Here is a 144,179-nt window from a genome sequence, read left to right on the forward strand (position 1 = left end):
GAACAACTGTCACTCAGAACCATCAGAAATAGAGTTGAATGGAAGTCTGACAGCTATGAAATTAAAGAAACCACATCCATCCAGACTGGTAGGAGGGGCACAGACTCAGAATGGGCTGGTCCTTTACCCACATGTGGTGAATTAAAATTAGGGGGTGATATCACCAAAGCAAAGTGTCCCAACTTCATACCAGGCCACCAAGTCCAGGGTTCCAGTGCCATGAAGATGAGTCCCCATAATTTCTGGCTGAAAAAACAGCACAGATTAAGTCAGAGGAAGAAACTTCTGGAGTCCCAAGCAGTTTCTCTTAAAGAACTAGAGCTTGGACTCAGCTACACCCACTGCTAGAACTCACTCCCCCTGAATTCCAGCAGTGGGGTAGCAGTTTGAAAGGTACCAGTGGCATATAGGCAGAAACTGAGGTGTCTGGCATCAGGAGGAACAGAATATATTGTCCCTTTTCTAAACCCTCTCCCCACAGAGCCACAAAGCCAGCAAGCTGGTGCTGTACCTAAAACTCCACCAACCTGGCTAACACTGTTTGACCTGCCTTAGAGATCCCCAGAGACTCTGCCCCACCCAACTTACGGGCTCACCAAAGCTGCTTTTCTATATGAATGGCTGGTGTTGATTCAGCTTCACAATTTCTTAAATCCTATCAAAAAAACAACAGTTGGCCTCAGTGAACCTATTGGCAATGGCCAGCTTAGATTCACAGCTTGGTTTTGCCTGGAAATTTCCAATATCAGCATAAGTAGCTGCCATATCATTGCTTTATAGCTCAGGAAGGGTGACCCCAGGAAAAACACAGGTGCGGGCTGATCTTGGTTTGTATCACTTGGGAAACCTCAAAGCCTGTGCACCCAGTGGACAGCTACAGACCACAGTGAGCACTACCACTCTGCTGCTGCACAGCTGATCCTCCTTGGAGGGTGGAGGTTGGTGGTAAGTGGTCACAGCCAATCCTTTCAGCTGACTGGCCTGGATAAATCCCTCCCACTGATCTGCCAACAGCAACCAAGGCTCACCCTCAAAAGAAGGATTTACTCAGCCCCACAACGGGTATACCTCAAGTATTCAGTTTGGGTGATAATGGAGTTTGTGCCACTATACCCTATAGGACACTTACTACATTAGGCCATGATACCACAAAGGGGAGTCTAAGCAGCTCTATCTAATATATAGAAACAAATACAGGGAGGCTGCCAAAATGAGGAGACAAAGAAACATGGCCTAAATGAAAGAACAGATCAAAACTCCAGAAAAAGAGGTAAAGGAGATAAAGTAATCTATCAGATGCAGAGTTCAAAACACTGGTTATAAGGATGCTCAAAGACCTCAGTAAGAACTTCAACAACATAAAAAGATCCAGTCAGAAATAAAGGATACACTAATTGAAGTAAAGAATGATTTACAGGGAAACAACAGTAGAGTGGATGAAGCCAAGATTCAAATCAATGATATGGAACATAAAGAAGTGAAGAAAAAAAACAACAATCAGGACAAGAAGAATAAAGAGCCCTAATAAATGAGGATAGTATAAGCAGCCTATGGGATGATTTCAAGAGGTCCAATACTTGCATCATAGGAGTGTCAGAAGGAGAAGAAAAAGAAGAAAAAAATAGAAATCTATCTGAAAAAATAATGAAAGGAAACTTTCTTAACTTGATGAAGGAAATAGACATACAAGTCCAGGAAGCATAGAGAGTCCCAATCGAGATGGGTGCAAAGAGGCCCACTCTAAGACATGTTATAATTAAAAAGCCAAAGGTTAAAGATAAAGAGAAAATCTTAAAAGCAGCAAGAAAAAATAAGCTAGTTACCTATAGAGGAGTTTCCATAAGACTGTCAGCTGATTTCTGAGAAGAAACTTTGCAGGCTAAAAGAATTGGCAAGAAATATTCAAAGTCATGAAAAGTGGGGGACTACAGCCAAGATTTCTCTATCCAGCAAAGCTGTCATTTAGAATTGAAGGGCAGATAAAGAGCTTCCCAGATAAGAAAAAATAAAGGAATTCATCATCACCAAACCATTATTATATGAAATGTTAAAAGGATTTATTTACGAAAAAGAACATCAAAACTATGAACAATAAAATGGCAAAAAATTCAAATCTATCAACAATTGAATTTAAAAAACAAACTATACTAAGAAAAACAGAGACAGATTCATAGATACAGAGAGTGTTTTGATGGTTGCTAGATGGGAAAGGGGCATGAGGGAATGCATGAAGAGGTGAGGGGAGTAAGAAGTTCAAATAGATAGTTACAGAATAGCCATGTACTGTAGAGTACAGTACAGGAAATGGAGTAGCCAAAGAACTTATATGCATGACCCAAGGACTTGAACAATAGTGGGGGGATCATCTGGAGGAGTGGGAGGAGACAAAGGGGAAAAAATCAAGACAACTGTAATAGCTTAATAATAAAATATAATTTTAAAAGATAACTTAAGAAGCATATACTAAGGATTTTTACAATTTAAGATTAAAAGCTTAAAGGAATTAAATACTTTAAATATTCAGCATTAATAATTCTATATGATCAAAACAGCATGGCATAAAAACAGATACATAAATCAATGGAACAGAATAGAGAGCCTAGGAATAAACCCACACCTTAGTAGTCAATTAATATTCAATAGACAAAGCAAGCACATACATTGGGCTAAAGATAGTTTATTCAACAAGTGGAGTTGGGAAAATGGGACAGACACATGCATAAAAATGAAAAGAGACCACCTTCTTATACAACACACAGGAATAAATTCAAAATGGACCAAAGACTTAAATATTAGACCCATAAAACATAAAAATTCTAGAAGAAAACATATGCATCAAAATCTTGGACATTGCTTGTAGCAATATTTTATCAGATATACTATATCCCCAGGCAAGGGAAACAAAAGAAAAAAATAAATAAATGGGACTACCTCAAGCTAAAACGTTTTTGCACAGCAAAGGAAATTGTCAACAAAATAAAAGGACCCACAGAACAGAAGAGCATATTTGCCAATACATCTGACAAGGGGTTAATATCCAAAATTAATAAACAACTTACAAAACTCAACACCAAAAAAACCACCAATTAAACAATGGACAAAGGACCTGAATAGACACTTCTTCAAAGAGGACATATAGATGGCCAATAGGCAGACATATGAAACGATGCTCAACATCACTCATCATCAGAGAAATGCAAATTAAAGCCAAAATAAGGATATCTCACACCTGTCAGAATGACCATCATCAATAAATCAACAAACAATAAGTGCTGGCAACAATGTGGAGCAAGGAGAACCCTTTTGCACTGTTGGTGGTAAGGCAGATTGGTGCAGTCACCGTGGAAAGGAGTATGGAGATAGCACAAGAAATTAAAAGTGGATCTGTCTTTTGACCCAGTGATCCCACTTCTGGGAATATACCCAAAGGAACCCAAAACACTAATTCAAAAGAACAACAACACCCCTATGTTCACTGCAGCCTTATTTACACTAAAAAATATATGGCAGCAGCCCAAGTGTCTATCAATAGATGAGTGGATAGTTTTTTGATCCATTCATTTACTGATGGGCATCTAGGTTGCTTCCAACACTTGGCTATTGTAAATTGTGCTGCTATGAACATTGGGGTACATAGGTTCTTTAGGATTGGTGTTTCAGGGTTCTTAGGATATAATCTTAGCAGTGGAATTGCTGGGTCAAAAGGCATATCTATTTTTAGTTTTCTGAGAAAATTCCATACTGTTTTCCATAGTGGTTGTACCAGTCTGCAATCCCACCAACAGTGTACTAGGGTTCCCTTTTCACCACAACCTCTCCAACACTTGCTGTTTATTGCTTTGTTTATGATGGCCATTCTGACTGGTGTAAAGTGGTATCTCATTGTGGTTTTAATTTGCATCTTTCTGATAGCTAGCGATATTGAGAATCTTTTCATGTGTTTCTGGATCCTCTGTATGTTTACACAATGGAATTCTATGCAGCAGAAAGAAAGGAGCTCCTACCCTTTGCAACAGCATGAATGCAACTGGAAAGTATTATGCTAAGCTAAATAAGCCAGGCAATGAAAGACAAGTACCATATGGTCTCACCTTAAACAGTTCCTTTTTTAACAGGAACCTAAACAACAAAACAAAGAAACAAGCAAAATATAACCAAAGACACTGAAATAGAGAACAGACTGACAGAGTTCAGAGGGGAGAGGAGAGGGAATTTCAGGGGAATTTCAGGGGAATTTCAAGGGAAAGGGTTTACAGGAACTAGTATAAAGGACACATGGATAAAAACTAGGGGCGGGTGGAAATGGGAGGGAGGAGAGGAGGGATGGGTGGGTGGGCTGGGATGGGAGTAAAAGATAGAAAATTGTACTGCAACAGCAATTAAAATAAAATTTTAAAAAATTAAAAAAATAGATGAGTGGATAAAACAACTAGTGATGTTTACACAATGGAATACTACTCAGCCATAAAAAAAGAATAAAATTTTTACCCTTTGCCACAGTATGGATGGACCTGGAGAACATTATGCTAAGTGAAATAAGCCAGTCAGAGAAAAACAAATACCATATGGTTTCACTCATATGTGCAATCTAATGAACAAAGTGAACTAACAAGGAAAATGGGGACAGACTTGAAGAGCAGGATGACATCAAGTGTTGGGTGGGGAGGTGGTGGAGGCATTGTTGTCATGGACATGGACAACAGTGTGGTGATTGTTGGGGGGTAGAGAGCATAGGGGACTAAATGGTAATAGGAAAAAATACAATAAAAACTAAACTAAAATATTCCATGTGAAATTTCTTTAAAAATTTACTCTATATATTTTCTTAAAAGTTTTCTATCATGAAATAAGACTTAAATTCTGTCTTATTAATTTCCTTCTTAAGTAAATTTTGATTGCTGTGAGTTGATAAGATATAATAATATCTTAAGACCCTTAAGCTCAAAGAAAACACCCCTGTTCTCTGCTTGTGATCTGAATTTATTGAGTTAAAGAATAAAGAAGATGAATAACAAAATTGCTTTATTGCTGCCAATAATAATTTTGGGACAGTGCCATTTTAGACTTATTACTGTCAGAGAAGTCAATTTTGTGTACACAGCTCTTCAGAATTACTCAAACATAACAACCAAACTGTAGATGGTACTGGAACTCTGTGTGGCCTTTCCCTTTAAAAAGGAAGGGGGAAAGAAGAGTGAGCTGTTTCATGCCCTACCACCCCTCCCAAAGATATAGTACTACTTAACCCCTGGGAGGAGTAAATAAAAGGATGTGGAGAAGTCAAGTGTCATGTTAATGGGCATAGTCTCATATGGAAGATGCTGGTAGAAGGCAATAAATGTTGGTGCAGACACTATCACCTGTGATTACAAAATACATACAGGGAGAGTTTACAATAATTGTTTTTAAAAAGAGGCAAAATTGGAGGACGTAAAAAAATTAAAATTGGATACTGTGAAGTCCATATTACTAGATGAGAGTCAGTAGAGGCATTTTGGTCTGTTATTTCTGATATATTTTCTGTGCCTTTTGCTCCTCATTCCCTTGTCCATCCCTTGCATAAAATCATGTGAAAGAGCGTCAGCAGATGACACAGCAGCAGCAGCAGCAGACTTAGTTCTCATGAGCCATGGCCTCTGAGCTCATTGACCATCCTGTTTTCTTCAAAATTCTCCAATTTTCTGACCACACTGGGGGTGAGCTCCTACAAGGACAGAGTAAAAATTAAGATTTTCAAATCAGTGTCTTACAGACCAAATTCAACTACTAACATGTTTTTCTTCATTCATTTGGACATTTATTGCATATTTTATTTGAATTATACTTACTAATTTATTTTTTAATCTTATGTATAGAAAGTTGGATAATCATACCCTACAATCCATAGCATGTTATTATTATACACCCATGTACAACTCTTCTTGATTTTAAAAAATATTTGGTATTTCCCTTTCATTTCTTATCATCTTGATGCCCATAACCAAGGCAAGACTCTAACATATTTGATTCATATCATTTGATGTACATGAAACCTTAAGAATATATTGTGTTTTTATGTGAATGTATTTGTAATTTATATAAATGATATTATGCCATGAATCTCATTCCTTTTTTTTTTCTTAATGCTATGTTCTGTAGATCCATGTTGCTCTGCACCATAAACTATTTGTATAGAAGTTGAATCAGTTCCCAATATATACAAATTAGAAGACTTTACATTCAAATGAAGATTGTTGGCTTCTCTCTGAGTTAATATGTCTGCATGGCAAGCAATCATAGAAACTGTATTGACTGCTGTCTTTAGAATGGGCAAATGTTTTCTATTTTTCCATTTGGCCCCAGTCACTCTTTACACTGTCTGCTGTAAGTCTGTCAATTTGCCACCCCTAGCAGCCCCAACATGAGCATGGCTCATGGAATGCTTTGGCCTGCTCAGTTCTTACACTTTCCTTCCTTCTCTCCTGCCTTGTCCCTAGTTGCAGTTTTCTACAACTTTTAACTACTGGTATCTTTTTCTCAGTTATTACAAAATTTTTCTCCAAGTACAAAAAAATGACTCTATGGTCTCTTTCCATATTCACATTTGTAAATAATACAGCCTTTTTTTTTCCACTAGGCCTTTCTACTATGTTCTATGTGGACACCCTTTCCTTTATCTTTGTTAGATGAGTGCACTTTGTCCTCACTTATGACATATGATTTCCCTCTGCAGACAAATTTTCCATCCTTCCATTAGAGCCCTGCCTTTTCTCTTCTTCTATAACCTCGCATGGTACTCCCCGTTCTACCACTGCTTCCAAGACTGGAATCTTCTACACCTTCACGTGTATGTCCTGTTTTGGAGTACTGTATATGCCCTGCTTTTAGTATTCATTCATTCAGTCAGTCACCCAGCAAATATTGATTGAGCTATTATTGGATGCTAGATACACTATTCTAGTTTCTGGTAATACAGAAATCAACAACAACATCAACAACATCATCAACAACAAAAATATCTTCTTCTTTCCATCGTGTGACTCATGGAAGATATCAGTAGTTTGGTATATGTACTGGCCCAACACCATCACTCTCCAACACTCAAGTGGTTTTAACAACTGACTCAAAAATATTTTATTGCACTCATTGACTTTTATGATTTTTACCTAACACTTACAAAAGGTTGAAAACACATTCAAGTCTCAACATTTACCAGAATTCTTAATTGCTTTGGAGAATGGCAGGTTTAGAAATAGTTCCAGACTGATTGCACTCCAGTTTACTACTAAGCCAGCAAAAAGCAGTGGAAATAACATGTTCAGAATAATGATAAGGCTGGAAAATTCTCTTTAATGTCTCTTTATTTCTTCATGGAGTTACACCCTAAGTTTCATGGTCATTGCAACCAATATGGATTGAAGAATCCACCAGGTCAGAGGATGGTTCTGCTGTACTTTAAAACATCAGTCTGGGGGAGACAGTTCCTTGCTGTGCCCGTTACCTACCTTTATGTCCCATTTTCAAAGTGTCACTAGACTCAAAGGAGGCCTAGCCATGCTGACCACAGTAAGCAAGAAATTTCTTTTATTTATTTATTTATTTATTTATTTATTTATTTATTTATTTATTTGAGAGGGAAGGGAGGGAGAGAGAGAGAGAGAGAGAGAGAGAGAGAGAGAGAGAAACATCAATGTGCGGTTGCTGGGGGGTTATGGCCTGCAACCCAGGAATGTACCCTGGCTGGGAATCGAACCTGGGACACTTTGGTTCCTAGCCTGCGCTCAATCCACTGAGCTATGCCAGCCAGGGCAGAAATTTCTAATTATCAGAAGCTTTCCTTTTCTCTAGGTGAGAGAAAATTTAACTTGGAAGTGTTTGAGTTGATAAGGGAAAGCCATTGACAAAGAAGTTGTGGAACAGTGCATTAAATGGTAGATCTCTTTCCTAAAGTGGGGAGAGGGAACAAATACCTGAGAATTTTCTGACAATTTGCTGCACGCATCAGGCCTTAGTCATGGATGCCTAGAAGCAGGGTGTTTTTCTCTGAAAGCCCTTTGTCATGAAATATTTTTTCTTTATCTAACTCAAGGTATGGTTTTGTAAAAGTCCAAAGCAACTTTAACATAAAAATTGGTTTATAGCTATGGAAAATTTTAATATAAAATAACATAAGCAACTTTCACATAAAAATTGGTTTGGAGCTATAGAACATTTTTATATACCAACTTTAGGTTGAATTTTGAAGATTTATTTTCCTACTACTACAGTTTTGAAGTTTTTGTAATATACACAATATATTTCTGATATTTCAAAGTTAATTTCTTTTTGTGTGTGTGAGCATTGCGTGAAGTAAGAAAATCAGTAAATGTATTTAACAATGCCACGCAATCTACCAAATGTTTAGTCCCTGTAATTTGATCATATTTATGCATGTTATTTATAAAAGTAACACTTTGTTCATGCTAGTTTCAAAGAGATGGTGCATAATTTAAGTTGCCTTTTCTTCAATTAAGGGATTGAATATTAACTGACCACCTATGATGTGTCAGGCACTGCATGTGTTGCTATTATATTCCACTTAAATCAATTCCAGTTAAATTAAGAATAAGATTCTTATTCCTATTTTAGATCTGAGGATTCCACAAAGACTAACTAACCTGAAGGAATTATAAGAATATTATGTGTCAGTACGGTAATTAAATAATGATTTTAAATAAAGCCTATGAAGCACACACACATACACACATTTTGAAGACTAAGCCAACTATTTAGAACTTGGCAATGAACCTATCTGATTCCAGAGCTCACATTTTCTCCTTTTTAGATAATGATAGTGTTATAAAAAAGAAACAATCTGCTTTGATTTCTTCCCCAGGGCTGAAATGGTAGGGTAGACTTAGCTGGCTGGACTGGAAGGGCACTAGGAAGGCAGACTTATTCAGACCCAGATCAGCTCCAGTATAAATCCCCATCTGAAAGGCCACAATTTAATACATGTTCTTTCTAGGTCTTTACAACCCCCTTAGTAAAATATTAATGTTCCTGGATTATTATGCTTTGAGTCAATATCAGTAAAACCTCAGGAGATTTGTTGACCCAAACCATTCCCAGTGGTGACAGATAACAGAGAGCACGGTAAGACAAAAGATGCAGTATAGGTTTTTCCATGGGAAAGGAGGCAACAGGTAATGCTGAGAGAGCCAAAAATGGATGTGTGTGAGTAAATAATAAACTGCACTTATTTAGTTTTCTAAGTTTTATCTGCTTAGTACCTATATAGGCATTAATTCTGACCTTTATAAAAATACTAGTTTTTGACATAATATTGTCAACTTACCATAGAAATCATTTAAGAAACAGTACCCTACAATACCTTTAGCTTGCTTAAAAGTGAAAAAAAAAAACCCACACGCACCTAATTCAGATGCGTCAGATGTGTTCTAATGTGTGTTATCTCAAGGTCAAATGAATACCAGCAGGGAGATCACAAACACACAGCATTATAAATGACCTCAGGAGAACAGAAAAGTGAATATTTATCAATTTGAAGCGTTCTAAGACAGCAGGAGACTCTTTTGGCCTTGTTGCTTGACACTTAATGGCACAATTGCTTGACAGCTCTTTCATTCCAGGAAAAGAAGTTGAACAAAGAGGTCATAAGTCAAATGAAAATCTCAAAGGAGAAATCAAGCCTCAAAGGTACTCTTTAAAAAGATAGTGTATCCAATGTGAAGGCATATTAGAGTGTCTCATATTTTATTTTAAATTGTTGTACAACTAGTTATAGAGCATCAGTAATTTCAATTGAAAGAGGATCATGAAGATTTGACAAAAAGAAAAAACTAGAAAAACTACTTAAAGTATCTAATTAATTGGAGGTAGCAATCAAAATAGAATAAATTATAGTTTCAAATTTAATTTTCTCATCACTGGGCAATACAATGATTGGTATTCTTTGTTTATAGCAAACTCCAAGTTCCTATTTATATTATTTATCTATCCTTTATACCTTCAAACACATTAAAATCAGCTCTACTACATCCTAAGGACTGTCAGCCTCACTAGAGTCATGAAATAAAAGAAGATGGGAGAAATGAGGTCAAAAGCCAGACCAATACAAAGTTAAGTTCGTGGGTAAGGAGACAATGTGCAGAACAAGAGAAGGGAAGTAACTAAGTGTCCTGGGTACAAGGCTGGAAACCAAGGAATGAACAGGGGAAGTGGTGAGGTTTGGAGCTTCCTCTATGAACACTGCACTTTGAGGTTTCACCTGTTGTTGCTGGGCTTCCATACTTGAGCAAGTTGTACAATATCCTGCACCAAGGTAATATGAGTTAAAGCTTTTGTGGTTCTTGTTGTCATGTATGTACTCTGTGTGTTGACCTTAGTAGTCATCAAATGCTAATCAGAAAACTGGTCATTTTAACAATGTAAATTAGATCATATTAGCATCCCTCTGGAAAAATGCTTCAAAAGATGTCAATTGCACTTGGAATAAAATTCAAACTCTTTAGCATCACCTATTAGATCTTACGTGATCAAGTCCCTGACTACCTCTCCAATCTCATTCTCTGTCACTCATCCCTGACTCCCCATTCTCCACATGTGCTAACCTCCCTTTAGAACCTCAAACATGCGTAGCCTCTGTGGTGTTCCCTTAGTTAGGACTCCTGCTCTCATGCCCACCACTTTCCATCAGACTAACCTCTTTAGCTTTGCAATTTGAGTTCAAATGCCCCTTACTGAGGAAGACTTTTCTGACCATCAAGTCTAAAATAAATTATTAGACACTGATTATTTGCTTTCATTGTATGCTGTTCTTTTTCTTCATAGCACTTATTACAAATTGAAATTGTAGGATAGTATATAAGACCAATACAGTCATATTGTATAATACCTAGAGTGTTTTCATGTCCACAAAGACAGGGAGAATGTTGATTTTTAAATTTACAATGTATTTCCTGACTTACAATTATATTAGATAATGTTCATAAAAAAACAAATGAAGGACCATTATGCAAATGGGAATTAATTATAACTTAATACATACAGGAATTTAGAATCACAATATTATTTTGAACTTGGGGTCTCTAGAGAGAATTGATAAATACAGCCCTTGATGGTAATCACCTGAGCGAGGTGATGTCCATCTGCCCTTGGCACAGGAGAACTGAGACCAGTGCTGGCTGTGTAGCCCTGCTCCTTTACTTCTTTGTGTCTTGGTTTTCCAATGTGTTAAATGAGGGTTGAATTAGATGGCCTTTGTGGTTTCTGTATTAAAAAATAAAGAGAAGCATATCTTTATGTAGGAATTTTAGAAAAAATTCTATGAAGCACTAATGATTTGAATGCTTAGCTGCCTCTGCTGGCTTAATGTCCAAAGGTTAAGGACCAGATCCATTTACTTTCCCTCCATTCCTTTCACCTAAAGAGCATGTCTGATTTTCCTGAGCAGAGACTTAGAAACAAGTATGGGCAAGGGCGCAAAAAAGCGAGCATTAACTTTCTAAACCCCCTTATCACTTCAACATCGAGGTTTGGCATGGAATCACAGAACTCTACACAGCAGCTGCTTTCATGGTCCTGTGTGCATACTGAGTCGGAGATTTCTGCTTTACAAGAAGCTATTTCAGAAAGTCAAACATACAGCTGCTCTATCTTCGCATGTCACTATCTTTAGAAGTCATTTTATAGACTTTTATTTTTTTGGTCTGTACTCACATACTGTAAGTCAAAAACCTCAAATATATGACCCATACTTACTGTGTTTGTTATTGCTACAGTTATGTCTTTTGACTTTAATAAAAGTATCATTCTGTCACAGAGCTGTGCCACCATTTCTCAAAGTTATCAGTGTTGTAGAGTCGCTGCCAGATTATTTGGCATGGTTCTATAACTACCATTGATAAAGTTCAATTCACAGCTAGGAAAAACAGCCTTCAAATGATGTTCAGAAGTGTGAGTCTGAGAATAAATTTATTACTGAGCTGACCTGTAATTTAACATAAAGAAACTAAGTTGAAACATGACTGGCACTGAGTACCAGAAGATGTCACAGATTCATTTTATAATCTAAGACAAAATTCTATTTCTAGTTTTCCTTTCTTGAGAAAATAATACCAGATACATGTCTCAGACTCAGAAATACTCATTATATTTGCAAATGGGTGGGATAAACCCTGATATGAAAGATAGATGCTTTATGAATATAGAGCTAAAAAAGCAAATGGCAATTTGAGCTTGCTAAAGCAACAAAATCTAACCTATTCCAGGGCTCTCTTCTCTATGAGACAGGCCATTATATAGACTTAGATGACAGTGTTTTTAGAAAAAGCAAATAGATATCTAATAATTAGTTTTGGAGTGAGATGGTTTCACAAATTAGTATATGAGTGAAATTGCACAGGAAGTACAATTGGACCCTAGAAAGACCCATAACTTTTGGGAGGAGAAACCCTGCTTCTCCTTTTGTCTGTAATACTCTTTGCTCATTTTCTTCCTAAAATGAACATCAACATGAACATCACCTGCTATATAAAACCTCTGTTGGTTTTGACCCTCGCCAAGAAAATGGACCACTTTCACCTACCTGTGTTCCCCTCTGTACCCAGCACACATGTCTGTTATAAAGTTTAACTACTTTGTTTAAGAGACTCCTTTTTGGAAGAAAATTTGATGAAAGAAGTCACCATTTTATTCATTTTGGTTTACCTTTGACTTATCTCACTACTCTATGCCAGGACTGAAGAAGATGAATCCAGCATAGGCCTCGCTGGCCAGGAGTTTCAGTGTGATCAGATCTTAATAAATGTGGATACTTGACACTTAGTATTAATAGCTTCCAAAAGGTTTCAGTGGAAATTGGCCTTGGGCTCTAGAAGAAGTTAAAAAAAGGGGGTTTTGTTTCCCTTCTGCTTCTCATTATATATCTTTCTTCCACTTCTCAGAGTCTCAGAGTTTTCTTGTTGCTTTTAGGAATTCAAAATCCTAGACTAGGTGCCTAAGTAGAAGTACCTAGACTATATATGTATTTTCTGGAAAAATCTAGTGTTAATCCATTTTCCTTCTCATCTTCTTCTCACTGTAACACCTCCCCAGGGAAGACTTCTTTTTGTAACTGTTTATGCTTGGTATTCCTTCTGAACAAAGTAATATATATATCACACAGAGAGGTATAAATTGTTGATGCCGTGTGGCAGGGTGTCAAACTCATTTTTACCAGGGGCCACATCAGCTCTGCTGTTGCCTTCAAAGGGCCCACAGTAATTTTAGGACTGTATAAATGTAACTACCCCTTAACTAGGGGTAAGGAGGTTGGCGCTGCTGCTGGATAGAAACAAGGTGCTGGGCTGGATAAAACAAGGTAAAGTCCAGCCCACGGGCCTTTTGTTTGCCACCTGTGCCTTATGGGATATCAATAAGAAGACCTTCTAATGAAGATAATGCATGGGCTTGCAAAGAGATATTCTTGTTCCCTCTGACATCAAACTACTAAACAAAAACCAGTCAAAGGTATTCTCTTATTTTTGGTTCCAGAGTAGGGAAATGAATCCAATAGATGAGACTCTCATCCCACCTAACCATTGTCAGAAGAGTGAAGAAAATATTATCTGGGGTTTGGTTAGGCAAGGTGAAGAGAGATGGCTAATTTAAAAATTAGTGTATATTTGGCACTAATGTGTATATTCTTTCTTACATCCTTCATATTTTTAATGTATCCAAATGCCCCTTATTTATTTTTTTGAATTAGTGCATTTAATAGATACTGTGTATGTTTCATTAGAGTAGTTTCTATGTGTTGCAAAGCATCTTCTAGATTGAATTGAGAATTTTAAGCATCAATTTACCTCCTAGTTTTCTTGTTTAATTTGGCCAATTCATGACGTACACTGTCCAGCAGGCATGCAGAAAATGAAAAAAGACTAATTTATTAGGGGTTTGTGGACAGACAATTAGAAAGACAAGAAAGCCATATATCACCCACATTTGAATTTTGATCTCAGGTTCCAATGTAGGGATATACCCATGGAGTCATGCAGGCTTGTTTGGCTCTAGTGATATTTGACTGAAGAGCGCCCTTGTACTGCTCCCCGTGCCTCAGCTACCCTCACAACCCCGGCCATCAAAAGCAGATGGGTCCCTGCAATGCAATGCCTCAGTTGTCATTCCATTCTGTCTTAAGGTCTGTTTAACAGATGGTTACCCAAAATTATCATTTGTTCTTAAGAAGAGAAACAAATGTCAAAGCAGTCTATATGGAATTGATTTGATTTTTTAAATTAATATTATATCATATGTTTTCTGTAAATGATTCCTTTGGCTGCCTAATATTCCATAGCATATATACTTTATTTTACCAATCTCATAGTGTTTAACATTTAGTTTCTTTCCAAATATTTACTGTAACAACTAAGGTTCAGCAAAATTTAAATGTTTAAACCCATTAACACCTGACTTTTGGTCTAACCTTATTTCACTGATGACTTAAATGTAGTTTACCCACAATGCACTAATTTGAACACTTACTGAAAATGACCTTGGGTTAGGACCTGGGAATACCCTTGTCCAATTTTGAATTTGCCAGTATCTTGGCAACTGAAAAGACATGCTGAGGTCAAAAGAAAATTGCCTTAATTTACTTAATATTTTCAGTTTACTTTACCAGCATTTTTGTTGTCCTAATAGTTGGCTTTTCAAAGCTTTTCTTAGCAGATTGAAGTAGTAATAAAACCAATTAGCAGAACTATCATTTAAACCATATGTGTAACTGCAATAGATTAGTGCGATATCCACTACATATTAGTAAAGAACAAAGGAAAGATTAATTACAAAGAAAATATCAATAGTCATATGTAAGAAAAGAGAACCATTTTGCATCTATATTCCCATTTATCTATATCATCTACTGTCTTGACAGTGTTTGGAGGAGACTCTTCCCCATTGAAAAAAGACCATATGCTTTAACATACAAACATCCAGAAGGTCAGAAAACACCACATTTCTGTGGAACACTGCTTTGCATAGGGCAATTTGTGTTGGCCAGGAGTCTTGCTTCTAAGGACACAAGGGAACTCTGGTCTTTTTCTGCTAAAGCAAGTTCTTGGTATCCCTTTCACTATGTTTCTGGACTTTGCAGAATCTGGAACAGACTGCAAGCTCAAATGTATTGGCATGTGCATGCATCTTCACCATCTGTTTTGCTTTTTCAATTCATCAATTTCCTCCACTTATGATCTCACCCATCATTTAGTCCAGTTATGAAAGATGTGTACTCTGAGTATTTTGTCTTTAATTACTTTTATAGATCTTTTCAAAGAAAAGTATGTTGTAGTATGTGAGTAATAATAAAGTAAAATGTATCTACAACCCCCCCCCCACTAAATCTTTAAAATTAAATTTTTAAGCTTCAGCTAATTAACAAGTCAAGAAAGTTATGGTCTTGGCTGCTTAGAGAACAGTTAAGAAAAGGAAGCTGGGTGTTACTGTTTTTGACAAAGGCATGGTCTGCTACTGTTTTGTTGCAAGCTTATCTTTTCTTAACTACTTTAGATTTATGTTAAAAACCTATGAAGCTATTTCCTCCACATATATTATTTGAAAGATTTAAACACTAATATGGACTTTGTCTTTTATGAAAGATAGAAAATGATAGCTCCTTTGAGAGAGACCACTGCTATTTATCATATCTAAAGTAGTTGGTGAAGCCTGAAAACATTTTAACACTTCAAAAGGGATATATTTATGTTAACATAGTTATTGTATTTCTGTCATCAGTGACACAAATGTTAAATGCCACTCTGCCAGGGAATTGTCCCAAATCTTTTCAATTCAATGCTAACAACTGCCAGATGGGTAGTATTCTCATTCTTTTCACAGGAAAAAAAAATATCTGGAACAAAGAGTCACTTAGAGGAATCAAAGAGTATAAAAGAACAACTATAAAGATAAAATAAAGAGTACATGAATATATTCTGGATTTTCTAAGTGTCCAAAGAAGTTCCCTGCCATAGCAAAATAGTATTTTGGAAGAATATTACTACACCACCCACAGCACTGCCTGTCAAAAGAACTGTAACTTTCCAAACACAATGTAATCTAATGTGTCTGTAGCAGAATTAGAAATACAACCAAAATTCATGACAAAAACCATCAATTATCAGAAGTTGCTCCCCTTCACAGCATTTTAGTTTTATCACACAGAATGCCTTGTGGCCACAGAAACTTAAATTAAATTACAAGGTGATTAAAATTCTGAAGGCAGTTAAGTTTATATTTTTCCATTCTCATGGAACCAAGAAAGGAAATGAGAAAAATTACATTTAAGTCCCTAAACTATTCTGACCATTCACTAGCAATTTTAAGTAAGAGTTTACAATCTGACTTTGAACCTGAAGGTAACTGTGAGATGCAAATACAAGATTTGCCAACCCCTTCAAACAAACAGCCAGCACACTTTACCTGTCGACATTGGTTGTAATAAATTAAATAAAATTGTTCTTTTAACTATTAAGGTGAAGTTTATTAGATTCAAAATCAATTTTTTTGCTTCTTTTTTTCCAGTCTACCATATTTTTTCTTTATGTTCGTGGACAAAAATGGTCATATACTGAACATGACAAATTTGGGTGGGAGGCCAGCATGTCAGGCCTTATAAACTCAGACACTGAAAGTAACCGTGTAATCTGAACATAAAAATTTCTCACTAAGAGCAGATCATGGTGCATAGTCACATTCTAGACCTGCAGCTTCCTTGACAAAGGTCAATCTTTACCTTCAGTGAGCCTGTCTATTGTCTTTTTGTTTCTAAAATAACATACCTATAGAATGTCACAGTAATCTCCTTTTCCAGGCCCCTCAGGGCACAACCACTGCACCAGAGACTGAGATCATAGAACCCTTCATTGTCACTGTGATCTTGTTCTCCTGAATACCATCTCTCTGTGATGTAAATGGTAATTGTTAACTATCCTGTAACCACCAATGTAAAAGAAGTATGTGTCCCTCCATTTTACTTTTTATCTAATGTCAGAGATTTCCTCACTTTGCTTCCTCTTGCTCCCTTAATCTACCACCAATTTCAAGTAACCCCCAGGCCCTTGCATCTTCTCCAATATATGAAATAAGCTGCAAAACTGCCATTCTAGGGGACATTTTCTTCATCTGTTGAGATTTTACTCAACAGAGTAAATTAATTTCAAGCAATCGTCAATTTGACTAAAATAAACTCCTAAAAATTCTGTACAGGTTTGGACGTTTCTTATGTCAAAATTTTGCATAAATCTGCAGAAGATGAGAGCATGGAGGGCTGTGTATGAGATGTTTTTAGTGCCACAGGCATGGAAGTGGAGCACAGACTTTCTACTCACATTTCTTTGTCAAGAACTCAATTAGGTGACTACACAGAACTGCAAAATGGTGGCAAAACTACTTTAGCTGCATGCACAGGAGGAAGAGAAGGTTATTGTCTAACATAGGTGAAATTGGTGCACTCCTCCAAAGCCTGTAACACCCTTGGGCTGAGCTAGAGAGACGATTATCAGTAACCAGAGCTGGTTTGGAAACTTAGGTAATGACAAATCAATATATTAATTTATAGGTAACATCAACAGAAAGCTGAAACAAGGAAGAATAGATCTTAGTTTACAGTGAGAAGGTCAAAGCACAGTTTCAAGATCCACATAATAAAATGCTTGTGACCTGCCAGGGTATTTTTTCTTTTGGGGCCCAAGTGTAATTAATGCAGTGTCCTGGGAATGAATATGTAAGGAGTCAGCAGTAGTCATTGAATAAGGCCTATTTGCATTTGAATCCCTTTCACCTTCACTGGTTTTATTACAGAAGGTGTGAGTGCAAAGACAGCTACTGCTCTTGGCCCATCTCTCTTCCCCACTGGAATGGAAAGTCCACAAAAGCCCAAAATGTATTTTATTAATTTTTGTATATTTGGAATTTGACTTCTCAAGAAACAAAACATAGTACACTTTTGTAAGCTAAATAAAACCAGTGCTGTAGGTATATCTAAAACATGCCACGTTGCTGGTTTGATCCCCGGTTGGGGCGTACAGGAAGAAACTGATGTTTCTCTCTCTCACATCGATGTTTCTCTCTCTCACATCAATGTTTCTTGCATCTCTTTTTCTCTCTCTCTTTCACTCCTCCCCTCTCAAATCAATCACTATATCCTCTGGTGAGGATTTGAAAAAAAAAAGAACTTTCAGATTTTATTATATTACTGGCACCCAGTTAGAGGACTCCCCCTCCCTGTTTCTTGCCTTGATCACAAGAGAAAAAAAATAGGCTTTAGACAACTCATGTAGTGGAAATGAGGTAGCAAGTTTATTTATGAAATATAGTTGAGTGTGAAGCTGCAAGTGGATACCCAGCTAGTTTCAGTGCCCCGACTATTGGGGTTTTAGGAGTTTTATGCTTATAGTCAGCTTCTGTGTTCCCCCTTCTCCTCCCCTTTTCAGACCTTGGGACAAATATACAGATTGAAAGGCTGTCTTTCCCAGAAAATGGAAATGATACATACAGAACTTCAAGGGCTCACCTCCTGTGCTATCATGCTTTCTCCTGTGATTTTTGGAACACCTGGCAGTCATATCAAATCAGGCTCAGGACTGCTGAGTTAATGGGTGAGACATGTCTCCCTCATCCTCCCTGCCTTAGTTCACTACCTATGCTACCTAACATTACAATACCTAATGGGAAATATGTAATTACGATCCTGCTCTGTTAAGCATCTTAAATATTTTAAGTAAACATACTAAATACATAAATATTTAAAACCTGGGAAGGGAAAAAACAAAATTTACAGACAGAAGAACAGTAATGAAGAGGATATATCAGATTCTAGAATTACAGTGAAGAAATACAAAATTGTAAAAGTGACATAGAAGTATTCTTGTATCAACCATCTTAATACTGTTACAGAACAGACCCTGGGGGTGGTAAATGATATGCTATTGATGAATGGACCCACCCTTGTGCTCTGGGAGTTCCCCCACATCATACTAAGTTTGCCTTGCCTGTCATCATGGAAAGATGTCTCTCAATACCAGAGATTTGTAAAAAGGAAAGGGATTATTTATTTAAAGAGTTATACAAACTTAAGAGTAATGACTTAATGTCTCCATTGAGACCCCAAAATCCTTTAGAATACCCATAGTCCTTCCTTCCTCCTCTGCCAAGTCTGGGATACCATATCTCAGAAAAAGAAATAGAAGTCCATGGTTCTTCCCTGACCAAGCGAAGTGGTCTCAAAAAGATGCCGCATGGCTGCTGCACCTGGGTTTAAATCCCAGTGCCAATCTTCCTCTGCCCCACCATTTCCAACTCCGCCCACAATTGGCCACAGCTGCCAGCATTCCCATATTTTTCCAGCTTTACTGGGCTGTCATAGTAAGTCTCGGCAGGTGTGGCCCTGTGGTGTGGAGCCAGTCATCCCCAAGCTTTTACACAGGCTCTGTAACCAGGAGGAGTTGCCTGATTGACTTCGTGGGTTGAAGTCACTCCTATCCCCCTGGCTCAAAGCTTGGCCACAGCTGTTTAACATATCTATGAAACCAGTTAAAGGTTATAGACATGTTAAATGACCATTCTAGAGGTTATCTGCAAAACTGTTGCTATTCAAAACAACTCTCAATGGCCCTGCTCCATGTGTCCCATCCCCCAACTCAGACTTGTCAGGGTGAGGATATCCTATCCATATATGTTTTTCTAATATTTCCTGGACACTGAGTTCTGGACTGCATTACAAATCCCTATTTGGGGACCCCCTTGGCTGTACCCTGTTGCAATACTACTATTACTAAAATTTTTTAATTCTTAATTTTTATTGGAAACCTAGTTCTAGTTTTACTATAGAAGGAATTTTATAGAAATACTCTTTGTAATCAATTTTACTTAAATCTTGAACCTAGAAGAGACAACCAATCCTACCCGAAATCCTGTTGAGGTGTCCTGATTTTGTAGATGAGTTGACAGTGGATATTGACAAAGCACTTTAATGTATGTTCTCATAATCATCACATTAATGATGTACCTGGGTCCAGTTTTCACATGAAGTCAATTTGCGGTGGTGCACTCTATACTCAATTTAGAATAGTGATTCTTTTGGGTTTGGGGAATTTTTCATTGCATCTCAGTGAGTATGTTATACATTTTTGAATTTGCAGGTTGAAGGTTTCATTCTCTTTTAAGCATCTCAGTTGATTTACATCCAGACAATTATTCCTTCATTTTCTTTTCTCATCTCTCAAAAGTGCAAAGGAATGTGTAGTCTTCTGCCTAAGGCAGTAAAAAAGGACTAGGAATTTTTACAAATACCAAGTTTATTTCTCTTCTTCTCTTCTAAAATGAATAGCCAGTGTATCTACTTTCTCCTTAAATTCATAAAGACCTGGATCATCTGTCCATATGTTCTAAGAGTTCTCAAGAAATTTATGATAAATGTTCAAGTTTCCTGGATAACTTTGTGAAGATAACTTAATCAAAATATATACTTAAAATCCTCTTTCCTTCCTTTTTTCCCCCTTTCCTTCCTTCCTTCCTTCCTTTCTTCCTTCCTTCTCTTTATTCTTTACTTCTTAATTATTATTATTTGGTTTGAATTTTAACCAAACTTATTTATTCATTTACTTATTACTTAAAACAAATAATATTTTAATGGTTTAAATAATTTTTCAAAGATTTAAGGGAATAAAGCAAAAAGCCTCCTGTACCCTGCTTTTCCCTTACCCAGTAGTCTCCAGCCCCCATCCTCCTGCAGTTTTATTATTTTCCTTATTATTTCTTAATATAAACCTGACCTACATACTTTGGCATACAAAAATACTTTTCTTCTATGCCCTTCAAGTTTATTTTTAATAAAATGGCACTAAGATTTACTTGGATATATACATATAATATTTAATAGAGAAAAGGAAATTGGAAGGATTCATGTGTGTGTGACAGCAGATATATTTGTAATAAATTTAAGATATACTGAACCCTTGACAAGAACTTTAATATAATATAAAATATATTTTTAATAGAAGTTATTTCAAATTTGAGTCATTATGGATGGGACTGTCTAAGAGCAAAAGCAGAGATAATATTAAATCCATGCAATCCATCTCTAACCAGAGCTGGTGATCCAATCCATTCTTTTTGTCAAAACAAAACCATAATCAGAACATGTATGTGAATCAAATGATAGAAAGAGACAATTATTTTGATATTTAAATATGTTCTGGATGCATGAAAAAGCATAAAAATCCTCAGCATAAAAATGCAATAGGGGAAGAACAGAATGTTACTTTTAAAGATATTCTGGGTTGAAGAAATAAGTATTATTATTATTATTAAAATATTATATTATCTCTACTAGAGAAAGATTTGCAAACTCTGTAGAAGAAGAAAAATAAGGAGGACAAGGAGAAAAAGGAGAGAGAAAAGAATTTCTATTTTCACTAACCTTATTTGGAATCAGATGGCCTTGCCTGGGTTGGAAGACCCATATGCACCACTTATAACTGATGGTATTCAAACTTGGTTTACTGTAGAGCATTTGTCTGGTTAATGCTCAATTCAAAGTCCCAAGACATTTATGTGCTTGCTCTTGGAACACTGCATTCCCTTCACCCTATAATAATACAGTTAAAGTGCATAAATTTAAATTTTATCCTTATTAAAGTCTATCTGCTCAGATTCAGTCCATCATTCTATTCTCTGAGATACTATGGAATTTCTTCCTAGAGGAATAAGCATTTGCTATTTTCCCCCCTTTAATCATTTTTAAATATGTTAAATAGGTCCTCTATATTTTTGTTGATAAAAACTGTCATCCAGAAAGGGCTGAGAAGAAATTTCTGAATGAAGTCATTAAAAAACTTTCTTCTGATGAACACTGCTCTATCAGTAAACTCTTTTCATAAACCTGCACAGCCACTTAAAAATGTGGGCACAGGGCCCTGGCATGTGGATCACTTGGTTGGAGCATCATCCTAGACACCAAAATGTTTGGGGTTTGACCCCCAGTCAGGGGGAGGCAACCAAATGATGTGTCTCTCACATATCCGTGTTTCTCTCTCTCCCTCCCTAAAATCAGTGAAAAAAAATACCCTAGGGTGAAGATTAAAAAAATGGGTACATATTATTAGTCCATGGTCTGTTCTACATTCCATAAATACAGTCTATTGCTTTCCTCTAATAAAATGGCATTTTTTAAGCATTAGAGTTTAGAATATTTTTAATTGTAATATATAAATATTTTCATCTGTCATGGCTCATTCTTAATGAATGCAGTCTGATTTTTACTGAACAACTAGTTACTTTCTTAACTTTTTCCCCATAGGCCATCTATAATTTTTCCTAGGATGCAAATAACATAAATAGACTATTGTTAATGCAACATCAATTTTTTTATTATTCTGGGAGTTTGAGAATTTTTTATCTGACTCTAGTTTTTAGATATTAGATGATTGTTTCATCATTCTTCATGAGTTGTGAGAGGTATAATGATCTCATTATGTAGTATTAGTTCCTGAAAGGGTGCTTAGTCTTGGCTAGAAGGCTATAATTCATTTAGAGTGTTTAGATGCCTCTCAGGTATCTTGGACTTCAATAATTTCATACTCATGTTTGTTCTATTATTTAAATTTTGAAGAATGATCTTTTTTGATGCAACAGTTAATAAACTACATGGATTTGAAGCATGTGTTTTGAGTTCTGGCCAAGATGGAGGCATAGGTAGAAACCCTTTTCTTCCTCACATAACCAAAAGGATGGTAACAACCAATCTAAAATCAGAAAACAACCAGAAGTGCCAGAAAATCAAACTGCATAGAACTCCAACAACCAAGGAATTAAAGAAACAGTCAACCAGAACAACCAGACCGGTGAGCTGAAACAAAGAAATGTGGCCCGAATGAAAGAACAGAGCAAAATTCCAGAAAGAGAGCTAAGCGATGAGGAGATAGCCAACCTATCTAATGGAAAGTTCAAATCCCTGGTAATCAAAATGCTCACAGAACAGAATGAGCTTGGTTGCAAATGAAAGAGCAAATGAAAGATACCCAAAATGAAATAAAGCAAAACATTCAGGAAACCAATAGTGACAGAAAGGAAACCAGGTCTCAAATCAATGATTCGGAACAAAAGGAAGAAATAATCATCCAACCGGAACAGAATGAAGAAACAAGAACTCAAAAAAATGAAGAGAAGCTTAGGAATCTCTGGGACAATTTGAAACATTCCAATATCCGAATTATAGGAGTGCCAGAAGGAGAAGAACAACAGCAAGAAATTGAAAACTTATTTGAACAAATAAAGAAGGAAAACTTCTCCAATCTGGCAAAGGAAATAGACTTTCAGGAAGTCCAGGAAGCCCACAAAATCCCAAAGAAGTTGCACCCAAAGAAGAACACACCAAGGCACATCATCATTAAGTTACCCATGATTAAAGATAAAGAGAGAATCTCAAAAGCAGAGAGAGGAAAGAAGAGAGTTACCTAAAAGGGGTGTCCATAAGGCAATCAGCTAATTTTTCAAAAGAAACTTGCAGGCAAGAAGGGCCTGGAAAGAAGTATTTGAAAGGCAAGGACCTACATCCAAGAATAGTCTATCCAGCAAAGCTATCATTTAGAATGGAAGGGCAGATAAAGTGCTTCCCAGATAAGGTCAAGTTAAAGGAGTTCATTATCATCAAGCCCTTATTATATAAAATGTTAAAGGGACTTATCTAAGAAATTGAAGGAGATCAAAAAATATTAACAGTAAAATGACAACAAACTCACAACTATCAACAAATGAACCTTAAAAAAAAGAAAAACAACAAAAACAAAAACTAAGCAAACAACTGAACAAGAACAGAATTAGAGAAATGGATATCACATGGAGGTTTTTCAGTGAGGAAGGGGAGGGAAGGAATGGGGGGAAGGTACACAGAATAAGAAGCATAATTAGTAGGTGTAAAATAGATGGGGAGAGGTAAAAAAATGGTATAGGAAATAGAGAATTCAAATAACTTACAAGTATAATCCATAGACATGAACAAGGAGCAGGAATGCTGGAAGGCTGGGGGATGCAGAGCAGAGGGGAGATTAAGGGGGAAAATTGGGAAAACTGTAATAGCATAATCTGTTGGGGTCTGCCCTGCCTGGTCTCAGGAAGCTGTAACCCCCCATGACTTAGGCTGAGTGAGAGACCTCTGGACCAGGAGCCACTAAGGAGACAAAACTTATTTCCCTGGCAAGAACGCTGCCTGTTCTGTACCTGGCCTCCTATGCTTGATCAGTTAGCCAATGACAGGTAAGATTTCCCATGGGGGGAATCACCTAAGACAGGCATGATCATTAGGAGGCCTCAGGAAGGAGACTCAGGGCTGTGGAAATGAAGGGGAGTTGGACATCAACCCCTGCCCCCTCAGCTTTGCCAAAGCCTGAGTTCTTGTTCTTAGATGTGAGAAATCCAAGTCTCCTGGCTGCCTTTGTCTCCTCTGCCTGACTCAGGCCTGCGGAAATAACAGGGGCGGTGCAATCCAGACCAGAGTAGGCAGACCCCTGGGGTAATCAGGCCTGGGACATAGAATATGCAAGATCCTGTGAGATCTGTTTGCTGGAGGATGTTATTAAATTAGAATTTGAAGGCATAGACAGGAAATGAGACTAGCCTTTTAGGTTTTGTAATGATAAAACCCCAAACTTTGCCCAGAATCCCAGCAGGAGTTCTGCTAGCACCTTTGAAAATTACCTACTTGTTTGATCTTCCCTGCCAGACTGGAATCCACAAGCTGGGTCTGTTTTCTTAATAAAAACCTACTGAGATGGGGGCTCAAGGCGTTCTCCACTAGAGAGAGTGGCCGTTTCATCCCTATTTCCCCACAGGACCCAGCTGTCTCTGTATATGTTTTTCTTGTGTTTTGACGAGCATTCACAGCAGGGATGGATACTGCTGGCTGGTATCTGCAACAATAATCAATAAAATATACTTAAAAAAAAAGCATGTGTTCTGGAGTTAGGCTATATGAATTCAAATCCTGGCTATGCCATTTACTGTGTCGGTGGCAAATTACATAACCTCTTCAAGTTTTGATTTCCCCATTTGTGAGAAAATGAGTGATAATATTCACATCTTGGTGTTGTGTTTAAACTTAAGTGAGATAATCTGCCCAAAGTACCTAGCCTGATGCCTGGAACATGGCCGTCACCTCAGTAAAGTGTGGTTATTACAGAGAAGATAAAAGAAGAGGTATAGGTATTACCTGCTGTTTGTTATAACTAACATTACTGCTTTAAGTAATTGACGTCTGTTTTCTTCTCCTTCCACCAAGCAAATATTTGTCACTAATTGCAGCTTATGCTTGTCACTTTCTCTCTAACATTGTTCTTAGAAGCCTTGTCTTGCTTATTCAGGTAGGTCTTTCTGTTCATATTGTGTAGTTTCACAGATACAGCAATCTATCATGCTGTTCTCTTTATGTATCTCTCCCCTCATAAAAGAGTACTTATCATTAGTAGCAATAATCTTATTTGATAGTATTAACTTTTCTTCTTGAATCAGGATCTGGCATCAGGTCCTAAATTTGGAAAATGTGCCTTCCTAAACTAGGCATTTATTGCATGACCAGTAACTTCCCCCTCCCACATTTCAAGTTAATATCTTATACGGATATGAAACAATTTCTCATGGTTGGTCTGAATTAAGTCTGGAGTACCTGTTGTCACTCAGTATATCCATCTTGCGAAGAACAAAATTGTCTATGAGACACTTGAAGAATTTATCAGATGTAGATTTCAGCCAAATTAAAACTATCTTTCCAGCAGGGGAACTCCCTTACCTCTGTCTGCAGCAACTCTGTTCCGGTAGAGCTAGGCGACTCTTTAATTGCTGTGTTCTTGGCTGTTTGGCTACTTAGCATTTTAGAAGAGAATCTGGACTTTTATTTGTCTTCTACTCCCCCTTTTAATGTTATCATTCAGTTGTCTGGGATCATAAGATTTGGTTGTAATTGTCTTTCATTTCTGTCTTTTACTATCAAATACTGGATAAATCCCCTTTTATTTTTTATGATATAAAAGTCCTTTAGTTCTCCTTAATATAATGTATTGATTCTCCATTGAGGCTTGTACCATTCAGCATGTGTATGTAACAGAAAACTTTCAGCTCTCTTGCTAGTTGGTAACCTCAGGAGCTTCCCAGGTGAAATTTGAAACTGGCACCCACACAGAGGACAAGGAGAGACTGAAGAAAGAGGCAGTCCACTCCAGATGGGCAAGTGGCAGTTTTAATAAACAGGGGAACTTGCATATGAGGCTTGTTCTGGGTGACCATAAAGTAAGTAGATCTCCACATTCACCTGTCAGAATCTTAAGAGTTTATATGAAGGCCTTAAAGGGGTTCAGCCACATATACTGTCTAGATGGTCTCAATAACACATTACTCTTGTCAGAGGGGTACTAGACTTATCAAAGTGATCACTTTGTCAGTTATATAATATCTAATCACTATGTTGTACATCTAAAAATATTGTATGTCAACTATAATTTAAAAAATTAAAAATTAAAAAAAGACATATTACTGTCTCAAGGCCACATCTTTGAACTGACTTCTAATACGAGAATAGTGAGCAGAATGTACACTCCACAGATGGGGGAGAACATGAGGAGCTCCGGCTGCCTGGGTCCACATGGTAGGTCAGCGAGCAGTCACATTCCCTCAGTAACCTCTTCCAACACCCATCCCTGGTTTTGGGTGAAGGCTTGATGTTAAATCTTGAGCAGCTCCATTAAAATATAATTGCTTTGAACTTCTGTTTCTGTTAATATTTTAGAAAGATAGACACGCTGGAAATATCAAATTCTATTCATTGACATATGCTTCTGGACTTGGTTAATTAAAAGGAATTTCTGATTTTCTATTAAGGTATTATAAAGACAATCTTAATTCTGGTAATACAATCATATTTTTTTAGTAAACTATATTTAACACTTTATTTTATTTCATTTTTTAAAGATTTTTTTAAAGATTTTTTTTAGTTTTAGAGAGAGGGGAAGGGAGAGAGAAAGAGTGGGAGAGAAACATCGATGTGTGAGAGATACATCACTCAGTTGTCTCTCACACACCACCAACAAGGCACCTGGCCCACAACCCAAGCATGTGCTCTGACCAGGAATGAATGGGTGAACTGCCGGTTTGCAGGCTGGCACTCAATCCACTGAGCCACACCAGCCAGGGCAACACTTCTATTTTTTTAAAAAAGCATCACATCCTCTTCAGACATTTAAATCACAATGTAATTTATACAAACAAAACTCTAGATACTTCAAGATAGAAATTTGTTCTTATCAGGGTTAATTTTGCTGAAGAATTCTGAATGAGCCCAACCTATAAATACTATTTCCTTGCAATGACACATTATTAATAGCTTTAGTATAAATTTTAATTTTAATATGAAATTCTTTATTAAAATTAGTATCTAATGTTTATTTGGTTAATTTTAATAGCTTTTTGAGGTATAATAAAGGAACAGTAAAGTATACAAAGTGTTTGATATTTGACATTTGCAAGCACTTGTGAAACCAGCACACTCAAGACAATGGAAACCTAAGGTTTCCCCACAGCTCCCTGTCCCCATCCTCAGGCAGCCCCAGATCTGCTTTCTGGCACTCCAGATTAGCTTACATTTTCTAACAGTCTGTGTAAAATGGAGTAATGCTGCATGTACTCTTTTCATGTGGCTTCTTTCACTCAGTAGAATTATTTCGCTATTCACATATGTTATTTTGTGTACCAATAATTCACCTTTTTATTGCTGAGTAGTAACATGTTAAAAGTGTATAAAAATACCACAGCTTTTTTTTAATCCATTCACCTTCTGGTGGATATTTGTATGGTTTCTAGTTTGGAGCTATTGCAAATAGATGAAGTATGTTATTTGCATATTATACTTTAGATAGATATGTGCTTTTATTTCTCTTTGGTAAATACATACAAATGGAATGGTTGGGTGTATGCTTAACTATCTTTTAAATAAACACTGTATTTTAGAACAGTTTTAGATTTACAGAAAAGTTGTGAAGATATTACAGAGGGTTTGTACAGAGGGTCCCCTGTAGGGGAACTTGCTTTAGGGGAAGATGCAATGTGGCTCCAGAAGCAAAGGCATCTGGGAAATGTTGGACTCTCTTTTTAACTCTCTGTGACTGTTTATCTCTCTGCAGCCTCAGGCTTGCCTGACTACCCAGAAAACTGGAATGCACCCAAAGATAAACATCATGTCCCCCAGGAAGGAGGTTAATGAATATATAGAGTGTGATAACTCTTGATGTTATCTGTTAGCTTAGGAATGCATTGTTCTTTCTGGTGGTTTATGTGAGGACTCACTATATGGTTTCACTACTAACCCCCTATAAACAGGGACTGTCCCTAGAGGGGTGTGGATTCTTTCTGCGGGTCACCATTGGGAGCAGCTGCTCTGCCCCAGTGTGTATAAGTTTCTCCTATTAAAGCCCTTATGAATTTGAATAAGCCTACCTGTCAGTTCTTCGGAAATGATCCTGAATTTAGACTTTTGAGGCTCTCGCCCAATAGCCCCACATCCAGCTTTTCCTATTTTTAACATCTTACATTAATATAGTACATTTGTCACAACTAATGAATCAATATTGATATATTATTAAGTAAACTTCATACCTTATTCATATTTTCTTATTTTTACTTATTACTTTTTTTCTGTTTCAGTATCCCAGCCAGGATACCACATCACCTTTAGTCATCATGTCTCCTTAGGCTCTTGTTGGTTGTGACAATTTCTCAAAATGTCAAGTTATGATAATCTGAATAGTTTTGAGGCATACTGACCAATCAGGTATTATGAAGATTGTCCATCAGTTGAGATTGCCAGTTTTCACCCTTGTGTATTTTGATGCTCTGTGTTAAATACATACACATTAGGAGAACTGACCTCTTTATCATTATGTAATGCCCCTATTCATCCTTGATAATGTTCCTTGTTCTAAAGTGTGTTTTTTTTAAAAAAAATTGATGTAGCTACTCCATCTTTCCTTTGGTAAGTGTAAACATAATATATATATATATATATATATATATATATATATATATATATATATATATATCTCCATTCTCTTACTTTTAAACTATATGCATTTTTAAATTTATAGTTGGTTTCTAGTAGATTTGTAATTTGTTCTAGGCTTTTTTTTAACCAGACTGATTAACTTTTTTACTTAGTGTGTTTTGATCATTCACATTTAAAGTGATTATTGATGTGTCTGGATTAATATCTTATATCTTTATAACTGTTTCTTCTTATTTTCTCTTTGTCTTTTACCCCATTATTGTTTTTCCTCATTTGAATTTAGCATTTAATATTACTAGTTTGTAGATCCTCTCAGCATATTATTTATATTTTTTAAAAAACATTTTGGTAGTTGCCATAGAGATTACAGTTTATAGAACATATTTTAAGGGAATTTAAATTCATCTTCAGGTAGCACTCCAACGTTCTGCATGTAAAGTAGTTCCTGTATAATGGAGTAGATCCAATATTCTTCTGTTTCTTGTGATATGCTGTTGCTTATTTTATTTATCCATATGCTATAATCACCCAATACTTGTTACTAAAATAGCTTTTAAAAACTGTTATTTTTAGATCAGTTAATAACAAGAATAAAATACTTTATATTTTATCTTTCTCTAATGCAATTTCTTTCTTAATATAGATCTAAATTTTACAACTGTATCCTTTTTTATTCACCTGAAGAACTTCTTTTAACATTTCTTACAGAGAAAGTCTTTTGAGAATAAATTTCCTCAGTTCTAATTTAGCTGAGAAAATTTTTTTCTTCCTCACTTTTGAAGGATAATTTCACTGGATATAGAATTTTAGGGTGGTAGGATTTTTTTTCTTTGCACACTTCTGAAGATTTAACTATACTTTCTTCTTCTATTGATTCTGATGAGAAATTAAATATAATTCTTGTCTTTTTCTGTGTGGGGTAATGTGACTTTTTCTGCTATGCTTTAAGATTTTTTATTTATCTTTTGTTTTCTGCAGTTTGACTATGGAATGCTTAGGGTTTTTGGTTATTTTTTTCTCTGTGTTTCTTGAGATCCCTGGATTTATGCCTTGTTTTTTTTCTTTTTATTAAATTTGGAACATATTTGGCTATTATTACTTTAAATATAACATTATTCATCTCTGTTCTCTTTTATTTTCTGGTATTCTAATTATCTTTGTTCCATTGTATTGCCTTTCTTCCTTTGCCAAATATCAGCTGACTATATTTATGTAGATGTACTTGGAAACTCAATATTCCTATGTTCCATTGATATATTTGTGAATTCTTTCACCAACAATACTGTCTTGATTACTGAAATTTTATAGTAAGTCTTGAGTCAAGGGGTGTCAGTCCTCTAACTCTGTTCTTCTTCAGTATTGTGTAGGCTACTTTATGATTTTGCCTCTTCATATAAACTTTGGAATCAGTTATTAATATTTACAAAATAACTTGCTGGGATTTTGATTGAGATTTCATTGCATTCATAGATCAGGTCGGGAAGAACTGACGTCTTGACAATGTTGATTAATTTTCAAGTGTTAAACCAACCTTGTATGTTTGGGATAAACTTGGTCATAATTCATGTTTTTTAATGTATTGTTTAATTTGGTTAAAATTTTGTTAATTTTTGTACTTATGTTCATTATGTGTATTAGTTTGCAGTTTTCTTTCTTTACAATGTCTTTGTCTAAATTTGTTGTTGGAGTAATGCTTACCTAAATTCTTAATTTGGTAAGTATACCCTTTTCTTCAAGTGTCTGGAGATACTTGTGTAGAATTGGTATTGTTGCTTTCTAAAATGCTTGGTAGAATTTAGCACTGAAGCAACATGGGAATTTTTCTTTGTGAGGAATGTTTTGAATTAGAATCAAATTTCTTTAATACATATACGGCTCTTCAGCTTTTATTTCTTTCTTCTTGATTGAGCTTTGGTAATTTGTATCTTTCAAAAAATTTGTCACCTCAATCTAAATTTTTTTTAAAGATTTTACTTATTTTAGAGATGGGGAAGGGAGGGAGAAAGAGAGGGAGAGAAACATTAATGTGCAAGAGAAGCATTGATCCATTGCTTCTGACACAGCCCCAGTTGGGGCCTGGCCTGAAACCCAGGCACATGCACTGACTGGGAATTGAACTGGTGACCCCTTGGTTCACAGAATGGCACTCAACCCACTGCACCACACTAGTCAGAGCCTCTTAATCTAAATTTTAAAATTTATTTACCTAAAGTAGTTTATAATATTTAAAAATTCTCTTTAATACCCATAGAATCTATTGTTTTTAAATGCTTACCCAAAGATATGTTTATGGATTTTAAAGAGAGAGGAAGGAAGAGAGAAAGAGAGAAACGTCAATGTGAGAGAGAAACTTCGATCAGTTGTCTCCCATATATGTCCAAATCAGGGATCAAACGTGCAACCAAGGTATGTGACCTAATTTGGGGGATCAAACCTACAATCTTTTGGTGTATGGTATGATTCTCCAACCAAATGAGCCACACAGCCAGGTCATCTCTTATTTTCATCATAATTTTAACTAAAGATTTATATGTTTTATTGATCTCACTTTTTTATTTTTCTTTTTTCTGTTCTATTGATTTTCATTTTCATCTTGATTACTTCTATTTTTCTACTTACTTTGGGTTTATTTGTTTTTTTTCCTCCCAGTTTATTGAAGAAGAAGTTAAGGCTAATGATCTATGACCTTTCACTTTTCTAATATGAGGAGTTTGTGATATATACACACACACACATACATGTATATATATGCATACACACATATGTGTGCATACACACATATGTGTGTATGCATATATATACATTTTTATACGTTTTTATACAAATTTTTATACATGTATTTTTATTTATTTTTTTAAAGATTTTATTTATTTATTTTTAGAGAGGGAAGGGAGGGAGATAGAGAGAGAAAGAGAAACATCAATGTGTGGTTGCTGGGGGTCATGGCCTGCAACCCAGGCATGTACCCTGACTGGGAATCGAACCTGCGACACTTTGGTTCCCAGCCCGCGCTCAATCCACTGAGCTATGCCAGCCAGGGCTTGTATTTTTATTTTTATTAAATACATTTTAATCTCCTTTTTTGTTTATTCTTGGACCTTTTGACTATTAATAAGTGTGTTGCCTCATTTTCACACATTTGGGGACTTTTGCAGATATCTGTGTTGCCAATTTCTAATCTAATTCTACTGTGATCAGTAAACATGCTTCATATGTACTGACTCTTTTTAAATTTTATGGCTTAACATCTGGTCATCTTAATAAATCAATTTTGCAAGTGAAATACTGTTAATTAATGTAATTAGTGTTTTTTTCTTTATTTTCTTCTTTCGCTTCTTCCACAAAAAAAAGGAAAGATTTAAAAGTTCTCTTCATTATTATTTTTTCATTTATTTATTTTATGAACTAAAAACTCATGATGTGTGACATTGTTTATTTTCTTGGTAAACATTTATTTTACATCACACTATTCTCAAGGCATCTGCTAACATTTCTGAGTTAACGTATCTTGCCTCTTTTGAAATTTGACTGGTTTTTATTTTTATTTTTTGAAGCTTGTTGCTGCACCTATTTTTGTACCATTTTATTTTGAATCCCTAGTGCTACATGAACTTTCTAGAGATACAATTAAGGTATGGGTTGACTTGGTTAATAACCCCTTAAGCTCTATAGAAAATAATTTTACTTGAAAATTTTAAATTGATGTTATTTTCCAATTATTATTTTTAACTTTTTCTTCATGTATCCATTGCTTCACTGGTATATAACCTTTCCAAGTTCAACATAATTTTATTTCTTCAAAGAAGTATAATTACACTTTTAGGTGTCCTATGGTCCTTTTGTTTCATGTTAGTATTATTTCAATGAATATATTTTTATAGTTGGCATTTTTATTGAAATTACTTTTTAATACTAATAACATAACTAACTAAGGATTTCTTTAAACAAAAATAGCTTTGCCACTCAAGAGGTTTTATTTCTTTTTGGCTTATGAAATATATACATAAAGATTTTAAAAATATCTGCAACTATTACATGGGTATTCAAAATAAAACTTTTATATAAATTTAAGATAAATCAATTATTATTCTTCCCTGTCTAGTTTTATATTTTTGATATCTGATATTCATGAGTCTTTTCTTCTTCTACATTAATGTTAATAAAACCACCACAAACCAGGTGTGCCTGAATACAAGTACTATAGAGGTGTGTGAATATATTTCTTATAAAAACACTAAGATTCAAAGTTTCAAGGGTGCTGCACTCACTTTTGAAAGTGAGAGTGAGTCATGCTTTTCATTTAATCTCTAAGAACCAGACAATTGCTGGAGGCAATGTTATTTAAGAGAAGAAAAGAAGTCTCTTCAAAAAGATTCACAGACTATATTTCTATTTCTTTCTCATGACTTTATGTTATTCACCAGCCAAAACATCCTATGGCATTTGAAAACTAATATTAATAAAACAGTGAAACATATAGTACTGTTTTGTGCCTTTTATCTCCAAATTAAAGAAAGGAAGGGCTGGAATCAATTACTTTAGGCTGCTCTGTTTAGTCCCACAAATCAGAAAGGTCCCCTCACAATAGAAATGTTCTCTTGAATCATATATGATTTGAATGACCAGGAAATATTTTTCTTGTATCTGCAACTTGTAAAAATGTTGCACATAATATATTTTTATTAGAAAAAAGAAAAATATAGCAAACAAATATTTTCTATAATCATATCATTAAAGATGACCCTTGTTAATGTTTTGGCTTGTAAACTGTTATAGATGAGTGAGTTAATTTAAGTGTTTAATTCTAGAAAGGCCTACTAAGAACACCAAATTCCCAACATATTTATTGCTCCCCTTTCTCTGACATAATACATCCAATCATTAACAAAGATTGTTGCTTCTACCTTTCAGCTACGTCTAGTACTGACCAATTCTCTATACCATCCCACCATCTTTGTCTAAATCATTGTTATTGATCAATAATGCAATGGTCTTCTAGCTAGTATAGCTTTCATTCTTGACCCTTAGAGACTATTTTTCACATAACAAATTGATCATTAAAAACATCAAATCAATGGCTCTTCTTTCCTCCCTCAAAAGGCTTTTCATCCGACTCAGACAGAATAAAGACAACATTACAATGGCCTGAAAAAACTTTCATGGTTTAACTCAGGCATTCGTAACTTCAGATTTATCCAACTCCTGTTTGCTTACTCCGTTCCAGCTACTCAGTCTTCCTTGTTATTTAAAAAGACCACGTGTGCCCCTGCCTAAGACGCTTTTCTCAGGCGGCTCCCTGTCTGTGAAGTGATCTTTGCACAGAGGCACATGTGACCGGTTCCCACACTTTTTCAGGAACCTGATGCAACATCCTGTATCAGAGAGGCTTTTTCACATCACCCATGTATGTTAGAACCCTTTCCCCCTTTGCCTCCTCATGTTTTCTCTTTGAAGCGTTTGTCACAGCCCAACTGATACACATTTCCTTATTTTGTCTCTTCACTTAGTCTGTTTTAGTTCCCTTTGCTTTTCTGTGTCTGAAATGTGGTCTGGCACTGAATGAGTACTCAGCAGTCATTTGTTGACTAAATTGAACTATCAAAGATAACATGACTATATGTTCTGGCTTTGATAAACATGAAAATATTTACAAGGAAAAAGCACCGGGTTGTTTAATCAGAACTATCCCAGAACTCCCAGGAGTGTCTTCACCAGGAAAAGAATCAATGCAAGATTCAGAAAAGGTAGCTAAATTTCAGCTACCTGGATTATGGAATGCATTTTTTTGTAGAAATTATGTAATAGAGGCAATGAGATTATAAGCCAGGACAAAAAGTTCCTGTTTATAATTCATGTTGTAGCTGACAGAGCATTTATGGTAGCTCTGAGCATCCCCCTATCCCCCACTCCAGGTTTTGTAGAGTTTTTGAATCATATCCTACGGCTTTCCTGGGACCTGAGTTCCCTTGAACTTGAGCAGTGAAGAAGCATTAAGGTTTTAGTGCCAGGAAGAAGGATCTTTTGCCCAAGGAATACCTAAATGAGCTCTGAAGAAAGGTATGTTAGCTGGCTTAGATTGCCATCACAGAATACCATAAACTAGGGGGCTTAAACAACAGAAAGTTATTTTCTTACAGTAGGAGGCTGAAAGTCCAAGACAGAGGTAGTGTCTGGTGATGGCTCTTTCCTTGGGTTAAAGAAGACTGCCTTTTCACTTGTTCTCACAGGGCTTTTCCTCTGGGCTCTTGCAAAAAAAGACAGATCTCTTTTTTTCTTCTGGTCTTTACTGTTTCTTATAAGAACACCAGTTCTATCAGAGAGAGGCCCCACCCTTGTGACTCACTTAACCTTCATTACAGTCGTAGAAGCCCTGCTTCAGATATAGTCGCACTGAGAGTTAAAGCTTTAAAATATAAATTTTGAAGAAGACACAGTTCAGTCTATAATAGAAGGCTTTTGCACAAAAAAGTGGGGTGGGGTCTAGGAAAGCAGTCCCACAGCTGGGGACAGGAAAATGGCCTTCCCAGATGAGGGATGCCTGCAGCAGATGGGCATCTTGGTGCTTGGAGCCCTGGGAGGAATTTGGTAAATCTCCTACCACCTGTGTTTATTTCCCCAGACATTTCAAATCTAAGCAGCTGCTGTTTATCATCCCTCCCTCCTCTCAGCTGGCAAATCTGACAACAAGCAGTCTGTTTACCCCGACAGTGTTCCTTAAGGACAATCAAACTTGCAAAATTTCTCAAGGTGTAGTTTCCCCAGGCTACCAACACCAAAAATGCCTGGGGAGAATGTTAGAAATGACATCCTAGAGACCTATTGCAGACCTACTAAATCAAAATTTCTAGGGCTGAGGCCCTACCATGAGTAACTATAACAATAATACTTGGTGTCATTTACACACCCCGAAGTTCGAGAATCACTAGAACAAATTGTAATTTTACCATATTGCAATTTTAATTATGGTTATCTTTCTCCTCTCCCTCTTCTCTTTCCTCTTTCCCTTTCTTGCTCCCTCCCTCCCTCCCTCCCTCACTCACTTCCTTCTTTCCACTTGAAGTCCCAAATCATGACTTTAAAATAATATAGATATTTTATCAGATAAATAAGTTAGTATTCTGTTTATTAACATATCCATAATAACTGTCAGAGTATAAAATATTAGTATACTGTAGCAGTGTGGAGTGATGCTAAGCAGCTGGTGAAAGGAAGGAAAAACACACTTTAAGAGAGGGGTTACAGATCATAAAATCTCTGGAAGGACAAAGATGGATGAACCACAGTGGGGCAGAATTCCTGATCAGAAGATGCTGGTCTCACCATTAGTTAAGATGCAGGTAATTCCTTTATTGGAAAGAGGTTAAAACACTCAGAAAGAAAATACGGGAGAGACATGTTCAATGCATGTTCCACTTGTCTGACCTTTTTTTTCAGTTGCTGTTTGTGTTTAGAAGCCCTTAGGCAGGAAGGACCCTCGGTTGAGGGAAAAACCTTCAGCTGGCTATTCTGCAGGACTTCTGTTTGTTGGTGAGAGCTCCTAAACACCAGGAGGGTCAAATTAGCTGCTTACCATAACCCTTTTCTTGCCCCTCCCCCAACAGCTGATGGTACCAAGCATTATATGTAAAGCAAGTACTACTTTCCAGTCAGGAAGAGAAAATTCGGTTTGGAAGAACATCATAATCAGTTCAAAGTGAGCCCTTCTGATTGCTAGTATTCTGAGGTATCATGTATGATTTCAAAACATATCATCTGTTAGACAGGCCCTTTGAATTTGGCATAATTGCACTAAGGCTTTTTGATGTATGGATTTTTACCAAAGCCTCATAAGCATAATTTGGAAAATGGGATGAAGCAGGAACAGAGGTAATATTTTTCTGCTCTTTGTTTTGACCCAGAAGTGAAAACAATTTTAGGTGGATTTGGTTATCCAAGGGAGTTTCTCATTATCCTGTCACCTAGCTTTCATGACCTTAATTCCATTTATTAAATGTAGCCTGGGCAGGCTGTCTGAAACACATCTTCTGGTTTATCTTGGGAAACTCACTGCAAAGAACCAAGGATAGTGCATAACTGGCTAAGGCTAAACTCCAGGCAAACCATAATTACACAGCTGGGTTCAAGGGAAAATTGTGTATGGAGTCTCATTGCCGCATGCCTCCCAGGGTGTCCAAGTCATTGATGCAGGGGATTTAAGCACTTCGGTGACTCTTGGCATGACCTTCAATTGGTTTGTGTCTTTACTGATTTTCTCCCTAATCTAATGAGTTCTATATGTTGTTATTTGAGTAATCATACTAAAGAATTGTTCTGGTTAATGGCCTTCTTCTTGTGTAAAATTAAATCCCTATATTTGCAAGAAATCTCTGACTCTCAAAAACCTGGTTTTTAAAATGATGGTTCACGGACTAGTAGCATCAGCATCACTTGAGCATTTGTTAGAAATGCAGATTCTTGGGCCTCATTTTGGACATACAGAATCAGAACCTCAGGTGGGAGGGGGGCAATGAGCTCCATTTCAACAAGTTGCCAGGTGATTCTACTGCGCTAACATTTCAGAAGCACTGCTCTAATCCTTAATGACCCACTTTTCTGATTTACCATGTTCTACTTCCAGTCCACTTACAAATTTGACAGTCCACGGTTCTCTACATTACCTCCATATTCTGTTATCCCTTTGTCTGTTTAGGGCATTTCCTTTCACTGAACAAAATTATTTATTTTATCTATGCCTTTTGGATTTTACCAATCCTTTCAGGCTTAGCTTAAATACTGTAGTCTTTCCCCAGGGGTAGATCAATCTCTGCACTGTTGACATTTGAGACTGGAGAAAATTTGTTGTTTTGGGAGGCTATCCTGTGCACTCTATAGAGTGTTCACAGAAGCCTGGTCTCTACTACTGGTGTCGCCTGTTGTAGCCCTCAAAAGCATATTCAGACACTGGCATAGCTTGACGAGGGGGATAGTCTCCCTTGGTTGAGAACCAGTGGTTTACCCTGTCATTCTCTCATTTACCTCATATCCCAACGCCAGAATAAATCTCTGTTTTCCATGCTCCCAGAGAAATCAGGCCTTTCTTATGTAGCTACATCAGAAACAAAATATTGTATTGTCTTTTTTAGTCTAAGATTAAGAAAATATTTATTTTAATAATTTAAGGGACTTTATCTATTAAAGTCTTCTATAAATTGTAAAATGGTATGAACAGTAAGACATGGACTTCATTTTTTGTGATGTTACTTTATGCAAATGAGGTATGGTCCTAAAGATTTGTCAGGATAATAACTTGGATCTGGAAATGTATGATAGATTGAGCCTTGGATCTCTGAAGAACAAGGTAGGTAATGAGTAAAAGAAACTTTTAAAATTATATGATACTGGGTATATCAAAATGGTAATAATAATTGTGGAGCATCAATCCTAATAGTGACTTTTACAGAGTGGATAAAATAATCAAAGAATCACAGGAGCTGAATTAACACATGCCTGCCCAGTGTAGAATGACATAGGAGTGGTAGCCCAAACTTGTTCTTCAAAAGAGACAATAATTAGCTACTAACTTTCTGTTGTTTACTAAAAATGTCTTTGTAATTTCTAAAATCCCCACTGATAAGCTCCACTTTTTTGTTGTGAAAAACACCAAAAAAATTATTTATTTAAAGTACTTGATGCAATTAATGTATTCTAATTCTTGATTTAAAAGGAGAAGGTAAATCTGTATAGTAGCCTAAAGTATTCTCAAGGATCACTGTGAAATATTATAAAACTCAGCTATAAATAGGCATATTGAACTCAGTTAATAAAGATATTGATCTCTTGAGAGCTTTGAACTATTAAAATATGTTCTTAAGTAGTCCTTTTATTTGTAACAAGAAATTATTTCTAGCCCCATAGGGCATTCTGTCTTAATATCAATAGAGAACCAATAGACTTACCTGTTCTATTTATTGCCATTTCTTTGCGTTCTACCTACTTTGCCATCTTTCCCTTTTTTGTATATTTATTTATTATGCTATTACAGTTGTCCCATTTTTCCCGTCCCCTTTACCCTTTCTACCCTGCATACCCCCTCCCTCCAGCATTCACCCCCTTAGTTCTTGTCCATGGCTTGTACATATAAGTTCTTTGGCTTCTCCATTTCCTATACTATTCTTAATCTTCCTCTCCATTTTGTACCTACCATTTATGCTTCTTATTCCGTGTACCTTTGCCCTCATTCTCCTCCCTCACCCCTTCCTGCTGATAACCTTCCATGTAATCTCCATTTCTCTGATTCTGTTACTATTCTAGTTGTTTGCTTAGTTTGTTTTTTTAATGCTTAATTATTGATAATTGTGAGTCGTTGTCATTTCACTGTTCATAGTCTTAATTTTCATCTTTTTCTTGGATAAGTCCCTTTAACATTTCCTATAATAAGGATTTGGTGATGATGAACTCCTTTAACTTGACCTTATCTGGGAAGCACTTTATCTGCCCTTCCATTCTAAATGATAGCTTTGCTGGATAGAGTAATCTTGGGTATAGGTCCTTGCTTTTCATGACTTCAAATACTTCTTTCCAGCCCCTTTTTGCCTGTAAGGTTTCTTTTGAGAAATCAGCTGATAGTATTACAGGCACTCCTTTATAGATAACTGTCTCCTTTTCTCTTGCTGCTTTTAAGATTCTCTCCTTTTCTTTAACCTTGGGTAATGTCATTATGATGTCTCTTGGTGTGTTCCTTTTTGGATCCAACTTCTTTGGGACTCCCTGAGCTTCCTGGACTTGCATGTCTATTTCTTTTGCCAGAATGTGGAAGTTTTCCTTCATTATTTTTTCAAATACATTTTTAATTTCTTGCTCTTCATCTTCTCCTTCTGTCACTCCTAAGATTCAGATGTTGGAATGTTTAAAGTTTTCCCAGAGGTTCCTAAGCTTCTCCTCATTTTTTTGAATTCTTGTTTCTTCATTCTGTTCTTGTTTAATGTATGTCTTTCTTTTGTTCCAAATCATTGATTTGAGTCCCAGTTTCCTTCCCTTCACTGTTGCTTCCCTGTATATTTTTCTTTATTTCACTCTGTATAACCTACACTTCTTCCTTTATTTTGCAACTGCACTCAATCATTTCTATGAGAATCCTGATTACCAATGTTTTGAACTCTGCATCTGATAAGTTGGCTATCTCCTTATGTATTAGTTATTTTTCTGGAGTTCAAAAGAACTAATCTGTTCTTTCATCTGGGTCATATTTCCTTGTCTTGGCACACCTGTTACACTGTAAGGGGCAGAGCCTTACATATTGTCCAGGGCAGGGCAACCCACATTGCTGCCTTGTGACGCTGTATGTGGGGGAGGGATCAGGGAGGGAACAATGCCATTTGCTTGGCTCTTGCCTGCTTTCAGTTACTTCCCTTGCTTCCCACAAGTGGATTGTGCCCTTTTAGGTGTGGATTTCTGGGTGGGTGGGCTTGTGTATGTTTCAGGATTCTGTGGGCCCTTCCAGCAGACTCTCCTGTGAGACTGGGAGTTTCTCCTGCCCCTGTAACCCCCACAGATTTTTACAGCCAGAGGTTTTGAGGCTTCAGTGTTTGGTGCTGAAACCCTAGGTTGCATGGTCTTTCTGTCTCCCCAGTTGTTCCTACAGGCTTATTCATATGTGAATGTGGGGTGTTCTGGTCTGCCAGCTGCAGCTTTGCCACATTCCTCTCTGCCCTGGCTTTCCATCTCTTTCCCTCCTACCAGTCTGGATGAATATTTGTTCTTTAACTCCTTAGTTGTCAGACTTTCATACAGTTAGATTTTCTGGCAGTTCTGGTTGCTTTTTTTTTTCATATTGGTTGTTATCCTTCTTTTGGTTGTGAGAGGAAGCAAAGTGTATCTACCTATGCCTCTATCTTGGCTAGAACTCCTGTCATCTTTCTTTTTAAAGTACCATCACCATCATCTTTTCCCTGACATAACATAACTTAAGAGAGTGTTTTTCATACTGAAAAAGAAAAAAAGACTATAAAACAATGATAAAAATACAAATTCCTGAGTCATATCCTCTGCAAGATTCTGATTCAGCAAATCTGGAATGGGCCCAGGGGTTTGTATTGCACCAATAAAACTAAATAATTATAATGCAGGAAAATGAGGAACCATGGTTTGAGAAACATTAATGTAAGCAATAGTGCAAGTTCCTAATATACCAAAAAAGTGTAGCAGACAAAACTGCTGTTGTCATCAAAAGACTTGAGTGTAAACATATTATAGAAAGGGAAAATTACTACAAAGGAGAAAGCAATTGATTTTAACTACTAAAATTCACTCTGTTGTTTCCTTTCTCCTTGAAGACCTCCTTCTATTTTTCTTTCTTTTTTCAGAACCTCTCCGAAGTTATAGTTGTTTGGGAAGCCCTGACTTAGCAGTCAAAGAAGATGCCATCACTTCAATTATTTTTGATTATCACTTTAATTATTCAGTTTTGGTGCCAATACATATATAACCAAAGTTTATACCAAAACATAATGTTGAATTATTAAGTAAAGAAATAGGTGGAATTCCCAATTTAAAAAATTGCATGTCCTATATTTTATTTTTCAACTTACTTGATGCTTTGCACTATTGCACAAATTGAACATTCTTAAGTTTAATGAGTAGGAGGAAAATATTTCAGTGTGTAAGCAAGAATGATCACTTGTCGGAATAGGGAAGTAGGATTCCTGAAAACTCTGTGCTCCTAAAATGAGTGTGGTACAAGGCCAAAGAATGAATAACACTTCCAAGAAAATCAATTAGCAGAAGGCAAAGTCAGAATACTATTAGAGAAGGAAAAAAAAATCATAAACATAGAGACTTACATATCAGACTGAAAAATTTTGGGACAGTTTGTGTGCCTATGTAAAAATATACGTAGATATGATGAGTACTCCCAAGCATAATAATTAATTCACTGGGCTAGAGAGAAGATGGTTGGTATTAATAAACAGAGATAAAATGTTTTTTTTTATCATCTCTCCAAGATTTACTATGTAGAACAATTGGGAATATTGCTGGCTCATTCAGGTAGACATCAGAAAACACCTTTCCTTTGCCCAACAAAATGTTTTTTAGGAGCAATAAAAATTTATTGTTTGCTAGGGCTACTGTAAGAACATGTCACAGACTGGGTGGCTTAAACAACAAATATTTATTTTCTCCAGTTCTGGAGGCTGGAAGTCCAAAAACAAGATGTTAGCAGGGTTAATTTCATCTGAGATCTCTTTTTTTGGTTTGTAGATGACTGTCTTGTCTTCACAGCATCATCCCTCTGTGAGTTTCTTGTGTCTAATCTCCTCTTCTTTTAAGGGCACCAGTTATATCAGATTAGGACCCATCCTAATGACCTCATTTTAATATAATTACCTCTTTAAAGACCCTATCTCAAAATATTGGCATATTTTGAAATACTAGGGTTAGGATTTTAGCATATGAATGTATGTATTTTGGGTTGGGGGAGCACAGTTCAGCCTACAGCAGTCTGTTGCAAAGGTGTGTCTTTTGGTATCATCAAAATATGCTCTAGTTATGTAAAAATAGCCAGAAAACTAGGGCTTTTGATAAATTTTTACACTTTAGTTTTAGAATATCAAAATACCACAATTACTTCAGTTGTAGCTTTCTCGCATTCCATCACACTCCTGTCATTTTGTCCCACAGAAATCTTGATATGATAGCAGTTTGGCTCCCACAGACAGATTTCAGGGTAGGGATAGCACACAAGAGATAATTTACTACAGCCAAGCACTAGACGGCCCCGCAATGGTAGTAGATTAATTTCTTGCCAACAGACTCATAGAGGTACTATCATGATGACTTATCTTATGGCTCATGAAAAAAGTTCATAGGTGTCCACACAGTAGGCAGTAGAAGGAAGGAGAGTGTACTCTGCAAAGAAGCCTGGAAATTCTCACTGAACCTTTCTCTTATGTTAGGTAACATGGTAAGCTTTGGACACAAAAGTTCAATTTAGTCTATGCAATAACTTCATACAGTTGACAATTTTTGTCACCACTTTACAGATGAATAAGCTCAAGCATTAATAACTCATCCAAGGTCATATAGATTTTTAAACAGCTTTATTAAATTACAATAACACACCATATAGTGTGTTATTTTGACATGTGTATACATCTGTGAAACCACTAGCGTAGTCAAGGTGCTGAATAGACTCATAACCCCCAAAAGTTCCCTCATGCTTCTTTGTAGGTCTTCCATCATTTATTCCACTGCAACCACCACCCCTTGACATAAACCCAGGAAACCACTGGTGTGTGCTCTGTCAGTAGACATTAGCGTGCATTTCCTAGAATTACTTTCAAATGGATCATATAATATATACAATTTTATACTGTTTAGTTTCTTTCACTCAATATATTTTAAAATTAATTATTTTTAATTAAAATACCATTATTTATAGTTTTCAAAATCTCAGTGTAGTGTTTCATTGTATAGAACACCATAATTTATTATTCACTCACTTGTTGATGAACATATGTGATGTTTCCACTTTTTTATTATTACACATAAAACTAGTGTAAACATTTTTTATACAAGTCTTTGTATAGGCATATGATTTTACTTCTTTTGGGAAAACACTTAGAAGTCTTGCTTTTTTAACTGATCAGATAATTTCTGTGTTTAATTGGAGTGTTTAGACCATTTAGACTTAATGTAATTACTGATATGATTAGGTTCAAGTCTGTGATCTAGCTATTTGTTTATACTGTCTCATTTGAACTTTGCTCCTTTCTCTTCTTTTTTTCCTTTTTTTTGAATTAAATATGTTTTATGGCTTAATTTTATCTTCTTTGTTTTCTTATTACCTATAGCAGGGCAATAGTAGGGATTCCTTTATTTATTTCCCATCTGTCTTTTGTTGTCTGATTTCCAGTGTCATTAAAACCATTTATTTCATACCTCTTGTCTGGTTTTAATGGTTGTTTGAGGTAGAAGAGTAAATCTAGTCCTTGTTACTCTGCCTTGACTGGAAACTTATGCCTGTATGTTATATACATTTTAGTAGCACATAAGAACTGGTTGCCATGTCTCTCTTATCCACTACATAATACCAATAATCACCTTCAGAGTGAATAAGCCTAGAGTTCAAATCCACTGTCTTTCAGATCATCTTTCTGTGATTTTTATTCCCCTGAAAACAGTTCTTAGATTTTATTATTGTCCTCTATATAAATGTATGTCAATATATAGTATTGTTCTTCCTACCTTTTCTGTTTAAAGACAAGCCCTTGTTGAATGTTGAATATAATTAATAAGTAATAGGAGTTTGCTAGGAATTCATGTAATTAATCAAACAAATGATAGAAACCTTTTTATAATTGGTGATAAAATGGAAGAAATCAAAAAAATTTCCTAAGGAAAAAGCTATGTGAGAAACTGACTAAAAATTATTATTTATCAAACACACACTAGATGAAAAACTATGTATAACAAACCAAAATTTATTATGTAAACATTAGGAATATTTCTTAAATTTATATATAATTTTTATTTGACAGACTCAAACTATTTTGAAAAGGTCATTACCAGTGTTACTATTCAATGAAATGTGAACACAGCTTCTTCTTTTCCAGGGGGAAAAACATAGACATTAAGAATCCTGTTGTTGCTGATTTCTCTACTTCCATGGAAACCCCAGTAACAGGTATATCTGAGTGCAGGCTACCAAATACAGCCACACATGCATTTTACATAATCATAAAGTTGGAAAGCATTTATAAATAGCATTACCTGATTAAGGACATAATTTTATTTAAAGCAATGAGGAGACTACAGATAAGCTGCATATTGTGGCCATCACTGATTCCTCCGCAGAGGTTGCTGTGGACTTAGCTTTGAAAAATAATGTATCTTTATCTCCATTAAAGTAATTGAAGCATTTAGTTTTAGAAAAACAAAGAACAAAAATACAACAAAATGCACAAATATTCACTGAACACCCTACATGTTTACCCTATGTAAAGGACCTATGTGGCTAAAATGCAGTAATATGAAAGCCGTTTGTAATGTGAGGTAGAAGAACTCAGTCTCTGCTGGTCACTTACTAGCTTACAACTTAGGCAATCACTAAATGCCTTTGAACTGCAAAGTTGATAAGAGAATAAAATGAAGTAACAGATAAGAAGTCACTTTGAAAACTATTAATCATGATAGAAGGGAAAGAAATTTTATTAGAAATCACCTTTTACTCACTTCAGTTACATAGCATTTTTAAGGTTAAAATATGAACTAGTCCTCAGGTGTTTTCCTCTTCATTGCCCCCAAAGTTTTCTATTCTTCAGTCTAATTTAGTGTGCATTTGTACATCAAAGGATGTATTTGTCAATTGATGGTGGACTTTAACTTGAGTTGATTCTAGAAAAAAAAATATTTTCAACTTGACATCTTTCCAATTGACCATGAATGTTTCTTCCTCCATGGCTTTATACCTGCTGTTCTTACTTCTTGTAACATTTCTACTCTCCCTGCTTTTCTGCTCCTGTTAAATAGTTTTTGTTTGTTTTCCCACATTTGCTTTATTTTTCATTTAGTCTTTATTGTATTTATTTTCCATTATCTTTAAGTCTCTTTAAACTCCCCTCCGCCCAGCAATCACCACATTATTGTCCATGTGCCTGAGTTCTTTTTCTTTTTTGCTCAATTCCTCCACCCTCTAACCCCAACCCCTACCTGCTGTCACCTGTTGTCCATCTATGAGTCTGTCTCCATTTGCCTCCAGGCAAATGTTCTCCAGGTCCATCCATACTGTTGCAAAGTGCAAAGGGTAAAATTTTATTCTTTTTTTACTGGCTGAGTAGAATTCCATTGCGTAAATGTTCCATAGTTGTTTTCTCCACTCATCTATTGATGGACACTTGGGCTACTTCCATATCTTTTTTAGTGTAAATAATGGTGCAGTGAACATAGTGGTGTTTATGTTCTTTCAAATTAGTGTTTTTGGTTCCTCTGGATATATTGCCAGAAGTTGGATCACTGGGTGAAAAGGCAGGCCCATTTTTAATTTTTGTGAGGTATCTCCATACTGCTTTCCACAGTGGCTACACCAGTCTGCATTCCTACCAACAATGCAAAAGGGTTCCCCCTTCTCCACATTCTTGCCAGCACTTGTCATTTGTTGATTTATTGATAATAGTAATTCTGACAGGTGTGATGTAGCATCTCATTGTGGTTTCATGTTCATTTCTCTGATGATTAGTGACATTGAGCATCTTTTCATATGTCTATTGGACATCTGTATGTCCTCTTTGGAGAAATGTCTATTTAGGTCCTTTGCCCATTTTTCAATTGGGTTGTTTCTTTTTTAGTATTAAGTTTTGTTAAGTTCTTTACAAACTTTGTATAGTAACTCCTCATGAGATGTACCAGTGAATATCTTCTACCATTTTGTGTTTTTTTTTATTTTGTTGATGATTTCTTTTGCTGTGCAAAAACTTTTTAGTTTGATGTAGTCCTATTTATTTATTTATTTATTTATTTAAATTTATTTTTGTTTTCCTTACCTTGGGGATATATCTCTGAGAAAACATTTCTATGGGCAATGTCTGAGATTTTGCTGCCCATGTTTTCTTCTAGGATTTTTATGGTTTTAGATTTAACATTTAAGTCTCTGACCCATTTTGAATTTATTCTTTTGTGTAGTGTAAGAAGATGGTATAGTTTCATTTTTCTACATGCATCTGTCCAGTTTTTCCAATACCATTTGTTGAATAAACTATCTTTAGCCCATTGTATGTACTTGCTTCATTTGTAAAATATTAATTGGCTATAATGGTGTGGGTTTATTTCTTGGGTTCTCTATCCTGTTCCATAGATCTATGTCTGTTTTTATGCCAGAACCAGGCTGTTTTGATTGCTATGGCTTTGATTTTAGGTAGCGCGATTCCTCTAACTTTGTTCTTTCTCAGGGTAGCTGTTGCTATGTGGGGCCTTTTGTGGTTCCATATAAATGTTTAAAATATTTGTTCTAGTTCTGTGAAGTATATCAATGGAATCTATATAGGAATTACATTGAATCTATAGATTCTTTTGGGTAGGATGACGATTTAATGATGTTAATTCTTCCTATCCATGAACACTTTATGTGCTTCCACTTATTTATATCTTGTTCAATTTCTTTCTTCAGTTTCTTACAGTTTTCTGAGTACAAGTCTTTTATATTCTTAGGTTTATTCCTAGGCATTTTATTCTTTTTGAAGCAATTGTGAGTGGGATTGTTTTTTTAATTTCCCTTTCTGTGAGTTCATTATTGGAATATAAAAATGCAACTGATTTCCAGATATTAATTTTGCACCCTTCTACTTTGCTGAGTTCATTTATCACTCCTAGTAGTTCCTTAGTGGTATCATTGGGGTTCTTTATATACAGTATCGTGTCATCTGCAAATAAAGATAGTTTCACTTCTTCATTTCTAATTTGGATGCCTTTTACTTCTTCTTCTTGTCTGATTGCTGTGGTTAGGACTTCCAGTATTATGTTGAACAAAAGAGGTAAAAGCAGACATCCCTGTCTTGTTCCTGATCTTTAGGGAACATTTGTAGTTTTGCCCATTAAGTATGATGCTGGCAGTGGGTTTGACATACATGGCCTTTATTATGGTTTGGTATGGTCCCTCTATTCCCACTTTGCTGAGTGTTTTGGTCATAAATATGTGCTGGATTGTATCCATAGCTTTCTCTGCATCTACTGAGATGATCATATGGTTTGTATCCTTCATTTTGTTTATGTGGTGATCACACTTACTGATTTACAAATGTTGTTCCAACCTTGTACTTCCAGAATAAATCCCACCTGATTATGGTGTATGATCTTTATGATGCATCGCTGTATTCAGTTTGCTAATATTTTGTTGAGTGTTTTGGCGTCTATTTCATCAGGGATATTGGCCTATAATTTTCATTGTTCCTTGTGTCTTTATTTGGTTTGGAATTAGCATAATTCCAAGTGGCCTTATAAAGTGAGTTTGGGAGTCTTCCCTCCTCTTGAATTTTATAAAATAGTTTGAAAAGCAGAGGTGTTAGTTCTTCTTGGAATGTTTGCTAAAATTCCCCAATGAACCCAACTGGTCCAGGGCTTTTGTTTGTTGGGAGTTTTTTGATTATTGCTTCAATTTCATTAGGTGTAATCTGTCTATTCAGATTTTCTGATTCTTCCTGATATATTTTTGGAAGATTGTATGTTTCTAGGAATTTACCCATCTCATCTAGGTTGTCCAGTTTGTTGGCCTATAATTGCTCATAATATTTTATTATAATTCTTTGTATTTCTTTGATGTTGGTTGTTATTTCTCCTCTTTTATTTCTGATTTTTATTATTTGGGTCCTTTCTCTCTCTTGTTCTCTTTTTTTGATGAGCCTGGCTAAAGGTTTGTCAATCTTGTTTATCTTTTCAAAGAACCAGCTCTTGGATTCATTGATCTTTTATATTGTTTTCTTAGAATCTAATTTACTTATCTATGCTCTGATCTTTATTATTTCCTTTCTTCTACTCACTTTGGGCTTTGTTTCTTTTCCTTTTTCAAATTCTTTTAAGTGTGAAGATAGATTGTTTGTTTGTTTGTTTACTTATTTATTTACTTATTTTTAGCTAGGCCTGTAATGCTATGAGTTTCCTCTTAGGATTGCCTTCCCAGTGTCTCACAAATTTTGGATTGTTGTGTCCTCATTTTCATTTATTTCAAGGTAACTTTTGATTTATTCCTTGATCTCATTGTTGACTCATTCATTGTTTAATAACATGTTATTTAGCTTCCATGTTTTTGCATGTTTTCCAATGTTCTTCTTGTGATTGATTTCTAGTTTCATAGCATTGTGGTCAGAGAAGATGCTTGATATGACTTCAATCTTCTTAAATTTATTGAGACTTGTTTTGTGTCCTAATGTGTGGTTGGTGTATCCTAGGAAATGCCCCATATGCACTTAAAAAGTGTGTATATTCTGCTTCTTTGGGATGAAATGCTCTGAAGATATCAATGAAATCCATTTGATCTAGTGTGTCATTTACAGCCACTGTCTCCTTGATGTCCTGTCTGGAAGATTTACCCATTGAAGTCAATGGGGTGTTAAAATCCACAGCTATAACTGTATTTCTGTTGATTTCTCCCTTTATGTCCATCAAGGTTTCCTTTACATATTTAGGTGCTCTTATATTATTGTTAGACTGTTTTCCTCTTTTTGTTCCCTTTCTCTTTTTCTTCTTCTTCTTAAAGCAAGCTGTTTAACATTTGTTGCAATACTGGTTTGGTGTTAACAAACTCCTTTAGCTTTTTTTAGTCTGGGAAACCCTTATTTCTTCTTTTATTTTAAATGATAGCCGTGCTGGGTAAAGTAGCCTTGATTATAGGTCTTTGCTTTTCATAACCTTGCATATTTCACACCATTCCCTTCTGGCCTAAAATGGTTTCTGTTGAGTAATCAGATGCCAGCCTAATTGGTACACCTTTGCAGGTATCTCCCTGCTTTTCTCTTGCAGCTTTTAGGATTCTCTCTTTGTCTTTTTGAGCCTTGTCATTTTAATCATGATGTGTCTTCGTGTAGGCCTTTTTGTGTCCAACTTGTCTGGGATTCTCTGAACTTTCTGGACTTGTGTGACTATTTCCTTCACCAGGCCAGGGAGGTTTTCAGTCATTATTTCTTCAAATAGGTTCTCCATCCCTTAGTCTCCCTCTTCTCCTTCTGCTATTCCCACAATGTGGATGTTGTTATGCCTCATGTTGACCAAAGTATTTCTTAAACTCTCTTCATTTTTTAGATTATTTTTTTTCCTTTTTGCTTCTCTGCCTGGGAGTTTCTGTCTACCTTGTCTTCCAAAACACTGATTTGATCCTCTGCTTCATCTAATCTACTGTTTATTCCTTCCAGTGTATTATTTATTTCAGATATTTAATTCTTTATTTTTGACTGGTCCTTTTACGTGGTTCCTATGTCTTTTTTTTTATACTATTGAGTATACTTATAGTCCTTATTCTAAACTCTTTCTCTGATAAATTACTTGCCTTCATTTCATTTAGTTCTTCTGAAGAATTCTCTTATTCTTTTATTTGGAGTATGTTTCTTTGTTTTCCCATTTTGGTTTCTTCTTTGGTTTACAGCCTTAGTTGATAAACTAATCATTCACTAAACAATTCAAACTAATCTAATCAAGCTGTGATCAGCAACTAGGTTTAAGCACCACAGGGTGGGACAGAGTAATACCTTTGGGCAGGGCTATTGCTTCCCTCAGGCTGATGCCACTTGTAGAGGAGTGCTGTGCCTGAGAAAGTTGGCATCTGCAGTATGGAGAATGACTCAGCACAAGGGTCCTGGTAGTTGTTCCTTCAGTTCCCTTCCCAGTGCCACCAGCTCCAGACTTTCCTCAAGTATCTCTAGTCCACTCTGCCCTTCCTCTCCCGGAGCCCAGGGCTATAAATGCAATTTTGTATGTTGGCCCTTTAAGAGGCTCTCTGCCAGTCTCTAGCTATCTCACTTTAGCAGACTGAAACCCTGCTGCTTTTCACAGCTGGACATTATCTGGGCTCCATTCTGGCTCTAGTGCTATTGTTTGGGGAGCCCTCCTTGGGGTTTAAACCCCACACTTCTAACCTCCAGAACTTTAGCAACTGCTCATGGGAACCCAGCCAGCCCTCTTGTGTCTCCTCCACACTGCTAGCCAGTCTTGTTGTGGTGAGGTGATTTCTTCTTTTTGTCCTTGGTTATAAGGCTTCTCTCCAGCTAGTGTTCTATAGGTTATTACAGATAATTTCTCTAAGTTTAGTTGTAATTCCAGATTGGTCCTGGGAGGAGGATAGTGTAGCTTCTGCTTGCTCCTCTGCCACCTTGTTATACAGTTTTAACTTATCCAACAAAACTGAAATTTTATCTCTTTGGTGAAGATGGTCTTTACATTGCTGTTCAATGATAAACTTTCCCTATGAATCCCTTAGTACCCATGTAACTCAGTTTTACACATAGATTTCCTTACTTCTTGTTTTCTGTCCCAACTAGATTACTTATACAATTCTCCCAAGAAGTGTATAAATTTATTAGCCACTGGACAACTCCTCTCAGAAGACTTGTAGACACTTTAAAGTCAATAAGAGCACATAAAATCTCCAAATTTCTTTTTTCCTTTTTATCCCTCTCTCAGTGAATAGTACACATATCAAGCTAGTTTTGGAAACTAAGGATTCTCAGAGACATGCTTGATGTCTTCATTATTTTACCTCTCCATTTCAAGATAAAAGTTGATATTTTTTATTAGAGCATGCACAATTACGATCTGACCTCTGCTTCCCTCCACAAATGATTTTGACTCCCTATTCCCTTTACTTACTCTTGTACTAGTGTTCTGCTCTTAAGTATCAAACTTCTCAAAAATAATTTTCTTCCTCCTTATCTTCACTTTTTTATCTCTCACTCACACATCTTTATGTTCCAAATTTATTTCCATATCCAAGATACATCTGAAGCAGCCCTTAACAAGCCCTTAACAATTGCCATCTTGGTAAATTGTGTGGAATACTTTTGGGTCTAAATCTTATTTGTTTCTCATCAGATTCAATGAATCACTGAACCCTTTCTGAAACATTACCTAACCCTGACCTCCATGATACTTTATCCTAAATATCCTTGTACCTCACTGATTGTTCCTTGTCTATTTCTTCTTTCAACTCATCTTACTTGAAGTGGTGAAGATTCTCAAGGCTCCTTTCAAGGACCTCTTTTCTCTTTATCAAACACTTTTTCCCTAGGTGATTTAATCCATTCTCTTTTGTAACCTTACTAATATTTATCCTTTCATGATTTCATGACTCTCAAATTTATTTCTTTCAGTTACAACCTTCTTTGAGTTCTTGACCCACACATTCAAAAAGCTTACTCAGCATTTCTAATTGACTAGCTCACGGGCAGCTCAACATAATACATACAACAACAAATCATTGTTTTTCCTCCAAAGTCTTCCCCATCTCTAGTGTTCCTCATTTCCATAAATGATGAATGACCTGTTTACTGAAGCCAAACCTAAAAATAAATACTAAAACTTTCTATCTTTTGTATTCATCAGATGCAATCAACCACTAAGAACTATTAATGCATCCTTCTAAATATATATTTTTTAAATTTTCCCATTAATTTCCAATTCTATGGCCACCTTCCTAGTAAAGATATTATCTGAATTACTGCCAGAGCTTTCTAAATAGGATCCCATATTCACCTTTGCTCAACTACAATCTATTCACCACACTGTGACCAAGGGATCTTTCAAGAATTGCAAATCAAATTATGTCACTTCTTTAGTTAAAAATTTTCTGACTTCCACAGTGCTCTTAAAATTATGCCAGTGCTTTAGTAATAGCCTATAAGATGTTGTATTGGATGCTCAGTTTTTCTCTCCTTCCTTCCTCTTCTCTTAGCTAACTCCTGCTCATTCTAAATCAGTCACCTTTGAAATTCCAGACAGGTTTACTACCTTTCTCATTTAGATACCTTTAAAAGACCTTGTATTTTTTCTTTTTGAATTTGTTTTTGTTATAAGAAATTATTGATTTCTAGGGGAAGGGTTTACAGGAACAAGTATGAAGGACACGTGGACAAAAACTAGGGGGGTGGAAATGGGAGGGAGGTGGGGAGGGCTGGGGGGGTTGGTTGGGATGGGAGTAAAAGACAGAAAACTGTACTTGAACAATAATTAAATAAAAAATCAATATATATATATAAAGAAATTATTTATTTCTATAATTGTGTAAGTTTTATTTGACCTGATGGATTTTAAATTTCATAAAGTCAGGGATTTTCTAGTTCACCATTGTATCCTCAGCATTAATGTGGGTGCTGGTCTATAGTAGCTTTTCAATATATATTTTTGAGTGAATAAATAAATACATCAATGTATGAATTTTATCCTTGCTATTCCCTCCCTCTCACTCTCAAGCTGAGCTATACGTATAAATTTGCCAGTTATGAACTGTATAGTGTTTCTACTAACCTTGGCACTTTTCCACAAAATATAGTCTGTGCCTAGATGTTCCTGCTGGCTTCATTGGCTGATTGATGCATCTTTTAACACTCAACCCAAGTGTTAACTCCATCAGAAGGCTTTCACTGACTGTCCTCCAACTAGGTCTTGTACTCCCCTCACTCACTGCACTCACATTCTGATGTAACTTTGCCATCAGAGAATAGCAATGCTAACTTCTGATCTGATTACTTTCACTCTTGTGTTTGGTTACCTGTGCTTCGTTTGTCTCCTGAGCTTTAAGCTTCTGGAGAGTGGACTAGTATATTTTAGACCTGCATCTTTGGAGACTACAACTGTGCCTGGCATTTAGCAATAACTAATTTATAATGATAATAATCAATATTTTTGGAATAATCAACTTCTTAACAGCTGAGACAATGTATTTGACATCTTAACATCTACCACTGGGTTTGGTACAGTTCTAAATAAAAGATGTTCAGTTAATATTAAGTGGCTAATTATCTTTTTATTTCATTTAATATCTTTGACAGGTTCTCATTCTACTCCTTACACTTGGTAACTTTCTCCTTTGTATTGTCCCTATACATCATAAGACTCTTGATGCAAGGAAAACAATTTGCAGAAAGAGAAGTGCCAAGAATAAAAAATGGAACTATTACTAGTAATCTGCTGATCTATATCCTTAACAAATCTTTTTATTTAAAAAGTCTCAATGAAATATTAAAGCTATCCAGGCATTTGAAGTGCATTTATATACATCATTCTACCTGAAAAGTACCATTTTTACCTGATAAATCTCTAAAAAATTCAGTAATTTAAATGTTAACAACTATAAATGTCTATTCTATTCTTGTCTATATATATTTTCATGGAAAATCTTAGTTCTCTATCATAGTCTCCATTTTATCTCCCTTTCCATTTGAAAAAAAAAACCCAGCAATACACCTGGGTTGTGAGGTTTTAGCTATAAATTTGCTGCTTGTATTTTAATTATTGTAATGATTATATGTGACTTAAAACTCACTTGAAACTCCAGGCAGTATGTATTATAGATCTCTGTTGGAATATATTTGAAATCTGTTGAAAACAGATATTGAAAAAAGCCCATATCTGTAAACCACAATTTCTTGTCTTGTGATATATTATTACTACACTTTATTTAGGTTTTTAAAAAATACATCCGATATATATATATTTCTTCCTTAATTTTTCCAATATAGTTTTAAAATGTTCCAAAAATCTTCTGAAAGATGATACAATACTATTATGTTCTGTTCTTCCCACTCATAATCTGTGTAACTTTTGTGACAATTTATGGGGCCTAAGGAGATATAGCATCTACTGTTTGAAAATAAAAGTTGTTGATAATATAATTTTAAGTCCTTAAATGTCTGGCCAGACATGTAATTCTACAGCAAAACACAGAAGTTAATTGCCTTTAAGATTATGGAATCATTGAGACTCACAGATTTTCAGTAGGATTATTATCTAAAAATGCTGTTTTATAATTTGTTCATTTTTCATTCAGCTATAATCACATGGTATCATAATAATCTTTAAATAAAGATAATTCATTTAAAATGTGAAACATAGCCTTTATTATTTCTTAAGTGCAACTTTTAAATCTATTGAGAGAGCTTCTATATAAACATAGTTTAAAATAATAATTTAAATATTAAAAATACTCTATGTCAGTTCTCTCCATGACTAACAAATAAACTAGATACTATCTGGTACTAATATAAACTGGTTGGAACCTTACTAGACATTATCAGGCATTTTCCATTGAGGGCTTTGACCTTTATCCAATTGAAAAATGAAATCCCCAATGGTTAGAGGTGTTTTCATCTCTTGTTTCCTATTTCCTACAAAAATCCAAATTGAATGCTTGTCCCAGATGGTCCATGCTACTATTGCATATAAGGCTGAATTTTCACCCTGTACATTTGGAATAACTCCTAAATAAGTGCAATTGGCTCAAATAATTGTGAAATACATTAGTTCATTGAAATATATTCCCTTTGAGGCATTTTCTTTGCTAGGGGAGCTGATATTAAGTGGACTTAATTATTTCATATTAGTAATGGTATTTTAATGTAGAGTCAACTTCACACATAGGTCTCAGGTGACACTTAAGAAAAACCCTCACAAGACTAGAAATGTAAATGGATTGATAGGCTGAGAAAAGCATGCTCCTTTTTTCTCGCCTATTAGTGGCCCTCACTTTCATCTTTTTCCTCTGTCTGGAGGTACCTGGCAGTCCCAGAGATGGAGTACCCTCTGGAACTATGGTTAGTAATATACTAACCATAATGGCTTTGATCAGAAAGGTTAGAGACACTTATGTGGAATAGAGCTATTTATTTGGGCTGGAAAGATGCATACTGGCATTAGATATTTTATGTTTCCTTGGTACCAATTATAAAATCGCCCAAAATAATTTCAAGATGATCATTTTTAAAGAGTTTAGCAAGGAAGTTACCACCTTATCCTTAAGTAGTGAGAATTTACTATAGGGAAGTAACAAATATACCAATTTAATATGTGGAATTATATGATACTAAGTGAGATTAAACTTGTGTATTGATTAGATTATGTACTAAATATGAATATATAGATATAGGTTATAATGAGTATGTACTGAATAGCCTGGTGAGACCAAGGTGAAGGCTTCTGCACCAGAAATAGTATGTAACAAAAGTGAAAATACATCTTGGAGCCCAGGCCTTCAGTTCCAGGGTACGGGCTTTTGGCTTTAATTCTTAGGTAAGGAAGAGAACTTCGGATCAAGTAACATGATCAAAGCAGTCAAGTATTCCACAGCCCTCGCCAGTCTTGAAGTTCAATAGCGGCCCTCTATCATGCTGTGAAGCAAGATGCTTTTAATTTAAATGGCTCTGGAAACCTCATGAAAGCACTTCACAAGACTGATCATTTCAAATTGATTTTAAAATTCAGAAGCCCCACCTTGGGATTCATAGCACTCCTTCAGTCAGATCCCAGCAGCTTCAGCCTGCTGAAATAGAGGGACACTGGAGGTGAAAATGAATGACAGTGGGAGAGTTCACATGTTACACAGCAGAAAAGTTGGAAAGTGAAAGCAAGAAGTCAAGGTTAAGGCATGAGAGCACAGCAGACCTATTCACAGACAGAGAGAGGGAAACTAAAAACCACACTATATAATGACATAAAGGGATGTTGAGTAGAGGACAGGGAGCTATTATTTCTTCTAGACAAGGGGAAAGGAATAGGACATAATGGGCATGTGCTGCAAGTAGGGAATATTTAAGTCAAACAGAAAATTTCAACTTAAAGAGCATTTAAACAAGTATTCACTGGAGGATTGAGAGGCCATCCTTATACTACATTTTTAAGACAGAAACTTGGCAATTCCTTCTTTAAGAAAGAATAAATAGTCCTCTACATGCTAAACTGATTCTGAGTGTCTTTGAAGAAAAAAAATGCTTCTTTGACTATATTATCATTGGGGTAGTGGAGGGAAGGAGGGCACAGACTATATAAACAATATTCTTATGAACTTTCTCACAATGTGATTTAGATTGTGTTGTCACTGAAACAATTCACAAGTAGATACTGTGACATCACTGATCTTCAGTCCATAAGAAAAAAAAGTAGCACAAAGCCAGTGGAAACATTAAAAACTGAATGAATATAAGCCCTACAGTTTTCAATATCTGCTGATTGAATAAGTGATAGGTTCTTTTCATTCATTAGTGGTTGGTGTGTGAATCTCAATACATAACTTGAATATAAAAAAGAGGAATCCATTTATTTTCTATAACCACCTAATACCTGGGTTTGTATTTCAATGTGCTACTGGAAAATCTTAACTTCAATTCCTCTTGGGCTCTTTCCCTTCCCCAGGGTTGAGTCACAGCCCAGTTTTTGAGCTTTCCTTCTGGTTCTAGGTTATGGGTTCACACTGAGAGTTAGTCAGTGTCACTTGTTCTGAATTGCATGTGTTATTCCTGTCTGACTGACTCTTTCCAGTCAAGAGATTTTTGGCTACTTCAGCTAACAGAGGAGAGAGGAAGCAAGGAGAGAGAGTGAAGATCCCAGTCCAAGTGCACAGCCAGTGTAAAGTTCCTGAGACAGGAGGATTACAACCTTAATGTGAACCTGAAAGAAGGGCAAGGTGGCTAGCATTCAGAATAAAGGGAGACAGTCAGAATTGCTGAGAGATCTGCCCCTGAGACTTCTGCTTACCCATCTTGCTTATTCTGCCTGCTAGTTACACTACTAGGGAATAGGACTTCGTCCTGAAGTTCAGAGAACCATGGCCCAAAATCATTTGTTTCTATGTATGATGAGACAGGTTAAGCCCCCATCTACCCCGTGCTTCAAGACACATTTTCTTTCCCTAAGTATCCTTCTTTCTCTCTTTACTTTCTTCAGCATCTTTCATCTATTTTTCTAAGGGTTTAGGTGTACCGCACACCTCAGCAGAATCAATATAATGGAGATCCATTCTAGTTGAATGGAAGGAAGGGAAAGGGAGAAATATATTAAGGAAAAAGAATGTACGTTAATATCCCCAAATATTGTGCATTCCCCATTGAACAGCAATAATTAAGTGCCAACAATGTGCCAGGCACTGTGCTATGAATTCTGATAATTTGCCACATCTAGGGGTTTCTCACAATCTTCTGGAAGAATATATAAAAGAAAAAGCACAATAGCAAGGGAATAAATTTATATTCAGAGTATATTTTAGTAGGATCATTTAGATTTTGCATTTTGAAACTAAATTCACTCAAAACTATTATAAAGCCCTCAGAACCTATTCTCACAAAATCACAAATTCCAAATGGGAATGAATCTCAGAGGTCACTTCATCTACTCCTTATGTAATATTCAAATGCCCTCAATTATCTATCACGCACAAGTGATCATTCAGTCATAGCTTGAAGATTTTCATTTTGAGGTAAATTCATTCTTTTTTTAAAAAACAGATCTATTTCTTAGAACTATGTTTCTAAAAAAATTGTACTTTTTATAATTCCACTCACTGGCCATTACTCTGTCCTCTGGAGCCATACAAAATAAGCCCAATGATTCTGACACTGTAGAAGTCTATAATTAATTATAGATCCATATTTGACACTAACATATTTCTCAAGAATTGAATGCTTAACTAGTTGGCCCCCAAATATAGAGATTTATCATGATGATTTGCCTAGTAATGCCTCATAATTAATGTTTAAGAAATGAGATGTGGTTAATTATTATTTTTTTGCATATTACATCAATATAAAATGCATTATGACAGGTGTTCTAAATTACTACTAACATGTTCACATATGACAAAACAGCTTTATTTGTAGCCAGATTCATGATCATATTTATAATATTTCTGTTTTTCAAAACCCAAGCATGTTTGCCCACCAAATTAAAAGATATGACTCTAATATATATTTTTTAATTTAACAAGAGAAAATACACTAAACTATTTTATTTAAAAAAAGATGCTAAAGAAAGGAATAATTGAGCTGCTAAATCAGGGACTCTTAAAGTTGTGATAAACCTCCTGCGGTTATCAGGGTGTGGTTACAAGGCATAGGGTGTGGCCCTTAGCTTTGCTGTCCTAGAATCACAAACTTGTTAGTTAACCCAAAACTGAATACCTCTTGGAAATTAACTTGCATTAACCAGACTTTCAATATGAACAATGATTCGTGTTCCAGAAACCATAGCTCAGGCGAATTTGTGTCTAGGAATGAAGGCATAGGTTAAGGAGTACTTCACCACTTGCTTCTTCAAGACATTTTTTCATTCCCAAGCACCCCTTTCTCTTCTTTACTTCTGCTACAACCTTTAAAGTATTGTATAGTGGCTTAGGTGTTACCATGCAGGTCCTGAGTCAATGTAATAGAGATCTAGCTTCTAGCTATAGAAAGCAGCAGAAAAGGAAAGGGGGAAAGATCTTTAGATTTTTGCAAACTTAGAGAATCTCAATGCCTAGTCCAGGGCCTTTTCTTTTCAGGGCACCAGGAAAGTCAAAAACAAAACAAAACAAAATAAAATGAAACACCAGAATATAGCTTGATTCAGGAAAATTATATTTATTTATGATCTTACCAGGTACTTGCTAAAAACTAAGGTTAAACCTGATCCTCCTTGTTGTTATTATAATAATATATTTTTTGAAATATTCCTCTCTAGTGTCTTATGTCTATCAGTAACATTTATCCTCTTCTAGTGGATATACACCAATACATTATTACTGTTCAATTACTTATTTTTTGTGTTTTTCACAGAGACCAGCTCCCTACCTGACCTGACATCATATTAAGCCAGTAACAACACAGCTTCCTTCTCTAATGTTTAAATTGTAGCCTTGAGAATATATTTTGGTCACCTTAATTAGATTGAAACACTCCAAGTTTTTATTAGAAACAAGAGATGACTTGTTGGTTTTACAAATGGCTTTCTGAGTCTCATTAATATCCCTCTTAGATACTATCTTAAAGATGGCTGAACCTATCCATTTTATATTGATTTTATTAGGTTATATTTCAAAGAGTAAGCTTTCTGACCTGATCTTATCGCTAAATTCAACAAATGATTACACAGTCTTTCTGGAAATTCTAGGAAGAATCGATAACAGTCATTAACAAAAACCTAGATGATCATTGGAAAATTTGTGAAGTCAGTGAAGTTTATACTTGGACTAAGCAGGCCTATCATTCCATTCTATATATTTTTTTCTTGAAAGCTCTTCAAAGTTTAATATAATTATTTACCTGGAGATTCAGATAACAAAGGAAATAGTAACAGCCACTTTAAAAGTTGCATGTTTAAGATTATCAAGTGATTTATTGTATATTATTTACTATAATCCTCATAGCACTGGCAGGCAATAATATTTAGTAACTTTTAATGTTTACACTAGAATAGTAGTTCTTGTACTGTGGTCCCTTTAGCAGAGCATCAGCATCTCCTGGGAGTTGACAGACGTTAAAAACTTTGGTGTTGTTCAGGTGTACTGAATCAGAAACCATTTTTATATCTTTGTTTTGATATCAAAATGCTTTTCCTGCCCTGACTGGTGTGGCTTTGTTGGTTGGGCATTGTTCTGCAAAGCAAAAGTTCACTGGTTTTGATTTCTGGTCAGGGCACATGACTGGGTTGTGGATTTGCTCCCCAGCAGGCAACAGATTGATGTTTCTCTCTCACATCAATGTCTCTCTTCCTCTCTTTCTCCCTCCCTTCCCCTTTCTCTGCAAATAAATAAATAAAATCTATAAAAAAATAAATAAATAAAATTTAAAAATGCTTTTCCTCATCATGAGGTATTCAAATCTCTTGGACACAAAGGTAGAAAAGTCCCCACCAATTTGCCTTTCCATGTGTAGAGGACATTGTTGTATTTGCTACTCAACATTTATTCACCATTTACTTTGCTTGATTTCCTTCTATGGGACACTCCATTCTAATTTGTTTTCAGTGAAATACATTCCACAACAGTCCTACTCATTGGCTTAGGGATGAACATTTATCTAGCTTAGGCTAATTAGCCCACTGTATTCCCCTAACATGGTGATTGGTACATGGATGGAACATATGGCCAAATAAAATCCAATGCATAAAGCATTTTTTGCTGGATTATCCTCCTAAATAAATAAGCTAGGAATATTTTCTGACAGGGCCATGAATGTGGATGTTTATTGCAGCAATATCTGTTTTATTCACTGATGTGTCTCATGTGCCTGATACAGTGCCTGGTACATTGTAGGGTTCCATCACATTGTGAATAAGTAAGTAATTTCTAGTGCAGGGGTTTGGGAGCAGCCTAGATGTCTATCACTAAGAGAGGGAAAATATGGTAGATGCATACTGTGCAGTGTTATATAGCAAATAAAATCAATGAATTAGATGTATAATTGTAATATAATTGGAATCTAAAAATATTTGCTTAGTGAAAAAGTAGAATATGTAATGTCTATTTAGGTAAAACACAGTTATACCAGAGAGTGTACATTTTTCAAAAACACTAAAATAAAAAGGTACACATTAAACAAGTAAAAATGGTTTTTCTGGGGAAAGCAGAATGGAACATATGCAGTGATAGAAATACATAGAAAAATGCATACATATATACTTAAAGTAAGCTGCCTTGCAAGGTCCAGTGTTGATGTGTCATGAACAGAACGGAGCAACTGTCTCAACCCTGGGCACATGATTTAAAAATAAAATTGCTGAAAATTGTGAGGAGGAGATTCTCTCTTTTTTTTTTTCTACGTAAAACCCAGGTAGGATTTAGCTCCAGGAGTGACATGGAAAGAGAAAACTGGAACTTGATTGCATCACTAAAAGACCTTGAATCTAGACTTCTGGCCAAAATGGAGGTATATGTAGGTACACCTTGTTTCCTCACACAACCAAAAGAAGGACAACAACAAATTTAAAGATAAAAAAAATAACCAGAACTGCCAGAAAAATCAAATTATACAGAAGTCCAACAACCAAGGAGTTATGGAAGAAACGTTCATCCACACTGGTAGGAGGCAGGGAGACATGCAGCCAGGGTGGAGAGGAAGTGTGGCAAGGCAGCAGCTGGAGGACCAGGGTGGGCGAGGCAGCAGCTGGAGAAGTGGTCCCACATTTACTTGCAGATAAACTGAGAGGAACAACTGGGGAGTGAGACAAACCTGTCAACTCAGGGTTCCAGCATGGGGAAATCAAGTCTCAAAAACCTTTGATTGAAAATACCTGTGGGTGTTGCAGCAGTGGGAGAAACTCCTAGCCTCACAGGAGAGTTCATTGGAGAGACCCACAGGGTTCTGCAATGTACACAAACCCACCCACCTGTGAATCAGCACCAAAAAGGCCCAGTTTTCTTGTGGGTAGTGGAGGAAGTGACTGAAAACCAGCTGAGAGCTGAGCAAGTGGCATTGTTCCCTCTATGACCCTTCCCCCATACACAGTGCCACAACGCAGCAACATAGTTTGCCCTGCCCTGGTGAATACCTAAGGCTCTGCACCTTACTGCATAACAGGGGCACCTAGACAAAAAAATATGGCCCAAATGAAAAAAACAGATAAAATCTCCAGAAAAAACATAACTGAGTGATGAAAAGACAGCCAACCTATCAAATGTAGAATTCAAAACACTGGTAATTAGCATGTTCACAGAAATGGTTGGGTGTGGTCACAAAATAGTGGAAGAAGTGAGGGCTATACAAAGTGAAATAAAGAAAAATGTACAGGGAACCAACAGTGACTGGAAGGAAATCGGGACTCAAATCAAGGGTTTGGAGCAGAAGAAAGAAAGAAATATTCAACTGGAACAGAATGAAGAAACAAGAATTCAGAAAAATGAGGAGAGACTGAGGAATTTTCAGGACAACTTTAAATGTCCCTACAGCTGAATCATAGGGGTGCCAGAAGGAGAAGAGGAAGACCAAGAAATTGAAAACTTATTTGAAAACATAATGAAAGAGAGCTTCCCCAATCTGGCAAAGGAAATACACTTTCAGGGAGCCCAGGAAGCTCAGAGTGTCCCAAAGAAGTTGGACCCAAGGAAGCACACTCTAAGGCATATCATAATCACATTACCCAAGATTAAAGATAAGGATAGAACCTTAGAAGCAGCAAGGAAAAAGGAGATGGTTCCTACAAAGGCGTTCCCATAAAATTATCAGCTGATTTCTCAAAAGAAAACTTATAGGCAAGAAGGGGCTAGAAAGAAGTATTTGAAGTCATGAAAGGCAAGGACCTCCATCCAAGATTACTCTATCCAGCAAAGCTATAATTTAGAATGGAAAGGCAGATAAAGTGCTTTCCAGATAAGGTCAAGCTAAAGGAGTTCATCATCACCAAGACATTAAATGTGAAATGTTAAAGGGACTTACCTAAGAAAAAGAAGTTGATCAAAAATATGAACAGTAAAATGACAACAAACTCACAACTATCAACAACTGAATCTGAAAAAAACAAAAACAAAAACAAAAATGAACTCAGCCAACAACTAGAACAGGAACAATTCACAGAAATGGAGATCACATGGAGTTTTCAGCTGAGAGGGGGAGGAGGGAGAATGGGGGAAAAGGTACAGAAAATGGAGGTTAAGAATATTATGGGAAATGGAGAAGCCAAAGAATTTATATGCATAAACCATAGACATGAACTAAGGTGGGGGAATGCTGGTGGGAGGGGGAGTACAGTGTGGAGGGGAATAAAGCAGAGATAAAATGGGACAACTGTAATAGCATAATAAATAAAATGTGTGTTTATATATACAGAAATGTATGTGCGCGCGCGTGTTCACACACACACACACACACACACACATAAAGAGATGTTGGATCTAGCCTGGCCTTAAATGTGTTTATAAACTGTGTATGTTTAGTTGTCACTTCTCACCCCAACCCCAATTTTTTTTGTTGTCCTCTTTGTTTAAGGTCATTGAAATTCCTGTTTTCTTTCACTTATATTTAAGAAAACCCTAACTGACATATCACCTTTTTCTTTGTTTCCCCTAACCAACTTGTAAAATATCTAATCTGTGTTTGCTATCTCTGTCTCATGGCAAACACTCTCTTGCACATGGTTGAGTCACCTGACAGCCCTTCTCTCTGTACTAATACTGCTTTTATTGTTATCAAGAATCCTAATTGACACATATGTTTGACACCTTCTTAAAATTCTTTCCTCCTGTTATTTCAGAGATTGTCCATCCTCAGACTTCATCCTTAAATAAATAATTTTATTTGGGATCCTCCTTAAATAAAACAATTTTAGTTTATGGTGGCTGAAGATAAATATCTAACCAACTGTGGGTCTCAGGCCCTGTGAATCAGAAGAGATGCACCAACCAGTGAGAACAGCCATTGCTCTGGAGACTGTGGGAATGGCCTTACTGGTGCTGGCTAGATATCAACCTGGGTGGGAGGTATGTTTATTATTACTTGTAGTATTAATCTCCAAGTTACTCTATTTATCATCTGTGAATTATACTTTCTTATTAAACTAAATTGTTCAATGAAATACACGACTTTGACACCATTTCAAAGCTAAGGACTTCTAAACCTGTACTTTTATCCCTGGCTTCTGAATTCCAAACATGACAAAAGACTAAGATTGAACTCTTTTAACTTTTAGCATCCACTGACAATCTCTTCCATGCTGAGTCTCTGGTAATACATTACTAGGGATTCAGTTTCAAGAGCTATAAATACTAATCATTTTTAATTTCCCCCTTTTCTTTAACCATCTCTACCCCCTCTCTATCCCCATCTAATTTCCTGACTTTCTAATCCACCCTTAGCATTGCTATTGGGATACTGTTTCCCTAAATTGCAGGTTGGATCATGTCATATGCCACCTGTATCTCAAGTAATATTTTGTGGTCTCCTGCTGCCTGCAGAAGACTGTCCACTCCCATGTAGTATTCCAAACTGCTCCTGAAACAGTGATGAAGGAGACTCACCTTCCACGGAACCCTTTCATGAACTCTAGAATTCAGCCAAATAAAATTTATTGTCATGCTGAAAGGGAAAATGAAATTCTAAGACTGTGACTTTTTCAAAATACTATTTCTTGAGCCTGTGTTATTCTTTTCCCCTTTATTTATATAACCTGCCCTCCTTATACTTTAAGATCCAATTCAATTTTACTATTTCCTTTATGGTTTTTCCAAACCATCTAGTTACAAGGAATAACTTCTTCACTTACAAACCTATACACACGACCCTTCTGCTCCCCCTTAGCACTTAATCAAATTAACCTCGTAATATGACTTTTTTCCTTTACAAGTCTCTTTGTTCCTGCTCCATGAGGAACCAGATTTTAAGAAACTTTATGATAAAGATTTTATCTTATATATCTTTGAGACCTAGTTCTAAGAACAATACGTGACAAATAGATGAGCAATAAATATTTAATTAAATTTAATGTTTATACATCTTTGTGAAACTTTTCTGGATCATGAACCCATTGAGAATATGAGTAAAGGTACAATCCCTCTCCCAAAACTCTCCCCCAAATCCACATAGACATATAACAGAATTTTGCATATAAGAATGAAATTTATGGTGAACTCGTAGAGTGGCATATTCAACATGTGTTACCAAGCCATTTTAATGTGGAGAGTCTAAAAAGCTTAAAGTTACTTTGTATACACCTTTGAAACTTTCATTTCCAGTTTTAGGATTGAGTTTTTCAAAATATACTACACTTTCTCTCTTTGTTATACCCATCCTCAGACATCAGAGCCATTCCTGGCATCCCTTGAAGATTTAAGCTCCTGGCTTTTCTGTCATTCCTTCTAACACATCCCATTTCATAACTCATAGTGATTTCAATATCTATATAGATAATAGATAATCCGCTCATATGTTTGCTTTTGCTGTTTCTTGGTCTTCTGTCCTCCAATGATCTCCCTGGCCTTGCTCCAGGCTCCTGTTATTAAGATTGTATGCCAGATTATTTCACTGTTCAAAAGTGCACTTCTCAAATTCAAACACCTCCATCTGTCAGCTACCTCCTATGTTTCTAGCACATTTCTTCTATATCCCAATTGCAAGAGTGTTATATGACTAGGACATAAAATTTAATGATGTTATCAATTTACTGTTATTATCACATGGTTCATCTTTCTGAGCATACCATTGCTTATAACTTCAACTGTGTTGCTTCTCTATGTCTCTTTCACACTCACTTGGAAAAGTGCTAAAGCTGATTAAATTCAGCTTCCTTCATACTGTGCCTGCACCTGAACAGTAAAAACCATTACAGAAAATCAAACAACCATACTGATTAATCTTACTTAAATTCATGACCATTGACCTCAACTGAATGCTTTGTTCTGCCTGGCAATTCTATATTTCACTGTTCTCTTCCCTCTTCTCCTAATCTAGATGAATATTACATGCCTTCTCAGACCTCAAAAACAAGATCACCTCTGCCCCTCCCATCTTCACTGAGAAAATAAAAGAAGTCAAAAAAGATTTTCCAAACACCACCACCATATACTGTTCTTGTCTCCTGTTCATGTGAATGCATTTCACTTGTGTTCAATGACCTTTTGACATCCCAATGATATCCTATTATTTTTGTCCCTCTTTATCAGTGGCATTATCCAATTTTATTGTCTAATGAATCATTACATCAGAATATAAATATGTTGTAATATCTCATTTCAAAAATGACTCACATCTCTTTCAGCTCCAGCCCCTTGAATGATTGTCTATATTTGTTATCTCCTATTTTCTTTCATTCTCCTTTGATCCTATTTAATCAAGTTTTCATTCTTGCCAATTGTGAAGATCACCAATGATTTCAACAGAACTGCATCTAATGGCCATTTCCCTGTTCTTGTGTTATTTGACTTGCAAATAACACTTGGTACAGCACATTATTTCTTTCTGAAATATGTTCTTTACTTAAAGTACAGACAATCATTCTCTCTGGGTATTCTTCTTAGTTTCAACTGACCGATTACCTTCCATGTCCATAGTACTAAACCTTATAGTATCTTGGAGCTCAATCCTTGGATCTCTTCTCTAATCTATGTACATGTACTTTTAGATAATGTTACTTAGTGCATGGCTTTAAAAACTTCCTGTGTGTTGATAAGACCCAAATTTATATCTCTAGCTGTCTCTCTTCCACTCCAAATTTATATCCAACCCACTAACTCATCATCTTTACTGGATGTCTGTTAGTTAAGCTTCTCAAATTTAACATCTCAAAATGGAACTCATAATATTTCCTTTATTCCAAATCTGTTCTACCTCCTTTCTTCATGATCACAATCAATGGCAATTTTATTCTTTTAGTTTGTCAGGTTAAAAATGTTGGTGTCATCCTGGACTTATTCTTTTACAGATGACAGCAAATTCTACACAGTTTACCTTGAAAATATATCCAGAAACAGACACCTCACTCCTTTGATCACCACTGTCCTTGTCTAATGCATTGTAACTTCTTGACTAGATTACTCCAACCTCCTTGCTTGTTTCTATAATCCTCTGCTGGCCCTACTGCTCTATTCACCACATAGTAGCCAGAATAAAATAATACAAAATTCTGTTACATGTCACTCCTTTACTTGGGGCCTCCCAATGTCTTCCTATTTCATGTAAAGAACAGTTAAATTTCTTAGATTGGATTAAAAATTACTGCCTAATCTAGACCACTCACACTACTCTAACCTGATTGTCTTCCAGTCACTTTTTTGCTTAGCAAAATCCTCCTCAGTGGGACAAGCTCCTGCCTCATTCTTCTCTTTTCCTAGAATCCTCTTCTCAAGGATATTTTTATAACATTTTTTGTTCACTTATTTCAAGCCTATGTTCAAATGTTACAATAATTACCATACATTATTGAAGCTTCCCCAGATAGAGGCACGTTTAACAGAAATGCCCTCCCCCTTTTAATATAGCCCTTTCTCTTTATTCAATTTTAACTTTCGTGGAATCATTTATTATCCTCTGACATAGTACATAAAGAAATTTCTATTTACTTCCTTTCTTTATAAGGAAGGGACTTGCTTTTATTGTTCACTGCTGTATCCCCAACATCTTGAGCAGTGACTAGGTATATGTATACTTAAGGAAGGAAGGAAGGAACGAATGAATGAATGAATTGAGGGAGATGCAGTCTCTAAAATCTTTAATTAGGAAATGTGTTAAGAGAGGGAGGAGGTAAAATAACCTCTTATCTTTGACTTGGATTGTGAAAGAGGTAATACGGTTTTATACTCAGAAGCAACAACAGTATCCAGTCTTCAACCTTTTGCCATGATATACTTGTGACAGAGGATTCTAGAGAGTATGAGTTTTCCTTAGAACTGAGTCTGAAGTCTGCTCCCATACAATCCTGCATTCATCTAATTCCCTATATTAAATCTGTCCTGCTTGAACTAACTAGAATGAATTATGTTACCTACCTGTAGGTAAAATTTGATTGGTACAATATTTGCTTCATGAAGTGGTTGCAGGCAATTAACATTCAAAGAAATACAAATCTCTTGGCTATGTAATAAGGATCCAATTATCATTAGAAGATAGGATATGTTCCCATGACAACCAGTTGTAAAATACTTATTTAGATTATCTCTTATGTTGATCCTTGGATGAAGTCCTATTGAAGACAAAGCAGTTCAGATATAGTGACTATTTGGATAGTCCATTAACATTGGTTCAAACATAAAAGGACTGTGTGAGTGGAATAGCAAAATCTAATTGCACTGTGTAGAGCTTTAACTGTCGCAAAATGTCACCAGGTACCAAAGAATTTCTGTAACTGCTTTAAGATGATATTTTTTATATCAGCAGACTTGAAGAACTGAAAAGAATCAGAAGCCTTTTGATATCTTGGTGTTATATAAATGAGCCAGAGATGGCCTCTGTATATTGACCTTATGTTGTCTAATTGTTTACAGCAGACTGAGTCCTATTAGCTCACTAGCATGCCAGTCTCAAAATTTTATGCAACCAATTGTTTAAATCGTGGCCCAAATAAGCATATTTTTGGTTATTGAGAGCCTGCCTGCTTTCTATACCACATGAAACCACAGCCAACATCTACTAGCCATAGATAAAATAAATCTTGTAGATATAAAAGATGGCAAGCTGCTGCTCTTCAAAGCCCTCTGGCCTAGTCTCCCAGATGGACTGTTCAGTGACATTATCTGGACAAGCAAGCTCCCTCTCTGACCTGTCCCCCTTCCTTGAGGAATTCCTTTGCCCTCCTCTCCTGATAGTGGTTTCTGTGCCATAACCTCTGGATGATCTGATGCTGAGAGGGCTTCTTTCACATGCAAATCTGTCAAAGTGTTGCCCACATGAAGCTCATTATGTGGTACTGACATCTCATTGTCATTATTTTTCTTACCAGAACCAGAATTCTTAAAACTCACTATGTCAGAATAGCTAAACTGTACTGTAGGAAGAATTCATAGCTGCTGTGGAGTTCTGGAGTAAAAATTAAGGCAATGCTTGCTAACAAGAAGTAGTTGGACATTGTAGTAGTAATTGTAGTAGAAGAAGTAGTTAGCAATGACATTGGGTGAACTGAGTAACTATAAGGTCCTTGAATCTCCTAACTCTAGTGTCATTAGGAGTAACCTCTCCATCTCTGGCTCATGTGTCTGCTTCTTTCTTTCATGATGACTCAGTAAATGCCTCACAGGCAAGAGTTATCTTGACGAGGGAATGTCAATTTTTCTCATTTTAGCACGTCTGCTTTCTTTCTGGGTTTTTTGCCTCCAGGCCCATAAATGAAGACAGGTTTCAATATGCCATAGGGAGACAATTACAAAACAAACCAGGAGAAAATAAGGCTGTCATATCAAATTAATTATAAGATTTTGTTAATGTATAAATGAAAATTTTGAGGAATATTTATGGAAATAAACTCTGAGGGTCCAGACGGAAGGGTATCATTTCTAGAAAAGTTGTTTTGTTAATATGGTTTTATATAACTAAAGATTCTGGATTTGGAGTTTTAGTTTGAGCAGTTGGGACTGCTTCTAAATATTTTCCAGGTGAGTTGATAAAACCTGGACTCAGTATCGACCTATGATAAATTGAGATGCTGGATTTTTTTTTAGTATAATATAGGTAATATTTAATATGTTAGAGAAATAGAACAGCTGAAATGGATTATTTTTATACAAAGTTGGTGCATTCACCCTTGTTTCTGAATTCTTACAGGGCCAAATTTTTATTTTCTTTAGCCCAGAACTGAGAAATATGTCAGTGTAGAAAAATACATTACCTAAAGCCCTATCATGTCTGTTCTCTGTAGTCCATGAATGAATGTGAGAAATGGTAAAATGAAAAAAGACTCTCTGATTTCAATGGGATTATGGAATCTCTAAGTGATAGAGGCAAAGTAGCAACACAATAAAAAGGTACAAGAATAATAGTTACTCTAATAAGCAGCAGGGCCAGTGTGGTAATAAAAGATCTTTGATCTACAGTTATTTTTGGTGGCAACTAATTGTACGTGGCATTTCTAGAATTGAAAGAAATGAGCATTCCACTAGTTTCTTACTTGATCTGTATTACCAGAGGGGGAAAAACATTTATCTACATTAGGAAGGTCAAAGTGGAAAGCTTTGTAACTGGAGACATTGTCAAAATACAGGTCTGTGATGACTCATGAACTGGAAAGAATTCTTTGGCCAGATAAAGAATTGAAAAGAAATTTATAAGATTGGTCACAAGGAGCTTTGGGAAGAAGATATGTAAATGGAGATCTTGAAATGGGACTTGAATGGAGATAATTTATTTACCATGTAGATAATTACCCAACGGCCCCTCTTCTCAGAAGTCTCATTCAGGTGGACCATTATGATCCACACTGTGGATCTCATTGTTTTTTTAACCATTCCAGCTCATACCCATTGAGCTCAAGATCAAAGTGGACTTAATGACAAGGACTCCACATTTCTTTCCACTAAAGTTTTTATTGGATTACTTACATTGTAGTGTGCTAAACACGGCATTAAAAGGGAAAATGGTGAGTTTCTGATATATTAGCATATCGTAGGGGTACCAACCAGCCCCCTGAGGACAGGTGAACCCATTCTATTATTAAGGGGTAGACATTTTCCACGTTGAAATGGACTTATTTTGCATATGAATGGAATGACTAAATAGATATATTGAATACTAAAGCATAACAAATTACTATATGAAAATAATTTTTTTGTCCCTACGAATCTAATGAGCATTACTGTATGGGTCTAAGCCATCACTATTTAACATCAAATCAAGGTCTAAAAACTAGACTGAAAACAGGTTAAAACTTCCTTGAAACATTGAAAAGTGCTTGCTGAGGACTATTCTTTAATTCTTCTTAACAAAGTTGAGTTCTGGAGTAGGCAGAATAGGATAAGTCACACTATCATCAGGTACAACCTCATATCTCAGTGCCTTAGAATAATACAAGTTTATTTCTTGATCATGCTACTTGACAGTTGGACTTTACCAGGTACTCATCATAGGTATTCAGGTATGCAGGCTAGCTGGTCAGTCAACAACTTGAATCTTGCCTGTAGTGCCAGAGGGAAAAGAATACTCTGAAGCTGCTCGCTGTAGCCTGGAAGTGATTCTCTTCACTTTTGGTCACACTTCCTTCGCAAGAACTGTTACATAGCTCCAGACAACCACAGACAGTTAGGAAGTGCAATACTGTAATGAACTTGGGGCAAGGAGAACAAGAACAGTGCTGCTCACTACCAAAGTATCTGTCCAGGGATTCTGTCAGACTTTTCTTAAGGCATTAATATTATTTTGGAAAGATATCTGAAAAATTCAAATTTTTAGGCCTGATAAATTTATTTTTCTTATATTTCTAAAGATTTTCTTGAAGCTATGCTGCCCTTCTTGATTTTTTTCTCCCCCTATTTCTCCATTTTCCTTTTCCTCCTGTGTTGAGTAGGCATTCCAAGAATAACAAATTTCATGTGAAAGTATAAGCTGACTCAGTATAGGTAAAGGAAATGGTTTTCTTGGGAAAAGGTCAAGGGCTTAAAGAAGACGATTCAGTAATATACTTTGCTGGAGGATAAAGAGCATTGTTTACATTTTAATTTTATTCTACCTATCTCAAAGGACTTCAAGAAAAAATGAATTAAAATATGTGGTAATAGAGTGACTGTGGAGGAAAATGTGGCCTCCATTAGTCACTTACTAATAGTTCAAACAGAAATGTGGATATTAGAACTGGCTTTGTAAATTGCACTATGAAATGCTACCCAGGCCACCTCAGTTATTTCAAAGTGCCATGGATCTCTTTGCTTCCATCTGACATCCAGATGGACAGGAAGGGATGTACAGATGGAGTGGTAAAGGAGGATTATTTTATAGTCTGCTTCTCAGGGGGTGGTGGAGAAGACAGAGACCTAAGAAATACAATCCTGCCATAGATGCTGGAATGCCTAAATATCATAAAGCAAACTAGAAAGAGGACATTTTACCTAAATGGAACTTTATTAATATTAATTTACCTATTAATATTATTGTTTAAAAAGGCTTCAACCTAACATTAAATTAAATTGGTGAATTAACTGGTACTTGTTGAGTATGTTACATGCTTAGTACATCGCATGTTTCAGCTTAGCATAGAAGTTCTCCAAGAACTTCATCAAAGCTAAGAACCTCTGGAGTCAGGGGAAGTGGTGGAGAGAAAATAGGGATAACTGTACTTGAGCAACAATAAAAACAAAAAGTTTAACAAAATAAAGAATTTCAGAGAGGTTCCGTAGTGATCACCATGTTGGAAACTGCATTTGCTGTATCAGTATAACAAAGAAAGAGACCAGGCTTATGATTTCCCTACCAAGGAAAAAACAATGGGGATTAAAAGAGGAATGTAAACCTGTACATGAGGCAATTTTCAAATGAATGGCATTTCCCCCAGATCTGTACATGAAATGAAATCTTGAAATCCTGAACCCTGTCGTGACTCAATCACACACTTTTAGACTTTCTCAGTGTCTCTTAACTGAAAACTCAGAGCATACCCATTATATGAATGTTTACTTATCATATTCTCTGGAACCACGAAGGAGAAAATCTAATCTTCAAGTTAAAGACAGAGAAACTGAGGCCAGAAGAGAGATCATGAAAACACCACCCAACCTGAAACAGAACTAAGTTGTCTTTCTTACTATAATCTTCCCTTAGATCACATTGTTCGTATGGTTCCCAAGTGACTCACTTTGTTGATAAACTGAAATAATGCTGAATCCCATATAATTATGCTAACCAAACAAGATTTAATGACTGTTTGATATAAATCCCTCCACAGATGTGATGGATGTGTTATTATCATTCTTTAGCAAATTTCTGAACCACAACTCAAAAACAGTGTAACTCTAAATGCCATGCTTTAAAATTGATGTTGTGAATTCTGTAGTACAATTTTCACTTTCTCCTTCCCAAGAAGAAAAGTTGTCAAACCAGTCTGTAAGCTAATTAAGACATCAGTACTAATGAAAAAATCTGAAAGTAAAACTGACATTTAAAGTTAAAGTCAAACTAATACTCAAGTCAATAAGTAAAAATGACTTTGAATCAGTGTTGTTAATGGTGTAGACTGAATATTGTACTATTTATGAAGGTAGAACATTGGTTTCCCAAGCTAGACTCTGAGTTGCTTTTACACAAGCTACCTGTCTGATAATAAGAGACTGAAGTATTTGAACCTTTACCCACATTTAGTCATAAGAATAAGCTCAGTGAGAGGCCTGCCATTTCTTGAGTAGTGCCTGATTATCAGATATTATGTGTGGATATTTGCCTAGACTTAAATTATGAGTAGTTTGTGATTATGCAGTCAGGCGAGTTACAGTTAGAAGACATATGAAATTCCACCATTCAACAGTCGTCTTAGTCCAATGACAAAAAGTCGTTAAACTTGTAATGGTGTATGGGGAATCTATATGGAAAAGAGACATGTGTTATCACAAACATGAAATCCAGGCTTCAGCTCATGTCAACTGTGTAATGATGCACAAATACATATTTTATAATTAAAAACCAGCAATTGGTAAGTGCTTCATAATGTGGGTGACTTCTCTGAGCATGTAGAAAGCAGCCTAAACTAGTAATTTTATGTATTTATGGAAAGGTTAGAAATTATCCATGCACTTCCTTCTAATGGAAGGAAAATGCATGGAAACCTGGCATGGTGCAACAGAAAGAATGCTGAAATAGAAGACAGAAATCCTGAATTCTAGTGGGGAGGGACATGTGGCTTTAGATTTTAAACATCACAGATAATCTTCCTCATCTGTTAAATGGTCATAACTAGTATAATAATTATAGTGAAAATAATAAATGTATAAAATGCTATGCAAACATAAAACATGATGATATGTACTAAATAGTAAAGTTTACCTGTGCCAATGGAATATTAACATGTAGTTTATAATTATCCTGATTAATGTTTATTTTATTTGAATTACAATTAGTATTTCCTTACTGTTTTCAAAATCATTCTCAAAAAAATAAACATTTTTCCAATAATGCCAAATAAAAGTTTTCCAATAGTTGATACATTTATATCCACATAGCTCAAAAGACCCTGTTTAAAAGATAGGAATCTGGTGAGTTACTTGTACTTGCTGACATCTTCCACATGACAATGAGGTGTTACTACAAGCAAAAGTACCAGCAAACTCTGGCAAACATACCGATTTACTACTTGGAGAAAAATACTATTTGGTGAAAAACACTATTTGGCACAGGTAAGATTTTGCATTTCTTCCTCATATCATCTTACAGTGCTATGTGAATTCAGCACTTCTTCACAATAAGTGTTTTTTAAATTTTAAATTATAAGTAAAATTCTTTGATGAGGCATGAACATGCAGTCATGTGTTACATGGGTCATATCGCTTATTCTTGTATCTGGAAGTGACGGGTTTATTCATCCAAGGAGTTGTTTCCAAGTAGGCAACTGCTTTGAGAACATGACTGATTTGTAATCTCAGGAAATGGTGAATGGTTTCATACACTTGATTTATAAGATGTATTACTGACTTATAATTCCTCTACCTGAGGCAGAAGTCAGCGCTTTCTAGTTGGGATATAAATATCTGTTTTGTGATTAAAATAAGACTGATTTATTTTACTTATTTGTGTATACAGACTTTAAATTTTAGCTATAGTCTTGCCCTAAGTCCCCGATTCTCAAATGAGTCTCTTCTCTAAGTCACAGATTGTGTAATTACAGTTTAGTTTATGGAAACATCTACTGCAGCCTGAACAACATTCTTTCAGAACATGCTCTGACCAAGATGAATTCTTTGCTTATTTCTTTTTCCTTTTAGGGCTGAACACACAAGTCTTTGCTTGTCTTGCCTGTCACCTCTTATTCTCTGTTCTCATCAGTTTTTTTTAAATGCATACAGTCATAGCTGACACTTTGGGGACTTAGCTGCCGCTTCTGGAGCCAAAGGCTGTCTTTGTGGTGGCCTTGTGATTGTTATTGCTATAGGTTAGGACGGAAGTGGTCCAGTGTCTCGGAGACACATGGCTCACAACCTGGACAGAGCAAGTTGAAAATGAAGGGCCCAGGGACAGAGTACATTGACCTGGCAGCAGACACTCAAATTGAAGAGGGCAACTGGAGCCTGGGTGAGGTCTGAAATTTGTTTCCAAAATTCTTGGAACTGAAGGCATCTAAACTCATGACTCAGGCACAGCATATATAGCAGCTTAGAATTCATAGGGTGATCAGCTAATTGGAAGTCAGGTGTTGATGATTCTGAGAAATAGTAGTAGTGACTGATACTTATCAAGTGCTTACTGTATGCCTGGTACTATTCTAAGTGTTTTCCTTATATAAGCTCAATCCTCACAACAATCTTTTGAGGTAGGTACTAATAACAGCAGTTTTCGGAGAAGTACAGAGACTCAGAAATGTTACATGACTTACCCAAGATCACACGAAGAGAAAGTGATAGAGCCAGTAGTTACATGCAGCCTGTTCTTCATTGTCTCTTCTAAGGACAGAGAAGGTGGGAAGTTGGTCTCAAATGCAGAAAAGAGAAATTGAAAGAAAGAATGAGAGTAGACTTTCAAAATATCAGAATTTCAGCAAAATGTACTGCTGCTTAAGGGGAAGACTAATTCTTTTGGGGGTGAAGAGCTAGAATTATGCTCAAGGTAACCAATTAGAATGAAGACAAACACCTGTAGTCTGTTAACTGACATGTGTGAGGTTGGAGGGGGGCTTTGCCTGACAGGGTAAAAGGAGCATTTGGGGATGGAGTTCACTAGGAAGATCACTCAATCTTATAGTGATAATGTGTAGTTCCAAGTACTGTGCCTGGAATAGAGTTGACTAAATAAAATATTGTCAAAAGGAAAAGACTTGGGGAGAGACATTACAATCAATTCCAGGTATTTGAAGCCCCATTAAATCTGTGAATGTAGTCTATTTATATACTTATGAATCGGCTGAGGAGCCAGGGAAGGTAGAGGAAATGAGTCATGGTAGATGTTTACCATAAAATATTTAAAAATACATATGTTATACTGTTCTTGTCAGAAACTGATTAGATAAATTTAGCTTTTAAAACAGATCATTAAATTTTAAAAATCAATTTATTACTGTGATAAAAATACATATTGGTATTTAAAGGCAGGGTTTTCCTCTTCTGCCATAAAATAGTTGGGTTTGTACATAACTTCTCATCATAAACAACTTAGAAAACTGAGCAAAACACATAACACATCTGTTTTCAGACATCGGACATCAGGGCGTGCAGATCTGCGGTCGCTGTCAGAAGGGAGACACGTGAGGTCAACTTCCTGTTTCAGCGTTCCTTCTTGGTCTCAGACCAAGCACAGTGGCCTTGTGAAACTGAAGAGACAAAGATTAGAGGCAGAGGACACAGAGGTGACTTCAATTTGCAGGATAAATTATGAGCCAGGAGAGAATAATGTACTGAAAGAGTCCCAGAAATCTGCATAGGAGTCATTTGGAATCTTTGCCCAAATTCTCATCTGTGAATGTACAGGGTGTTGCTTAACATTTGCAACTAAAAATCAAAACCAAATAACTCAAAATCAAGAACAGTGGAGCATTATGGTGAAGGTGGTCTCCCCAGTTAAATATTAGGCTCCTTCGCTTTTCCGTACCTGAGCCAGTGATGGCTGGGTCTCTGGGAAGAAGGGCCCTGCAAGACCGTGGGAGATTAAACCACATGATAACCCCAGTCCTTCCTCAAAGGGGCCTGTGGCCATTCACTTGTGTGCATGTCTACTTTGGCAACAGTTATAGGCATACCTCTGAGATAGTGTGGCTTTGGTTCCAGACTACCAGTAAAGCAAGTGTTGCAATAAGCCATGTTGTAATCTTTTTGCTAATGGAGTATCTTGCCTTTAATTTGTAAAAAAATAAAATAAAATAAAATAAATGCAACATTTGTGAACAGTAACAAAACAAAGTGCAATAAAATGAGGTATACCCCTACAGAACACAGGGTCCACGTTGACTTTGATGTCCAAAGCTTAAAAGGACACCATAGCAGTAAGCCTTCAGAGTGGGAACCTGTGTCAGGTGATAAATAGAATCCTAACCGAAGTCCAGCTCGCTGTGAGCCACTGGAATCAGTTCCCTTGTTCCTGAGTGCACAGTTGGAATTAATCACCAGTGGCCAATGATTTAATCAATCATGCAAATCTAGTAAGTAAAGCCTCCATAAACCACCTCCGCCCCAAATGGGGTTGAGAGAGCTTCAGGATTGGTGAACATTTGGGCATTTGGAGACATCAGACAGCTAGCTAGGAGAGGGCATGGAAGCTATAAGCCCTTTCCCCATTCCTTGCCCTGTACATCTCTTGCATCTGGCTATTCCTGAGTTATATGTGTTTATAAGAAACCAGTGATCTAGTAAGTAAAATGTTTCTCTGAGCTCTGTAAGCCACTCTAGCAAAGTAATCGAACCTGAGGAGGAGGTGGTGCAAACCTTTGATGTATCGTCAGTTGGTCAAAAGCATAGATAACAGCCTGGGCTTTCAACTAGCAGCTGAAGTGCAAGGGTGGGGAAACAGTCCTGCAGAACTGAATGCTTAATCTGTGAAATCTGAAGATATCTCTGAGTACATAGTGTCAGAAATGAGTTGAATTCTTGGATGCCCTGATGGTGTCTGAGAATTGTTTGTTGGAGGTGTGGGGGACCCCTTTCCCCTTTGGAAATTGGATCTCTGAACACCAATTTACCAGGACTATTGTGTTTTCTGCCAGAAGCCAGGGGACTGTGGCAGAGGAACTTGTGAGCTTGCATATAGGGTAAAAATCTCCCGTGTTGATTTCTGACAGCCTTGATGCCTAAGTTCTCATTTGTTGTTTACTTCTGAGTACATTATTTTACTTTGACTCATAATGTGTGTTTCATGTTTTAGGGATCTCTGTGGTTTTTAAGAAGCACTACTGTTCAACTAAGCTATCTTTTAGGGCATGAGACCTTTAAACTCATGTCATCTTGAGAGTAGAAATTTTATGTTATCTTCTCACAGATCTTTTGGTTACATTCTTTCCTCTTCCTGACAAGAATTGTAACAAGTAAGGTTTCACACCACATAGGTCATGAAAAATGTGTCACCACGACTCTAGGACGCTCGGAGAGTTTCATTTCTCTCACGCTGGGGCAGACCTTTTCTATTAAGGTCCCACATAACCCCGAGCTCCAGTTTTGTTCTGTGACTCTTCTCAAATAAAGAGGAGTTCATGCAAAAGAAGAACTCACATAATCAGTGTTTCCTAGCTTTGAGCTTTGTTCTGAGGTTTTTAGCAGTGCTATTTTGGTGAATAATTTTCACTAGAAAAGAGGAAATAGTTTGCAAATACTTTCTCACTTTTAATGAATTTTATACATATATTGGTATATGCATATTTAACCCTATTTTGTTTAAATAGGCATTGATACAAATTAGAACATAGATGTGGGAAATACTAAGTATAGAGAACATAGTTCTCTGGCAGAAAAATGTAGGATAAAACTTCAGATGAATACTTAACACTGAAATCCCACTCTTTGTTATTTACCAAAAAAACATGAAAGCACATATCTTCAAAAAGACTTTACCTGAAAGTTCATAAAGGCATTAGTCCTAATATCTATAAATTAAAAACAATCAAATATCCATCAGTAGGTGTATGGGTAAACAAATATGGTATGTCCATACAATAGAATGACACCAGCAATTAAAAAATGAAATACTTATACTTGCAAAAACAGAAAAGAATCTCAAAAAGCATTACATTGAGTGAAAGAATGCAGGTTAAAAATGTGTGTACAGTATTATTTCACTCACAAGAATTTCTAGAACAGGCAGAAATAATCTGTGATTACTGAAAATAGAGCAGTAATCGTACGTGTATGTGGGGAGGTAACTGCAAAGAGAGGAGAGATTTCTGAGGTGATACAAGTGTTCCAACACTCGATTGTGCTGGTGGTTATGAAGGTGTACATGTTTATCAAAACTCAGCAAGCTGCATACTTGAAATGGATGCATCTCATTGTCTGTAAATGATACATCAATGATGTTATTCTAAAAAGAAAAAGACTAGGATGGTAAAAATTAAGGATGTTACCTGCCTTTATTTTAAATGTTGTATACTTAGAAATACATTTTGTATTATGCAAGAGAAGGTTCTGTGCTGGATAGAGTCGGGGTGACCACATTGAAAAATGAGGTGGTAGTTTTACAGCATCTGAATTTCACTGAATGAAAACACATGATTAAGAACCCCAAATATTTAGTGATAAAAAGTACTTTTACATAATGAATTACTCTAATGTTATAATTTTATATTTTTCTGTCACAAAACTTGCTTTGGCATTAAAAACATGAGTACCGGTACCTCAGAAACAGCAGTGTCACATACACTCACACCTGCTGTGCACTGCACAACTCCACTGGGTACCATGAATGAACTCTATAGGAGAATTTTACCACAATTTTACTTGGCATTAGAAGTCCTTTCCAAGTGACCTTAAAATAAGAACTTCTCCCTATAATTCTTGGCTTTAGGGCACGTTGGATCAAATGTTTCTATGGGCTTCCTTAAAGCATGGCCTTTGTCAACTGGTGATAAAGTTGTTAGCTGACCATTTAGCTGAGGAAGATTCCACTTGCTCTTCAGATATCTGGTTCTTCTTTTTTTGTCATTACTCAACTGAAGAAAAAGGAGATGGATTACAAGAAGAGTTATGTGGTTGATTTATTTCATGCCTCCTTACTGCATTTTTTTTTTACCATAAAGAGGGAGAAATGTTTCCTCATTGCATGTGACTAGTTTGTTTTAAAATTCTTCCTCTTTTCTGATCATAACTCAGTTTTGCATAAAATGTTTAAATTCATTAAATACTATCTGTACATTCCACGAGCCTTTTATATTCAGGTCTTTGAGAGAGACCAGAGAATCAATGTTCTTTTCCATCAGACATACTAGTTCAATCTCATTTTAATACAAAGAGATATAAGGCAATTTCCTTACATATCTATTAATGTAAAGCAAACCAGAACATATTTGGGAGGTTTTAAGATTTGATAATATGATACTCTATTCCCCTGGTACTGTCCCAAAAAGTAACAAAAATGTTAAATATTTTGTGTTTTGTCTTGTATAAAATGTGAGAGATAGATTAGATCAGAGCTTGGAAATTCTTTTCTTGAAGGGCCAAATAGTGTTTTAAACTAGTGGGCTCTATGGTGTCTGCTGCAGCCACCCAGCTCTGTCACCCTGGAGGAAAGCTGTCACAGACGAGGCTGAAGTGAAAGGCATATGGGTTCTGATAAAACTCTGCTGAAACAGCTGGTTGGCACATGGGCCTCAGTGTGCAGATCACCAAATGAAATAATAGTTAAATTCCCCTGATAGTCTAGCATGTTATAACTCCACTTTAATAAAATAGGAACTATTCTAGAAAAATACTGTGTGGTTTAATAACAGAAGTACCTTGTCAGAAAACTGAAACTATAAGTCGGTATGCCAACATTTTGCACGATGGGCATTTAGCATTTAAGATCATTTTAGAAGCAAAAAAACAAAATTCAATTTCTTACCTCTCTCAGTATGTGTATGTTCAGGAAATGTATTACACATATTTCTTTGATAGCAATTAAGAAGGGGTATATTCAAATTAAATGAGCTTAAAGTGCAAGGTGTATTTTAAGAAGGCTTTGTTCAGGAGCCACATTATATTATAAAGATAAGATGCTATCATGAGTAATTTATGGAACAAGAATTTAATACTCAAGCATGCCAACTTTATTACATAAGCCATTTGAAATTATTATAGCACATAAGTGACTTTTCTGGGGTGGAATTTCCTTGATAAACTATTTTGAAAACATATTCCATTTTTATAAAATGCAAATTTATTTCAAAGTACACTACACTTGAATAAATACATTTTTTAATAAAACCAAGGGTTGTTTTGAAATTCACGTAGTCTCTGACAGACTCTAAATGGCTTCATTTCTCCGTTATCCCTTTTTCATAAAGTCTGTTACTACCATCCTATGATTATTAAATTCTGAGCAGCTTTTTGTATCTCTCATGTAGTTTGAAGAAGGAATTCATGAGCAACAAGCCTGTCAGTTACTTGCTCAACTTCTATAAAGACAATTCATCAGAGGTCACTCACAACCAGCTGTGCTCTACAAGTCATAAATGATGGGTCATGAGTGGTGACTAGAGTATGACTCTCAATCAGTGTTTGTGAAGAGCTGCTCACCAAGGGTGCTATTTTAACTCTGTGAAAAGTTATTTTAAAGGACTCTACATCACTGAGTTATCTGAACCCTTTCTAGTACCTGCCAATTAAAAAAAAAAAAAGACATATAGACAGGAGCTCATTTGCTCCTTTAAGTCAATGGAAGATCTGTAAACCAATTGAGGACTCCAAGACCTCCAGGGACAGGGTTCTTCTGTCCCTTAAATCCTGTCTCCTTAAAAATATTTGCCTTATAAATTGCATACAAAGTTCTAATAGTGTCAGTAACCAGAAGCAAAGAAGCATTCTCCATTCTCCACCCCAATCTTCATTAATCTTTGATTTAATGTAAGTAGACCCTTCCTGCCTGAAATTGTATCTCAGGAGACTTGGAGTTAGAACTTTAGGTAGCAATAATGTGTAGCAAAATAACACTGTAAAACTGGTTTGGAGGGCTCAAGGGGGAACTCCTTCACACTTAGGACTTCTGCTACTTCCTGGTTCCAGTCAGGGCTGCAACACCCACAAACATAAACACTTTTCCAAATTGCATTTTGGCACATGTTTTTCCAGTTCCTGCTGACTTCAGGAAATGTGCCAGAAGAAAAAATGTATCATGAGCAAGGTTTTCTTTCTTTGCTTTTTTTCCTTTTAATAAACCTCCAGGATGTTTTAATGCTATCAGAGTGGCGTGATTGCTTTTTTTATGGAACACATTACATTTCTAGAATGAGACTCTTAGAACCTTTGGTAGAACTCAGAGTCAGGATGGTGTATGGCTGTAGGATATGTTAAATATGTTAAATTTCTAGAATTGCTTTAATTTCTAGAATAACATTCAGTACCTTTGGTGGAACTCAGAATTAGGATGGTGTATGGTGGTAAAATGTGTGTATGTGGCAGAAATGCTGAGCATCCAGAAGTGGTTGTTTGCAAATGGTAGCTGACAGGCAGTACTATAACTTTCTGATTTTATCTTGATTTATGTCTTCAAACTATGGAATGGAGGCCCAGATCAGATGATACCAGGTATGTACCTGTTTATTCCTTACAATTGTCATATACCTTCTATAGGACCCTAGCCTTGCCAATGGTTATCTAGGAAGATAGGATGTTACTAACTTAAGAAAATAATATGTACAAAGAATTTCAGAAAAATGAAATGGCAGTTCCTATGAAAGTAAACATACATTCACTCACCCAGTGGCCCAGCCATCTCATTCTTAGGTCTTTGACCAAGGAAGTGAACACATGTGCCCACTACTGAAAACCCTGTGTACCAGTGTTTATAGTAGCTTTAATTGTAATGATCAAAGACTAAAAATAACTCAAATGTCCATCAACTGGTGAATAGAGAAACTGTAATATATCCTCACAGTGGACAAGTACTCAGCAAAATAAAATAAAATAAAATAAAATACAAGCATGAACTACTGATACATGCACGCCAATACAACATAGATGAATTTCAAATGCATTATGCTAGGTGAAGTAAGACAGGTTCAAAAGTGTATACATTGATTCCATTTGTATGACATTCTGGAAAAGACAAAAACAATAGTGACAGAAAGCTGATCAGTGGAGATAGAAGAAGGATGCAGAGAAAGGGGAGAGAGGGACATTTCAGAGGTGGTAGAAGTACCATCTGTCAGCATCGTGTCACAGTCATACCTCTTTGTGCCTGTCAAAGATCATAGAACTTTATGCTCTAAAGGATGAATTTTTGCAGTATGTATATTATCTCAATCAACCTGATTTTTAAAAATGAGCTTCACTGCAGTACTGTAATGAGAAACTTAATGTACATTTCCTGCATCCCTCCTGGTTTCCTTTGTTTAAAATTCATTCCCTTCCCCCTTCTCTCCCTCCTCCAAAACCAATGACCCTACTCCCCTACCTTAACAGGTCAGCACACCACTGGTTTTTCTTCACCAGTGATAAATTTAATGCTTTCTGACATATTTTCAGTCTCCACTTATCTCCTATCATCCCATTCTCTTTTTCTTTATAGTTCTGTGCCAAATCTCCCTCCCTCAGAGCCAGTACAGGACCTACTTTTTTGGTTCTTTCATTTAAACGCTCCAGAAAATGTGGATGGGACCCAGAATAATTCTCCTTGTCTTTACAGTGGCTATGAAATGTAGACATGGGCAATTAATTTAGTCATCAAACAGTTATGTGTTGAGGACATTCTGGATGCCAGACACTGCAGGGCACAGGTGATCTGCACAGTGTAAAGGGGCAAGTCACTGTCCTCATGTTGCTCCCCACCTAGCATTGAAGGGTCATGGAGATGATGATGGTAGGTACCAAGAAGGAATAGAGAGAGTACTGGTTCCCAGGGTGAGCAACTGGAGAGAGCAACATCAGTGGTTCCAGCAGGGGTCACATCGATTTTCCTGTCAAGGCACATTACTTCACATGATTGAATATGATGGCATGTGATTAGCAGTTGAAATCTACGGAGGGTGGAGGAGACTAATACTTCAGCTTATCAACAATGCATGTTAGGATGCAGCAACTGATAGGAAAGTGTTGGTTTTGAGAATTCACCCTGTCTGGGACATTGGATGAAGCTGAAACCTGAAGCACAAGTCTTGGCAGAAAGAGTAGTGGTGGACTCGATAGTGGTGCTGGTTGCGAGAGTTACAGTAATAGTGGCTGCAGTAGCAACAGGAGTTGCAGTAGTGGTGGTATCAATAATAAAAGATAGCTGTGTAGGGGAACTATTTCAGGCCCAGAAAGTATTAGGTGCAGGCTGTGCTACGATGATTAAATATAATTATAATTAAAAAACATGTGCAGGCCTATTATGTAAGAATTCATGTGTAAACATGTCTTTAAAAACTAGAAGATTTAGGATGGATTGGATTTTGTACTGACACATAACTTTTTTACCCAAATCAAGATACTGCGATTAAGACAACTTTGGATGCTGTGTATGGGCACTTCCTGCTATTAAAGCACTAATTAATTGGGAAAAAGGGAGGTAATTAGAAAATGGGACATGGCAGAACTATTCATATATCCAAACATCGATGAAATAAATAGGAAAGTGTTCACTGAGAAGGGCCAGGGGCAGCTTCCTGCAGGACGACAAAAGAGGATACAGGGTGTGGGACCTGAACCTGTCTGGCTAATTGTGACAGGACATTCTAGTCATGGGATTCTCCTGGAGCAAATCCAGGGAGTACAAGGGAAGGAATATACAAGAGAAACCAGGAGAATATTTTGTTGAAATTATTAACATGATTAGCTTCCCTGCTGTTTCAAAGTCCCAAACCAAGTTCCATTCGCATTAGAATCAATGTGCAGCTTGCTGCCATTACCTCCTGCTCCACTGGAGGGGACATTCATTATTCTCCCATTATTTCTCTTTGTCATCTCACTATAAAAACTGCTAGATGCTTGATGAAATTAGCAAGATTAACATCTGTATCAATAAAAGGTGTGTGAGCATCAGGTCAAACTGCTTTTGCATTTTAAGTATCTTTTGGCCTAGATCTCCTGTGAGGAACACTGATCTAAAAGATGTTTTGTCTTTGTTTGTTCTGCACTTCTTTCTTGCTACTGCAAAGAGAATTGGAAATCTCTCTGGGTATCTTCCCTGAGCCTTGGGAAAGATTCTATGTCTGAGTAAACCTCAGTGTTAATGGTCTTCCAAGCCTTTACTCTGCAGGCATCAGACCCAGGAAGTGCAGGCAAGGGCACAGCTCATATTGTAGTGAATTAAGAGTTTGAGGTCAAAGTCAGAAACAGTTTTCAAAGAGTTAAAATTGACAGAATCCAAAACACTAACAATATAGAAAAACAGATCTGTGAATGCTCCTCAGGTTAGTTTGCTTTGATTTTCTGAATGATAAATTTCTGATTTCTCCTAGTTCATTAAGGATTTCTCCTTAAAGGACTGTGACTTGGCATCCTAATCATAGCATCCACTCAGTAAAGTTGCCTTACTTAGTCACAATGAAAAACCTACCACACAGTGTGAACATTAAAACTACAATGAATATATAAATACGTAATGATACTGGTGCCTGTCCAAGACCTGGAGTGAGTGAGGCAGGGGCTGCAGAAAATGCCGGAGGCAGTGGGACTGAGGCCTTGCGCTGCTAGCATGGCCAATGATAGATTTCCCTACCCCTGGATAAAGGGAACACAAGTCAGCAAGGCAGCAGCATCGTGTTGTCTCAGCAACCAAGCTGAGGCCCAGGGCAGCAATAGGAGACTTTGCATGGAGTCTGCACAAGAATGGCAAGGGTGATTGATGCAGAAAAAAACCCTCCTACTCCCTTCTGGAACATGGCAGCTAGGGGAAATGCAGACCTGCCAGTGTAGCCTGGAAAAAGGATGGATTGGCTAGGGAAGTTGGATGCTTCCAGAGTGCATAGAATTTTGGGCCTGGAGATTTAAACAGAGGGAGGGCAGATTCTTTCCCTTTCTTCTTCCCCTTGCTTGCTCAGTTGGGGGCTGGCTTGTGCTGAGACTGAGTCCTGCATACTGGACTGTGCCCTGGGACATTTGGGTTGCTATGGCTCTGAGCTACATGAATGGTCCCTGACTGCTCCCCTTCTTTTCTTCTGAAATAAGCACAAGAATGTACGGGCTGGAGTGCTTGCAGGATCCAGAGGCTTTGGCAGCCTTGGGCTTGTGGATAGAGCCCCTGTCTGAATGGCTGCAGCAGTCAGCAGCAGTCTTAGGTCTCTGTCTAGGAAGCAGCTGCAGTAGATGGCAATGCAGGCCCCAGATGTGCTCACTCAAGGGACGGAGCCTGAAGCCAGATAGCTGTCCACTTAGCTGCTGCCTTGTGCTCTGAAGGACAGATAAGAATGGAAGGGATCTCTGGGCTTGGTATTGAGTTTTAGTATTTTTGGGGAAGGAATGCGATTTTTTCCCATGTTTTGAGGAAGAGAGGAGCCTGTAGCTGGTCCCCTGCTCACCCAAATTGTGCAATATTTTACTACAGACCTTTTTCCTACCATACCAATCTCTGTTTTATGCCTGTGTTCAGCAGTGGACAGCTAAATCCCACTTTTGTTTGGTAACAGTTTGGCGACACCTAGATGGGACTCTGGGGACCTTAGTCAGGTCCCAGCTGCCTGTGAGTGAGACTATGAGGATATCCCCATCTCAGGGAAGTTCCCTGAATCCCCACTCAAGGCACCAGTCCCCAGAAATGCCAGGATGGTGAAAGGAAAAAGGTCTGCAGAGTAAAGTGACCCCAAGACTGGGGAAGCTGAACCAGCATTCACAATGGGGGTTAGGTACCCTACTATTTGCATCCAGTTAGAGGCATGTGGGGTACCACTGGGTGGGCCACAACTGGTGACAGGCCATGTGGGCACCCACCATTAGGGCCCTGTGCCATGAGAGCATCGTGCCATTAAGTTTCTGCACAACTGGGATTTGATGGGGACAGCTCCAGTTCTGGAGGCCAATAATTGGGCTTTGAGGGGGACCATTTGAGCTCTCAACTGGGATCTGATGGGAACTACTCTGGGCCATGAACAGGAGGGGTCTGGGTGAGGACTGCCTGAGTTCCAGCGGCCACTGAAGAAACAGGTCTGAGAAGAACATAGACTTTAAGAAGGGGTGAGGATCACATGAGTACTGACGGCCACTGTTTTGGGCCATGATTTTGCTCCTCTGGCCCACACTTGGGTCCCTAGGAAGGCCACGTGACTAAGACTGGGTGAGGAGCTCCAAAGTTTTGGGTGGTCACAGTTTTGGAGGCCACAGTTTTCCATACTGGCTGGCAGAAGATCTGAAGCAGATCACAAGCAGACACTGAAATCTACTTGTGAGATTGAGTTGTGGGTTCAAGACTTGCTTATACGTTCCCAGTTTGCCCACATTCTTCTAGTCATGGCTCTGATTCTGCATGTCTGCACCATCAGGGGCTGATCTTTTTTGGCTACTGGAGTGAGCCCAGTGGGAAGAATGTTAGTGGATTGGGCTATGTACAACCATTATCCAATGTCTAAGAAGGGATTTGTTTTCTATTGTAACACTGCATGGCTTATGTATATTTGGACTATGGGAAAAAAATGGCCCATAAATGGTTCCCCAAATTGCTATGCCCTCATGAAGCTGGAACTGTGTTGCCAATGATTGGGGAAGTGGGACAAGATCCTATATGTCCAGGCATTTGGGTCATTCCACAATAGGATTTTTGCAAGGCCTGTGTTTCAGGAAGTTGTGAAATGTGTTTGCAAATCTGAGAAATTTTAGCTGCTTGATACAGAGTTATAGTCCTTCCCATCATTAAAAGGACAAGCATTGAAAGTGAAGTAGATTAAAATGGTCATTTCTGAATAGGTAAGAAATTTGTGAAAGTTTTAACTCGAAAAGAAAGAAACCTCAGTTCTTGGGTACAGTTATTTTTTTGCTTGCTTTCTTATCTTGAGGGGACTTCATTTGATCTTTGCTGTTTCATGTCCTCTGTCTCTGCTCTTTGGGGCTTTGTGCCACATGGGTACCAGTTGCTGTACTGGCTGGTGTGAGAACATATCTCTGCTATTGGGGCTTTTGCACCATTTGGACCTGGGAAATGTCATTCGGTATTGGTTGGTGAAAGACTGTGTCTCTGGTGTGGGACCAGTTAGTGCCACAGTTGGTGAGAGAATGTCTCTGCTGTTTGGAGTTTTGGGCTATTGGGTCATCAGGACCCAATATCTCTGCTGTTTGGGGTTTTGGGCTATAAAAAGCATCAGGACTACCAGTTGGTGTACTTGTTGTTATGAGATAAGATTCCCACCTCTTTCTTTTTGGAGGATTTTGTTGAGAATATGGGGTTGAAAACTATCTTTACTTTTAGATTTTGTTTTTGTTTCTATTTTGAAAGGGAATTGAGGTTTCTAAGAGTTAAAACTTCAAATTAAGTTGGAAAGAAATTGTATGGTTTTAGTAACAGAAGGCATAAGGCATGGAGATGCAATCTTGGTGGATATTTGAAGGACAAGGGTTTCCTTTTTTGCTTTGTATTTGTCTCCTTACCAGATCCCTCCAGATTTTGGCATTCTACATGAGTGAGTAATGGCCTAAAGTTTCTTTGCAAAAATCCAATAAGACAAGTTTCCAGTTGTGGTTTTAATAACCAGGACTTTGACTGGGAAGTTATGCCTGAAGGAGGCAGCCTGGACTCTGGATGTCAGCAGAGACCCTTGAGGAACTGAGATTCAATTTTGAAGCTAATGAAAGGCCACTGGAGAAATGGCCTGATACTTTATCTGGTCTTGTAGTTCATGCCAGTCTTTCCAGGTAAGGGATGAAATTTGCTTTCCTGAAAGATGGCAAGGAGGAAACTTAAGACGCTTTGGTTTGGGAACCTCAGGGACTTGAGGAAAATAGGTATGCAGGTAAAGCCTGATGGCAGGTGTGTGGCTGGGCTTCTGTGCCCTGAAAGGCTAACTAAAGCCTAATCTGAAGGTTCCTTGTGTAAATTCAAGCAAAGCAGATTTAAAGAGCCTATGTGACTAATTGTTGTTCTTATTGTGTTTATGCAAATAATCAGGCAAAGCTAAAACTGGACTTCATGCAGTCCCTTTGATGACAATGAGGATAGTCTTAAGGTGAAAAATAGTGTTTCAAGAAAGTTACAATGCTCAGTAGTGGATATTGGACTCTAGTGCAGCTAACTGTCCTCAGAGTTTTGTTTTTACTTGGAAGTTGAACTATGTCTGTATATGTCATACAGATTTTACTTCAGCACCTGAGGGCATCACTGGAGATGTTCAATTTGTAAGCAAGAAGGATTTGTCAAATGGTCACTGTTTAATAACATTCCAGCAAAGGCCTTGCAACTAGGCATCTTCTCAAAGGACAGTATTGCAGAATCAGAGACTGGTTTATGATCTGTTGTGTTAATTAACCTTTGTATTTTTTCTTCTGTTTTCACAGGGTGTATGCACATGACCTCATGTACTTGGTTGCTTATTTACACAGTATAGGCCTACCTTTAGAAGCCCATGAGCATCATTGCCTCCTGAAATAAGACTCAATGGTTTGATTGGACTAGGTGATTGGATTGGTGAAGTATGGGGAAGTATATTGGCTTTGCTTAAAACTGCTTTCCTTTTCTACTCTAATGGTTAAAACAGAAAGGCCCATAATTCTTCAGACAGAGGGGAAATCTTAGAATTTTCCCATCAGCCTAATTTGATTTAAGTATAGTGGACAAAAGAACTTTAGACTGTTGTGACATGCCTACATACCTTCCTCCAAAAAAGCCACTCTTTCTTAATCTGTGACACTGTCCAATTAGTCCCTATCTTTTTTGTGGTTCTGAGCGTGCCTTCTAATCTTCTTGCCAAATTTGTCACCTCCAGAATATAACAAGGATGACATCTTGTCCAGCAATGCCATCCTTTGTACATTATGCAAATGCTGCTTCCTAGGGACAGCCAACTGACTTGGACTTTGCAGTTTCTGCTCCTCACAGAAAGGATAGCCTCTACTCTAGACTCCCTATTTTTGCTCCTGGACCTGATGATAGATAGAACTATGACCTTGTCCAGCTGGAAATGGTTATAGAAAATGAGATGTTCACCCATTTGCCTTTGTAAGATTACAAAGGTCCAGAAATGTTAAAGGAGGGAATTGATACTGGTGCCTGCCCAGGTCCTGGAGTGAGGGAGGGGTTACAGGAAATGGTGGAGGTGGTGGGACTGAAACTGTGTGCTGCTAGCATGGTGCTTGATAGATTTCCCTACACCTGAGTGAAAGGGTAAACAAGCATGGGTGGCTATGCCCTCACAATTGAACTTACAGCAAGAGGAGACTTTGTGCAGTCTGTGCAAGGATGGGGAGGGTAATTGATGAAAGAAAAATAAAAACCCCTCCTACTCCCTTCCAGAACATGGCTACAAGGGGAGGTGCAGACCTGCCAGTCTAGCCTGACAAAAGGACAGATTGGCTAGAGATGTTGGATGCTTCTGGAGTGTATGGAATTTTGGGCCCAGAGATTTAAGCAGAGGAAGGGCAGAGGCTCACCCTTTATTCCCCTCACTCTCTGGTCAAAGGTCAGCTCACGCTGAGGCTGGCTTTGCACTGAACAACAGTCCTGGACCCCTACTTTTACTTGATAATAATAATGACAAAGCAAGTCCAAGTTTTAGTCTAGTTTGTCAGATGTTCACCTATAAATTAGACTTTTATCATGTTAACACATTTTAATTCGTATTCATTTTAGCCTTAGCCTTCTGAAGCTCTTAGGTCTGGTTTAAACTTTTTTTTTAACTTTGGCTTCAATTCCCTCTTAATTCCTGGCTACTTTTTTTTCCACAGACTTCAGAATACTTGGTCCCCAATTTAGTATGTAGTTTAATTCAGTTCACTTAAGTTCAGTTCATCTCAGCAAAACCATTCTGGATAGTGACTTTGGCACTAAGGGACCATAGATATGACAGATCTTCCTTGCCTTTTGTTGGGAAAGACTATTTTTTCTCTACCTTTTATGTTCACATCTTGGGTGCTCACATATTAAACTGATAAAGGACAGATTGGCAAGAGAAAAGACAGATTTTTATCTACCAAGTATGTATGAGAGTTCACAGAAGAAGTGATTCAAGGAGGTGTTTAGAATTTGGGGCATGAATTTTATCTGGAGAAGAGGAGGAGGATAAGAGCACTTATGGTAAAATTAATGAGTTCTAGGAAAGATAAATGGGCCCTTAGGCAAATAGATGGGAGATATCATTTTGTGACAAAGTCTGTTTAGGTGTGGTGTGGGCAATTATCATCTCCAGTGATAACTGTTAATCTTCTCTGGTTGCTCCCAAAGCAGGGGATTTCTCCTAATTGAATTCTTTTGAAAGGCTTTACTTTTAGGCAGATAAGAGATTTCAGGAATTCAAATATCTTCCACTCACAATAGTTTTTATGCCATAGTGGCATATTCTAGACTCCTTCACTTCAATCTAATGGGAGAGAAAAAAAAGAAATCATAAGCAAGCTACAAATGCAATATGAGCACAGAAGAGGAGAAGATGAATTCTGAGAGAAAAAGGTTTAGAATACCTTGTGAGAGCTGTGGATTATTGAAACAGCCCCTAAAATATTGGGTAGGATGAATGAAATTAGGGATATGAGTCAAAAAGAGAAATGGGAGGGAAAGGAGCCTGGTGACTTTCTTAGAATAAAATTTCTTTTGAAACATACTATCTTCTTGATACTTATATACACATATGTATATATGTATACACACATACACACATATATATATGTGTACACATATATACATATATATAATTTTTACCTAATTCTTAGTTTTATTATCTTTAGTTGCTTTTGTTGTTTTGTCTTGATTTTAATTTACACTTTATCAAATTCAGTTTTCTCTTTAACCCCCCCCCTTTTTTGTAGTAACAATGGACCTATCTCTGTCACTTTGTTGCTCTGTGAACTTAAACAACAATCTGAAAATTGTAGGTAAACTAATAGCATAGTGCCTCATACAGAGTGATAGGGGAACTCAAGAGTTTAAAATTTTAGCTTCAGTCATAGTTGATAGCCTTAGGTGATTTATGCATGTGGAAAGCTGTTATTTCAGGAACTGGAATGCATGACCATGTGACTCCAGGAGGTGGACAAGCAATTTAATCATTGTGCCGCAGGGATTCTGCAAGTAATGGAGATGATATCTGATCCAGTGTGCTCCAGGGAGAGAACTTCTGTGTTGCAGATAAAGAATTGTTGATCAATAGATAAAAAAGTACTAGGAAAATCACCACCAGACCGCAACTCTTATTTTATTAACTTTTTCTCAAACCCCTTACTTATACTTTCTTCTCCTTATAAAAATGTGGGCTTGAGATGGGATGTTAAGATGGTTTTTGAGGGTGCAAAACCTGCCAACTTCTAAGATTGCCTGCATCTGAATAAAGTGACCATAAAGATTCAATCCTTGTCTCTACTTATTGGTTCTGGTAGTGACAGGCAGCATGAATGCCAACTTTTCAGTTTTTGATAAAAGAGAATATATGATAACATTCACTGTCATTCACACATCAACCTTTAAATGTTTGATTACTCTGTAACCATAAATATATCTAATAGTATTTCCTTTATATGATGGTTTTGTTCAGATTCTAATTGATTTCAAAATACTTACATATTATAAAATGTGAGCTTTTATTGCCAGCCAAGTGGGATAAGAAACCAGAATGATCAAGATGATTGGGTCTAAATTATTAGTGCTAAAAGGCATGGCAGACTGTTTGAAAAACATGTAAAGTGCTGAAGGTACTTTTGAAAGTGGCCCTTAAGGCTGTCTCCATTTTTAGAGGAAGTTGTTCAGTAGCCCCAGTGTTGTTTGAGACTGGTCTAAAAGTATAAATGACAGATTCTTCTAACCCAGGCTTCAGACTGCAATTATACACTCCAGCATACAAGAATTTGCAGTTTGGAAAACCACTGCAGTCTTATCATACTCTAGTTTTCCAGTCCATTCCCTCCATGAGTTTGACTCTAACTTAGAATAGGAAAATCTAAAGTCTTTAAATGATCCTTGTCCTAAGAAATTCTATATACAACTCAGGGAAAATAATTCTCTAGAACCTAGACAATACTTAGGTATTTCTTATGTAGAATACTGTAGTTGACTTTGTGCACACACACACACATACACAAACCTAAGACTTCTCTTTCTAGATGAGAAGAGTTTGTTCCAGAATTGCCTTTCAGTTTAGAGGCAGGATGTCCCTGCATGCATGGTCATAAATAGAAAGAGAAAATGAATATAACTGGCATTGTGCTGCTTTTTGGTGACCTCAACACACCCTATGAAAATGACATCCATATACCAGCAGTGTCTGCTCAGGGATAACTTTCAGGAGGCAAAATGTAGCTTTACAAATCAATCTAAATCTTTAATGCACCACTCTCCCCTTCAATCCATGTTAAAGACATTTAATGAATGTAATCTGAATTTATCAATGTTCTCTTTTAGTAATCTAAAGATTTAGATATTGAACTGTAACAAAATGACAAATGGTAGAGTTTTTCATTTTTTCCCTACTCAAAGTTAATTGATACTGCTAAACATTCTTTATGCATATTAATTAATATCCTCTAAGAAAGACAGTGCATATAAACTAGAGCAACAGAACAATTGTGGATAGGGACAGAAGTTTAGGCACAGTTGACTGAGCAGTAGATATCAGGACTGTATATCCCTCATGCTTCTTTTTGATACAGGTGGGAAGGATCTTAGCATGGTCTACTCTGAATAGTTAGTGCCAATTCAGGCCATTAGCTGGTGACAGTTCTTCATTCAAAATGCTTGCTAATCTTCCCACTTGCATTATCCTCTCTTTTCATTTTGGCAAGTAATGTGCAATTCTTTCCATACACATTATTTTTAGCTGAACAGAGGTTGCCTGGAGCTAATGAGCTGTGGACATCAGCAGAACTGGGACCTGATATGATCCCTTAGTCAACATAATGAAATAAGTTTTTTCTTTTATTAAAAAGAAATGCTTTTATTCATTAAGAAAAAGATTAATTTCTTCCTGGTATGTCTTTCTTATATTAACATTATTTTTGCTAACGAACTAAAAACATTTGTTGAACTGAAAGTAAAAGAAAGAGAGACTGAATATGAAGAATCTGACACTGTGCATATATATGGGAGGGGGATAGGTGAGATTGCATGTGTGTTGTACATGTGGGTGTGCAAGGTGCACACACAAGTGTGTGTGTAGGAAAGAGGGTAGGTTAAAACCAGGCTATAATTAGAGCTCCTGTTCTTTTTTGTGATATAAAACAGTGAAGACAGATAGTTTTCTTTTCCCATTTTAACAATCAATATTATTTGAAGAACATGTACATTATATTATACATATAATATAATGTATATTATAATGCTGAAGTACTGCAATCATTAAAATAATATATGAAACAACAAGTAGGATAAACATTATGGGTAAAGCTCAAACATTAGTTTAGATCCAGCTTCTACCATCAATTTCCTGTGGAACACTGGACCGATCATTTTACCCTTCTGACCCTCAGCTCTGTATTTGTATAAGGGAAGTAATGGTAACAACAGCTATTTCTTGGTATATTTATGAGATTAAATGTGATAATGTATAGAAGGCACATAGCATATTTTCAGAACATTGTAAGGTCTCAATGAATGTTAGACTAATTTTTTTGTGTGAGGTTAGGCAAATTCATTATATTTCTTCTTCATTTCATTTGCATGATTTGCCTACTTCTCTGGTGCTGAAAAAGCACCTTTACCTCCCCTTTCATGGACTTCTCCAGGGTATGTTTTCTCCTTGCAAATTTTCCAGAGAAGCTTCACTTGAACATCAGGAAGATCATCAATATTAATAGAGTTTTCCACAAAACTTTTTTAAAATTTATTTTTTAAATTCATTTTCCTGAATATTACCTGTACTTACAGTCAGAGCTAACTTACACATTAGGTATAGCAGGCTCAGTAAATATAGCAGGCTCCTTTCTTTTAAAATCAGAAGAAAAATATAAACTTTTAGGTGAAAACTGTTTCAGTATATAATATGAACATATTCATCTTTAAACCAATGCAGTTGTAAACTAACATTCAAATAAGATTTTTTAAATTATTGATAAAGGTGTTTAAGAAGGAAAAACTGCCAAAGGCCTATGAAAGTCATAATGCAGCCCTGCCTAAAATGTCCAAGTGATAGAATTTTCCCAAGGAGACATAGTGAGTCAGTTGAAAAAGCAAATAGTAGAGTTTTGTTTGTTATTTTTCTGTTTGATTGTTGGTGGGGGCATGAGGACATGATGGTGGCTAGGGGGTGTGGTGCACTTGTCTTGTTAGAGTGGACTAAGCGTGTTTTTCTCAGACTGACAGTGACATACACTGTAACACTGGCACATGGAAGGACACAGCAGAAAGAAATACAGGTGAATAGGCCAGAGTGAACAATTCAGATAATAGGGAAAGGGTACTAAAGACAGAAATAATTTTTATTGTTCTTCAAATATGAGGAGCAGTGCCTCACTTAATATCATGCAAATAATTTTTAAAGCCCACTGGAGAGCTGAAATATAAAGTCATAGAAATATGTGCTGCTATAGATATTACAATGACCCCTTTGCTCAAGAGGAATTAAGCTATATTTAAAACATGCTGACATGTTAGTGCAAAGTTTCAACAAAAGGAATCTGAACTTGTTGTTAAGGCAAGCTCTGAGCTTAATCCTTTAGTGTAGCTATTTGAACTCCATATCTGATGTCTTATAAGATAATTTTGGACATATCAGGACATGTTATACTTAACCAGGAGTAAGGCAGAGTTTTTCCTCTCTTGATGCTTGGTTTTCTGGTATTGTACAAAATTATACCTACAAATTGCTTTCATTAATAGTTTGGAGTTATATTACAAGTTGTGAAATGCTAGAAATTTCCAAAATAAATATATAAAACACAATTTCTCAAGAGCAAAGATTTCAAAATCACTGATTTTTACTACATGCTAAAAATGCATATTTTAATGATAGTCTATAGCATGAATCATCAATCTTGAGAATACTATTTTGAATATATTATATCACCCACAGTTCAATGAATCTTATAGCCTGCTATAAAAATTTAAACACCCACAGTGTAGATGACACTGTGTTAGGCACCAGAAATTTTGATCAGCCCTGCCAACTACAGTATAGATAAAAGAGCTAACATTAACTCAAAAAGGTCATTTCAAGTCTCTTAACCTCAGTTTCCTTATCTGTGTATTCAAGGTAGTAATTCCTAAATTATACATTTATAGTTAGGCTGAAGTCAGACAATGCCTATACAAGTATTCTGGAAACTGCAAGGAGTTATGAAAATATAAGATATGGTTATTACTATACTTTGGGCTCAGTTTTGATAACATGACAATTAATTGTGATTATTTCATGAGCAGTATGGAATGTGAGGCTAATTGGTGGGCCTAAATTACCTACATGCATAATTTGATTTAGTTCTATGGCAATGTCCCGGGCTATGATATTTCTCATAGGACTACTGAAAGCAAACACATTTAGCTAGCAACAAACTCAGTTGCCCTTTGCTGCCTACTTAGGCATTCTGCAAAATGATTTGTTTTGCTCTTGGCAAAAGTGTTAGTTTACAGTCTCCACTGAAAATTAATTGTCAATGAAAATAATAAATGTGCAATGATAACAAATTTATTCAGAATATTTGGCTTCAGTAGTTAATTCAAGCATATTCAATTTGAATGTTTTCCTTTGAAGCCATGATTATAAGATTTTTATACCTAAAGCACATCCTTAAAGTTAATAAACAGATGTCTAATTTTGCAGTACTAGGACCTAAATTATTTATGCAGATTAACTTTATGAATTTTTGACTGACAAAGGCATAACTAAGTAGATAACTTTGGAAACCTCTTTCAAGCTCCAAGTTTTACCTTTCTGTCTTTACCTCCAAGTTTTTTACTTTCTGTCTTTTCACTAACATTTGCAAGTAGCTAATATATGCCAAGTACCACTATGTATATCATCTCATATAATCTTCATAAAGATTCCATTTAAGAAACTAAAGAAACCAATGCATTCAATAAAAAATGAAGGAAACTAAACTTTATAGAACACAACAATCCATCCAAGATGACAAAGCTGTAAGTGATGGCAACTCTTTCACCAACTCCAAGACCAACATTCTTTTAAAAACAAGACTATCACCCAAATCTACACTCTAGGCGAGGAGTGTACTCGTATTCGTTCTGTCTTTCTAATCAATACTTGATTGCAGGAAAGAATTGACAAACTGATTCAAGATAGGACAGTAACACATAAATGACTCAGAAGGCCTAAATTCTTACCTAACATATGGCGATGTGTATTTTACCGCCAGTAAAAGGCTATTTGGAACCTATGTTAAATGCTTGAAACTCTTTCTGAAATTTCAGACATTGGGATACAAGTAGGTTAAAGAACTAATTAATACTCTGAAATCATATTACATAAGTAATCTTCCCCAATTAAACAAGCAGCACCTGTAACTGTAATTGTTACAGAAGGATAGATTCTTTCCTGCACTCATACAAAGCTTGTATTTAGATTTGTAACTCCTTCTAATGGCCTTTGTTCATATAAAGTCACCTGCAAGAAGATTGCTGTTCAAGTCATGTAGAATATTTCCCCTGCTCCTCCTCCAAAAATCAAAGAATGATGATGTATTACATATGTATTTAAAACACATGACTACAACCAAAAGCAAGGTAAACATCTCTAAAGACCAAAAGAAGAATAAAAACTCTAACCGTACATGTGGCTTCATTCACAGGCCTTTTGAATTCCAGGACAAGGAATAAGTGGACGTGCCCTTGTATTCATCTCCTAAGGAAAAAAAAAATGGGGAGAAGAACAGAGCCAGGATCTGTGTATGAAATAGGACACCAGGCCAGGGCACTTACAGTTCCAGGCAAATATCAAGTTGTTGCCTAGAGGGCTGGGAGAAAGCACAAATAGTTGCTCCACCAAAGCTGGGCCAAGCCTCAACTAGCTGAGGAGTATCTCCATATTATCCTTGCATTGTGTAAGGTCTGGTTGACAATAAAAGAGCAAGGCTGGCAAAGACAACAGTAAAACAGCCACACATAGAAAGGTGAGAAAGGAGGGATTAAACAAAATAAACAGAAACAAGGAAAGACCCACTGAAGAAAGCACACTAAAATTCCAGAGCATACAAAGAGAACAAAACCAATCATGAAAGGCAGTCATCACACAGATGTTTATCCGGGAACAGAATTATATTTGAGTAATTTGAAAATGACTTAATATGTATATTTAAAATCTTAAAATACACAAAAGAAGGAAAGAAGAAATGATTATAATACTAAAAGGATTATTAAATAAAAAGTATGTGTCCATAAAAAAGTACTGAAGAGAAATCCTAGAGAGAAAAATGTAGCCCTTAAAATTATACAACAATAACCAAAAAAAAAAAACCTCAGTAAACTGGTTGAACATCAGGTTGGAAGAATTGAAGAGAATATTAATGAATTAGAAAGAATATTGAGGGTTTGGAGTAGAAGATATAAAAGGAAAGATAAAGGAAGGGAGACTATGGTAGTAAAGTTATAATAGATTTGCAGAATGGTCTGCCTTAAATTTCTTTTCCCATTAAATATTCAGAAGAAGTGAAAATGTCAATATTTAATATCCAGACTGAAGGGCTGAATCCCTATTTAGAAAATATAGATACAAAGCTAAGCAAGATAAAGGTATACAATTCTGTACCTTGACAAACACAATACAACTGTGAAATGTCAAAAATAAAGAGAAAATCTTAAAACTTTCCTGGCAGAAGAGCAAATTATCTGATAATTAGAATGAGAAGCAATAGAGGTCAGAAGAGTGATCACTTCAAAGTGCTGGGGAAAAGACATCAAATTACAGTTATGCACAACCTAAACTCGCATCCAAAAGCAAGAATGCTAGGAAAACACAGGGATGCAGTCTCAGTTGCTCCCCCTCCAGCAGGACTCCTGGTCCACACTTCTGCCTCTTCACTGGTGCCCTAGCCGAGCTCCCTAATCTTGCTGGAGCCCCAACTGAACTCCAGGGCTTGCACACGCTAGACTGTGACCTAGTAATGCCTACTACCTTCATATCCGAACGGGGATGGATTGCCACTCTGTTTGATAATACACCCTGGCTGTGGGTTCCACTCCTCATTCTATGAACCTTGACCAATGGGAAATGGGGGATGAGAGAGCGTAGGGCACATACATCTTTCTTCACCTCCTCTTTCATGGACTTTTCCAGGGTATGTTTTCTCCTTGCAAATTTTCCAGAGAAGCCTCACATAATGAGTGAAAACACTAGTGAATGATCTACCCTGTCTCTTTATAAAGTGTGGTGCTGAGCGGCACTGCGCCTTGGGCGCACAGTGAGGGTGGTGTGTGCGGGGCATGCAGGGTTCGCGGGGTGGGGGGAAGGGCGCGGCTGCCAGCCTGGCACTAATGTCTCCCTGTGTGTCTTCCTCACTCTGTCCTCTCCCCTGTGTGCGCCGGGCCCACCGACTCCCACAACCCTGAAAGAAGGACTGGAACAAAGGCCTTGACTTCCCCTCGGAGGAGGACTGCAGACTTAAAACAATAAATGTAGATCTTCAAAGTGATGCTGCGCTGCAAGTGGGCGTTTCTGATGCCATTAGTGAGAGAGAGAAAGTAAACTTCACTGTACACACAAAGAGTTCATTGCCAAATTTTAAATAAAATGAGTTTTCTGTTGTTCAGCAACATGAGGAGTTTTTCTGGCTTCATGATTCCTTTGTTGAAAATGAAGACTATGACGGTTACATTATCCCTCCAGCACCACTAAGACCTGATTTTGATGCTTCAAGGGAAAAACTGCAGAAGCTTGGAGAAGGGTCCATGACGAAGGAGGAATTCACAAAGATGAAACAGGCACTGGAAGCTGAATATTTGGCAATATTCAATAAGACTGTAGCAATGCATGAAGTATCCTGTGCCATGTGGCAACACATCCTATTTTGAGAAAAGATTTAAGTTTCCATGTCTTTTTGGAATGCAGTCAAGATTTGAGTGTGCATGGAAAAAATAAGAGAAACTTGAAGGTTTCTTTAAAAACATGGTTAAGCCCTGGCTGGCATAGGTCAGTGGATTGAGCTCGGGCTGCAAACCAGGCATCACAGGTTCGATTCCCAGTCAGGGCACATGCCTAGGTTGCAGGCTATGGCCCCTAGCAACCACACATTGATGTTTCTCTCCCTCCCCCCACCCTCTCTCTCTCCTTCCATTCCCTCTCTAAAAATAAATAAATAAAATCTTTAAAAAACATTTTAAAAAATAAAAACATGGTTAAATCAGTGGATGGAGTAATTGTTTCAGGAGTAAAGGATGTAGGTGATTTCCTTGAGCATGAACGAGCATTCCTTTTAGAGTGTCAAAGCTGAGTTAAGGATTCATCTGCTAAATCTGATAGGAAGACAAGATCCCACAAAAGTGCTGCAAATGATAACAATAGAGTAGGTTCTTCATATATGCTTTAGGAACTCAAGATTGTACAGATATTTGCAAGTTTTTTTCTCAAAGTTTCAGAACTGTTTGATAAAACAAGAACAAGAGAAGAAAGCATGTCTGCTGTTGAAGACCTCAAACTTTCTGATCTTTTAAAATATTGGTTAAGAGAACCTTAAGCTGCTAAGTATCTCCTCTACAGAAGATCTAGGTCACTAATGGAGTACAAAAATGCTAATAAACCATAGGATAAAGTAAGAGCAAAAAATAAAGATGTTCTCCAGGCTGAAATGTCCCAACAATTACACTGTCAGAAATTTGAAAAAATATCAGAATCTGTGAAACAAAAACTCATAGATTTTAAGAGAAGAAGAGCTGTGGCATTGAGAAAAAAATAATGGTACTCACAGAGTTAAAGTGGAAGCATGCAAAGGGTAACCTACCATTGCTGCAGAACTGCCTGGCAGTGTTGAATGGAGAGGGAAACACATAAGCCACACTCCACCTTCTGTTTGAAAAGGGCTGCCTTCCTTCAGGTTTAATTTCTGTTTTCTTAATGATGTTAGGCATTTACTCTGCACTAGAAGCAAAAGATGGAGACAAAGTGCATCTCCTCTCCCTCTTTCTGGGAAACAGTGGAGCATTGCTGTCCCCATGTGCTGCTGGCCTGTGGTCAGCACAGCACTCCCGCACCTGCTTGCTCCCCCGGGCAGTTGTCGCTCATGAGCACTTCCTTTTACAAAAGCCCAAAGTTCAGTCTTTTTTTAAGGAACCTCTACAACTCTGTTTATTTTGTAAATAGTATCCCTTATGGCTGCCCATCTTTTACCTTTAAGAGATTTCTGAAGTTTGAAATATAGTCTTCAAAATATATTCTTCAAACAAGAAAAAGATTGCCATTTCCTTTTGTTCATTCATGTATCCTGGTAAAGCATCTTAATCAGACTTATTTTTAATTAATGAATATTTCTTAGAAGTTTTGGGACAGACATTTTTTTCTATAAGGCAAAGGAAACAAGTCTTTTTTTAAGGTTTTATTTATTTATTTTTAGAGAGGGAATGGAAGGAGAGAGAGAGAGAGAGAGAGAGAGAGAGAGAAACATCAATATGCAGTTGCTGGGGGTCATGGCCTGCAACCCAGGCATGTACCCTGACTGGGAATTGAACCTGCGACAGTAGGGACAGACTTTTTTATGTAACCTTTCCAAATATGATTTCTGAAGACAAGCAAATTCATAAGTATGTTTGCATTAAACTTGTAGACTAAACCAACTATTGTCAAATAGTAACAACAGTAAAATAAAAAGTGTACTGCATAGTACTATTTCTTATTACATCATTTGCATCTTTCTTTCCTCATCTCTTAATTTCTTCATCTTCACCTCCTTGAATTTTACCTACTAATAAAGCATAAGTACATTAATCCCTTCTCAGGCTTTATTTTCTGAAAGCCTGGAACAAAGACAAATAGTTAATACCTGTGAATATATTCTGTGGAGACAAGAGGGAAATCAACATGAAACTTCCAAGGTAAAATAAGATACTGTATTCTATTCCAGTGGCCCCTTCATTTCTGATCATGTACTTAAGAAAAATGATATACAATCAATGCTTATTGAGCCACAAAATAATATCTTTTTTCTGCCTCCTTTACTAGTAGATCCTCTTTGTTTTTTTATCTGCAATTAAATTTTTTGTATCTTTAAAAATTACCTTTAGGAACTTCTGGCCAAGATGGAGGTGTAGGTAGACACACTGCCTCCTTGCACAACCAAAAGAAGGACAAGAACAAATTTAAAAACAAAAAACAAGCAGAATTGATAGAAAATCAAACTGTATGGAAGCCCATACAGTTTGACAACCAAGGAGTTAAAGAAGAAACATTCATCCAGACTGGTAAGAGGGGCAGAGACAGGCAGCCTGGTGGAGAGGACTCGTAGCAAGGTGACAGCTGGTAGGCTAGGCAAGGCAGTGGCTTTTGGACTGGGCGGTCCCACATTTGCCTGCAGATAAACTGGGAGGAACAACTGGGAAGCAAGATAGACTGAACAACCCAGGGTTCCAGCCCAGGTAAATAAAGCCTCAAACCTCTGATTGAAAACACCGGTGGGGGTTAAGGCGGCAGCAGAAGAAACTCCTAAGCCTCACAGGAGAGTTTGTTGGAGAGACCCACAGGGTCCTAGAATGGACACAAGCCCATCCCACTGGGAATCAGTACCAGAAGGGCCCAATTTGATTGTGGGTAGTGAAGAAAGTGACTGAAAACTACAGAAAGCAGAGCAAGTGTTCCCTCTCAGACCCCTCCCCCACATATAGTGCCACAATGCAGTGATGTGGGTTACCCCACCCCTTATACTTAACAAGCATGCCAAGACAACAACAACAAAAAAATGGCCCAAATGAAAGAACAGATCAAAGCTCCAGAAAAAATACAACTACAATACAACTGGTTATCGAAAATACAACTGGTTATCAGGATGCTCCAGGAACTCACTGGGTACTTCAACAACATAAAAGAGACCCAGGCAGCAATGAAGGTTTCATTATGTGAAATACAGAAAAATCTACAGGGAGCCAACCGTGACAGGAAGGAAACCAGGACTCAAATCAAGATTTTGGAGCAGAAGGAAGAAAGAAGCATTCAACCAGAACAGAATGAAGAAACAAGAATTCAAAAAAATGAGGAGAGGCTGAAGAACCTCCAGGACATCTTTAAACGTTCCAACATCTGAATCATAGGGGTTCCAGAAGGAGAAGAGGAAGACCAAGAAATTGAAAACTTATTTGAAAAGAAAAATGGAGAACTTCCCCAATCTGGCAAAGGAAATATACTTTTAGGAAGTCCAAGAAACCCATAGAGTCCCAAAGAAGTTGGACCCAAGGAGGAACACACAAAGGCACATCATAATAACATTTCCTAAGACTAAAGATAAGGAGAGAACCTTAAAAACAGCAAGAGAAAAGAAGACAGTTACCTACAAAGGAGTTCTCATAATATTATCAGCTAATATCTCAAAAGAAATCTTGTAGGCAAGAAGGGGCTGGAAAGAAGTATTAGAAGTCATGAAAGACAAAGACCTCCATCCAAGATTACTCTATCCAGCAAAGCTATCATTTAGAATGGAAGGGCAGATAAAGTGTTTCCCAGATAAGGTCAAGTTAAAGGATTTCATCATCATCAAGTCCTTACTATATAAAATGTTAAAGGAACTTATCCAAGAAGAAGAAGATCAAAGTATGAACAGTAAAATGACAACAAACTCACAGCTATTAAGAATTGAACCTAAAAAAATAAAACACCCAAAATAAACTAAGCAAACAACTAGAACAGGAACAGAATCACAGAAATGGAGATCACATGGAGGGTTATCAGTGGGGGAGTGGGAAGGGGAAGGGGGGAAAGGTACAGAGAATAAGTAGCATAAATGGTAGGTAGAAAATAGGGGGAGGTTTAGAATAGTATAGGAAATGTAGAAGACGAAGAACTTATATGTACAATCCATGGACATGAACTAAAGGGGGGGGATGTGTGGGAGGGGCTATGCAGGGCAGAAGGGAATAAAGGGAGAAAACGGGACAACTGTAATAGCATGATCAATAAAGTATATTAAAATTTACCTTTATGGCCCTGGCTGGCGTAGCTCAGTGGAATGAGCACGGGCTGCGAACCAAAGTGTCGCAGGTTCAATTCCCAGTCAGGGTACATGCCTGGGTTGCAGGCCATGACCTCCAGCAACTGCACATTGATGTTTCTCTCTCTTTCTCCCTCCCTTCCCTCTCTAAAAATAAATAAAATCTTTTTAAAAAAATTACCTTTATTTTCTCAGCTTTTAAATTTAGGGGAATAAAAAGGACATAATTTCTATATTTAGAAAACTAACTTAAAATCAAGTAATTTGTCAATGGTAGCCAATAATTTTGATCATTTTAAAACAAAAAAGCAATCTACAAGCAAAGTATATGATTTATTACAGAATCTTCTGGTATTTTACTGGCTATATATGATATGTGTGAAGTGTGCAAATATACATTCTGGTGTATTTGTATATCAAATACACTAATAATTACATACATTACATAATTCCATCACAATATGCATCTAAGATACTACTTTCCATTGATACAGTATTCTTTTTTCCTTCTCAAAATTAGTAATTTTTAAAATATGAAATATATGAATATATAAAATACAATATGCAAGTATTCATCATGTTCCTAGCATATATCAATATGCTAAAACATTTAATGTTAAGATACCACACTATTTTCTACATTTGAAGTTATAATTAAAAGTCTGGTTTACTAGCAACCAGGTGAAAGTGTTATACAACAGACATAGTAATCCAGTACTTGATAAAAACAAAAAGTATGGAATTACATTACAAATCTTAGTATTCTCATTTCCAGGTTTTAAACTATTTTTGTAGTTTAATATAATTTTGGTTTTTGAGGTCATTTGGATTCTTTTTTCTTTTTGCTGTTCTAATTGGGTATTTTTTGCTTCCTTATATTTTAAATTACTGATTTAATTCTTGGCTTAATCCACTCTACTATTGATTTCCTGTAAATTATTCTTCATTTTAATTAGTGTATGCTTCATTTATGACTATTTTTTATGCTGTTGAGGTCCTCAAAGTTCATTGAACATCCTTATAACTAGTGTTTTGAACTCTGCATCTAGCAGATTGCTTGACCCCATTTTGTTTTAATTCTTGTTTCTGAAGTTTTGTTCTGTTCTTTCATTTGGGAGATGATTCTTTTTCTCCTCATTATGGCAGCTTCCCTGTGTTTATTTCTAAGTATTAGGTAGAGTTGCTATGGCTCCCAGGTTGGTAGTGTGGCATAATGCAGTAGGTGTCCTTCAGGTCCAGTGGCACAGCCTCCTGGGTCATCCAAGCTGGGCACTTGAAGTGCACCCCCATGTGGACTATGTACACCCTCCTCTTGTGGTTGAGCTGTCTTAATTGTGGTTGGCACATCAATGGGTGAGATTTACCCTCAGGCTGATTAGCTGCAAAGACTGACTATGAGCACTAACCATCAACCTCTGAACACTATGGAGGATCAGTTGTGCAGGGGCCCACTCCACAGAGCAAAACTTACTTCAGCAGGCTCTGGTACCTGCTGAGTCCACCCCTTGAGTGTTTCACTTGTAGAAGTGGTTGTGTGGTGTTTCAATGGGGTCTGAGCTGTGCACTGGGTGTGCTGGCTCTGAGGCCTCTTGGGAAGTGTAGGCCAAGGTCAGCCACAACCTGTGTTCTGCCTGGGACCCCTCAGCATAAGCTCCAAAGCAATCTGCAGATGGCTGCTACTTGTGCTGGGCTTAGAGGGGCCTAGGTGAGGCCAAGCTGTGGGCCAAAGCTGGCCACTGCTATTGCCAGGACTGGGCCTGCTTAGTGAGAGGTATGGGGTATGCCGAGGCCAGATGCTGCTTGTCTGAGAGAATTTAGGAAAATCTGAAGCATGAGCCAAGACAAGTCATTTGGATGGAAAAGCCACTGAAAACAACTTTGGTGGGCCTGAAAGCTGGGTAGGGAGGGGCCTCAGGGAATCACTAGGGTGGGGAAAATAGTGTGAGCCAGATTGATGGAATCTCAGATATGACACTTGCCTACTGGCTTTGTGTGGGGAGGGCTCCTCAAAGGAACAATGGTCACTGCCAGAACTTCAGTCTGGGAGAACATTCCTCCCCATTTGTCTCTGGTGCCTTTCAAGCTGCTGCCCCAGTGCTGTAGTTCAGAGAGAGTGATCTCAAGTAAGTCTGTGCTCAGGCCCTTTAAGAGAATTTGTATGGGACTCCAGAAACCCTCTGCTTTTCTTAGCCTCAATCCCTGGTGATCTTTACAGCCAGGTATTATGGGGACTTATCTTACTGGTCCTGGAATCCTGGGCTGGAGATGCTGGTGTGGGCCTGGACTCCTTGCTCCTAAGGGGGAGCTCTGTAGCTCAGATATCCACCCTGATTTTTACCCTCCACTCCTGGGTGTGGGACCAGCCATTCAGTGTCTCCACCCTGCCTTTCCGTCTTGATGTGGTTTCTTCTTTAATTCCATAGTTGTAAGACTTCCATTTAGCAAGATTTCAGGTAGCTCTGAATGATGGCTGTTCTGTAGTTTAGTTGTAATTTTGATGTGGTTGTGGGAGGAAATGAGTACTGTGTTTACCTGTGCCATTATCTTGACTGGAAGTTGGGAGTTATTACTATTATTAGTATTATTATTTTAGCATTAATGTAACCTGATGTTATCCTACATTCAATGAGATTCATCTTTTAAATATCTAGTAATATAAAGGCTTGACATAGAGGCGGAAAGTAGATTTTTTTAATTGACTTTATTGGGGTGACATTGGTTAATAAAATTATATAGGATTCAAATGTATAATTCTATAACACATCATCTGCACACAGCACCATGTGCTCACCACTCAAAGTCAAGCCCCTTTCTACCACCATTTATCTCCCCTTTGCCCTTTTCCACCTCCTCCCAGCCTCCTTTCCCTATGGCAATCACCATACTCTTGTCTGTGTCTGTTTTTTAATTCTTTCACTATTATTTGTTGTTTTTCTTAATAAAATATAGTAAGAGTCTCATGTAAAATAAATGAATGTAAGGTTAGTCACTGGGGGCCCTCTGCTCTCTGCTGCCCAACGAGAATAGAATTTGACACAGCCATTTGATGATTGAAGGCTGCATTTTCTCTGAGTCATACAAGCCACTCCATTTTATGTACTTAGACCAGTGCTACACAGTAGAAATTTTGTTGGCGATGGATATGTTCTGGATATGTTCTGTATTGTTCAATCAGAAGCCACTGGCTACATATGGCTATTAAGCACTTGAAATGTGGCTAGTGAAACCAAGAAATACAATTTTTAAATTTTTAAAAATTCTATTTCAAGTGTAAATAAGTCATATTTAGCTAGTGGCTATCATATTGAAGTGCGCAGTTCTAAACTGGCAGAAGTGCTGCTTTTGTTAACTAATAAACACAGCCTACAGCTATCTTTTCTAGGACCAACTCTGAAGAGAGCCTCTTTCCTGCTGTTTTTAGCATAAAACATGCCCCGAACTGCAGCTGAATGATGAGAAAAATCCTCTGTAGGTGGGAAAAAGTGATTGTGATAAACCTCTAGGAACCTGATCTTTAGAATAAAATAAAACAATTTGGTGGACATTTTCTCTATCAAAATTCACTGAAAAATTATGTGAAGTACCTGTAATTTATTACTGTGCTAGATAATACAGGCTTAAACATATCCTGTTCACTAAACTCTCTATTACATGAATTAAAACAGTACAACTAACTAATCAAAACCTCTTAATAATTATTTGTATTTCTCAACAATAGTGTTAAAGTCACATTTTAACTTTAAGACAGTTTTGTATGGAACCTCCTTCCTTTTCCTTTTGGTCCAGGATCCTTTTATAAATGCTATCACAGTATCATGCTTATTTCACTCAATTCACTTTCCTTTTCATAGTTATACATCCACTGCTGTGATTATTTGATTAATATCTGTCTCTCCTACCAGATTCTGGCCCTGTGTAGCTAGAGCATGACTCTTACTCTTCTGACACAGTGTCTGACATTTCATACATGATCAGTATAGGTTACTTGTGTCAGCAAAGGTTACTTGTACTTTGTGGGACAAAAATTCAATATATCTTGTCTTCCAGTATGTAAAATACTCTGAATGTTCCCCGAAGGCTCTTTTCAATAAGAGGGCTTTGTCAATTGACTGTTTTCATTTGTACCACTTCCCCTTTTACTTTACATAACGGGTAAACCAACCCTCTTCAGATCCACTGATAATCAATCAGAAAATTAAGGAATATAACCCAGATTAATTGAAAGGTTTAAAAATAAATAGTTGCATTTAGAAAACTGAATGACTATTAAGAATTAGTTTTATAAAAATTGGCCAAAAAATTAATAGCGTCAGAACTTGGAAGTTCAGTAATCATTTCCTGGTGGTGCAATTCTTGTGACCTTAATCTCCCCACTCATGCTAGATAGGGACCACAGACAAGGTTAATATTTTATGCCCTTTCCCTTCACTCATTTATACTTCTATGTTTTATCCTATTATATAGTATTTTGTCATTGAAATATTTTAAAGAATGAATACTCCTTCCATAAAAGTTTCTAAAATCTGTTGGAGTGAGTTACTGACTATATGTACTTTCATAGCCAAAGTTTCTGATTTCTTTTTTTTTCTTGTAATATTTTTCTTAGTCTTCTCAGGGCTTGAATATGCCTAAATATACTTCAAATCCATAAATTAAGAATTCTCAACATTTTAGGGCTTTAATTTCACAAATTATAGAAAATGAGGCAAAACTTGGCTACTTAGTTTAATATCTAAAATATTTTCTTATCAAGCGCTGATTGCTAGTATATCTCTTGAAATAACTTGCTGCAATCTATATTCACAGGCTTCTCAACTGTCTGAAAGGCATTATTCAATAAACTTTTAATGTGCCTAATATGCTAAGCCCTGTGTTCACATCAGGCATAATTAGTCACTCCTTAATAAGCTCATAACCTAGTAAGGAATGTGGCATAAACTGTTAGGGGTCAACCCAGTATCAATTTTGCTTTTATTTGATAGTAACAATCTTTTGGACAATAAATTACCTAGCAAATAGACTATATTCCCATCCTTCTAGCTAAGTACGGTCATGAGATTTTCTTTTTTTTTTCTTTTTTCTTTTGTTTTGCCTATGATATGTATGCAAAGATATCTTGTAGGACTACCTGGAATGCTCTGTAAAGACAATTGGAAGTTGTGTCCTTTACCATGATCATTATCTCTCTTCCTGCACCCTGAAAAACAGGCATAGTCAATAGCTTTCCAGCTGGTTTCTGGGACCCACCGTGGCCTTGAGGATGGAAGCTACACTGAGGAAGTCAGAATAAAAAGATGAAGGGAGCCTTGATGCTTTACTGGAAACTTTGGAGGTCACCACATAACCATAAACTTTATCTTGAGAAATGTTTTTTTTTTAATTTCATTTTTATTAAGCTGTCTTATGTATGTAAATCAAGTTAAAATTAACTAGTATATGTTACCAGATAGTAGCTATGCAGTTTGGTAGCTGTGAAAACAAAACAGGGGAGAGAGTGATTGTATTCACTGGGTGAGGTCAAACGGCTACTCAGAAGCACAGCCATTGGAATGGTTTTGAAGGCTAAGTAAGAGTTAATCAGGTAGAGACAAGAAGAAAATGCATTACAAATAGAAAGAAGACCCACAGGAAAACACAGAGAGTACTCTTCATTTTACTACTTTTTAGCAGTTTAGTAATGGTACACATAGCTAAATTAGGAGATCAAATCATCAAAAACCATGCACATTAAGGAGGTTTATCTAAAGAACATGAAAAATTTTAAATCAGAAGAATGACATAATCAGTTTGGGGTTTTATACAAAGATGGATTAGAGGTATGTTAAGACAAAGACTGGGATAATAGTTAGAAAACTACTTATGGTAAAATACAAGGGCAATATACTAGGAGATATTACAACATATAATTTAATATATTAGCCATGGAAATGGGGGAAGGGCAGTTGAAATGAGAATGTAAATCAGTAAATCAGTTAATTAGAAGTTGTCAGGTATAAGAGATCAAGGAATGAATCTCAATATTCATCCTTTTTATTTCTATGTGCCATCAATAAACAATTAAATGAAATAAAATTTAAAAATTTAAAATTTAAAAATACTGCTATTTATAATAGTATAAAACACCATAAAAACTATAGTAAAAATACATAAAACTCGTACACTGAAAATAACCAAAGTTTATTGAGAAGAATTAAAGACATAAACCAATGAGATATAACATATTCATAGTGTGAAGAAACTACTGAAAAAATGTCAGTTTTTCCTGGGTTAACTTATGAATTTTCTACAATTGTAATAAAAATACAAATATATTTTTTAAATTGATAAATTATTTCTAAAATTATACAATACAATTTTGAATAAAGATTTACAGTATCAGATACCAAGATTTATTATTAAGCAACAATAATTAAGACAAAGTTATTTACATATGGTGAGAAAAATAAATCATAATAGAAATAAAACAGGACAAAGATTATAAAAACAGACCCATACATATTGATATATGATTATCATAAATGATATACCATATTATAGTGGAGGAAATAATGTCTTTTCTAAAACAGTGCTAGGTCAGTTAGATAGTCATATGAAGAAAAATTAATCTTGATCCCTAGCCTTATACCAAGTAAAAACATGAAAGGTAAGGAAAAATTTTGTGGAAGATAATAAAGAAAAATATCTTCATGAATTTGGAGTATGTGAAAATATCTTAAAAAGAGTACAATGAATTAATTATAAAAATAAAAACTGATAAACTGGGTCACATTAAAATGGAAAACTATATTCACCAAAAAAGTCAAGAATGAGCCACAGAAACAGGAAAGATATCTACCATATAAAACACACATAATCTACAGAGGGTTCATATACAAAATATATAAATAACTACAAATAATAAAAAGGAAGAAAAGTCAATGAAATGAGCAAAAGAAGTAAATAGCCACATCCCAAAAGTGTTCAATAAACCTATAAAAATACTCTAATCATATTAGGTATTATGGAAATGCAAACTGAAACCAAAGTTTGCCACTGCACATCAGCTAAAATGACTAAAGTGAAAAATAAATGATGATACTGAGTGCTGGCAAAAATCCAGAACCATGGAAACTCTCAGACACTGTTGTTGAGAGTGTAACCAGACAGAATAATTGTAGAAAATGGCAGTATCTAGTAAGTTGAACATATGCTTATCCCATAATCTAGAAATTCTAGGTATATGTATATTCCCAATCAAAATATGTACAAATGTACACCAAAAAATGTACACAAATTTTCATAACAATATTTCTGTAATAGCCCCCAACTAGAAATAAACTAGATGTTCAATTTAAGTGTAATAAATAAATAAATATACCAATTAATACAATAGAACAAATCAGTGAGAATGAATACATTATTGCTACACACAACACGACTAACGTTTATAAACATAATGTTGAGGCAAAAGTCAGAAAAGAATACTTTTTGTGACTTTGTAAGACTGCATTTATGTTTCAAAAACAGCCTGAACAAATCTATGCTATGAGAGACATCAAACAGTGCTTATAACTAGGGCAAAATAGTGACTGCATGAAGACAAAAAAAAAAAAGGTCATCTGAGACAGTGGTAGTATTCTATTTTTGCTTTGTGGTCTGGCTAAGTAAGTTCATTTTCAATTATGAAAATTCTTTGAACTATACACTTACGGTCTTTATTAAAGAAAAAGATAACTCTACTTTATTTGAGGTCTCTGAAATAAATGTTTCTTTGAGGTAAAGTAAAATGTAACCAAGACACAAACAACTTCAGAATTAATATGGGACAAATAATTTTAAATTGCTTTGGATTTTTAGATACATAATTATCTTTTTTCCCTTAAATTCTCTAGACTCAGAAGTGCCACATTGTTCAGTGCACTAGTGATACTACTTTATTTTTTCTCTACATAAACATAAAAAAACAGTTTAATATAAAGATATTAAATATTGTAATGGCTGTCACAATGTAGCAAGAGATTATTTTCCACTCACACTGTATCACCTCTCTAATTTAAGAAATAAGGTAGGGGAAATAATGTAAGTGCAAATTTTCTTAAAATAGCATCATGCTATTCTCAAAAACAAGTATTTGAATAATAAGTACATTGAAGGTCCTGTGTGTATCCTGTATTTGCCACATTCTATGTTACATTACTAATCCTTAGGTTGTTAAATAGAAACATTTTTTTGAGCACTAAATTCCAAATCTTATGAATGCTGGTGAATAACAATTTTCTTATTAATTTCCTTCTTTATGGAATTGCCTTGTTCTTAGTGATTTTACTTCTTTGTTCCGCAAGGACTCTTACTGAGCATTAAGTCACCAAAATAATGTTTTTAATCAATGCATGACAGTGGGGAGGGAGCAGTTAATTACTTTCTGCACAAAATATAGAAAAATGCCTCCCAGATATTACAATGACTGAAATTTATTAATCTTTGACTAAGTCTGTACAAATAGATACAGATAAGACCCTACCTGATGACACCCTAGTGGAAAATAACTATAAAACTAGACCATACAAAAAACAGCTCTCTGAAGGTGTACCTCTCTAAAGGAGAGTGTACAGAAATATACACACAGTGCTGAGGAGTGTGTGCTCACAGGGAAGCTGGAGGTCTGCACGCCGTTTTTCTCTCTAGGGCTCTGACTCTGGTGCTAAGTGCAGCCCATGTGGTAAGCAGAGCTACAGCAGGACACACATGGAAAAACCAATCATCTTTCTGGTTGGGCAATCAGAAATCTGAAGCTTGGAAACTGTGAATGCTAAAGAGAGTGGGGGAATCCCAGAAGAGAATGAGTCAAACAATACACTCCTAAGACCCGCTTACCCCATTCTTTTGACCCCTGAACTACGCACGTGGGACAGAGGCTAAGCAGTTGCACTAAATAAAATATCCAAACAGAAGGGAGCTACTGCTCCAGAAACAGAAGAGGCGATTAGGCCAACTCAAGAACACAGGGATGGGCAAAAGTAGGTTAATAACAATCAGTAATATAATAATTAATAAATAAATTATATTACAAGAACAAACTGTGCTTTGCACTCTCATAACTATAAACCTACTTCTGCCCACCCAGGTATTTATCAGCTAAAAGAAAGGAAACAACACATCAGTGGAAAATAACAAAATTCAAAATCTCTAGAATTTAACTTTGACAATGCAAAATTATCCAACATAAGCAAAACCAAAACAAACCAAACCAAACAAAAACAGCCTCAAGAAAAAAATATGCACAAAGACCAACCTCAAAATGCTCAAAATGCTCAAAATGAAACAGATGTTAGAAGTAACAAAGATTTTAAAATGACTTTTATAACTCATCGATAAACCCAAAACTAAAAATGTTTATAATGAATCAAAACACCTGAAACATTTAGAACTAAAAAAATATATATTTTCTGAAATGTATGGCTGGACATAGCGATATGGATATATCAGATGAAAGAGTCATTGAACTTGAAAAAACAATAGAAAATACCTTGGGTAAAAATACAACAGTAATAAGAACAGAGTCTCAAGGACATTGTCTCATAAGTCAGCAAACTCTGGCCCATGGGCCAAATCAGCCTGCAAGCTTAAAATGGTTTTTACACCTTCAAAGCATTGTTTAAGAAAAAGAAAAAAAGCACTCATGTTCATAGCAACATTATTCATAATAGCCAAAAGGTGGAAGCAACCCAAGTATCCATGAATAGATGAATGAATGAATAAAAAATATATAATGCATGCATACAATGAAATCGTATTTGAGCTTAAAAGGGAAGAAAATTCTGATAAATGCTGCCACATGGATGAAACTTGAGGACATTATGCTACCTGAAAAGACGAATACTTTGTGGTCCCTTTTAAATGAGGTACTTAGAGTAGTGAAATTTGTAAAGACAACAAGAATGTGTTTGCTAGGGGCTAGGGCAAGGGCGGGTATATGCACTTTAAACTGGCTCTACATACTTTTTACACTACTTTCAGGTACTAAAATTTGTATTGATTTTCTATTGCAGTCATAGCAAATTATGCAAATGTTGTGGCTTTTAAGAACACAAACTAATTTTCTTATAGTTCTCTGTAGGTCAGAAATATGGCACAAGGCTCAGTGAAATAAATTAAAGGTGTCAACAAGGTGGATTTTTGCCTGAAATTTCTAAAAGAGAATCTCTTTCCCGATCATTTGGGTTGGTGGTAAAAATCAGTTCCTTGAGGTTGTAAGATTGAGAACCCTGTCTTCCTTCTGGATGCAAACTGAGGGCTGTTCCCAGAACTAGATGGCACCAGCTGTTGGCTCCTCTCCTTCATCCTCAAAACCAACAGTAGCCAGTTAAGTCTTTCTCATGTTGCATCTCTCTGAACTTTCCACTGTGGTTACATCTCTCTTTGATTACACTTGTGAAAAGTTCTCTGCTTTACAGGATTTATGAGATGAGAATGGGCCCACCCAAATAATTCAGGATGATCATCCAGTTTCAATGTTGTTAACCTTAATCACATCTTCAAAGTCCTTTTTGTCATGCAAGGTAACATAGTCACTGGTTTTGAGGATTAGAAAATGGGTATCTTTGAGGACCATGTTTCTGCCTTCAGCCATTTCAATGATTATATTAATCATGAATGATCAAAACACTACAATTAAAAGACAGAGATATCTGAATAAATATAAAACCCAACTATATACTGACTCTATGAGACACACTTTAAATAAAAAAAAGATATTTTGAATGTGAAAAAATATTGAAAAAGATATACCATTAAAACACGAAGAATAAGAAGGCTGCCCTGACCAGGCATCATCCTGCAGACTGAAAGGTCACTGGTTTGATTCCTAGTCAGGGCACGTGCCTGCATTGTGGGTTTGGTCCCCACTCGGGGAGCATGTGAGAAGCAATCAATTGATGTTTCTCTCTCACACAGATGTTTTCTCCCTCTCTTTCTCCTTCCCTTCTCTCTCTCTAAAAATAAATAAATTATAACTTAAAAATGAGAAGATTGGAGTGGATATATTAATGTCAGATAAAATAAATTCAAAAAAAATATTACCAGGGATAAGAGAAATCCTTCATGAAAATAAATTAGGCAATTCATCAAGAAGATATAGTAATTACAAGAGTTTAAAATTATATGAAGCTAAAATTTACATAATTAACTGATAGACAATTACACAATCACCTTTGAAGATTTAAAACAACTTTATCAGTATTTGATAGGACTAGAAGAAAAAATCAATATAGACATAGAAGATCTGAACAGTAGTACTATCAACCATCTTGACATAATTTATATTTAATAAATCAGACAACTGTAGAATACATACTATTTTCAAGTGTAATTATACTTTTAGCAGAATAGATCATATTTGGGCTATAAAACAGTCTCAATAAATTCTTACAACATCTGTACAGAGTATTTTTAACAAAAATTAAAAAAAGAAAAATGAAGAAAGCAATGGCACATGAGTTATCAAGGAAAAAAGCTTCCACTGCCTTCTTCTAAATAACAGTAGGGTTTCTTTGTGTTTCCACAAGAAGTGTTGTATTTTTTAGCAACAAAACTTTACAATGAAGAAGGCTTAAGGTGGAATACATGGGCGGGGGGATGGGGGAAGCAAAGTATCTAACAGGAAGCTGAGTAATTTTGAACACATAGATTTACTTCTCTGTATAAAATATTGAAACCAATAAAAACTTTAATATTTTCTAAATGCTTTTTTAAAATGAAAATGCCTCAGCAGCTTTGTCTGTTTAGCTGTAATCACTCAAATAAAATTCTGACTTCTTAAAGATTGCCTCAATTAGGATCTCACTATAGCTTAAATTATTGGAAAGAGCACCTATTTTTGTAGTGAGTTGAAAAGTTTATTTCCAATAAAGTTTTTTAATGTATATGTTTCTCAATAATGAAACACCTCATTGAGAACCAGCAGCCTAAAATAATCTAGGTAAAACCAATATTTATTGTGTGGAAATAAAATTATTATATATCCTATTAGTATAATAGCCATATGCCATAACTTTATTTTATAAATTCAATTCTAATACCAGCTTCTCTAGGATTTTAACCCAATATAATGAAGAACTAATAATTCTTCCTAAAAATGGAAGCAAACATTGCATTTCTGAAGGCACATATATTATATACTTAAGTGGCACAATTTAATTATAAGGAAGTAGTGATGTAATATTCTATTTATGAGGCACTGTCCTTCAGTGTTTGGGCTAGAATTCTCTTCCTTCAGAAATCCTTCTTAATCTAACCCAATGTGATGGTTAATTTTATATGTCAATTTGACTGGGCCATGGGTTGTCCAGACATTTGGTCAGACACTATTCTGGGTGTGTTTCTGGGTGAGATTAACATTTGAATGAGTAGAGCAGAATAAAGCAGATTGTTGTCCAGATTGTGGGTGGGCCTCACTCAATCAATTAAAGACCTGAAAAGAACAAACAAAGCTAAGTAAAAGGGAACTTCTTCAGCCTGATTGAATGCACTGAGACATTGGTCTTTTCCTGCCCTTGGACTGGAATTACACCATTGGCTGTCCTGCGTTCCAGCTTGCCTATTGCAGATCTTTGGACTTCTCAGCCTCCATGACCACTTGAGTCAATTTTCCTTATTAATTTTCTCTGTGTGTCTCTCTCCCTCCTTCAGATAGATAGATAGAAATATATAACTGAAAAATATATATATACCTCAGATATATATATATATATATATATAGAAATACATATCTGAGAAATAAATATTTGAGAAAGCTATATATACCTGAGATATATATATACCTCAGATATATATATAAATAGATAGAAATATATATCTGAGAAATATATATATTTCTATTTATCTATATATCTATAGATAGAATTATATATATCAGATAGATAGAAATATATAAAATATTTATTATGTATAGAAATATGTAATATATAATATCTCTAATATTATATATTAGATATATACCTAATATATATTAGATAGAAAGAAATATACATATATATTTCTATGTATGTATGTATGTATGTATCTATCTATAATCTTCTATTAATTCTGTTTCTTTGGAGAACCCTGACTAATATATCCATTATTTATAGGTAGCTTCATCTATGAATTTGTGCCCTTAGCTTCCTCACCATCTCTGTATAGATTATATCACTCTATATTACAATTGTATTTCAGTTTTAAATTCCAAGATAACAGGAATAATGCCTTTCTTTCACATCTTTAATTTATAGTCCTTAGTGTGGTGCCTGACCTAGTATACAGTAAATGATATTTAATGAATAAATGAAAAAATAGAGCCAGTTTCCAATCAGAGACATATACAGATTGATTTCATAATGTAAGCCATTTCTTTGTGTGTTTTAGCTATAATTGGCCCATAGATAAGTTAAACCCAGGTAGACATTACTAAGTTTGGTTCTTAAGTCATTTAACCCTTCAGTCTATCTATGCCACAGTTTCTTATTCTCTGTTTGCCTATTCAGTTTATAAATTTCTGAAGGAAAATGGCTTTTTAATACATATTACTCCTGAAAAAAACTGAGCATTCCAATGGATTTGGGCATTCTCATTTCTAGTTTGATATTAAAGCAATCAGGGCCTGAGTATGGAAAACAACCACTATGGAAAAGTCAGTCTCTTGTTCAAAGTGAGACAGTCATATCCCCATAATACTAAAGGTAGAGATGGCTACAGGTAAATAATTATCATGGTTGAAAATTTCTGATCTTAATTCCAGTTAAATTTTGTTCACAGTTGCATTCATTGCCCTGGTGGAAATAAAGAAACTTAACTTAGGAAATGTTTTGGCATATAGACACACTTCAAGTTTTTTTCTTTTTCTGGGATATGTGTATTACAAATAGAATGGAATTTTTAAAAAATAGGTCAATAATAGTTAAAATTACTGTTTTCTTCCTGTAAAAATTTTTTAAACAACATTTAAAGCCAAATGTCTAGGTTTTAAGCACATCAATAGAAAATACAAACAAGAAATAGAAAGAATAGAGACCACTATTGATCCTTCTTCACACAAAAGGGGCTATTTTCTTTGGTATGGCTTTAAAAAGTGGTATTTTCCCCCTCCCTCTCCCATTTAATAAAGAAGCCAATAATTCATTGCGTGTCAGCTGGGGCTGCAATGAATTACTGAAACAAAACTATAAAAAAGCATTATACCAAAAGAGAGACACATTTCAAGTCAGACTTATCTATATTCTTGAATTTAGGTGCACGCATGTTTTACTGTGTACTCAATGAATGATTAGTGCGTACAATCCTGCGATGATGGTGCCTTGCACCCAACCACATTACAAAAATCTTTTTTCTATAGAAGTTGCTCAGTGTTCCATTCCTTTTATTCTCTACATTGTTGTATCATAAATACCTAGTTTAAAGTAACATGCAATGTCATTGTAGTGAGCCTCTGGAGAGTCATTCATTCATGTACAGGTTATGGCAAGGGGAACAGCCCGATGCCCATTATGCTCACACACTCCTTTATGTAAATAACACCCCATCCCTGTCAAAAGCTGGCATGTCTGATTCTAAATTTTAAGCTAAAGATGTGCGAGATAAGCTGTTCTATTTTTCCCCAAAGACTAGGTATGGTGTCTTCAGTTTGCATATGAAAGTATCATTGATGATTGTTTTTGAAAAAGTTTCTTATGTAACGCAATTTTTTAAAAGCTCAGTGTTCACAACTAGTAGTTTAAAATTTTTTTCTTTCTTGTCCATTCTAAAAAGAGACAGTTTTATAGTCAGCTTTCTTCACTTAATACAGTGTCATAAACAGTTTATCCTGCTGTTGCATGGTTTCCTTAATATCCTATTATAAGCGTGAGCATAATTACCATAATCATTCCAGCTATTTACATTTTTCTTTTATAAAACACACTGTATAATAGGCTTATTTGTGTATATAATTTAAGAAAAACAAATTCTTAGGAATACAATGCTCTTTTAGTGATCTTCTTTCCTGAGTGTAGGAAATAGATTGTGTATCCCAATTAAGTCACTTCCTTCCTAGGACAGATAAATAAGAATGCAAGCCTTTCACACAATTACAAAACAGATTAATAACTCTGCCTTGAGGTTGGTAAGCCCAGGACTCAATTCTATTTTCAACATCTGTACCTATTCCCAATATCTTTGGGAAGTGATTTACCACCTATGGTCCTTAGTTTTCTCATCTTAAAATGGGAACAATGACTTCTGGTTTCTGATGCAGCATGTAAGAAGCTTAGATGTTGCCACCCATTCTAACAACAAGTAAAAAACTGAACAAAATGAAAAATGAATAACTCTTCTTAGATCCATCAAAAAAAATCATGTCACAGGTCAGCTTGGAGAGTCTGATAGAAGGATATGGAGAACCACCACTTATCAGAGCAGAAACCCACGAGCACCAAGGGAGCCAGTGCTGAGTAGGAAGACCTGAACTGTAACCGAGGAATCTCAGTACTCTCAGTGTGGACAAGCTTGAGCATTAAAAACTCCAGGGAGATGCTGTCATTGCTGGGGAGGTGTACATTTTTGTGGGTTTACCTTTAGTAGCTCTCCTAGGTCCATCCAGAAGAACTCATTCAAATTTCCAGCAGGGAAAGGTAGAAAGGAACCATTTTGAAATACATTCAAACAGAGCAATCTGTTCTTAACAAGGCATGCCTTCAAGAGAAATTGTTTTACTGGAGCCTAATCTTCTGGGTGTTATCAGAGCCTAATTTACTTGGTAGAAGGGCAATACTCAACAGCATTTCCTCCATGCAGAAAAGGATCAGGTCCTGGGGGATGCTGTCTGAACCACCTGCAGCAGGGCTAGGTAGGAAAGACAAACATGTCTGCTATCCTAGAGCTGACTGGTTCTTTTATGGAAACAGTTTGGGGAAGACAGATGTAAATTGTTTTGAGAAATTTACATTGGTTACAGATTAAGGGAATGGGAGAAGGTGAAGGAGGGCTAATTCTGGGAGAGGTGCAGAGTCCGTAAGGAAGAAGTGTTTGTTCTTTTGGATTGGTGGTGAGCAACAGCTTGGGAAATTCATGTGTAACTAGAAGCAGAGGTGCCTAGTGGTATGTGGCAATTGGCTATTCTCTTTAGAGAATTACAGAAGTAAATGTGTACCTGAAAGTTAATTCAAAGTTCCAGCATACATTCAGAATGTAAGCTGTCTTTTGTTCGTTTTGCCCTGCAATTATGAACTGATTAACCTCTCTGGTCTCTTTCTTTACCCTCTGACCTGAGGTACTTTAATGTAGGGCATCTCATTTTGGGGAGATTTCACCTTTCAAGGGGGGAAGGGAAACAACTCCAGCATCCTTAACCATCCTGTCCCAAAGTGGGGCGGAGAAGCACTGGTCAGGTTCCCAGTCCAGGGACACAGCCTCACCAAAGGCTGAGACTCAATCATACCTTACCACTGCACTACAAAATGCCTATTTACTACAGTTCTTTTTACCCAGTACATCATGTCTTCCAAGGACAGAGGATTTTTAGGACAGTGAAACTTCTGTGTAGTACTGCAATGGCGGATATCCATTTGTCCATATCCACAGAATGCACAACACCAAGAGTGAACCTTAGTGAAAACTATGAACTTTAGGTGATAACGACTTGCCAATGTAGGTTCCATTATAACGAATGTATTGCTCTGGTGCATGGAATTGATGACAGAGAGGGCAGTGCATATGTGCGAAAGGAATATGTAGGAAACCTCTGCTCTGTACTCTATGCTTGATTTGGCTGTGAACTTAAAATGCTTTAAGAAATAAAATTTATTAATTATTAAAGAATTAAGCATAGTAATGCTTATTTGTTCATATAAGTGATTGTGTATATTAGAAAATGTGAGATCAATACAAATATAAATTGTATATTGCTATATAGTCAAGATAATTTTGATTTTTGACAAATTAGCACACTTGCATAATATGAAAACAAAAAAACATGACATAAGAGAATATTAATGCAACTGGATTTCACTTAAAATTATTTTTAAATGAGATGATCATGTGCTGGTGATAGCTATATTGTCGCTATAGGTGAAAAACAACCAGAGTTTTATGAAATATTTCTGAGTTTTAGAAAATTGATGCTTCCAATTTGGAAAAAGTGCTACTAGGAAAAGATGTCAATAGAGAAACAAACAACTCACCGATCTTTAAATTGTGTTTTGCAGCCACCCTTGGGCAATAAATAGTTTTAGAACCTTGACATCCCAGATTTTTCTTTATGAATTCTGAATATCTCTAGTAGAACAAAGAATCAGAAGCATTTTAGGGAGTTAAAAGATTGAAGCCTTTATGCTCAAGGCAGATGTCTGTTTTAATTATGTCTGATTTTCCCATTCTCCTCTGTCTGAAATACAACCAGTTCTCAAGTCTTAAAATAAGTAGACAATTTTATTTTCTCTAAGACTATGCCAAGTACACTGATTTTCCAGTAAAAGCTTCTACTGGGTTTTCCCCCAGCTTTAATTGTTCAACCCTATTATTTCAAATAATTTTTATATTTAGAATTAGTGATTCATGAACCATCGTTTGTTTTTATATTTAAACACTACAGCTATCATGTGGCATTTATATCAATGTGCATTTCCACATGAAATTTGTTTCTATTTTATTTTTGGAAGTAACCACTTATTTTAATTGAAAAAAAATGTGACTTCATGACCTGTTGCCAAACAAGATGCTGAGGTGAGGCGGGGAGGGGAGGTTTGGATGATAAGCAGTGTAGCCCGGCTATACTACTTTGTTGGACTAAGAGCTATTTAACTTTGGTTTTTATTCTGGCAAACACTAATTAATTCTCATTGTTAAAAGATAATTCTCACTGTTCAAAGCTAGCAGCACCAAACAGAAATTGGTCAGCAGCAGCACTCCAGTGGCAGGGGCTGGGAGAGACTTTTATAGAAAAAAGGTGACAGCAAAGTGAGGGAATGATTGATTTTTTAAAGACAAGCGGCTGTTCAGGCGGCTGTTTGTGATAAGTTAGTTATTGTTAGCTGTTGGTTTTGTAATGTTAAGGCATTTAACAAGCTTAGATTTTGGTTTAGTTATGTAGGCCACCGTGACATTAGGGCCATGTTGGTTTAATGGTCTCCTTATTTAATTAATCTAACAACACTATTTTCAAAGTCACATCAGACTGTTGGTTATTTTAAATTTCAGGTTTTAAGTCTGAGAAATCAAGAGATAACTTCAGAATTTAACAGAACTCCTCTGTTGTTTACATATAGTTTGAAATAACAATAGTTAGTAAAAAGATGAAAACAATCTGAGTACAGCGCTATATTTGAGAAAACACATCAGATAAATAAAAAAAAAGATTGTCAATTTTGGTTCAGAGTATTTAACACTAGGATTATCATTCTGACAAAAGGCCATTTGTATGAAACCAAAGACAGCTGCTGCTTTATTGGTTCATTATGTTTCCATCTATAGGTAAGCACACTCATGACCACCAAAAATTTCTGGAGACTAAAATGAACATCATTGTGGGTTGTATGGTATGCCCACTTAGGAATTCTGAGATACTGCCAGGTTGTCCAGAGCCTTATTTTCAGCAATACCTCATTGACTTTCTGAGAATAAGGACAGGAGATTTAGTGCCAAATAATCAGTCCCCTCAGGATATCGGAGAAAGACAAAGTGACTGCAAGAGGTTATGCAAAAGCATGGGAGTGGTGTGGGAATTTTTTAGTCTGTTTTTGGCCTGAGACACAAGCCTTGTGATCAGTAAGGAAAATATGCAACATTGGGTTGTAGCCTCTAATTCTCTTTGATCTTATTTCTAGAGAAATCCTTTTACTACTGAATAGCAAGACTATAAAACTAAAACCAAAGGTGGCAATTTGGAAATCTGAAGAGCTGCAAGGGCTGAAAGGAAAAAAAAAAAGAAGTCTCTCTACCTTGTGGCAGTAGGGCTATTTCAAGGAATGAGAAGAGCAAGGTGGGGAAGTACCCACATATTGAGAGCAGCAAGAGGACAAGACAACAGGCATTGGGGGTGGTGAGCCTGGGAAATATTCACAGGGAGAAGCTCGAGGGTTCCCAGGCCCTGTCAGAGTATTGAGAGGTGAGTTCCAAAGATATAGCACAGTTGGCAAAAAACAAACAAAACAAATCCAGTGTTAGAAAATTATCAAGCCCTGGCTGGCGTAGCTCAGTGGACTGAGTGCGGGCTGGGAATCAAAGTGTCCCAGGTTCGATTCCCAGCTAGGGTACATTCCTGGGTTGCAGGCCATAACCCCCAGCAACCGCACATTGATGTCTCTCTCTCTCTCTCTCTCTCTCCCCCCTCCCTCCCTTCCCTCCCTAAAAATAAGTAAATAAAATTTTAAAAAAAGAAAAAGAAAATTATCAACACTCGTTGAATTGAATTGAAATAGGCAGTTAAAACAATCGCTATGAAGGTTAGAATTGATTTTGAGGCTTTAGATCAGCTATATTTAAGAATTTATTGTTACACAGTGCCTTAACGTATCCTGTACCTTTGGAAGTGAACTTTTACATCAGCAGGTCTACAGTTTGTTAGGCATTAGCAGAGCCTCACCTGGTGGGCTCCTCGTGCCCCTCTCAGTTGCTGTCTTCCAACTCATCTCAGAGGAACCAAGTTTATAGCCCCAAAGGATAAGGGGAGAGAGTTATATATTTTATGCACTCTATTAATAAAGCTCCTCAAACTCATATCATCTTTGGAAGCCCTTCCCTCCAGGAAAAGGGGGTTGAGGGTAGTTTTCATTGTTTTGGACAGGCCACTCTGATGATGGTAAACCCGAAAGGACTTTCCTGCCTGATCATCCCCCAAAGACATAATGCTATGGTCCTTTTCTGGGCTTCATTGTAAATAGTTCTTTAAAGGCTGACAAGTACTATTATTCTTTGTTGATTTCTTCGTAACCTGCATAGGACTCTATATTTTTCAATTTTAATATATCTACCATGAAATTTTAGCAAGTTTTTTTCTCTAAAAAACCTTGGCAAACAAACAAACAAAAGAACTCTGCTAATGCCTTCTACTTCTTATCAAGTTAACATTTATGGTGAGTAGTATCAGATGCCAAATGCTTAGGATTGTTTTTACCAAATCACTTTCCATGATGATGTTCTCTAAATATGAAAATACAAAGTTTTGTTTAGCAGAAGTAGTCTGCTGGATTATTAAAACTGAAAGGGGGCCTTAAAAAGGAATGTCACCGGCTCATCAACATTTGAAGCTCTTAGTTTCTTCCTACAAGATTTACTTTTCACACAAGAACAAAGGTTTGGATGAAAAGAGGAAAGTTTTATCTCAAGTTTCCCAGGTATACACCATTTAGAAAGTATCTGTAGTCTTCTCTATATGAGGAGGTGAAGGGGGACCTTTGTGAGTGTGATGATCTTTAAAACAAACTGATCCATGTTTTAACTTCATTGCCACAAAGAGATAAAATATGCTGTTGTCAGAGGGAACAGTCAGCAGGAAGAGTGAAGTTGCAGACCTCTCACTTCAAGGAATCTCATCTAATCAGTGTTGCAGCAAACCAGTCAAATCAGATCTGAGGCTTGCCATGCAGAGGGGCTCTTCAAAGCCTTGCCTCCAACCACTGGGACTCCTCAGATCATTTTCTCCCTGAGTGACTTCATGCAATCCTGCAGTGGCATGGAAACAATAGAAAAAATACACTCTCTAGAAGAGCAATTTTTTACTGGTGTATTGTAAGAATTTTTAAAACATGTAATACCCAGTGCACTGTTGGTGGGAATGCAGATTGGTGCAGCCACTGTGGAAAACAGTATAGAATTTCCTCAGAAAACTAAAAATGGAACTGCCTTTTGACCCAGCAATTCCGCTGCTGGGATTCTACCCTGAGAGCCCTGAAATACCAATCCAAAAGAACCTATGCACCCCAATGTTCATTGCAGCACAATTTACAATAGCCAAGTGCTGCAAGCAACCTAAGTGCCCATCAGCCAATGAGTGGATCAAAAAAATGTGGTACATTTACACAATGGAATTCTACTCAGCAGAAAGACAGAAGGAGCTCTTACCCTTTGCAACAGCATAGATGAACTGGAGAGAATTATGTTAAGTGAAATAAGCCAGGCAGCGAGGGACAAATACCATATGATGTCACCTTTAACTGGAATATAATCAACAAAAGAAAAAAGCAAACAAAATATAACCAGAGTCATTGAAATTAAGAACAATCTAACAATAGCCAGAGGAGAGGGGGAGGGGACAGTGGGGAGAAGGGTTTCCAGGAATTACTATAAAGGACACATAGACAAAACCAAAAGAGGGGTTGTGGGGAGGGGGAGGGAGAAAATACAGACAACTGTAATTGAACAACAATAAAATAATTTAAATTAAAAAAACATTTAAAAGAAATGTAATACATAACTATGTAGTCAGGGCACTGACCTCTTTTTTCTTAGATTGTCAAATTAAAAACTGACAATAGACAACACAACAATAGCTGCCCCATGTGAGTGAATCAAAATTATACCTATTTTTTGTCAGATTGGCAAAAAATATGTTTTTTGGGGTGCCTCAGAATTTTAGTAATTAGTTTATGAGTGCCAGGAGATGAAAAAGGTTGAAAATAGCTTCTCTGGAAGAACAACCTCCTCATTCAAAAAAGCAGAATCAAAATACATATAAAACACACATTTAGCTCCCCACCCCCCAGCTTTACTGAGATGTAATTAACATTTGACACTGTAGTGTAAGATGTAAACTGAGTTGATTTGATACACTTCTGTATCATAAAATGATTGCCATCAAAGCATTGGCTAACATTTCATATCATTTCCATTGCATTTTTGTGGTGTTAACATTGCAGATCTCTCTCAGCAATTGTCAAGCACATAAAACAGTGTTATTAACTATAATCACAATGCTGTACATTAGATACCCAGAACTTAATCATCTTTTACCTGGAAATTGTACTCTTTGACCAACATCGCTCCACTTCCGCCACAACAAGCCCCTGGTAGCTATTAACCTAGCCCCTGTTTCTATTAGGTTCTCCAAAAAGTCTGCTTAGTTTTTTCCATAAAATAAGATACGCTTTTCATTTTCACCAATAACTTTATTGATGTGGATATTTTGAGTCTGTTGGCTATCTCCTGTTATTGGCTTCTAGTGGGTAGAGGTCAGGAGTGCTGCTAAACATCTTCCAATGCATAAGACAGCCCCACAGCAAAGGTTTGACCAAAATGTCAATAGTACCAAGAAACTTTGCAAACCACTTTTCACATGTTTGGTTAGTCACAGCACCTTTTCCACACACTGAACAATTTTTGTGTGTGTGTTTCAGTTACATTTTCACCTTTCTTGAAATAATAAAGAAAAATATACTGAAAATGTTACATATCTTCTTCCATCTTTAATAGTAAAATGGGGAGAGTGGGGGGGGAAAATGGAGACAACTGTACTTGAAAAACAATATAAAATAGTAAAATGGCTGCACAAAAACTCACCAATTTTGATAAGTTTTTTTAAATGCACACTGATATGACAGCTGTCACAATATAATCTAGCAAAATTGTTTTGAATGTAGTTAAAGACAACTAAGCACTAATAGAACCATTGCATGGAAAAAACAAATGAACATTTTGGCCAACCCCATATGAGTTTCACTATTTTATCTTATTTATTTATTTTATTCTTGTTTACTGTATTATAGTTTTTCTAATTTTTCCCCTTTGTTCTCCTCTGCCCAGCCCACCCCTAATTCCCACAGTCCATCCCCACACCATTGTCCATGTCCATGGGTCATTCATACATGTTCTCTAACTAGTCCCTTCCCATTCTTTCCACCATTCCCCTCATCCTTTCTCCCCTCTGGGAGCTGTCAATCTTTCCCATGTTTTCACATCTCTGGTTCTGTTTTGCTCCTTAGTTTATTTTGTTCATTACATTCCTCTTATAAGTGAGATCACATGGTATTTATCTATCACCGACTTACTGAACTTAGTATAATAGTGTCCAGTTCCATCCATGCTATTGCAAAAGGTAGGAATTCCTTCTTCTTCCTTTCTGCTATGTATTATTCCATTGTGTAAATGGACCACAGTTTTTCAATCCATTCATCTACTGATGAGCACTTAGGTTATTTCCAGCACTTAGCTATTGTAAATAGCACTGCTATGAACATAAGGGTGCATAAGTTCTTCACAATTGGAGTTTCAGGACTCTTAGGGTATATTCCCTGCACTTCCACTGAAAGGCAGTTCCATTTTTAATTTCTTGAGGAAATTCCATACTGTTTTCGACAGTGGCTGCACCAGTCTGCATTCCCACCAACAGTGCACTGGGGTTCCCTTTTCTCCACATCTTGCCAGCACTTGTTGTTTGCTGATTTATTAATGATGGCCATTCTGACTTGTGTGAGGTGATATTTTATTGTTGTTTTAATTTGCATCTCTTTGATAGATAGTAATGTTGAGCATTTTTTCCTATGTCTATGGGCCATCTGTATGTTGGAGATGTATCTATTCAGGTCCTTTGCCATTTTTTAATTGGATTGTTTGTGTTCCTGGGGTTGAATCACATGAGTTCTTTATATATTTTGGAGATTAAAAACTTGTCCAATGTATCATTAGCAAATATGTTTTCCCATACAGTCAGTTCTCTTTTCATTTTGATGAAAGTTTCTTTTTTTTTAGAATTTTATTTATTTATTTTTAGAGAGAGGAAAAGGAGAGGAAAAAGATAGGGAGAGAAACATGTGCAAGAGAAACATCAATCAGTTGCTTCTCACACATCTGCAACTGGGGACCTGGCCTGCAACCCAGGCATGTGCCCTGACTGGGAGTTGAACCTGTGATCTTCCCATTTGCAGGATGGGGCTCAATCCACTGAGCAACACCAGCCGGAATCTTGATGATGGTTTATTTAGCTGTACAGAAGCTTTGTAATTTGTTATAGTCTTATTTGTTTATTTTTCCCTTTATTTCCCCTCTCCTAGGAGCTACATTGACAAAAATATTGCTTTGTGGGTTATATGCAATTTTCCTGCCTGTGTTTTCTGCTAGGACTTTTATGGTGTCAGTACTTATGTTTAAGTTTTTTATCCATTTTGAATTTATTCTAGTGTATGGTATAAGTTGGTAGTCTAGTCTCATTGTTTTGCATATACCATTCCAGCTCTCCCAACACCATTTATTGAAGAGGCTATCTTTACTCCACTGCAAGCTCATGCCTCTTTGTCAAATATTAATTGATCATAGAGGCATCATTAGCTCTCTATTCTGTTTTATTGATCTATGTGTCATATTCCACATGTTAGTAACATCAAATAGTATTTGTCTTTCTCTGTATGACTTATTTCACTTAGTACAATATCATTTAGGTCCATACATGTTGTTGCAAATACCTTTCTCATGGCCCAGTAATATTCCATTGTATATATTTGCTGTATCTTCTTTATCTACTTATCTATTGATGGACACAGGTTGTTTCTGTATCTTGGGTACTGTGAATGATGCTCCAATAAACATGGAAGTGTAATTATTACTTTAATATCTTGCTTTTGTTTCCTTTGTATAAATACTCAGAAGTGGGATTGCTGAATCATATGCTAGTTCTATTTTTAACTTTTTGAGGTACTTCTATAATATTTTTTGTAGTGGCCATACCAATTTACATTCCTACTAACAGTTCAGAAGTGTTCTCTTTTCTCCACATCCTTGACAACACTTGTTATTGCTTGTGTTTTTGATGATAACCAATCTAATAAGTGTGAGTGTGTGGTGATGTCTCATTATGGTTTTGATTTGAATTTTCCAGATTATTAGTCATTTTGAACACTTTTTCATGTACCTATTTGCCATTTACATGTCTTCTTTGGAAAAATAATAATTCAGTTCCTCTGCATATTTTTAACGAGACTTTTTGTTTTATTTTATTTATTATTGATGTATATGAGTTCTTTATATATTTTGGATGTTGACTATTTGTCAGATGTATGATTTGCAAATATCTTCTCCCATTTTGTAAGGTGGCTTTTCATTCTGTTAATGATTTTCTTTGTTGTGCAGAAGCTTTTTAGTTTGATGTAGTCCCATTTGCTTATTTTCACTTTTATTGCCTTTGCACTGGGTGTCAAATGAGAAAAAATTCATTGATAAGACCAATGTCAAAGGGCTTATGGCCTAGGTTTTTGTCCAAAAGTTTTACAGTTTTAGGTCTTACATTCAAGTCTTTAATCTATTTTAAATTGATTTTTATGTATGGTATAAAGTAAGGGTCTGGTTCTATTTTTTGGCATGTGGCTATCTAGTTTTCCTAACACCACTTAGGGAAGAGACTGTTATTTCCCCATTGTATATTCTTGGCTCCTTTGTCATAAATTAATTAACCATACATGTGTTGGCTTATTTCTGGGTTCTCTATGCTGTTCCAATTATCTGTGTCTGTATTTATATTAATACTATACTGTTTTGTTTACTATAATTTCTAATATAGTTTGAAATCAGAAAGCATGATGCCTCTAGCTTTGTTCTTCCTCAAGATTGCTTTGGCTATTCAGAGATTTTTGTGGTTCTATACATATTTTATTGTTATTTTTCTGTTTCTGTGAAAAATGCCATTGGAATTTTGATAGGATTGCATTGAATCTGTACATTGCATTAGGTAGTATACACATTTAAACAATATTCATTTTTCCAATGCATGAGGGCAAAGTATCATTTCATTTATTTGTATCTTCTTGAATTTCTTATTTAAGAATTAATTTCACAGATCTTGCACTTCCTTGGTTAAATGTACTCCTAAATATTTTCTTCTTTTTGCTTCTGTTTTAAGTGGGGTTTTGAAAAGAATTTCTTGTTCTGATAGTTTATTTTTAGAGTATAGAAATGTGACTAATTTTTGTGTATTGAGTTTTACTTGCAACTGTACTGAATTTGCTTATTAGTTCTGTTTTTTTGGTGGCATCTTTAGGAGGTTTTAGGGTTATCTATAGACAATATCATATTATGTGCAAATAGATAATTTTATACATTCCTTTTTGATTTGGATGCCTTTAATTTCTTTTTCTTGTCTAGTTTCTTTGGCTAGTACTATGATGAATAATGATGAGAGTAGGCATCCTTTTTTTGTTCCTGATCTTAGAGGAAAAGCTTTTAGCTTGGTGTGTACAACCTTTTAGCATCTCTGGGCCACATTGAAAGAAGAGTTGTCATGGGCCACACATTATACATAAACATTAATGAAAACTGATGAAGAAAAAAAAGCTTTTAAGTAAATTTACAATTTTGTGTTGGGCAGCATTCATAGCCCTCTTGGGCCGCATGAGGCCTGAGGGCTGTGGGTTGGACACCCCTGTCAGGTTAGGTAGAATGTTAGCTGTGGGCTTGACATAAATAGCCTTTATTGCATTGAGGTGTGCTCCTTCTATACTGCTGAGAGTGTTTATCATGACCAAATGTTATGAAATCATAACTTGAATGTTATGATTTGGTAAACTGAATGTTGGTCAAATGCCTTTTCTGCATCTATTGAGATAATATTATGATTTATTCTTCATTTTATTAATGTGGTATAACACATTGATTGATTTGCAGATGTTGAACTATTTTTGCATCTCTGTTCAATTCTGTTTGCCAATATTTGTTGAGGATCTTTTTGCCTATGTTCAACTGAGGTATTGGTTTGTAATTTTGTTTTCTTATTGTGCCCTTATATAGTTTTGTTAAAAAGTAATGCTGACCTCATAAAATGAGCTTGGAGGTGTTTCTGCCTCTCCTCTTTTTTTTTTTTTTGAAGAGTTAATAAAAATAGTCAATACAAATTTATCTGTAAGTGTTTGTTAGAACTCACCAGTGAAACCATCTGGTTCTAGGCTTTTTTTTGTTAGGAGGCTTTTGATAACTGATTTAATTTCCTTACTAGTAATTGGTTTGTTCAGATTTTCTATTTCTCCATTTCAATAATGGAGAGATCTAGAAATTTAACTATTTTTTAGGTTAAGAAAAACCATGTAACTGTTCACAGTTGTCTCTTATGATTCTTTTTATTCATTCTTGGGGTATCAGTGTTAATGACTCTCCCATTTATAGTTTTATTTACTTGAGTCCTCTCTTTCTCTCTGTTTCCATCTCTTCTCTGTCTTTGTCTCTCTCTATTTTTCTCTATCTTAGTAGTCTAGCTCAATGTTTGTCTATTTTGTTTATGTGTTCAAAAAACTTTTTTCTACTGATCTTTCATATATCTTATTAATTATAATCTTTTTATGTATGTTATGTATCTCCTATCTAACCTTTGCTTTCTTCTAGTAACAATAGGCTTTGTTTGTTCTTTTTCTAGTTCCCTGAAATGTAAAGTTAGGTTGTTTGTTTAAAATTTTTTCTTAATGTAAATGATTATTTACCTTAGCACACTTTCAGCTTTGAAAGGGACCTTACAGACCATGTTTTCAGTTTCCCCCTAATAAGACACCTGTCAATCATCCAGTAATGGAGAGCTCTTAGACTTAAGAGAAAACAAATCTTGATTTAAAGAATTGCTGAATGCACTCCCTGATATTAAAATGAAGTTTCTTTTTAAACTTTCTTATATCAATTTATGCTTTAAAGTTACTAGTTATAAAGCCATCTTGTTACTACTTTTACTAGAGCTATCACCTAGTAAGTATTTTCAGACAGCTGTCACTGAGTATTTTCAATTTCAGCATCAACATTCTTGTTTATTTAGATATTCCTTACATGATATGACAAGGTCTGCTTTGTATTCTAGCTACTGTTCTCAAAACTTTCTACAAATTTTTCACAGTGCATTTTAAAATATGACAATCACATGTAAATATAATACAGCTCATGTGATCTGACAAAGACAGTGCAGTGGTCTAAGTACAGCCTTTCTTCCCTTAGTACATATTGAAATTTTAAGAGTGTTTTTGGAGATTTATTACACTTGTTGGCTTATATTGAGTTTCACTTAACTAAAGTGTTAGAGAATTTTGGATTTATCCTTATTAAATTTTACCTTGATTCTTATAATTCTGGATGATTCTTTATTATCTATGTATATAAATGATAATGGGAATAAAACAAGGTTGAGTAGAAAATCTTTTGCTGTCCCATTAGAAAATGACCTATAGGTTGTTGTTAATCATTCTTACATAAGATTATTTAACTATCTACAAACATATGGAACTACATGTGTTACTCTTGCTTATCATCAGGTGAGAATTCTCTAAGTGCTCATTGAAAAGACTGTCATGTGTTTAGTGAATTCATTCTGCTTTTTGGTGAGTACCAACTTCCTTTGTTAAATATTAACAGGACAGACATTTAAAATTCTACTTTAATTATTTTCAGGTTTATATGTCATATTTTTGGAATCTTCAGCTAGAATTCAAATTTATCATTAAGAGATTTATACATTATTTTTTGAGGCCAAGAAAATAAATTAAGAAAATAATTTTCATCAAACTATCATTAATGGCCTTTCCACAATGATGTATGTAAATTCCTTTCATTTCCTGGGATAGTTTCACATAAATTGTGTGAGGCTTCCAGAACCTGTATTTTTAAAATATATTTTTAAAATACTTTATTTATTTATTTTTAGAGAGAGGAAGGGAGGGAAAGAGGGAGAAAAGCAGTCATGTGCGGTTGACTCTTGCATGCCTCCTACTGGGGACCTGGTCTGCAACCTACACATGTGCCCTGATTGGGAATCCAACAGGGACCCTTTGGTTCACAGGCTGGCACTCAATCCACTGAGCCACACCATCCAGGGCAGAACTTGTATTTTAATACAAGAGTTTAAATTTGACTGGGGTCACTTAGAATGTATGCAATCTTAAATTACTTATGAGTATATCCTTAGAGCCTTGGTTTGTGAAGATGATGAATATAAAATGCTGGCAACAATAACCATTAATGTCAATTTCAAACACCTGTTTACAATATACAATATTGCCATATTCATGTTTAAAAAATATTCTCTCAGATAATGTATAGATATTGCTGGTTAGCATATTTCTGCCATTGTTCATTCCCTGTAGTCTTGGGACTATCTACTATTAGCTGCTCAATTAAAATACTTAATTAAAGAAAAATACTATCTAGTTATCAAAAATTAATAGCACCCTCTACACAATCACTCAAAATTCCTGGAAAAAATTAATCCTTAAGTCAATAATTGTTACTGAAATCAATGGTTTATATTTTTTATTCCTCAGTCAATTTAGTAAGGCTTGATATATCTTCTGTTCTCTATTTGGTTCTTCAGCATTTCTCAAAATTTTACTGCGTGTGCTGAACCCTGGGATTTTCTTTTGAATTCACCTCAGCTGAATCCAGTTCTTTTGTCTTTTGGCAATGGCCCCAGATCATTGTTTTCTTAGAGAGCCATCCCTTTCTTTGTCAAAGGCCACCCATTATTGCTTCCATGCCAGCGATATTTTTGCCTACAAATGTCCTTTCTAAGTCACCAGAAAGAAAGGGCCTTAATTCTTTTCATTGTCATTGCCATCATCTTTCTTATATTCCCAAATCCATTTCTACTGAGAGCAGAAGAAAGCAGTCTTTTAAAACAGCATTCTAGAGTTTAGTTCCAAGTTTTTCTCTAACCCCCCACTTCTTTAGAATTTAGTCCTATGTGTTGGTAGAATTTCAAAAGAAGGAAGCATAGTTGATGTTAAGATTAGTGAAGCTATGGACAATATACCTGTAAGAAATTCTTCCAAGAACATCCTGTGCTATGAGGATAATACCTCATGCCATTCTTTTCTCAGGCATGAGTTTCACAACTTTCATAACTTACTCTTTTCTTTTGATATCTTCAGGCATTTAGTTGCAACACAAAGGAAGGCTGCAGTTTTAAGGACAAAAAGCCACACTCAGCTCACAGTTTTGGCTTTCTTTTCCTACTATTTTCACTGAGAATGGTGCAATCTTTGGATTGTTCCAGAAAATATGAAAATTATCACCATTAATATAGGACCCCATCCAACATACTTCAAGATTTTGAATCACAATCCCTATCTTATTTTGAATTTTGCATTCGACCTTCACCAAGGTAGAAAGATGTAGTAGATACTAAAGGAAGTCAATAATCTCTGAAACCAGGAAGACAAAAAATTGTCTTTATTTTCCCCAAAGTGAAAATTCTTTAAGTAAATTGATTGAACTAGGGATTATTGATATTATGAGGGACACTATGAAGTGTGTGTCTTTGATACAAGCCTAAATCTTTTAAATAAATTATTGTTTCTGCTTAATGAAATGAAATTACTATCTACATGAAGGGCATAATAAAGTTGTATATCTCTGTTACAAACCCAACTATTTTTTTAATAAAGTGTTTGGACCATTATATTTTTACATTTGTTTTTGAATAGGTAATGACTACCAATCATTCTCTTTCATGATAAATTCTCAGTTATAATCTCTAAAAGCCCTTGCATTAAAATTTGAAAGTAAGTGGGAGTGATCTGCACTTTTGATTATTATTGTCATTAACATCAGATAATTCTTTTTAATACTTTTCACTTGAGTGGCCATTATAAAATTATAATTTTTCAAATGGAGATTTAAAAATCACAGAAAAAAGAAATGGAGTGTACAAAGGTAGTTTCCACTCATGCAGAAAGTGCTTTTCTTGCCTGGGGAGCTCTATAATTTTCTGGGAAATATTGCCATAAAACACTTGATACTTTTAGAATACTTTCACCCTCATAACCTGCTACATTTTAACACCTCTTCTCTCTTATTGAAAAAGGGAAATTCTGAGTTTCATGTGTTTCGAATAAATGCTGGCGTTCACTCTGCCCTTCTTCTGCCTCCCATTTGCCAAGCTTGATACTACCTGGGTCTTTCTTTGCCTCCTCTGGAGCATGAAGTTGTGCCAGGAATTATCAAGCACATGTAATGGGACATTAAGTTTTAGAAACTGAATTGTGTCACCCCAGATAATGCTGCTGGCGAGTCAAGCAATTCAGTTGGTGGTGGCTTTTGAACTCTTTTAAGAATTCCAAATTTATGTCTTTCTTATATAAATGGGGAAAAATTTTCAAAGGACAATCGGACTTTAAAATAGTGGATTTTTATTAACACAGAAAATCAGTGTCATTATGACAATTGCAAATTTTATTTCAAAAAAAGGCAGTATCAAAACCAGGCACAAACAGGGACTTTCTGATTTGAGAATGGAAACCCATATGCAGGAGACAAGGTCTCTAGGGACAGTGTCTGTAGATTAAAACAGTGAGAATGGAATTTTCCCGAGTTTTACTTCTATAAATAATTAACTGAATGTCATTATATAAATAAATGTTTTCCTCTGGGAATTACAACACCATTAGGTATTTCTGAGTACTAATTCTGGTCTTGACATCTCTTCCCCATTTTTAAGCTTCTTTCTGTTTGCTTGTCTTTTAAGAAGAAATCTCCTATTTTCTGAAGGAAGCAAAGAAGGAGACTTGCATAACAGCTCAAACTAATGTGCATTATTAAGAGCAAAATGCAATTACTGTAAGGGGAGGAATAACAAATGGTTTACAAAAATGGTTTTTACCATTAAAAATCTATAAACTTCTAGAGTTGCAATTCATAAGTAGTCATACTATCTGTTTCTTATATTGGGCCTTTATTTCATTTTTTTTCTTGGTAAAGGAATGTCATTGAACTACTAGAGGTGGATTACATTAGTCAATATTCTTTCATTTTTCTTTTTAACATTGTAGTGAAGACCATGGGGAGTTAGTCAACAACTTTACTATCAAGCTATAGAAGACAAGTATTCAAATCTCATTTCTGAAGTCATGACAGCTTTTCTTTTTGTCTCAAATGATCCAACACAAAAGAAAAAAATGAAAAATTGTTAAAAACTTATTTCCATAAACAATGCATTTGCTAGTTCTAGGTAAAACAAAATAAGCAGGAAGGAAAGCATCTAAATTGGGTAATAGTGATACAGTTATTTGTGAGCAGTAGATTTTTCACCTATCAGTACTTCATAACTGATATATGAGGACTGTCTAGAAAGTATCCTTCCATGTAATATGAAAAATAGAGGCATTTACTGAAAAAGATACAAGATACAAGAAACACTGTGCATAGAACAATGACACCTTAGTTCCCTTCAAAGTAGGCACCTTGGGACCTCACACAGTTCTCCCAGTCACCATCAGCTGCCCTGTTACATTTTCCTGAATCTCATCAGTGGTCTGAAATCTCTTCCCTTTCAAAGGTGATTTTAGTGTTGGGAAAAGCCAGAAGTCGAAGGGTGCCATATCTGGGCTGTTGAGGGGCTAAGTCACCTGAGTGATTGTATGTTTTGCCAAAAAACTCTGCACGAGATGTGATACGTGAGAAAGCATGTTGTTGTGGTGAAGTTGCTAATCACTAGGTGCCCATAGCTGTGGCCTTTTGAATGATCTGAATAGTTTCTGCAGGGGAATGTTCAAGCTTAATGCAAAATTTGATGCAGATTTGTTGTTCTACTTGCTCAGTCATTTTAAATATGACAGCCACACAGTACACATGCCACTTGCTGGAGTCTACTGCCCCCACTGACTAGAACCAGGAAGTTGTCATTGTTCACACATGTGTGTTCCAGTCCACTATCCTTGGCTGCCAGTTTATGTCAAAGTTGTGCAAATCATTTTCATTATATTAAGAATGCCTGGACTTTTTCTGGACAGACCTTGTGTACTGTATTTTGCCATGTATAATGTGCATTTTTTTGCCCACATTTTTGAGGGAAAAATAAGGATGTTCATTATACATGGGTCATACCTGAAATACCTTATATCTATTCTTGTGTTTTGTAATTATTGTTATTCTTGTACCATAATATGTTTAAAAATGCTAATATTCCTTTATAATATAAGAACAAGCATCTATTAATTAATTACAAATTAAAATGAAAGATATTTTTCCTGAAAGTTTAGGCCAAAATTGTGGGTGTGCAGTATACATGGCAAAATACGTACCTAAAATCAGTTGTATAAATCAGTTTCATAACTTCATCAAAGGAGCTATTTGTAAAGAGAGCTATGTAAATTCTTTCACAATATGTGTAGTCACATCTTTATTGATAAGTCCTAGAAGTCAGAATTTAGTAGGTCACATATCCTTAAGTCAGGGAATTACCTACATTATAAAAGAGTAACTTTTTATTTCTGAACTTTCTGGGGGCCAAATTTGGGAATGGAGGTAGGTTGGGGGAAGGCAGTGTTTAATTAGAGGGTTACTTGTGCCCTTCTGGATCCATTCAATACCCTGGTCTGCAAAGGGAAGCTGGCACCGTGGACTCATCAAAGGCTGCCTTACCCTCAGGCTTCTTGTTGATGGTGATAAGAGATCAGCAAGTGGGAGGGAAGATTTTTTGTTTTGTGAGATCCCTCTCTTCAGGTTGTCTGTGTGTGTGACAACTTTACAACAGGACCCAGTTCCTGTCAGGCTACATATCAGCATTGATGTTCCTGCAAAACTGACTTGTTTCCCAGAAACAAGAAGGCTATACTATAGCTGGTTCTGGAGATGTAATTTATTGTTGCTAAATCTAAAATAACAATGATAAAAAAAGTCGATAGAAATGTTTATAGGGTTGCAACATTTCTGATACTTCATTTTTCAACTCTAGAAATTTGGATAGCTATTTTTTACCTCTTCTTCTTTTCCACACCTATTTAATCTCTATTGTGAGGTGCAAGCTAATGATAGAGGAGGTAAAATAAAGGAGGTAAATTAGTTCAGAAGCCTCACTTTATCCTTTGAGGTTTTCTTGTTTTGGCCATGGTAGGTAAAATTGCTTTGTTGCTTAAAAATAGCAAACAAATACTCTACAAATATTGGCTACTGTAATTTTAAAATGCATATTTAATGAATTTTAAAAGGATTTTCTGCATTTTTTGGCATGTAATTAAATTCCACATATTGAATTTCCTAATTTGCCAATTTAACCATGCATGTTGCTCTCATGCTAAAGAATGAGGCCAGGTAGCAAAATCCTAACAAGTGTGAGGTCAGACCCAAAGAAACAACTGGAAAATAGTTATTTCCTACTGTTTTTTATGTGTTTGTTTTGCATAGCCTATATTAGCAAACTTCCATCCAAACTTCCTTGCTTTTCTATTGCTGTATCTTTGTTATGGTGCCAGCTGCATGCACAAATACAATCTAGACTTTAAGAACTAGTTTAACACTTTCTGGGTTATTTTTTTAAATAAATTTTTACTTTTCAATTACAGTTGAATATTTAATACTTTTACATTATGTTATGTGTGTGTGTGTGTGTGTGTATGTGTGTGCTTCCTCTCATACTATGCCATGAGTTCCCTAAGGATAGGGTATCTCTCTGGTTCACCTTTCCATCCATAAACATGGAACCAAATATATGAGTGTGTAACATAATAGATGCTCATATGAGTTTGTATACATTAATGAATGGATAGATGTAATATCTCCTGGGCTGTAGTTTAGATTCTTCTGATTTATTTTACAAAGAATTACATTATTATTTTAGTCAAATAATTATTTTAAAGTGTCATTAAATCTTCAAACAAGGAAATACCTAATTATTATTGAAAAATTGATATAAATAAGAAAAATTTTTCCAAAGAAAAGAACCTCAAGTTCTATGCATGATCCCAATCTCTTAAAATATTTGAAGAGAGCTTGACAAATTAAATCTTGATTAACAAAAATTTTAGTGTTCAGTCTAGATTATCTAGCAAATTTTATTTTTAACTACTTTTAAATATTCTCTTGTCACTTTCATATTTGATGAAATGAATCAGATTTTTCTTTTTTTGTCAGAAGCTTCATCAAATGGTTAATAAATAAAAAATAAAAGTATAAACAGAGTAAGAAAGGATTTATATATTTCTATTCATTCTAGTACAGGTCATAGATGCAAATAATTAAATTTTTGTCTAAATATGGACCCACACAACTGGAAAATTTTTTAAAAAATGGGATTCTAAAACATCTCTGAATCCCAAAACCTTGAGTGTTGAATGTTGTTGCCTTGGTCAAGTCACTTATCTTCTCTGAATCTCTCCCTTCAAATTATTCATATTGGATGAGTAATTTCCAAGGTTTGTGTAACTCTAATGGTCTTATTTCCATTTTTAATCCTGAAGTGAAGAGAAATAGTTCAAAATTCCCTTCTGTATAAATCTTTCCACACATTATTCCATGCTTGATAGAGAAGAAAATTAGGGCTCAGAAAGCTCTATGGAGTCAGTTACCCAAGGTCATATATCAAGTTAATAAGACTCAAATAGAACGCATGCAAAAAAAGCACAGCTTCTTGTCCAGTGTTTTTTTCTGTATTAGCAGTCTGCTTTCTGAAAGCCAGACATTAAACACACAAATGTAAGCTCACACAAACACGCATAATACAGACTCCCTTTCTTTCTTTATCTCCGCAGTGAGCTTGTATTGATACTGACATTCGTAAGCACACAGTTGTCTGGATTGATTACACTACCTTGCAGAAAGCTGGAAGTATTTCAATTATTGGTTTTATGCCAATGTGTAATCCAAAACCTCACACATGAGGGCAGTTATTTGAAGAGCTGTCACATGTCCAAAGCAGTGCATCTTCCCTTCTCTGAACTCCTTATATTCCCAACATGCAGCTTTTACTTTTACTGCAGCAGTAAGATGAACCCAAAGACAACTGTATTCCATTTAAGTATATGAGAAAGAAGTTTTTGCACATATTGTCATATGGCAATAAGTTAAAAATAAATAATGTCATAATTGCCTCTAATATTTTGCTATTTATAATGTCATATTATTTGAGGCTAGTAGCCTTTGAAACATTCTTTGTTTATAATTTTTAGCATTTTTAACTCCATAGCTTACTCTTGCTATTGTATTAGACTGTTGCATATAAAAAATTAAAATTTAATATAAATATCTCAGTACAACATTGATACTTCTAATGTTCTTGAAATCAGAGTTTTATTTTCTTCATTTATGCCCACTTCCCCTAATCCTGGTAGAGAAGATGATTCATAAGCATGTGGAAAAAAATTAAATTATTTTTTTTACTACCTTGTTTTGTTCAAACAACAATTTAAGGCATACTTCATTTAGTCATAAAATACAGAAAATGCAATAATTTAAAAGAAGTTAGTTGCAAGCTTCTAATGGCCAATAAACAAAAAGCTACTTAATTATATCAAATAAACTTATGACAAAACACACACTACTTTTTCTGAATGAAACATGAGGGGATTGTTGTTTATAAAACAATTATATTTGAAGATTCTTTAGCAAAAACAATAAATTTAAATTTATATAATTAATTTGAGGCCATAATTAGTAACACAGCCTATTAAATGTGACCAGACCCACCTTCTTTCTTTTTTCAGAAACTAAATAATATTCATTGTAAGTTGAATGATGAAAATATAACATCTGGGTATTTTAAACTATCAGCTCTTTAATGGGAGAAAGGTGTGTGTTCATTTCATTTTAAAGGTATATCAAGCAGTTAAGAAAAAAAAAATAAAAGATGGTAAATGTCATTTGTGAAATCACCAGGTGATTAGCACAATGTCACTGGTAAGTGAGGATTCTTAAATAGCAATCGTGATTTGTGGCCTATGTTGAGTTCATGCCAACCAATACCAGTTAACATCCAAAGAGTGAGAGCAGATCAATATAAACCTCAAACAACTATTTCATTATGGTCAGATTTTGCTTCAAGTTTGTAATATATAATGGAATAGCTAAGTCTAAAGTCTATTTAATTTACATGTAAAAGATTGGTCTGATAAATCCTTTCAGGCACTTCAAAAAATAGTTGTTGGGAAAATATTTTGATACATGAATTTACTGTCATTTGGGAGATTTAAAGAAAAAATTTCTCTTTAAAAAGGAAGTTATAGTCGCCTGGCTGGCATAGCTCAGTGGATTGCGCTCGGCCTGCGAACAAAAGTGTCACAGGTTCGATTCCCAGTCAGGCCACATACCTGGGGTGCAGGCCACGGCCCTCAGCAACCGCACATTGATGTTTTTCTCTCTCTCTCTCTTTCTCCCTCCTTTCCCTCTCTAAACATAAATAAATAAAATCTTTTAAAAAAAAAGGAAGTTATACATGAATCCATGATAATGATCATGAAACACTATGCTTATAGGAATAATAAAAGTAAAAAAATGAGCAATAATCAGATATCATCATTAAAAGCATTTTTTAATTATATTTTATTGATTATGTTATTGCAGTTGTCCTGAATTTTGCCCCTTCACCCCCTCCACCCAGCACCCCCCACTCCCTCAGGCAATCCCTCACCCTTGTTCATGTGTGTCAGTTCTTTGGCTACTCCATTTCCCATTCTGTACTTTACGTGTCTGTGGCTATTCTGTAACTACCTATTTGTACTTCTTAATCCCCTCAGCTCTTCACCCATTCTCCTATACTCCCCCTGTTATCTCTTTATCTTTAACCTTTGGCATTTCAATTATGATGTGTCTTGGTGTGGGCCTCTTTGAGTCCATTTTATTTGGGACTCTTTGTGCTTCCTGGACTTACACGTCTATTTCCTTCACCAAATTAAGCAAGTTTTCTTTCATTATTTTATTCAAATAGATTTCCAATTTCTTGCTCTTTCTCATCTCCTTCTGGAACTCCTACAAAGTGAATGTTGGATTGCTTAAATTTGTCCCACAGGTTGCTAACATTATCCTTTTTTTTTTTTGGATTCTTTTTCCTTCTGTATGGTTACTTTTTACTTCTGTATGTTCTAAATCATTGATGTGATTCTCAGCTTCATTTCACTCTACTGCTGTTTTCCTATAAATTGTTCTTTATTTCAATTAGTGCATCCTTCATTTCTGACTTATTTTTTTTATGCTGTTGATATGCTCACTAAGTTCCTTGAGCATCCTTAAACCAGTGTTTTGAACTCTGCATTTGATAGATTGCTTATCTACATTTAGTTTAGCTATTTTTCAGGAGTTTCGATCTGTTCTTTCATTTGGGCCATGTTCTTTGTCCCCTCATTTTGGCAGCCTCCCTGTGTTTGTTTCTATGTATTAGGTAGAACTGCTTTAACTTTTTGTCTTGGTAGTGTGGGCTAATGTAGTAGGTGTCTTGTAGGGTCCAGTGGCACACCTTCTCCCATCACCCAAGCTGGGTACTTGAGGTGTGCCCTCAATGTGGGCTGAGTGCACCCTCCTATTGTAGTTGAGGCTTGTTGCTGTTGGCAGTTTCGTGGAAGGGATTTACCCAGGCCAGTTAGCTTCAAGGATTGGCTGTAACCACTTACTACCAACTTCCACCTCGTGGAGTGTCAGTTGTGCAGGGGCAGGGTGGTGCTACTCCGGCATGGTCTGTATCTGTCCACTGAGCACACTAGCCCTGGGATTTCCTGGATGATGCAGGCCAAGATCCACCCCCACTTGTGTTTTGCCTGGGGCTACCCTGCCTGAGTTACAAAGCAATCTAAGATGGCTGCTATTTGTGCTGGGCTTGAAGATTTCCACGTGAAACCAAACTGTGAATCTAGGCTGGTAGTTCTGGGCCTGGGCCTCACTGAGGCCTGTTGTTTCTTGTTTGATAGGATTTAGGAAGTTGTGAAACATGATCCAAGACCAGCCATTCATATTGAAACACAGGTTGAGTGGGTTCTGTCAGGGGAGAGCCCAGAAAATGGACAATGGCCTCTGCTTGGCTTAATGCCAGACACCTCAGCCTCTGTCTGCATGCCACTGGTACCCCTCAAGCCACCCTGGTGCCAGAGCCCAGAGGGACTGAATTTGAGTAGGTGAATTTGTGTGTGGGTTCTTTAAAAGGAACTACTTGGGGCTCCAGAAGTTTCTTCCTCAACTCAATCCCTGCTGTTTTTTGTAGTCAGAAGGTATGAGGACGTATTTCCTGGCACTTGAATCCTAGGATGGGCACCGTGGTGTGGAGCTGGGACTTCTCACTCCCAAGATATCCCTCCCATATTTGTATACACCACACTTGGGTGAGGGACCAGCCTATTCCATGTCTATGTCCCTCTTTCCAATCTGGATGGGTGTGATTTCTTTAATTCCATAGTTGTCAGTTCCTCAACTTGATTTCTGATAGTTCTGAGCAATGGTTGTTCTATATTTTAGTTGTAATTTTGATGTGGTACAAAGAGGCAAGCCATGTCTGTCTATGTTGCCATCTTGACCAGAAATTTAAAAGCAGTCTTGAACAGATCAATGAGTAGGGTATCTTCCTGAATGCTTTATTCAAGTTTTTATTATTATGGAAAAACTATTTCCAGAATCCAAAGAGCAGTCTAAGATCTACTAAAGAAATGTTGCAGATAAATGTTAACTAAATTATACTCAACAGATATTTGTGTAGACTTTTCCAAAACAACTTGGGTTTCTCCATTTATTCTTCCATTCTCAACAGTGAAAAATTCAGTTTTTGAGGGAGATGAGTTCTTTAGGGATATATATTAAACATAAACAATTCCTCTGTTGTGGTAGGATTAACCATCTTGGGGACACAAGAAAAGTAAGATTGAATAATATAATAGTTGGCATTTCTTCAACCTGAAATTAGCATCTATAGGTCCCACCAAGTAGGAAAATCCTTGATTTTTTTCATTCTATGCAGTATTTCTTAAATGGCTATTTGAGTATCTACCTCCAAACACCTTTCAAAAAGAACTTTTACATGTGCACTGTCAAACTGCATTTGGAAAAAAATGCAGCAACTTACATTCCCACCAACAGTGTATGAAAGTGCTGTTGTTTTGAAATATTTCTCTGATTTCCTGAAAAACTCCATTTGGCACTTACCTGTCTCTAATGCCTTTCTTTAATGCTTTATAAATTTACTGTTAACAAGCAAGGCAGAATAGACTACAGAGAGTAGTAGCTGCCAGAGCAGCAACAACAATAAAACAAAGTTGTATGTTTGATAGTTCTCTGCACAGCAAATGTCGAGAGTTGTAAAAAAATTGAATCCCTGAATCTAGAGGACGTCTTCAAATGAATGGGCAGTTATATTCTATGGACTAATATTTTTGTCTGAATTGTGGATAAAATTATAAAAAGAATTGTTACTGAGATGAATATTCAAGGTATTCATTAATGACTTTGAGGTCAAAGAAAATTTAACACTAATAAAAATGTATAGATATTAAAGAGAACAAAACTGTAGCAAATAAAAGCATTTAATTAAAATACAGATGAATTGGCATAACTTTGAAACTTTTGTTAATCCAAAGAATTGAGTTTTAATATATTGGGGTGATCATCGTACACACAAGAAGACTTAATGCTTGTATGATACAAATTGGGGATGAAAATAAAGAAAGTGGTTGTGAAGAAAGATGAAATAATTGTCAAGCAGAA

General features: G+C 36.2%; 1 long non-coding RNA gene and 1 pseudogene across 1 annotated transcript; one reads left to right on the forward strand and one right to left on the reverse strand.

Moving 5' to 3' along the window:
• Positions 1 to 4,981: 4,981 nt before the first annotated feature.
• LOC123827270 lies at positions 4,982 to 97,580 on the reverse strand. Its single transcript, XR_006787210.1, has 3 exons — positions 97,507 to 97,580; positions 75,452 to 75,518; positions 4,982 to 5,704 (listed from the first exon to the last, which is right to left on the reverse strand). It is a non-coding gene; the product is annotated as an uncharacterized LOC123827270 (long non-coding RNA).
• Positions 97,581 to 98,391: 811 nt separating this feature from the next.
• LOC123827421 lies at positions 98,392 to 100,723 on the forward strand (annotated as a pseudogene).
• Positions 100,724 to 144,179: the final 43,456 nt, after the last annotated feature.

This window comes from Phyllostomus hastatus, unplaced genomic scaffold (assembly GCF_019186645.2).
Source record: "Phyllostomus hastatus isolate PE091 unplaced genomic scaffold, TTU_PhHast_1.1 phas_contig_86, whole genome shotgun sequence".
In the NCBI taxonomy this organism is placed as follows: Eukaryota; Metazoa; Chordata; class Mammalia; order Chiroptera; family Phyllostomidae; genus Phyllostomus; species Phyllostomus hastatus.